Source organism: Columba livia, chromosome 2 (genome assembly GCF_036013475.1).
Source record: "Columba livia isolate bColLiv1 breed racing homer chromosome 2, bColLiv1.pat.W.v2, whole genome shotgun sequence".
NCBI lineage: Eukaryota > Metazoa > Chordata > Aves > Columbiformes > Columbidae > Columba > Columba livia.
In genome coordinates this window covers 16,227,026-16,348,921 of record NC_088603.1, presented here as the reverse complement: position 1 = coordinate 16,348,921, position 121,896 = coordinate 16,227,026, and the positions used below count along the sequence as shown (strand labels likewise).

General features: G+C 40.2%; 2 protein-coding genes across 52 annotated transcripts in view; both read right to left on the bottom strand.

Moving 5' to 3' along the window:
* Positions 1-246: 246 nt before the first annotated feature.
* Positions 247-80,158, bottom strand: ARHGAP12 (Rho GTPase activating protein 12). Of its 50 annotated transcripts, XM_065050545.1 has the most exons (20): positions 79,574-79,621; positions 78,444-78,531; positions 72,152-72,905; positions 43,862-44,140; positions 37,824-37,964; positions 36,141-36,221; positions 27,945-28,070; positions 24,349-24,423; positions 21,556-21,617; positions 19,903-19,984; positions 17,977-18,099; positions 12,962-13,066; positions 12,525-12,611; positions 10,296-10,413; positions 9,160-9,279; positions 6,226-6,324; positions 4,530-4,607; positions 3,541-3,675; positions 3,178-3,280; positions 247-2,740 (listed from the first exon to the last, which is right to left on the bottom strand). In XM_065050545.1, exons 3-20 carry the CDS (start codon positions 72,818-72,820, stop codon positions 2,566-2,568), a joined length of 2,658 nt encoding a protein of 885 aa, XP_064906617.1. In that variant the 5' UTR covers positions 72,821-72,905; positions 78,444-78,531; positions 79,574-79,621; the 3' UTR covers positions 247-2,565. The 50 variants fall into 50 exon arrangements, with proteins under 50 accessions (XP_064906617.1, XP_064906606.1, XP_064906607.1 ...); XM_065050534.1 differs by lacking the exon at positions 78,444-78,531 and having other exon boundaries at positions 79,574-80,158; XM_065050535.1 differs by lacking the exon at positions 78,444-78,531 and having other exon boundaries at positions 43,877-44,140; positions 79,574-79,732.
* A 29,971-nt stretch (positions 80,159-110,129) lies between these two features.
* KIF5B (kinesin family member 5B) overlaps positions 110,130-121,896 on the bottom strand; it is a 34,985-nt gene continuing 23,218 nt past the window's right edge. The window contains exons 15-26 of one of the 2 annotated variants that reach the window (XM_065050530.1): positions 121,721-121,864; positions 120,871-121,059; positions 119,887-120,004; positions 119,478-119,539; positions 119,193-119,302; positions 118,902-119,003; positions 118,136-118,196; positions 117,948-118,019; positions 117,661-117,765; positions 116,930-117,146; positions 115,017-115,149; positions 110,130-112,661 (exon numbers count right to left, since the gene is read on the bottom strand). In XM_065050530.1, coding sequence (XP_064906602.1) covers positions 112,655-112,661; positions 115,017-115,149; positions 116,930-117,146; positions 117,661-117,765; positions 117,948-118,019; positions 118,136-118,196; positions 118,902-119,003; positions 119,193-119,302; positions 119,478-119,539; positions 119,887-120,004; positions 120,871-121,059; positions 121,721-121,864 — 1,320 coding nt within the window. In that variant the 3' untranslated portion in view covers positions 110,130-112,654. The remainder of the gene's footprint in view (positions 112,662-115,016; positions 115,150-116,929; positions 117,147-117,660; positions 117,766-117,947; positions 118,020-118,135; positions 118,197-118,901; positions 119,004-119,192; positions 119,303-119,477; positions 119,540-119,886; positions 120,005-120,870; positions 121,060-121,720; positions 121,865-121,896) is intronic. The other variant, XM_065050531.1, reaches the window with a different exon arrangement.

Genomic DNA, 121,896 nt, shown 5'->3' with positions numbered 1-121,896 from the left:
TTTTTTTACAAGCAAGCTAACTGCAGGAACAAGACGAGGTATTTCAAGCAGTGAAGAAACCCAGTGTGCTCACATACAGTTTCAACTTGGTCATGCCAAGCATACTGTCAGCTTAGACATCCTCCTGCTCCTGGGTGTTTAAAGTAATTAGCAGCTCTTTCAATTAAAAAGAACACTCTCCCCTCCCCAGACTAAAAATGAGAACATTAAAATTACAACAACTTCACCGCACCAAACTATACTATATATATTGTAATAACAAAATGCTTTATTTGGGGGGAATACAAGGAAAAGTGTGACATCTTCATTATCAAGTTGTTTTAAAAAGGCATTCTTTCTTTGAAAAACGTAACACTCGTACAGAAAAGGTGACCTGTGGATAAGCCCTCTCATTTAGCAGTGAGAATTCTGTTTCATTTTACAGTTGAAGTTGGCATTTGAATAATCTACAGCAACACATTTCAACTTTGTTGGCGTTTTCTAGCAGGCCGGGGCCCACGCGCCTCCCGGCACCGCTCGGTTTGACGGCGTCATGCCGAGACGGAGCTATCGCAATTCACACCCAGGTCGCTTCGCAACAAACCACAAGACTTCACCATTACCACAAGACGACAGTGAGAAAGCCACAAGGTAACTCATCTTCTCTTTTATCTCTGAAGACTTCTCTTGCAATCATGAAGTTCTCACACCGTTCATCTGATTACACCTCCGTACTTCACCACACATCCCCTCTGCTTTGAGCCAGAACCGCATTGTGAAAGGTGTATAACAAAGGCAAAATATAATAATTTCCCCAATGTATCTGCTTTCTGTACAGTAGGCTCCAAGTGTTTGGGATAGCTTTTAAAGGTGACAAATTTATATCCATAAATTACTTCTGCCTTGTCTGAAGCTTATGTTAGAATTTAAGTTGTTAAAGAAAGGGACGGGGAAGCTCCTCAAATTGTCAGGTTATAAAGGAAGCATTCGCCTTTAATCCAGCACGACAACTCTTCGCCACAAGTAGTATCCATGCTAAGCAGTAAGATACAGTCAGTCCTACTGTTTAAAGGGGGTTCATGTTGTCTGAAGCGGGAACGGCAAACTCCAGAAAAAAACTAACGGTTTTCTTTATTGGGGTTAGACATAACAAATATGTCAGATACAGCAGTTAGTCTAGAAAAATACATTTAAAAAAATCTTCAGCAGACCATGTTCCCTGTAACAAAATCTTTCAAAACCAATTTTACAAATTATTCTACATTAATGTAAAAAGAAATTCTTAAGTTTAGCATCATGGATTCCATCAAACACCTACCTATTAAAACATGAGTTTCACTATTTGTAGATGTTAGAACTCATAGTACATTTTTTTCTAACGTATCCTGTACATATTAAATAACCTAAAAGGCTCCTCTTGTAGTGCATTAACGATTTAGCAAGCACACTTGGTATTTCTCCAGTACCATTTGCATTACAGTTATTTGCCCGCAAATGTCATTAACCTCTAAAAGTGCACACAGTTAGATCCCCCCTCCCTCCCCAGAACCTGTTCCCTGCTCAAACCCAGACGTCCACTGGAAACGTTACGCTACTGTAGCTAATCTACCCATGATTAGAAATGTGTGACTAAAATGGTCTTAAACTATACAGGAATGGAATTATATACAAGAATCAAAAGGACAGCCTGTATTTACATCCAACTTCCACTACCACAGCATTATACCAAGAACTCAACACAGTGCTACAAGTTGGTATTTACTTCAGATTTTAGCTTTAAATCAGTATAACACAAAACTTAGCTCAGGAAATACCCTGAAAAAAAATGAACATGTTTATTAAATATACCTTCTATTATGCCACGAGACAAATATCCTTTGCTGGATATTGTTACAAGATGAGTGTTTGAAATAGTGTGCTGTTCTATAATGCAACTAAAAAGTTCCATAAAGCTTGCTGGGGGGTAAAAGGGAAGACAGACAAGAAAAAAAAGGGGGGGGGGAAAGGGGGAAAAAAGGAAAAAGGTCAGCAGATAGCAAGTGAGGAATTGAGGAATTAGATTTGAGTAACTAAACCAAATTGTTAGCACAAGTTTAAGACAGTCACTGCATGCAGAAACCCCTTCAAAAAGTGTCATATAGATCTGAGTAGGTTGTAACACACAAGCTTAAGATGTAACTTCACTGAATTTTTCAGCCCAAGTTGGTGGGACTTTTCCCTATCAAGTTGGAAACATTTTAGATTAAATTCCAGATTACCCAGTTTGAGATTAATAGCTTTACTCTCCAAGAAATCCAGTGTATGAACCTATATTACATTTTTTCCAATGCTACTTAAAAAAAGGCAAACTATAAACTTTTCAATTCACTTTTTACATTGAACTTCTCAAAGAAATCCAGAGTGTTGTCTTTAATTTGCATTAAAGTGGTCAAACATTTCTCCTGTTTCTCCCCTCCCCAAAAGTGCAAAAAACAAGTTGCTTCTTGGTCCACAAACATAATACACATCATGTACAGTGAGAGATTTTCCTTCTGATGGAGTCCTGCTGCCAACCCATCACTTCCAGTTTCTGCTCCAAGAAAAACGTCAGCGTCCAAAGATGGAATTCAATTCCAGTAGAATTAATTCTACAATCTGATTCTGGTACACCGTGTGGACTGCTATGTTACCAGTCTCTTTCTCTGGTTTTAATAAGGTTGGACCAAAAACTATTGCTACACTTTGATAGGTCATTCGGTTCTTTTCTCCATTTTCTACAACTCTGAAAGAGAAAAAAAAAAAAAATACACAAGAAGAGACTTATCAGCATTACAGTAATGGAATGACAGGAAAAAATACAGTCCAAAGCAAATGACTATTCACAATATCTAATGAGTAGTCTTGTTATTAGGACACACAGCTGTTGTGAATCCTTTCTCTACAGAGAAGTTCTTTCCTCAAAATGCTATTCCTGATCCTCTCACAATCCCTTGAACACAAGGACTTGGCAGTAAAAATGTTACCACTATGACACATACTGTGTAAAGTCCATTTGGTGCTCTGCAAGTTTGTATAAATACAGATCGATACATTGTTTTCAGCAAGTCAATATATGCGAGAAAACCACCATGGGAACAGTCACCTCGTACTTTTTATTTGATTGTTCCATTTTAAGGGAGGACCATCAATACAAAGCCTTTCCTTCCATCTGCTACTTACCTCTTCAGGTGTCTGAAGAGAACCTGCATAGTGTCCTGATTTGGTTTTGGCAACTGTTTGATTAAATCTTTAACAGCGTGGACACGGTGCCTTGGTTCTTGTTCTGCAAAAGGATGAGGTGTAGAAATAAAAATTCAGCTTAAAACTTAACAGACTGGGAATAAAAGCAATCATTTTGCAGTGCTAATATTAGATAAAATACTGCCACCTCCTGACCAGCCCGTGCATTACTGACAGGCGATTTTAGGTAAGCCTTACGGACATTCATAACCAAAACATTATTTTTACTATCCACAAGAATTAAATGAATTGTACATACTGAGGAGGACTTATACAAGCAACACCACTGTTTTCCGGACTTACTTATTGCATTTACAAAGTCATTGAAGTGATTATAAGTGAACAGCGGCTCTGGCAATTCTCTGAAAAACATCTTCAGTGCTCCTGTGATGACATGTATATCTTCCCATTTACTGTCATTCAAGTCTAGTTTCTCATCTGAGAGAGAAAAATGAATAATTAATGTTAACAATTTAACTATAAAAGCTTTTCTTTTTAATAAATTTAACCACTCTTCTGCACTTATTGCTTTTAAAGCAGTGAAGGCTCCTGCTCCACACTTCAGACCATTCTGTGCAGGGACACGGAGCTGCAGCCACGTAAATGGGGATACAAGAAAATCAACCAGAACAGAGATGGCCAAACTCTGCCCACCGCACTGCATGCAGCTCCCCTATGCCAAGGGCATTTTCCAAAGGGAACGGGAGCTGCTGAAATAACACAAAATTCACTGTCAGACCCTGTCAATCAGGAAATGAGAGGTCAGATTGTAGATGTGTTTCTGTCCTCAGTTGCGAGCTGCCTATTGATTCCCACTGAACGAAACACTAAGATACAACCACATAAAGGGTTTTATACACAGACTGTGGCAATGAGGAGCTAAGCATCCCCATACTAAAAGGGCAGCAACAAATATTGCTTCAAAGTATTAACTTAGGAGTTTAATTCTAGTGGAAGCTTAACATGCCTGCTGGTTTTCCACAAGGTATGAAGCTATTTTGTTTGACATAATGTCCCCCCACCCCAAGTTCTATTACCACCTTTCTTTAGAATTATGTTCTAGCAATACCTCAATACTCCACGTAAGACCAAGCCTCCAGGATGCTAGAGGTTTCAAATGATGTATATTACACACGAAATTCTGTAATTTTGCAAGTAATTTTCCTCTGAAGTTAACAACCATTTATAATGAAAGACTGCAGCTATACATTTCGAAATTTTTTTCTGAGCTTTCTACGAACTTCAACAATCTGAAAATACACACAATTGTAACATGGCCAAAGGAAACTCACCATGATTGACTGCAAATCTTAGCTTCTGTATCACTGCAAGATTGCCACTAACTCGGTATAAGCCGTCAACATCTAATCCTAAAACAAAGGGATAAATCCATTTTAATGCCTTACATATGTATGAATTGGGAAATCATTAGGCTGCTTCTTTATAGGTCTACTTAGCAAAATCAGAACAAAAGAAACCCACCTTGTAACAAAGAACCCTTGGTTCAACAGCAACAACAACAAAGTTAAACTAACTTTTTTGATAGGCAGGGCATATCAGAGGAGGTTTAGTCTGCTGGCACCGGTTTGGTAGTGTCAGGCTCAATCTCTAAAACTTCTTACACAGTAGAACAGCAGCAATGAGGCAACAGCTCCAAGTTTCCCCAATGAGATGGGTGTCTCATTTAAGATACTCTTGGTGGGCGGCCAGGGGGTATATGGGAGTCCAACATGCAAGAACCAAGTGTTTTGTGGATGTTCAATTTTTTAATGTATGGTTAAGAAAAAAATCAAAACACATCATGCACATAAAGCATCTCAAAGTTGTCAAGTGACCAGGTTTACATAGAGAAGGAACAATGTGCATCCACACTCACTACCCAGCAGCCTACAAAACTAAAAGAGTGGCCCTTGCCGTGGCAGTGTTGCACGCTCCACCAGAAAAGAAAAAAACTGCGTCTCCGCGGTTGCTACTGCAGTTACTCAGAAGCGATTAGGAGGGAAAGAATTTAATTGAAACGCCACTTGAATGCATCATGTGAGTCAGTGCCACTGAGGGGGTGAGCGCTGCCGGAATACCTGCAGTCCCTGGAGCTCCTCAGGGACTTGTCCGATGCAACAAGCACAGTTACCAGCACCATCTGACATTCCCCTTTGCCCCATAATCCACTAGTCATTCCTTTACAGAAAGAACTGATTTCAAGTGTACTGGCAGTTGGAAGCAGAGCTGAAGAAGTGGGGGGAAAAAAGCTGTTCATTTCTGTCAGCTTTCCCTCAGGTGTTTAAAAAAGGAAAACTTCACACCACTATCTTCACTGCAGTCCTGTCTTTAAAAAAAAAACAACCACCAAATAACCTCTTTCTCACAAGCTGCAGATCACAAATGGAACAAAGCCTGCTGCTACAAGCACAGCGGCAGTTTGTTGAACGGGAGTCAGGCAACAGAAACAGTTCTCTCTCCCCTCCCAGGCCATAAGATGGTAGCACTGAGAAAGGGCTACAGGCTGCAATGAAATCCTAAATGAAGTTCCACTGGAAGATGTAAATTAACACATACTGTTGCCCTGTAACAGCCTGATTCTCAAGATTAACAGATTGGTGTATATTTCAATGATGATTATGGAAATTCCATAATCCCCTCTCAGTCATCTTTTCCAAGAGAGAGTGTAATGGCAACAGCAAGAAAACCAGCACAGACTACAGCCAATGCAGGAGTCAAACCCAACATATTTTCAACAAAAAACACTGTCCTGCCTTCTCCTTGGCTTGAAAGATACTGAAGCAGATCCATTTTTCAGATATAACTTCTTTCCCTCTCCCCATTTTGGATCCCACCTACGTCCCCACTCCTGAATACACAGTGCTGTTTACATTTACAGGTTTCAGATCATTTTCCCCAAAGAAACCTGCAGCATTTTAAGGATTAAAACGTTTAAAATTGGATAGCATGGTAAGAAAGAGATTTGGAAACAAAAAAACGTCACCGTACCATGTTCCTCAACATGCTCAATGCACAGCTTCACGAACTTTGGCACCGTGCTGTTTTCTCTTTGACACAAGCTGGTGAGATTGGAACCAAACACTTGATCTGGAACCAAGTAAAGAGACTGATTTACAGTGGAACAGGACTCAAGTGACAGAACTAGTTCAGGTTAAAACAAACCTCTACAAAGGACAAAGACTACTGGATACAATTGTCCCACTATTAGAGTGAAAGCAGGCAAGGGTTGAAAAGACCTCTCGGCAGCTCCCAGCAAGAAAAAGCTCCTGGTAAGAAAGAGTGTCAGCAGCTCCCACAACCTGAGTCACTGAATAGGGAACTTTTGCTACTGAAATTACATTACTCCATCAGGAGATACTTGCAAGAGTCATATAGTCATCACTGTAATGAGAAATTTAATGGATCCAAGTGTCCTGTCACCCTCTATTCCTGTTCTGAGTTCAAAATACATTTGCTGTCATCTTTGTTAAAACTCTGAACAGAGATAATAAACTTCAACCGAAGTAAAAGCTTTTGGCATTGCTTGGGGAAAAACCCTGTAAAATTTCATCTTGCATTGCACCTCCTGTCTAACCCAGCATTACATATTAATTTACTTTAATGCACAGTCTTTAACTTCCAACACTTTAAAGTTCTGACGTGGATTCACAAATGACAGAGCTCTGAGTGGATGCAATGATGACTATTGCATAGGCAACCTGGCTAGAAGGCTGGAATCTAAATACAGCTATTTATGGGCAAAAGTAATTTTGAGTCTTGTTTTCCAAGGGGAGTGTTTGCTATCATAAACTGGAGCAAAAATTAAAATTCGCTTGGGCAAAGAACAACAGATTCTTGCAATGCCACACTGTATTTCAGCAACACGTTAACTCCTCTTGTTCAGATTATGTTATCCCCAGAATCTTTCTCAGACCCATTTCTACGTTTTTTATTAAAGATACCCAAATAATATATGGCCTCCCCCATTCAGATGCACGAGACTGAAACAGGGTCTTGAGACAGAGAGGCAAAGCTCACACTCTTAAGGAAGTAAGTCTGGGTGGTCTGTTTGGTTGGTTCTGTTTTGCTCTGTTAAATAAGGTATGTAAGTGGCTGTCTTCACAGTATCTGGTAGATTTTTACTTCAGAGCTTCTGCAAGAGGAAAACCGCACTTGCATCATGCACAGTATCTAACTCATTTTTCACCTTTAGTAGTGTAAGTAGATTCATTAACAACACTTGCATCTGACTACTGCTTTGGGAAATCTAAACAGCACAGCAAACCAATTATACAGTACAAAAACTGGCGTATAACGGTAATATTAGCTGTATGTGCATTAATAATGCCAGTGACCCAGTCCTGCTGCTGCCACTCACACAACCAGCCGTAGAAGCAGAATCGGTAGCAAGGGATCGCGAAAGCGGGCGCAGCAGAAAGCCAGGCTGGCATGCAGCTGTGGCAGGTGAAGCAAGGCATGTTAGGGAGCACAAGAAAACACAGGCACAGAACAAACTGAATCGCTACAATTGCCTCTGATTTTAACAACTTCCACATACACAGGAATCATAATTTTTTCCCCTCTCATCTTAAAGTAACTTTTGTAATTTTGTTTTTCCATGTAACAAAACTTCAGCAGTTACTTCTCTGCTTAGCACATGCTGCTTGAAGTGGGTTTTTTTCTTAGAACTTTTCATTATTTTTTCTGCTCATACTGGGTTTGCCAAGTTTTCCATTTACTAAGCTTCTTCTGTAGCAGCCACGAAAGTACAATGTGCTTTTCAATAAAGGCCTCTGTATTTTTCATTCGTAAACTAAAACTGTACAGAGCAGACCCAACTTTTAAAATTACATCATGCTTTTAAATAAAAACAAACTCTTATTTCCTTAACATCTTTATTAAAAATTCAATCATCAGCACGCACGTGTACAAATTAAACTTGGCTTAGCATTCACTGTTGCTAACGTTACGTCACTGAGCCACGACATGAATACTAAGCTGTAAAGCAGAGCAAGAAGTCAAAGCCAGGGAAATAATGCCTCCTTATCCCAAACAAAAAATTCCATAATTTACAGTTAAATTATATTTGCAGATACACAAATATATCAAACACCACATGCAACAGAAGCACACTTGCTAAAGCATGTAGTTAGGCAAATCACAGTAGGATTTGGTCTGGTATTTGCCTACTCAAATGCTATTTTGACCCTGGTAGAGCACCACCTACAAGTCCTGCTAAAGCATACAAATAAATAAATAAAGTCTTACAGTGAGTACCAAGTCAATAATTTACACAAACACTAACTTTAACCTGTGCAAATACTGTTCTCTCAAAGTGTGACAAATGGAAATCAATTCCTCTGTTTGTTTCAAGAATATCACTAAGACACATTGCTTGTGAAACAATTTCAAAATGTATACATTCAAAAAAGGTTAGGCAAAACAGATGTTTAAATTCAGATTCCTTTAGCCTCATGCTGGTTTGCCTAAATCTTTCATTTCTTATGAGATGGCACATGATTGTCTGGTTCCACTAAGACTAAAGCACCCTCGTGAAAGAGATGAGCACTCGCATTCAGCTCGGTACCCAGAGGACTTTTCTTTCCCTTGTTTGCCCAAACCACGATCACCCATCTGACATCCCCAGCTCAGAAGGGCAGAGCACATGGACTACGAGCCACTTCAAATCCAAACAGGCTCCCAGACCCTCAGTTTCCACTGCAGTTTTGGCAGTACCGAGCTGAAGGAGAGGACACCCCCGCGCAGGTCAGTGCCTGCTGCCAGCGCTCAGAATGACAATCCACCACCACATTCAAGACTTCTGTTAAACCAGCTATATACGTGTGTTTTACTCTAAAACTAAACCTTTTTAACCCCATCTTACACATGAACTACTAAATTCAGCTTTTCAAATTATCTCCTTTGTTACAAAGGTTCATTTACCCTTAATGTAGCCTTTTTCACGGACAGCTTGTAACGTAGGGCGCCGTGTAAGAAACTTCTTGAGCTTTGTTTTGGTCTTTTTCTGTTCTGTGGAATCTATATTGCTAGGTGCTTTCACTGCTGCAAAGAGAGATGCATTTAATATGAATATCCACAGGATGAACACTACATAGATCTGCCAAGGAACCAACATTAAAAGAAAATAATTAAACTAAAAAAGCCCCACCACATAAAAAACCTATTCAAATTTGCAATGCATCCACATTTTTTCCCTTAAATTTTTGGAGCTCCTTGTAAATAGCATCTATTTTTCAAACCACCAAGAGACAATCCTGCCACAAAAAAAAACCCACCCTGTAAAACCAACTGTTGCCTGTGAAACTAAATAAATAGCAGCTTACATATGGGCTTGATGCGGAATTTTAAAAATAAAGCTATGTTCCAAAACTGGTCCTGTCCTTCATCAAGTCAACTATTTTGAAAGAAATAAATACTTTCTTGCAAATTACACAACAGGCCCAGAAGACAGAAAATAGTCTGCCTGATTCATGTATTTCTGTGCAGAGAAAGAAATTTCTGGAGCTAAAAGAAACTTAGCTCCGAAATTGTGAATGTTTAATTAAAAATGTTCAGTTCCTCCAGATGAGCCAATATAACACCATCAGCAACTTAGTGAAATTGCAGTTTAAGTTAATGGTGCGAATATTTACGGATGCTGAACCACAGACAAAAATCAAGTAAAACATAGTAAACATGTAAAAGGACAAAATAATTCTTATTCAAAATAATTTATAAAAGTCAGAGAACACAAATGTCTAATTTCTTCTACGCATTTGACAACACCCTTAAAATAATTCATTTCACCACTGCCCATTTTCTCCTATTTTTCATGTGCCATTCAGCAGAAGCTAAAGACATCTGGTACTTTTTTTAAAGATGATTTATAAAACACGGTAGAAAATGTACTAAGTGGCCCCAAGACGCAGAATGAACTACATCAAAACCTGTTTCCAAACTTGAGTAGTTTCATTTCTAGCTGTCCTTTTAAATTCTTCTCTATCCACACATAATACTGAAGAGGCAGAAAATAAAAACTGGCATTGCTAAAAGCAATAAATGGAAAATGTTCAACTCACAACGAAGCTTCTTAGAGTCTTTATTCTCTTTCTCTTTGTCTTTTTCCTTGTCTTGTTTTTCCACCCCAGGGGAATCCGGTACCTCATCTTCCAACGCTTCATCAGACTCTACTACCGGCTAGATTTAAGAAGATATACACTGATCAGTTTGCCAATTCATAGAATATAGCATTAACACACACAACACCCACATTTCCTTTACACAGTTCTACAATATACATTTTTTTCCCTACAATGATATTCAGTTGCTTCTTTCCTGAACTCTACATGCTTAAAAATATCTTCAGAGATGACACCATTCTCACTGGCACAGCGAATAACGTTGAGAAACACTACTTCATCGTAAGATCCAATTAGAAAGTTTTGCTGGACACTCGAAGTACAACCAGCCCTTCATCATAACACTTCATTACATCAAACAATAAATAATGAATTTGTGGTTGTCATGGTTTTGTTAAAAACAAGTATCTCTTTCAGTGAATTTGCCTGTCAGCTAAAGCCTTCATATTAACTGCGTTTTTCTGAAGAACCAGACACATGTTTTGGTAAACCTAGCAATGGAATGCAAACTTGTTGATAAGCAAGTATGGACATCTCGCGAGAGGGGCGACGAGAAGAAAGAGACCAAGAAACTGACCAACTGTGTATAACACTCCATTCACGTGAATACTTCATATAAAAGTAGGAGATCACGAGGATCTCGTCCCTTCCCCTTTTCCCTTCTGCTTATGGCCGACATTAGGAGAGGACCTTGCTAGTCGTCCCTGCGAACTGAGGCCTAGTGAGAGACTGAATCCAGCTCCGATTGGCTGCAGAGTCCAGTCCAGGACTTTGTTTTGCCGGCTCTGCAGTTGCTGAGACTTTCAAGATTGGTTTTGTATATTTTGTATTATTTTCTCTATTCTTATTAGTAGCATTAGTAAAACATTGCTAATTTTTCCAACTCTCTTCTCTCTGTCCTTCTTTCCCTCCTGATGGCCTGTCCTTAGTGGGAAGGGGGGAAGAGGGAGGGGCAAAAGGGGGAAAGGGGGGGGAGAGGAGGTTAACAATACATCTGCCAGGGTTTTATTGTCACCCCACAATCTAAACTCTCAACAGTGGTGTTTTGTTTTGTTTGTTTGTTTGTTTTTTCTTTCCAAATCCAGTAGACAAACATCAGCTATTTCATGGTCTGCTGCAGAAGCACCTGATTGATAGTCTAAAAAATATTGCTAAAGCATTTATCGCATTTCAGATATCTGTAATTGAAATTTTCTTAACAGAAAACAGAACCACTAGTTGTAAAACTGCACCGTTGTTAAAAGCATACACCGAATTCACTCTGAAAAACTAAATATACCAGCGCCTAAAATTTCTAACCTGTGTTATTGCTCTCTCAGCTTATTCTCATTAAACACAGTGACAGGCAAATGTAGATCACACTGTAGTGCAGAAGCAGATGCCAGAGCCTGTTTTAAAATTGCCCACCTGTGCTACACACGTGACTGCAGACACACCAGAAAACAAGAAAAGAAACTGCCCCTGGTCTCAGAACAACATAGGCCCTTCCAAAACTGTGCAGGTCTTACTTCACTACTACTAGAGTGAACCTGACTTCTAAGCAGTTACAAAAATCTGGCTGTACAGTGTCTTTTGTTACAAGGAAGGACACTTTAAAACCAAGGCAAAGTTGTGTGCTCCAGAGCACAAAATGGAAGCACAACTGGAAGCACAACTTCATCAACTAAGGTGCACTTTCACTTGAAGGGAAGATGTGAGCTTGGAACACACTTGTTCTGTTGCTTTCCAAAAGCTTCAGGTCACTTTTTCATATATCAAAGATCAATATATTCAACTGTCTAATTAACATCCCCACTAAGGATCCCTCTGCCACTGAGATCATTTAGACAGTGCTCTCTTCATGAGGCCTCAAAAGTGTTTCAGGATTGAAAAATTTGAAAACCATTAACTGCTTTGAAAAAAAAAATCATCTGGAATCTAGTTTGTACTATGGAACAAGACTAATCTAATAACTCCTTGTCCTTCATCCAGTGGACCATCCTTGTTCCTTTGCACTATTAATTACATTTCGCTTGTCACCACCAGGAACTGCCACATCCTCAGCCTCCTGCCCACGCTCAAGAGAATCAGGAAATAAAGATGTATGTGAAGCACTAGGAGTCATTATATCAATTATTTTACTAAATAATATTACCTTGAAAATAGAGCCTTCACAATTCAAACACATACCTGATTGTTAAGAACTGTATACCATTCATTTATAAAGGTGTCGTTATCAGACTGAATTAAGAGCTCAGTTCCTTGGCGGGTTTTTAGCTTTACGGAAATAAAAACAGGTATCATCAGAATTGATAAACACAGTAGAATTCAAAAGTGAAATTACCTAAATCAAAATAAACTTCTCTTTGGCATAACTTTTACATAATACATATCCCCTCAAGAACACTTACCAGTGAAAACAGTAAATACCAGTCTGCTTAAAATTTAAAAGCATAACCCATACAGATATATTAAAAGTTGACATTTCTTGCCGATACTAAGATACATTTACATTTGAGAGAGAAGAAATGTAGAAAGCTCAATGTTTTTGGTTGTAAGTTTAGAGAAAATTTCTTAGCTCATTAATTAAAGTACATATAATTCTGCATTAAAACAAAATAACTCACCTCAATAACATTCTTCTTGCTGGATTTGTCCTTTGAGGCCCATTCAATCGATGCCCCTTTGAGATCCACTGTAAATTCCGGCTTAGACTGATTGACACCAAACTTCTGGAAAAAAAAGAACAATGATGACAAACTTTAAAACAAACAAAAACTCCTAACAGGTACACAGCCTTGAAGTCCTCTAAGTATAACATAATATAGTCCTCTAAGTTATTTCCCATCTATACAACTTAACCTAAACGTGATACTTTGACACAGATCAACAGGCATGATACCAGGAAAACAAAAATCAAACAAAAACCATACACAAAACGTGTTTCAAGCAGGCCTATTAAAAGCTGCTCAGCTTAAGGCCCTTAAAATTCCAACATTTAAAATGCCAACCAGATTCCAGCAGACCTTTTCTTCCTATCACAAATGGTAGAAGTCTGTACAGCATTTAATTGTAGCTCAATTTTAGTCAAGATAGTCCCAAGATTCAAAGAAAACTGGCTAACAAGTAACTGAAAAAACCCCTCATTCTGTTGCTTAATCCATGGTTGTATAAAAAAACAAAAATCAAACCAGAAATAGTGGCTTTGCTAGACAGGAACCACATCCCTCCTGCACTGAAAGAACACTGGAAGATTTTACCTTTTCCTAATGCCTCTATTTTTTGTGTGTGTGTGTGTGTGTGTGTGTGTGTGTGTATATACAGATATATTTTCAACAGTGCTTTTCATGTTTCTTTATATATTTCTGTAGTACTTTTGTTACAATAGTGAAGCATATCCTACCAAGTACACACAACTCCATTTCACTGTCTAGCTACTAAACAAACAGCAAATAACCAAAGTGATAAAAAACATTTAACCCACAAGTAACCCTTCAAACAGTTTGGAGGAAAACATCAGCGAGATACTTCTACTCACTACTTTTATATTTATACTAGGTAACCCACATTTTTAAAATAACGTACTTTTACTACGTTTGAATCTATACCAGATAACTTTGAAATATCATCCCTCAGTGACCCCTGCACACAAAAAGCTCTAATTGTGAGTAAAACATGAAAAGCTGGAAGTCTCTTGGTTGTAACACAGCAATTTAATGCTGTACTTGTAGGGAAGCTTGTAGCTTCTGATCCATCAGAAAGGTTCTTTTCTATTTCTTTAAAAACTCTTTGATTCAAATGCTGTTCGTGTGACAGCTCTGGGGGACGTAAGCCCTGGGACAAGCTCCTTGCTGCGAACACGAGGTTTCCAGCCCGTGCAACAACAGCCGTATCCAAGGTGAGAAAAAAATCGTTCAGAAAACAGAATTAATCTGCTGCTTCTGATTAAATTCCCAGCATGGATGTTAATTAATGCTAATTGTGTTTTAGAAAGGCTGTTTACCACTAGAAAATCTCCCCACTTTGAGTCCTAAGGGCAATTAAGCATTGAATGGAAAGTAGTATCTTGTTTATTTTACCCATGAAATACCAGAATTAGGGAATATTTCTAATTGCTAAATGCCAGCTAGTGCTTGACAAAAAAAAAAAGGGGGGGGGGGGGGGGGGGGGGCAAGCAACCTTCACCTTCCGCTAACTTAATTCTCAGATAACACATCCAAGAACATTTCCTATTAATTATAGGATAGCTTTTGAGAGAGGCCCAGCTCAGCCACAGGGCCTACACAGCAGCAATGATCTCTGGCCCACTCTGGCTCCTGCACTAGCGGGTGACCGTGCAGCAACTGCCCATGTACAAAACATTCACATAATTGCTTCACATACAACCAAAGTGCCCAGCCATACACTTCTGACAGCCCAGAACAACCCTGCTGTGTGTTTAGGGGTGGGGAAAGAAAAATCAAGTTATAGAGTTTGGCACTGGAGGGAGCAGGAGACTAGTGCCTAAGTCCTCTGCAGGATCATGGGGGACTCCTTAAAAACACCAACCAGAGGACGTGGAGAAGCACAGGAGGTGACTTGCTACAGGTGACACCAACAAATAACAAAAAGATGTAACAGTCATTGCTGTTTTGACCAAAAGGAGAGTCCTCCAACACATCAGCTTGCTGAACTGCCCACCTGGCAGATGGCAGGACTGCCTCAAACACCTTCGCACTCTACCCATCTTTTTGGCCTGAATTCCTTCAGAGAAGCACAGAACAAACCAAAAACTGGAAACTACATTTCTCAGGGTGGGGAGGAAAAAGTCTGTGCTGCTCCTTCCTACAAGCAGTGCCCAAACCACTCCATGCGATCCAAGGATGGGGAAACCCATGCAAACAACCCAGCCACTCTACAAAGCTTCTCTGATACACCAGTGTTATAGACTCATCACAAACTTGATTTCTTCATGCAAGGAAATTTTGAGTTTAGCGTGCAGGCTCTCTATGAGCTTTCCTGACATGGTTCTTTTCTCCTTCTGAGTGTATGAAAACAAGATGCCAGCAGCCACTTCCCTCCCTGCGAGGTTCCAGCAGCAAGTCCTGCCCAGGGCTGCTCAGGTGCTGTGCACACGTATGATAGCTAAAGGAGCCAAACCCCCCGAAGCAAGCTCGTTTTGTTGGGAGCAGTGAAAAGAAAGCCCCTCCCTTTAGCGGCTGCTGCCCCCTAGACAGAAAGTCTGCTTTCTCACTAGAGTGTGCTACCAAGTCAGCACTAGCTGGGATAAATTTGGCCCTTACTGCGCAGACACCTTATTCTTACTGCATTTCTCTTTTGAGCTGCCTGGGAGGTTTGAAGAGGGCAGCAGTGTGAGAAAAGGGAGTTCAGGGAGGTCTGTCCACGGTGCTGCCAGCTGTCCCGGGTAGGAAGCTGTCCTAGAGTCACTTCAGATAGTTTTTTCTAGAAAGAAAGCAATAGCTGTGGGATGTGCTTGTGCTAGTTATATGGCAGGGATAAGTTTTACTCTTTGGAAAGAATGGGGTGGGTTGTTGTTGTTGTTTTTTTGCTCTAGACATAGTAGATGCTGTGTAGTTCAAGGACTGCCTTGAAGATGTGTGCTTGCATCCATCAATGAAAAGCCTTTTCTAATCTTTTCAGGAGTTTTCTCCAAGTCCTGGAAGCCTCCACAGGACAAGCCATGCAGTCTGTATTGTGATATATTCCAGCATTCTCTGGAAACAAAACTGGATCTTATTTTGGGATGACTTTGGACATACAAATGACATCTGCAGTCTCATAATACTAATTAAAGTTTGGTAGAACATTTGAATTCCAAATCCTTCTGGCTCACGGACAGACTGCAGAAACAGATGTGAGGAGACAGATGCTCCTTTGTGGCTGGCAAGAAAGCTTCAGAACTTGCAGCTTCAACAAAAAAGAGAAATATATTCTTTATTATCATAGCAAAATGATGGAAGTTTTTCTGAAACCAGACTCTGATAGGAGTATTTGCATTCCAAATAGTTTTCATAACAATAAACTACAGCTCTTGTATAATCAGCTGTGCAACACTGATGAACTGCAGTTATGTACATATAACATTCTCGCCTATAGCGGTGTGATACAGTAAATGATAATTTGCCCAGATGAACCTTGAAAAGCATTTATTTCCTTGATGTCTGGGAAGTTTACCCACTTTTGTTTAACTGCCACCGTACCTGACACTGAGGACATGCACCTATTACAGAGGCTGACAGATGAATCCTGCTAAGCAGTTACTGTTTGCTGTGTTTTATGAAGCCCCATTGCTAAAACTTGGCAATAACTATTACAACTCATTCACACCAAAAATTGAGAGACACCTTCTTCCAACAGTTGAAAACTTAAATTTCTGCGAAAACACATAATAAAAAAACGCAGAAATTTCCTTACAGAAAGTAGCATTTTAAAGTATACCAATGTACAAATGATCTGTTCCGGCCTTCCACATACATAGCAGTGAATTTGACACACAAAGAAGAGGCAGTTCCATCATTTTTAGCACGAGGTTAACTGAATAAGCCTACAGTTACTCCCTCATTACAGAAAAACAAAACCAAACAAACAAAACCCAACAAAACAAAACATAAAAACCACCAAAAAAACCCCAAGCAACCACCACAAAACAACACTAAGGTAGTAGTCATCAAAATAGTCCTTCTAGAAGTCTCGGGAATCTTAACTAAACTCCAAAGATATATCTCTCACTTCACTCTCTAGGAAATACAAGCCAAGATACCAAAATAGTTTTATATATCACCAACACTTTAAAATCCTCAAGAAGCCAAACTACTGAAATGTTGCTTTCTGCGTCTTCAGCATATTATTTTTTTCCAAGAAAATTTTAGTTTGATTCTGATAAGTGTTGACAAACTGATATCGAAACCCAAATACAACCAGTCAAGTGTTTTGTTTCTTCTAACACTGGCATCATGGTCTGAACTCCTCTTCATCCACCTTGAGCAACAAGCTATCATATTAGCTACCAACATTTTATCAGTTTCTGATAAACCACACTTCTATGCCTCGCATCTACACTTCAAAACATGACTGACTACAGATGTTTAAATTATACAGAGAAAGTCTTACAAATTTCTATCAGCTTTCTATACATGACATATAGCCAGAACATTCTTGAGCTCTTTTCCTTTCAGCTTTTTAAGCACAACACTTACATTTTTGAGTATTCCAATTATAGCTACAATTAACCAACAATGATGTACATTATTGTATCAAAAGGCATCATAGGCATCTTACAAACATCCTAAATTAGTTGTGTTAGAAATAATTAGACATAAGATATCTGTTAAAAACTGACCATACCATGCTGTTTATTAGTCAAGAGACCAGTGGTTCAAAATAGTAGGCAAATTTGGGATTATAACTCTGCCACTGATGGAACAGGTATCTTTCTATTTTTGTTCCATCAGAAGAATTACGGGATTACTGCACCACACTTGTGTTAATTTGCACCTCGGATGACTTTCAGAAAACAGCAAACAGGACACAAAAGATGTTATATGAAGTGACAAAACTTAAACCTTGGAAAAATTCAAATTTACTTTCAAGATTAGTGGCAAATAGCCTTACAGTGACAAGAGGCATGCAACAAGAAACATACAGTGACAGCTGAAACTTGGTCAGAGTTTACATAGGTGACAGCAGGTCGGCGACTGAGAGCATTTTTCCAAGAAGAAAGCAGCGAGAGCAAGAGCTCAGGAATTGAGCCCCCTTGGCAAAATGACTTGATGAGAAAAAGGAAGAAAAGTGATGAAGTCACAAAACAACGCACAAAAAAAGATGTGGTTATATCAATCACTAGATGAATGCTACACAAATATTCTTCTCGTAAACTGAAGAAGGAACATAATTCTTATCATATGTCAAACTGTTAGACTTGACTTCACCTTATTAAAACACTGACACAGATCAAAGTTTGAGGGGTGAGGTGGAATTTTTAACACCCCCCAAAAAAATCAGAGAGAAAAAAAAAAAGTGTGTGCTAAATATTTATTACATATTTAAAATCCACCTGCAAGTATGCAGGTATACAACACAAAGTCCTTGAAAGAGACTCTCCCTTAAAATTTCCAGCTTCACTTTATTATGTTCATACTGTTGATTGTTTTGCTGATCCTACTCCAATACTTGACAGTGCACAAACTGAAATATTGTGGCACTTTTGCTCCACTTAAATTATGAAAATAATTTATGCTTTTTTTCCCCAAAAATTCTCTTATTGGCAATATTTTTCTCACTAATGAATAACTGTAATTTTATTTACTGATTGTACCAATGTTTACAGGTGGGAGTGTCAGTAACTTTCAGACATATATATGTTTCTGTGTCGTCTTCTGTGCTTTGTACCTGAGACGCATCATGTTCTCTTGCCCTCCCCACACCAGGTGTGGGTGGACCTCCTCAGGTCACCCAGTCCACTTCCTACCTGACAATGTAATTTACCTTATTTTATGCCTTTATTCTTTTTCCTTCCCTTCTCTTTTCTTTTTGCCTGACCATGTTTACTCTTTCCATTCTTTTCTACCCCAAATGTTGTTATTTATCCATCGTCGCTCATTTTTTTCCAACCTTTCTACAGCAACAGAAGGGCAAAAAAATGATGTTTATAGCTCTGAAATGAACTCAATGCTTTAGAAAAGAATTGTCAATATGAATTCACTACCCAAAAAGAAGCACAGCAGGAGAAAGTGAGCCAAGGAGAAAGATCAGCAAAGCACAGCAAGACAGCTTATAGATGCAATTTTGATGAAATTCACATGACAATACACTGGAATAACAAATACTGAATCTGACCTCTCTTTAGTTATTATAGGAGATCCACACAGTTTAATGTCAGACCTCCAGAAGTAGGTAAGTAAGTCGTAGATTAGAAAAATCTCTACACTTATTAATGTAGAAATGTAGCAGGATAAATATAGCAAATTTAATTACAGTACTATAAAACTAGAGATGACACAAAAATTGAATTATCATCATCTTCAGTGTGATGTTTCTATGTAGGTCTTCATCAGGCATCAAAACGGACACAAATACTTGTCATGCACGATGCAGATATAAAACAAAATATGGAATCCAGCAAGCCAAAGACTGAATGATATGACAACCATAATACATTATTCAAATAGTCCAACGTCATAAGCCAAGTGTCAGACTATCACATTCAAAATTATCTGGAGTTTGTGAAAAAATCTCAAAGAACAGTAAAACAAACTGTTTAGACAAACACAATAGTAAGGAACACAAAAATATTTGGCCTTAGAGCAAAAACATCAAGCTCACAGGGCATGTGAATACCTCTTTATCAGTTTCTTACTCATCAAATATAAAAATGTTTCTGAAATATAAGAAAGTACAACTTGTTTTATTCTCATTCTACATCATAACTGTTACACTAAACTATTTTCCTGCTAGCCTACACACACTTATTTTTTCTTAATTGTGCAGGCCTACAAATAAGAGGGCTTTAATTTATTGTGCTTTATGCGATTAACACTTAAATGAGGGTGGGGGTTGTTCCTGAGCTTACCCAGCCAGTTCCACTTCCTTGGGTTTTAGTGAACAGCAGTGATGAACCTTGTAACACTGCCCACGATGACATCCAATTCTTTCTGTAAATATTTGTAAACATACATAAGATAAACTGACTTTGAAAGTAGATATTTAAACTGTCAATCATTGCTGTCCAGCTGACCTGCATGTTAATATACTTAACCATACATATGGTCATTAGTGCCATCAGTAAGTCTTAATTGCCATCATATTTGTAGAAGAGAACATATGTTAACAGTCCCAGACTGACCATCAAAGTCTAAATCAAACAAAGCTAATTAGTAGTGGGAGCAGTTTACCAAGAGAAACACCATACGATTATAATTCCAAAGGAGCTAATATGGAACACTCAGCCTACTGTGTACTTAGTAGATAATGCCAAAGTACTGCATAATTCTGAAACTGATTGATCACATATAACTGGGGTGCCAAGTGTGCCGTGTTTATGTAATAAGCTCATTTACACTGACAATATTTGCTACGCATCTAAAAAATGCAGAAAAAGAACAAACTAGTTGTTCCAGCTATTTGCTTTTATCTCTGAGTACCTGTCCTCCTGAGGTTAAAAAAGTAAAAGTCTTAACAAGCCCTGACAATCTATTCCCATTGCCCACACATGAACTATTATTCAGCAGCTCTCAAAGTGATGGGATGGCCATGATCCATCTTTCTGTGCAGCAGCCCAAATCAACGATTCCACTAGACATAAGTGGTGGCAGTGTACTGTACCAGCCGCAACTTCCATGAGGCACTGTCCACCCTGTCCCACCAAGCTCTGAGGAACCTGGGCCAGGGTGGCACTGGAAGATCAGCTGGGTGCTGAGCTACTTAAGCACCAGGAAAATCACGTTCCATGTATCTTAAGTCTAGGAAACATTGAACTAGATACACCACAGTTCTAGACCTAAAGATTAAATTAAAATAAAAACAAGTAAAAAAAGTAAACCTAAATTAAATCTGAGAATGGGCCACACTTATGCAGTATTTAACATTGCATTTAACACTCTTTGCAAAACACCAGAAATGTTCGTTAGATGGCATTATTTGATTATACTTTATGCTTTATAATGTAAATGTCTGCCTGTAAGGCAGAGAAAGGAAGTTAGAAATTAGGTCATTCATCACCTACAGGGAGAGCAAAGCTGGGTGACACATTCTGCTTCAAACCCTTCCCAAGTACAGGGAAGGAAGAACTGGGGAGCACAAGACATGAACACTCCTTAGAAATTAAAGGAGCTGAAGTCAAAGTCTGAAAGCCCCTCTTACACCAATTCTGTCCCAGGAACAAGACAGGTATAACCTATATAGATTTTCTCTTAAATAGATAAATAAATGGAAAGAAAAAAAAAAAGCTGTGTCTCATCAGTGCACCTTCACAAAATCACTGCCCCATGTGGAACCCTGGCATCCATGAACCTCTGGCTCTCCCAAGTCCATCGTCTCTAGCTCACTGGGAGAAACACACACTTTGGGATAAGGAAATGCTGTGTCCTACAGGAAAACCTCTATGGCAAATTTAGACAAAAAGTAATGAATTGTAAACCCCAGTATGCTGTCCTAATGTATAATAAAAGTCAGATACCTTACACAAACCCTTATGCACAGGTACTTCTAGAAGTCCAAGACTTACCGAACTTTCTTCCCATTTTCTGTAATTTTTGTCACATTCAGTAACCCATACTTCTCTTGACCCTGTAAGACAGAGTAAGCCACAAGTAACATAAAAGAATATCTGCTTCTATTCCCATGGAATTCAATCCCCCCAATAATCAATTTCTGGCAATGGGCCATCTTAGCCAATGTTATAACTTCAAGAAACTTGTTTTATGTATATTTAAATATGCAGAGATCAGCAAAACCAGAATTCCTTTGGGAGAGTACTCATTACCATTCAGAGGGTAAAAAAGATTTCCTCCTTTTTTGGATAAGCCAAACAAAATTATTTGTGGTACTAGACATTGGAAATTTTAAACGTAATTTATAATGGCTGGTATAATTGCACATGTGTGTTTGTGTCCTTTATTTAAAAAGGAGATGACTGACAAACATACAGCCTAAATTCTCTGACAAAATTATTCCAAGTTTTAACATAATTATATATTTTAAATAAAACATGGTTGAAATGCATAAAAAATATATTCATTTCAAACACAGATGAGTGAAACATTTCTTTGATGTCCTATTTTTTCATATCTCCAAGCAAAATATTAGAATTTTAAACTACTTAATTATGGCTTGTTGATGAAAATCATTTCTATTGGTATGCCCCGTGCAAATTTGGAGATCAGTCAGTGAATGTCAGAAAAAGAACATCACTGAACAAGAAGGGTATTTGCAAGTTGCAAATATATGGAGTGGATATTTGTAGTTTCTATGCAAAAATAATAAAATATGAAGCAATCTTTGAAAAAATATTGTAGGATAAAAAAGAAAACCATCAATTTACACCATTTGTGACACTCAAGGTAACAAATTCTGTCATTTTCTCCTGTAGCCCAGCCTTGCCCTACCAGTGAATACTGCTAAATGAATGTTAAATTCTTTTTTTTGATCAATTCCTTTTCAGTAACAGCTTGTAACAGCTCCTAATTTAAGAACTAAGCTATTAGTTGAAACAATCAACTAGGGAAAGGATCCAAATTAGACTTATCATAACAAAAATGTCCTCAATTCCAGATTCAATGAAAACAGAAGATATATTCTCTTCAGCTTTCTCCTCTAAATTTCAAATTTAAGTGGACCATAACTGCAGAACACAATATCAAAGCGTTGGGTTTTTTTATGGAATACTGTAACAACACTCTTAAAGACATAGATGTGTTTTTCATGAACCTTAAAAAATTTAGCTACATGTTTAAAGCACAGCAAATCAAATACAAAAAAAAAAAAAAAAAAAGACATGTTTTCAAGGACAATAGCTTTTAGCTGGTGTTTCAGATGTTATTTCTGTCCAATGGTAACTGCTACTCTTAACTCAATCTAAAAATCTCCACTAGGCTGGAATTTTTGCCTAATTCTGTGATGTGTACGTTATTTTCCCAAACTGATATTTTCAATAGAAGAGGCAATTCTGTCCTCCACAAAAACAAGCCTGTTGTGTAGATCCCTGTGTGTGTGATCCATGCCGACCACCACTAAGAGTCCAACGCATCGCACCTTCCAACAGGCCCTTGGCCTTGGTCAGCAGAGCGGCCTGTCAGGCCTGTCACCCTCTGTCACTGTGGCTGAGCAACCCAGCCCCACTTTCTCAAATAAATTAGGGCTTTAACGAATTATTCACGGTGGAACCGCTGCGAATGCTCCAGAGAAGAATTATTCAGAAAAAGTATCATAATGCCCTACTCAGCAGCAACACTAGGGGGTACTAACGGGAAAATGACTGTAATCAGGGAAAAGGAAGTAGAAAGCAAGTTAAGGATCAAAACACAGTAAAATTCATCAGCTTTCTTTGTAATACTGATATCCCAGGGGATAGCTAAAGAAAATACAGATTTTTTTTTTCTATTATCTGAAGCAGCAGTGCATTCTTCTACAATTTTAATAATTCAAGGTCTGAGCCATATTTAAATAAATTGGAATACATGCAGCAGTACTTGCTCCTGTGCAAGGCTATCAACTATGCTTGCTTAATAAACAATGTTTATTTTACTGTGGAAAACTGTTTGGAGAGTTCTAAGAATGGATCAGCATGAATAAGCCAGAGAACCATTCTTCTGTGTGCAGAGTAAGAATAGAACAGGAGAAGTTGCACCTTTCATACCCTGAGCTACCTATTAAAGGGCTGCTAAAATTGATCAAGGCACATATTTCAATGCTACTGTAGCACAGCTGCAAAATTAGAACACTTCATTTCTTGAATTACTTCCCACTGTTTAAAATAAAAACTGAAGAAAAAAAATCTGTTAAACATCCATAAGGAGTTTAACAAGCTTAAGTTTTCCTCCCAGCAGTTATTCTACTAAATCAAAAAGACGTAGTCCATTTAGGCCAGGTCCTCTAGCTCTTTTCAAGGAGACTGAAACACAAGTGAAAAATGAAGATATCAGATACTACAAACTATTACTGACAGATTCTGTGAAGAGGTGGCGTTTGTTTCTGCCTTTACCTTCCAGGTTGCTATGTGAGAAGCCTTGACTGTTGGAGGAAGTGAACTGAGTTCTACATAATTTGAAATAGTTTTATTCTACAGTGAATTTTTAACTAAATCTCCTATCGCCAAGCTATATTTAAACCAAAGACATCTACATTTTTTTTTTTAAAGCACAGTTGGAGGCAATGCATTCCTTTTAAAATGTAAAGCCTTCAAATACTTTTATCCCATTATTTTTCTCAATAACAAGCAGGCTTAGCCTCAATTCTCTAATCATGAATAGCCCAGTTTCTACAACACCTACTTATCTATTTAAACAGTTTGCATACTGACTGTGGCTTGATGCTTTGGTGAAGAAGGAGAGGACTCATTTTCAGGAAAACTGGCCTTAGAAGCAGTTGATGATTCCTGTAAAATACAATCAGGCAACGTAAGTTATTATCTTGCTTACAATTCCTTTAATTTTTTTCAACTCCAGAGATACTTCTGCTCTTTATACAGATTCACACAAAGAACGTACTCTTTTTGAACATTCATTATATTCTCAGATAGTTGTATTATAAACCTGCTTACTAAACAGTGTTGTTACCAGATTTACAGACAACACTCAAACTGAGTTAATTAGCACATGTTCTTTTGAAAAAATGTTAATACATACTGTATTAGCAAAGCTTTTGTGTTAAGAGGCAGATTCTTTTAATGACATTGCTATCAAATTATGAAGCACATCTATAATACTAAGTTATTACAGGACACCATATAATAAATACCACGATTTTAAAGAACAGATTATATCTCTGTGTAGTTAGTAAATAGAAGATTAGTACAATAAATTGTTATACATGTAGAAAAGCAGATACCAGCTCGATTAATTTAGATAAGTCATGAACATTAATGTCTTTATAATCAAGCACTGAAAACTTCCAGAAATTCAGGCTTTTATTTTAAACTAGACATCAACTATAGATTAATAGAAAGCATTACATCTCTGAAAACTAGAAAAATTGCCCATCTGGAACAAAAAAGGCATGTGCATTTCCTCTGAGGTAATGATTGCTCTGCACAAATACACCACTTGAAAATCTGGTAAAGAACTTCAAACAGAAGAAATACATCACTTGTTCTCCATTGCTGTGTACTGCGTTTCTCCTCCTCCTTTGTATTAATTCCCTTGATAGCTCTCCCAAATTCAGTTGGCTTTTCTAACATTACCTAACACTCTGCACACCCGTGTGCTAAAATTCACTTGTAAATTTACCTACAGAAATGGCCCACTAGTTACTTAGCGGTATAATAACAGAAGATTAGCAACCCTAAGAACAGCCTACATGTTCCATATTTTCAGATGTCTGTAGAGGTGGGGGAGGATATGTTCAAATTAATGAAATCAAAGTTGTTCCTCTCAGGAACGTATTTTTTCCTCTCCTTACAAATTTTTTTTAGCTGATTGGCTGTATACAGGTATGTGCCACAGCCAAGAAACACTCAACAAGTACATTAGATATAATCAAATTCTCGTCAGCCATAGCAACCCCACTTCCACTCTGACACATTTCAAGCACTCTTTTGACTGGTCTATTTTCATAGAATTGAGTTGCGTTGTTTTTTCCAGGAAAAACAAATAAGGAAAATAAAAAGAAAATAGCTTCCCTAAGAATCAGTTAAAAAGCAAACTTGGGACTGATGTGCTATCCAGCCAAATGCCAGTTGTTTTTCTTTCTATTTCATTCTGAATTTGAGACAGCTTTCATACACTACACAACTTTGGAAAAAGAAACCCAGTATTTGTGGTCAGGAACTATTCCCTTTCCACATACTAATTTAAAACAGAGTATATAACAGTGTGCCTGCCAGTGGTAATAAAACAGGTGTATCAATGCACTAAAAAACTTTGTCCTTCCACAAAACACTAGTTTATTGCTCCACAACACATTTTTTAATTTCCTCAAAGCATTAATATTGTCCTTTATATGAACTATATAGTGTCTTTGCCATTAAAAAATGCATGCTGCCTGCATAGTTTGAAGCTGTGAAAGGAACTTTAAGCTACTGGCTTAGCCTTTCAAATGTGGCTCATATATACAGTTTCTTTTGGTTATTACACTAGGCATTTGTACACTTTCATGTTTGCTTCACTAGGTTTACAGTCTTGAAGACAATAGATCTTGAAGAAAACAACTCCACTTATTCAATGTTTTTCAAGAGCTTCTTCATTCAGTGCAACACTACGTAAAGGTTGTTCCAAAACAGAAGTAATTCTTACCCCTAAACACAGAAAGAAAAGTCTTCCTTTAAAAGCGAGGCTAAAACTCCAAGCTGTCTCCCAACAGAATCGTTCACACCTGCGAAGCACCAACTGCACATGAGCCTGGAAGTGTCTCCTCAGCTCTGGTTTCTCAGGGCTCTGTCCAAGTGTCCCTCGTACAGTGACGCGAGACACACAGGGTACAGAGGGACGGCTGGAGGAGCAGTGGCAGGAGCCCGGGATCGCGCGAGCTGATCTAACGCGCACACGTGCACCATCTCCAGCCAGGCACGGTCCATCGCCTCCTCAGCACCACGGATGATGTATTCTAAACTGACAGCTCAAAAGCTTAAGATCAAATCCAATAAATCCTGTTCTGAGGAACTAAGTCAACTCATGACAGCCCACTCTCCTGTACGCGATTTCAACAAGGAAAGCCATTAAAATGTACCAAATACAACAGGTCGAGCAAATAACATTCTGGGTAGCAGATCCATTTTCATCACAACTACTGTGTTTTGTCCACATAAGTTTGTATTTGGCATCTGAGATTACACAGGCCCACAAATAGGCTTTGCTCTGTACTTCAAAATATACATTCATTTCTCCCTGTACTTTTAGAAAAAGGGAGTTTACAATGCCATTTCCTGGTATCTCATTCTGAGTAGTCTGCGCTAAGATTTCAGCATTACGAAGTATTTCCGTTTCCATTAATCTTGGGATGGGCAGCTGCAAAGTTACAAAAACCAGCAAGTCACCAGTCTCCCACACCCATTCCAGTTCCTCCCCACTCAGCTCACCCACGGGCAGAACAACGTGAAGCATCTGGGACAAAAAAGTCAAACCAGAGAGGGACAGGCAGAGGGGCAGCAAGGGAGAGAGAGGCTCTGTCTCCTTGCTGGCCTAGACAGCTTCTTTGTACAGCCCAAAACAGACTATCAAGAACAAGCCCTAAGAATGGGCAGAAAACAGCTGTTGTTGTTACTGACCGGTAGCCCTTTTCTGACCCAACACCCAGCTCAGCTCTGGCCAGAGTCAAAGCCAAGCGTTTCAGCACTGCCAGCTCTGTCCTCTGCCCTTCCACAACAATATTACAGCCCTGCTCTAACCACACACAGCTTTTCCTCTTTCCTTGAAATATTACAGTGGAGATTAACGGAATAGTCATTAAAAGGGTAAATATTACTATTTACATCTTTAAGGCATAGTTTTTGTTTTAGCAAGTGCAATTTTTATTTCAGTGCTATGAATATTTCACTTATTCATCTTTCAAGTGTGTTCTTCTTTGGTGTTGCCTACAATAAAAACATTCAGGTGTGAAATACCACTATACCTTACATGAGAATCTCACCCACATCCATAATTCTTGAATTCAAAGCCTAATGATACTCCATAGCCTGAACTGTATTGGAAGATTCCCAATTATAATTAAAATGATTGTACATGCCAAAACCTGAACTAACATTAGTTAAAATACTTCAGGGACAACAAGAAAAGAGCTACTACTCACAAAGTAACAGTAATAAGGTTACCAAAAAGTCCTTGGTTTCACTGAATGTTATACACAGTGACACAACAGAAAAATGAGATTTCAGAAATTCATGCATACTCATTTCTGTTAGATTAAATACTTCACACATCAGAAACAGTTGGTATTCCAGCATGCTGTTTAACCTGCTCCTACCTTATCGTTGGTGTCCAACACAATCGTGCTGTGCCTCCATTTTGTTAAAACTATTGGTTCTTGTATCCTCCTGTCCAGACTCCTACTCTTTATTATATCTCTCTGCTGCTGTGGTGAAGCATTATACTAAAGAAGAGAAAAATCAAACTATAAGTAGAATCTAATTCATGTAAACAAGACCTGGACATAGCATTCATACATCTTAACAGTGCAAGCTTTCAGATTGCTGAAGTCCCCCACACCTATAGCCTTGGTTTTATTTTACATTTAACCTTCAGCACAGTCCTTGCTGCCATAGTCCTCTCCAAGGCACTAAGTAGGACTGGCCTGTTGGCATAATACTCTCCATTGGCAGAGAGATGTTTGATTTCTTGTGCAACAGCTCACTGCCAGTTTTGCGATCAACCACAATATTGAAAACCACCATGGAATTACAATAAATACAATATTTAAACATCCACTCTTCCTATTGCTCTGACAGAACTGTAACACCTGTTCAGCTCTTGTGTAAGGAAAGAAAAGCCTGATTATCCTGCAGTGAGGGATTTAGATCGAGAGTTGTGATTGCCTGGATATGATCCCCTTTGACCCAAGGGTCTGGGATGCCTTGGAGAGGAAACACAAGGCTGAGGACTTGCTCTTTCAGAATAGGCACATAAAATTACTTACAAAAGGATTTGTTCATGTGAAAAGTCCATAAGCACAGAAAATAAATATTTAACAGTAAATAATTTTAAGACTTGTCAGAGGAGAGAATGGTTTTATCATAAAATAGGTTTTCTACTAATTCAGTAGCATACGAAAATATACAGGTTGAGAAAATGTGAAGGTCATGAGAAGGACACAGCATTTCATTATATCTCAGCATTGCAGCACACTTATCATCAGTAGCATTGCCATTTTTAATCATCACAATCAACACTGAGGTAGCATTATAAAGAATTATTAAAAAACCTTCAAACAAAGTTTAATACTGAAAATACAAACAAGAAAAGACAACATTAATGTATGTTGGGTCTTTTTAAAGTAACTAAAAATCTCATTCATTCTATTCAGCATCAGAAGACTAAAATCTGTACATAAAAAGAACCATAAGGCAGCACTTGAGGAGTCATGTAAAGGATTAGAGTCTACTGGGTAAGAAGTAACAAAATCAAGTGCCCCTTTTATCTGAAAAGGCTGAAGCAATAATCTTTGCACGTACACTGAATTCTGCAGTTTTGCTACCAATTCCTACTGCAAGCTCAGAGCCCCAGGTCTTGAAGGACAGGAAAATCTATACCTATACACACCAATGAAGCATCGCAAGGGTTAGCCTAAATAACATAAATGCCAAATTTAAGATAAATTCCACAACACATTTATATTTATTGTCCAAATAAAGAGCTAGCATTACTACTGCCACTGCAGACACTATGCTTGTGTTAGCTGTGTATTTTACTATGAGCAGAGTCAATGCTCCAATAAGTCAATAGATGCTTAAAATGTAAATAACTTTAGTGTTTCCTTAAATTATTTCAATACACACAATAGTAAGAAAATATTCCCAGTTGAATGGAGTTTCGAGAATAAAGTTTGGTTGTTCATGTGCAGACAGAAATGTATTGGTTGTCCTCGCAGAATTCACTTCTGAGTTTGCACTGTATCAGGTTCATTTACACTCACTTGACAACGACTTCCTTACAATGTTGAGGGGTTAAAGCAACGCTCAGTTTGTGCCCTTGTTAAATCAAAAGCTGAACCATCATTCGTGCTGCAAGGCATCTAATACTAGTTCACTTGCTTGTTACGGAAATACCCACTCTGCAGATGCTCCTACAACTCATACTGTGGGAACAAGGTAAGCAACGTGCAGCAAAATTGCCCATCGTATTACAACTAAAAACCTAAAAATGACGTCTAGGAGGAGTTTTGACAACTGCTGAAAAGTCTCTTAAGGCATGACCCAGCTTTTTGCAGCGGAAGAGAAGAACATATTGAATTCAAGCATAGTTCTTGCTATGAAACAGAATCATTTATTTCAGAAAAAGATTTACACTTCAGTGACACTGGTGAATATTATTTATTAAAATGCTCCATGCACTTTCCATTTGAGTAACTCAAGAAATACAAGTTTAAACAGTCAAAGTAATTTATCTTGAATTTAAGTCCATGTTAAAGGATTAAGATATGGGCACAAGCCTGGTTACAGGTGATCTATATTTAAAAGGTGGCTTTGATACCATCACAAGCCATCAGGAGTTAACTTGTCTAACAGACAACCCTGTCTTGAAGAAGAAAGGACTTATAAAGTAATAAAAAACTCTACTTTAAAGAACAAGTTTAATGAGAAAGCAAAGCAACAGCATATGGAGTTTATTAACAAAGCACTGCTAACAACTCAGGAACACTGAGCTACACACGTCTTAGCAGGTTACATAATTTGCATTGGTGATACAAACTGTGTTAGTAAGCTGACAATTCTTTAAAGGGAACATTTGACATTTTTGCCCCATTTTCTCACAATAGAGGTGTCAAGTAAACATTTTGTGCTCAGGTGTTTGTGGTTTTTGTTTGTTTTATTCCTTACAAGTAGTGGAACACACTACAAAGGGAGGGGGGAAGAAAGTGTCTGTGTACTTCCGGGCTCAGTAAAAGCCTTCACCTTGAAAATAAAGGGGCTGATCTGTGATCTCCAAAGAGAATCACACTGAGACGCAGACACTGTTTCAGAGTCTGCATTATCCAACTGAACTAGGTCAGGCAGAGCCCACTGGACAGAGAGCAGTAGGCCAGGCCGGGCCTCGCCACCCCTGCTGCTCCTGGGCCTGCCCCCACCCCAGCTCCTCAGCTCAGAAAGCCTTGCAGAACAGTTTCAGGTCAGGTTCACTTATTGACACTCTGTAGGACTCCGACCTGCCGAGCTGCTGCCTCTCCTACAGGCGTTTACAATGATATTTCCCACTGTTCTATCAGCAACAATGAGCAACTAGGTTGGGCTCTCCTTCCATCATGCAAAATTTTATTTTTATGCAACTCTAAACAAGCTTTCCCTGCCTAAGCCTTGGTGTAACCTCAAAAACAGAGATCAGGCAAGGGCCATATACTGCACTAAAACTTATTCAAGGCTATGCATTGCCAGATAGGACAATCTCTGCTATACCATATGCCTTAACAGCATCTTCTTAAGGGTGCAATGTTATTTTCTTAATTCTAAAGCTTTTGATAACGTACCACACAACTCCAAATATACACAGTACTGCTCCTTGAAAAATCCTCCACAAACTCATATCTGTGTTATGGCATTAACTACCCAGCACATCACCTCAGTTTGTTCCCCAGTTCATTGGGAACATCTCCTACCAGGAAGAGAAGACATGAGCAAGTTGGTCACACTCTGACTGCAGGCACAAGGTAACACAGACTTCTGGTTAGAACTGTTCTTGGCATAGGGTAAATTTACCAGGGGTGTAAATTTAGGTCACACGGGGTTATTTTCATTGCTGAATCTGTTCAATGCCTTCACCAGCTACTTCAAAGCTTTCTTTACCTCGGTACAAAATTTTCTAACCCTCTCAACTGGCCGAGTGATTTATATTTAATTTTAACCTGAGATGTGGCATGGCTCAAGGCTCCATCCTAGCCTAATTGTGCCTGAAATAAATGTAACATCTCAGGAGTTATTTGTAGCAGTTGTCCCCATTCTTATAGAGATGACACAGATCTGTCAGCTTTAAGAAACAGAAGAAAGATTCGTCTTGGTTTGCGTTAACAACATCCTCAGTCAGATGAAAGGAACTGTGTGGTTGAAGAGAGAAAACAGTGGGAAGCAACAGACAATGTAAGTTAGTAAAGACCCAAAGCGAAGCATTTTACTCTACCTTCTTGTAATCAGAGATCAAAACAGCAGCACTTAAAAATATTCTGATATCCTATCCTCTAGCACCTTATATATCCTACCATCTTAATTCCACTTGTCCCAGTAGACTGCTTGAAATTGAAGATTTTTTTTTTAATTTAAATATTGCCTTAGAACAAACCCACTCTTGAGTGCCACTACTGTCACTGGCTTTGAATAAACTTTCATGGTGTTCCAATGGACATAAAACTTATAGCTTCTACTTTTCTTTTAGAATAAGTCGATCACATATTTTTCTTAAACCTACATAAAGAAAAAAAAAAATAATCATTTTTGTCCTTGTAAGGACTTCATTCCCTCTATTTATCTAGGGAAAGAAGATTCCTCATTCTCTGCCACAGGACATCAAGCAGCTCTATCTCACTTTTCCCCCATCTTATCTGGGAGAAGGGCGGGAACTACCAAACATCAGGATAAATAAGGAAGACCAGACCAGGCGTCTTGAGTACGAACATCCACATTAAAGAGAAAAAAAAAATAACCTGACTGCCTTCCCATACTCATCTCTGGTTTGTCATATCACTTGCACTTTTGTCCTTAAAAACTGTCTAGATCCCCACATCAGCTGAGACAGCCTCAGCTTTCGCCAAGCAATCCCCAATTTTATGACAAGAATGTGAAGATAACTCGCTGTTGCTAATGATACTGTTTAGTGCGTTGACATAGAAATGCCAGCACACACAGTGTGTTACCTCAAATCAAGGCACACAGCTCAGAACAAGACAAATTTACCATAAGACAACCAGGCCCTATTAACACGTTTATATCTCCAGGATATCTGCCTGATGCTACCTGCATCACGTTTCACTGTGTTTTTTCAGATAGCATGTGCTGTTTGACAGCATTCGGGTCTCCAGCAGGAAAATCATCCACCTGAGTTTCAGAGTTGAGGCCCAAGCTCACACAGCACACGAGTGAATTAAGATACCGCTGGGCTCCTAACACTGCCCAAACTGCTGCTGCTCCACCTGCCGACTCCTCTGTGGACACAGCGAGGGGAGGTAACGGTGCAGGAGCTTCCGGAACAGACTGTAATGGCAATATCACAGTCTGCAAATAATAACACCAAACTGTGACTTCACTCCAGACGCTTAGAGTTTATGGATTTTCTTTCAAAGTCTATTCTTGGATCAGAGAGCTTGGTCCAAGGATGGCCATGTATCATGTTGTTATGCCACATAACAGCCTAGGAATGCATTTTGAAAATACAAGAAACCATTAATCTCTAATTTTCATTAGATTGTCCTCTCTACCTCTCCTTCGAGCTACTTATTCAACAGCTATTACATGGTTAGCCACACTTTTTTGTTTTTGTCATTTTGACAGATTACCTTTTTTCAACTTCAGAATTAGAGAGTTCTCATTTCTGAGATCAGTTTAACTGTTTTCCTCCCCCCTTAATACAGATTTCTCATTTGCTTAAAGTATAAAACTCGTATTAGAAAACTATTTCTGGAACAGGGCTGCAGCCTTTCTCAAGACAATTTAGATATTACTCATTCATTACACAGGAAATAAACTTATTTTATCATAGTGATCTACACAGGAATTAACTTTCATCTGCAGTTTTGTTTTTGTTTGTTTTTTAATAATTGGCAAGAGCAAACAAATGGATGCAGCAGAATGCACAGACATAGGAGAAAACTCAGTCTTTCACAAGATGTGGTACAAATTATGGTTAAAGACTATCCATTGTAAAGAATAATTCGGTATGTTCTTCTCTTTCACTGCAAAAAGCTGGGTCACACTCATCAGGAGCCTTAAACACACTTCTCAGCAGTTGTCAAAGCTACTCTGAGACGTCATTTTTAGCCAGAGGCATTCAGCTATTCCTAGATGTTATTTAAAAATACATAACTGGAGGGCTTTCTATGAGACTGTCTGAAGTAATTTGTTTTGTAACTGCCTCCCCTCCCCAACATATACCCTCACAATTTAACACACATACAAGAATCCTAGAAGCGTTATTTCTAAGCATGTTAGTTAGTTATAACAGTGAAGATTTTTATATTATAGTATTTGCTCAGCTAATGTGCTATTTCCAGAAACCTTGGGACAACTTTTAGTTCTAATGAAGTCCAGATTATTAAGAACCATCTAACAAAAGGATGCTCTTCTTTCTGTGGTTTAACAGCACTACATGGCCATGCTATTCTATCACTTTACTTCACAACAAATTTTGGAAGGTAATATTTGAGCTAAATACACTGGGAAAAAAATGACCAAGAGTGTTTTTCTTGGTAACAATTTTCATTTGAGCAAGAGTTAAAATGCTTAAGTCTTTCTATGGTTTTCTCTCACCACTCATGAGAGCTTTCAACATAGACTATTATTCTTCAAAGCAATTCTGTGGTCTACATTGTCTTTCCTATTCATTTGTCCCTAAGCACTTTTGGAACCAGCTTCAGTAAGATTCAAGATAATAATCTTCAATCACACTTCAACTATTCCCAAGTGTAACATCTCTGCTGTATGTTCTTCAGATGTAGTCACATAAACTAGCTAAATCTTGTGCTGAAATATTTAATCTATTCCACAGTATTCAAAGTTAAAAGCTAAGGATTTCTGGAAATACACAGACTCTTGAATCATGAATCCAAGAGTCAATTGCTTTTATACTTCTGTTAACAGTGCATTTGCTGCCACCCGAGATGTACTGGTTTCAAGAAGGAATGAAAGTGTACATTCTGCCCAAATGGCTCAACAGAAGTAATTTTCAAGGAAAAATTTGTAACAGTAGTATGTGATGATTTTCATATAAACAGGAACTAAAGCATATCAGATCACAAACTCCACAACAGGGCCTGTTGCATTCCATAGGTGGCTACTAATACAACAGAGCTCAGGTGCTAGTATAGAACCACTAGAACATCATGCACTAACACACAAATTCTAGACCCCATCCACCCCTTTATACTAATACACCTCAGGTAACAGTTCTGGATTATCTTTGAGCCATTGTAGTTGTGGTAAAGCCAACTTAATTTGCTATTTATTTCAAATCCAAACCAATTCTATTTTAGTAGAAAGCAACTTCTTCACTGTCAGAACTTTCTGCGTTGCAGAAGTCACAGAATGAAGTACTCAAGACATTATTCCCCCAAATTAACTTCAATTATACATACTGAACGAAAAATTGCTTCTTGTAAAACCCGGTATAGATGTTTTTCAGACTAATTAACTTAGTAGATAATCAACAGCTAATTAGCTCTTAAAACCAATTGTCAGAGATTATCTTGTCACGTTTACATATGTTACAAAACGTAAGTCATCTAACCCATCAGACCAACAAGGAGAATTCACAGAGCTAACTCAGCTCTTCGGTGACTCAGGTACAAACTCCTTCACCAACATAACGAACGTGTTTGCTATATAACTTCACTTAAATTTCAGTGCAAGTATTTTTTCACAAATATTATGAAAGCACCATGTATTAAGATTGCTCCTTTCTAAGTGGAAGTGACTCAGGACACCAGTTTTTGGGCTGATGAAACAATAATTGAGAAACATACTCTTTCTTATACTTGCACACACACTACTGTGTGAAACTCTGTTGTTGTTGGGGGTTTTTTTTTTGTTTGTTTGTTGTTTTTTTGGTTGGTTGTTTTGGGCTTTTTGGTTTTGTTTTTTACAGTCACCTTACTATCTAGGATTGAACAAACATCTTAATAGCAGGAAAGTCACGTACAACTGCATCATTATGACAAATGTCCTATGGTTTTTCAAAGTGAAAATGAAAATTAAAAGTATTAGGAACATCCTCAGACAACCAAGTGACCTGAGCTCTGTCACCTTCCTACAAATTCCTGTTTCAATTAAAAAAATAATAAATACCAGAAAACACTTCCAGTGAAACTTTGTCATTGTCTAAGATACCACAAAACTCTGCTGAAACTTTTGTGTCTTGACACCTGTCTGTATAAGCATTTTGGAGGGCACTAAAAATAGACAAGAGTTTCTCTGGAACATTTTGTAATTAAAAGAATTATTTTTTCCTGCAGAGGTTTTCACAGCAAAACCACAAACATTATTCTGCAGCCTTGCATGGAAAGCTCAGTTCAGCAAAGCTACACCATCTTCTCTGGCATCTGAATAGTTATGTACACCCATTTTTCACATCCTTAAGTATATTTTTTTCTCTCCACAATCAGAAATTCCACAAAAAATCCAAGAAATGACCAAGTGTAATATGCAAGCCCTCTGGCTATGAATAACTCCCATTAAAGGCCCCATAGAACATTAATTGAAGAGGAGGGGAAAGCCTCAAATGGTAGAAGATTCTTTTTTAGGTCACTCACCCTCGGTAACTCCCATTCCGATCGGGAACCATCGGCACTGTAGTAATACGGTCTGCCTTGTTCATCTGCATGTTTTATCCACTGCAGAAAGAAATGCAATGATAGCAAATGTAATCAGAGTGACAGCCGTAACACAGTAAACCTCTTATACTTGGGATTTAAAGTTAATTTTTAATGAAGTGCCATCCATTCCAGCAGTGTCTAGTACACAACCCCTGTTAGCTACCTAAGGTTGGTTAGCAACGAGAGCGACAGAGTTTCCAGCTTCCTGAATTGGGTTCGCCATTATTATTTCATTCTGTAAATCCTCAGAAAATAGTCCAGCAATATCACACAAGAGCGATAAGCAGGTATTTTCGAAGATGGCATATCTCACTCTTGCCAACACTAGAGAGTCAGTTCAGGGAGGCACAACCTCCACATCACATCTGTGTAAGGATTTTATATGTAAAATTATAGAATTACAAGAAGCTCAGCCAGCAACTGCTGATCATGTAAGAGATAATTACACTTGTTGAACAACTCTCTTTTTAAAACATCAACAGGAACATGAGATGCCGTTTCTATATAAAACATGAAGAAGACGGTATAATTTCCGCAACCTCTACAAGCGACTCCCACAATCAGAGAAGTAAAACTATGGCAACTGTGACTAGTTATGCATAAAGGAAGGAATTGTAATGAGCAGAATTCTACAAGATCACACAAAAATATGCACAGAAACATGTACAGCAAGGCACTTGGGTCATGCAGGTTTCACAAGATTGCCTCCCAATAAACCACTTTTGACAGGAAATGCTGTTTTCTACTGATTCCAATGTACAATTTTTTTAAAAAACGGTTTGCATATTTGCCAAACAAGGTATGTGCTCTACAGATGTTTAGCAGAAATAGATTAAGTGTGATGAAATTCCAAAACTGACATAAAACTCAATTATTTAAAACCTTCCTTCAAAAAACCTTGCATATATCAACTGGAGAAAAGGTGGGACTATAATACAATAAACTACTGTTTGTTTTAACTTCAAGAAGTATTCATTGAAGCAAACAAAAATCCTAAACTTTAGGAAACTATGAGAAAAACCAACTGCTTTACAAATATAAACAAATATTGTCATTTATCCTACATGGGATATATTTGTATATGCCCAGAATCACAGTAAGTTGTCAGTGGCAATTAGATAATCAGAATAGAACATAAATCTGCTGATACAGCTGTAGTTCAATTAAGAAGTTTGTCTACATCTGAAAGCAGTATAGAAAATCTCTGATAAAGGATGAAACTGATAAAACAGCACTATTTTCGGCTTGAAATCATCCCAACTGCAAGGTCCCCACAGACAAGAATGGGTCTTAAAAGACAGTAAGAAAAACATCACATTGGTATGAAATTCATTCCTGAAGTGTAACCAAGAAGATGGGAGAGAGCACAAATTAAAAAAAAATATACATTATATGTTCATCTAATATAATCTGATATCCAAATGGAAATAAGAAAACTTTTTCCAAATAGTGAAGAACATACACAAGAAAAAAAAAATCTGTTCAGTTTCACGCATATTTAAAAACCAAAAGGAGATACCACTGATGGATGCTTTTCACTCCTAGAAATGAAATCTGCATTTCTACGAGTGAATTAACGGAAAAGATTTAGAACACGCGATGAGAAGAAGGAAAAAGTACCTTTTCATTAGTATAGTCATTGGTATATAAGGTCTGACCATGTTCATCCAACTCTTCTGACCAACCCTTTGGAGGAGAACCATACTGACTATCTGACTGGCTGTAACAAGAACTGTGGTCGTTTTCTTCTGATGAAAGATGCTATAAGTAGTCAGAAACACACAAGGCAGTTTTGAGAATGAAAGCGCTTTAAAATCTGAAAGATCAAAGATTATTTGACTAGAAAGAGAATAGTAATAAATTCAGGGAGTTCACATTTTTATGTCAGAGAACAAGAGATGCATTTTTACAGTACAGAAATACTTGATAAATGCTAGGCAATTCCACCTACTTTCAGAACAGCTGCTTTATACTGACAGAATTTTTTTAAGTTCTACTACACCAGATTTCAGCTACTCAAGTTTAAACTCAGATTTTTTTTTTGCCAATCTAAATTTTATTCCCACAGATTCACATTACTTAACTCTCTCATTAACTTCAGTAATCTGCATTGCCTCAAAAAAACTGGGAGACCCGCTACCTTCATTTTCTGGCAACATCCCAATTTTCATAGCTAAATCCTTTTCAGGCACTATTTGGGAAAGAGAAGAAAAGACAATCATCATTAAGGACAACTTGAGTCTCCAGTTACACCTTGGCAGGTCCCAGCACTTTACAGTACTTGTGCAATGCAACCTAAAATATTAGCAATTTCCACTCTCCACCTTCCAACTCTGATGCATGTGAGAATGAGCAATGCAAAAAGCCAGGCTTTCTACCAGGCACAGCTGGCTGAGGTGTAAGATCGTTTTCTGAAGGCAGAAGTGAATTATAACATAAGAAACTAGTTTGATTTGTAGAATAGAAAAAGATTTTGCATACACAATAAACTATTTCTGTTCCCTTGCACACCTTGTTCACCTCCTTGCTAAAACACTGTAGCGTTATTCAAAGCATCCATTCCATGCACCAAAAAAAAATATCTAAAAAAAGAAGTCACCTCTCTGCGTTCATCTCCCACAACAAGATCTCTATGCCACAGTCTCCTGAGGAATCCAATGCAAATTTCCTTTCACACTATCTTGGATCCTCAGCAAGTAAGAGGGAACACATCCTGCTACTCAGAAATTATGACAGTTAAATATTGACTAAGGTTCAGTAACACAAGGGTTTTGAGGAAACCAGTGAAGCAGGAGAAAGGCAGAATTTCTATTTTCAAGTAGGAAAAAACTCCTTTCCTGAAAAGCTTAAGTATTACCTAAAAACATCCAGGTATCAGAAACTAAGCAGTTTTTAAAAGTCAGTGCTTTTAGAGACTAGATGTTCAGTGACATTTCCAAATTATTACTACACAGGGTTTTGGCATTGCCTTTCTGAGTACGCTGACATGAGCCAGCTTACCAAGCACAGCAAAACCCATGGGAAACTTCGTGTCATTAATAAAGTAACATGAAAAAATTAACAAACAAAAAATCTAAGCGTCCTCTACAGCCCAGAGAATGCGAGTGACTAAATGCCACTTCTTTTGTATGTGTAGTAACATGAAATTCTGAAGTGGCAACTTCTAATCATTTGGGAAAAAGAAGGGGTCTTCAGTCCCATTCTTACACTTGAAGAATGAAGACTGAAGAGCTGATAAGAGTGCTATTGGCCTCATTTCAACTACTGTTTTATAAGATAAATATGTGTAAACAATATAGCTAAGTTTTCATTATGTTTTAATGATTAAATATTAAGTGCATTGACATTTGTTTAAAGTAGTAAGACCTTGGACATTTTTATTATTACTGTTAACAGGAATTATGACCGAATAACACAATGTATTTGCCTCTTACAAGCAATTCCTGAACATGAGGAAGCACCATACACATGTAAAATTAAACAGAAGATTTAAAAAATAAAATTATCTTAGAAAGACCACTGTTGTTCAGTAAGAACACAGTAAGACACCCATACAATGGAAGTTTTGATGCTTTCAAGGCTTAACTAATGTTACGTACAATATAATGGGGGAATTTAGGCTTTGCAGACCTGAACTTAAACCAAATTCCTGAGCTGGTCCAAGCTTTCCCAAGCCAAGGCCCTCCCTGTCCCTCTGCCAGCAGGAACAACTGCTGAAGCTGCATCAGCTGGGGTTAGAGAACATGGGCCAAACCACAGTCAGCACCTTTCCATTTAACTTTCAACACTTTTTCAGTATTAACTGTGGATGTGCTTTTTACAAATCCTCCATGCTTCCTCTCGGAGTCACATCCTCAATTATACTATGTCACATTTAAATAAAGTCATCTTAAGCAGAAAGCTAACCAACCTTGTACCTTTTAAGAACTTTGCTGTGACACTAAAGGGATTTACAGAACTGGTCCCCCACATCATCACTTCTACCACCTTCCTTGGCTTCTTTCCATTTACATGGAAAATTCTTGAGGGCAGACACCAGTTCATCACCATGCAGTTAAGAAAGTTACTACTACTTCTAAAACTCGAAATAACAAGAAAGAATACTGACTAATTAAAGAAACCAGCATCCCTTTATCACTTTTTTGTTCATTTTGAAACAAAAATACAGGGAATGAAATTGCATCTTGGCCATACATTTTAAATGTAGTTTTCAGTTTAAATGAAATCCTGTTGCTTTTCTACAGCTTGCTGGCTAATTTGTTAGTCTCTACTTCCCATTAAGGTCTCCTATCTAGGTATTAGAGGTTTGCCTTTCTCTGATATGATGATACCTCATTCCTCTAACAGTCCGCCCTGATTAAATCACTTTAACGACAAATTTCTCCCAGTTACTGTTAAGCACTCCTTCCTGAAATACATTAACAAGTCACTACCTCCAATGAATTTATCCGTAATCCAAAATCTTACACACTTTCCCTAGATGTCCTGTTGATAGGACTTCCCTGCTTCCCCCCACCCCATCCAAATAACTACCCAACCTACAAGTGTTCTCTCTGTGCCATAGCTGTTACCAACTTGTTTTGACAAATTGGGTACAATTTTGCCCTTTCTTAATTATCCAATAAAATTCAATTTCCTAATCACAAAGTTCTAAGACAAACTATAAGCTATTTCAAATCCTAATATATTAAACATGTATTAGAATATATGATCATTCACAGTTCTCATTTTTACGTCACCTTGACGTTTTGCTACCTAATAAGACACAAGCTCCTCTGAGGACAAAGCTCTAGAGCCACAACTAGTATTTAATCTTCCTGTACATGTTCTTCTATTACTAAATCTGAAAGGAATGAGCATGACTCAGACTACTGTGTAAAGGCCAACTTCGTTATAATAAATTAAATCTGGTTTTACTAATTATTAAGACATATTTGCTCATAATCAAACAAAATTGGGGGTTTCCTATATTTTATGGTAGCTTAGAGTAAAGGTTGAAATCCAAGCCTACGTAATTTGGTTTAAACACTCATAAACAAAAAGGTGAACATGAGCAGTGGAGTGTGAAGTATAGTCTCAAATGCAGAACAGAAAAGGGAAAAAAAGCTTCAAAATCAACACAACTGCTGGAAAGTGGATTGACGGGACCTTGCAACATGCATCTCTCCAGCCTCAACACTGACCAGCCAGTCAGAGAAGACACAAGTTACTAAAGGAACCTGTGCTACTGGAGATATAAACTTGTGGCTAGTTAAATTAATTAAAACATGCATGATTCACTGGTCTTACAAAGACTGAAAACAGATATGACTGTCTGAAGACCAATCTGTGATACCTCAAGCATCACAAATAAACAGAAGAACTGAACTGAAATAAGTTATAGGTAATGGAAAATAAATAAATAAATAAATAAATAAATAAAATCAAGCTTTCTGAACATGCAACCATGTGGTGAAGTCATGGTACCGAGGTATCAGTAAGAGTCAGAGGGATCACTTGCATATGGGGAGGGAGAAAGAATTATTGGAAGTCCTTCCACGAAAAGAAGAACGATGGCAGCAGAAAACCAGTTACACTTACTACCTACAAGGAGAATTACTACTCAAAAAAGCAATCATCTTAACCTGATGAAAAACAGAGTCTTCTCCAACAAAAGAAGAGCCAGTGAGAAATTAATAGGCCATAACTAGAGATATCAAAGTGGCAGCCACAAACTTTTCACCAGTTTACCTGTTGCTGCCACTGGCCTGTGGCAAGAAATTCTGGCTGTTGAAATGCTTGCGGCTGCCACAGCTGCTGTGAAGGCCACTGCCAAAGGCAATGAATGAAAGGTCCCTTTTTCCTTTCTCTCCTGTTTCTGGCACTAACTGTCCCAGAGGTAAGCTTCCACGACAGAGCTTCCAGCAATCAAAATTGTGAGCGGCCCACAATTAAATGTTAAAACGAAGCATTGTAATAGGAAATCCACCTAAACCATACGTATTTGAAAAGGACATATAAAAGTGAAATACGTAGAAGATTTCTTTATTAATGTTTGCTTTTTCTTTCTATCAGGAAACTGATTAGCCTAAGTACTGTTTGAAAACAAGAGCACTATTTTAAGCATATTTAAATAGTAATATCCATCTCCCAACTATTCCTTTGCTTTATCTGAACCACTGCAGTTCAAATAAACACACACCACTGTCTGGCTCTCCCTAGCGACTGCTTGCACAGAATCTATCTGCACCTCACATGTTAGCAGAAATGATCTTTTAACATAAATAACTTCATGGTAAGCTTCAACTCTCTTAAGCAAGGTGTGCAGCAAAGCTTTGCCAAAAGGTTTTGCAAAAGCAAAAGGTCTGCATAATGAAAAAACAACAACAACAACAACAAAAATCATTGATATATCTAAAGAACATGCTTATGGCCTGAACGTACCCTAGTCAAAAACTCCTACGGCCAATTGCCAGAAGCTGGGGTGGTTTTCCACCCCCCATCAACATTTGCTGCCCTTGGACCTAGACAGCTGGCTTAGGCAGCACTCCTAGCATGATAATTTTAATGTTCTCATCTTCTGTTCTCTAGGATATCATTCACAGAATGAACGAAAGGATTTTCTCAAAGTTAACACAATTTGATTACAAAATAGTGCTCTTCTAACTGCCCTTTCTCCTACTTTGTGCTCCAGCTATCCAAGGCAGAAATCACTGACAAGCATGTACATTCAAATCTCCTATGCAAATAGTTAAAATGCTGCAACAAGTTATCCAGGTAAACTTGTTTTTTCTATTCACTATGATTATTCCACCTTTTTAAGAATTTATGAATTAAATAACATTTTAGTTTGAACAGTCACATACAACCCTTTAAAAAAACGAGCATTTTTAAATCGCCATACAATATAGAGAATTGTTAATTGTATGTATAAATCTAATTACAAAAATAAAAACCAATAAGTTTTAATTTGATAGAAGCTTTAATTATGTCAGTATTTTTGACACAGGTGGAAAGCGCTGCGGAACTCCATTAAGTCTGGTTTTTACTCCAGAACACTGGATTTCTCTACGTGCATCTTAAACTCTAGAACCATCTTGATTCCTCTCTACGAAAATATTTTCCTCTATAAAAACCCACATATCTAGATTTACTGCCACAGCATTAACCAAACAGTAGCAAACACCTGTATATTGCCTGCTTTTGCTTTACTGTGTATTTAACGGATATTCATAAAAATACACAATTCCCCTTGCCTTTTTTCAATGCATCCCCGTAAATCCTGCTTTTAGAAGCACTGTCACACGCGCACTCCTCTCCGCCTCCTCCCCAGAAGATGTGCCCAATACACCGGGAAGGAGAACGCACTGCATGTCAGAGAAGTTACTGTGCCTGCCTTATTCTGTCGTCATTTGTAGTCGTATTAGTTTCAAAATATCTCAGTTTACCTTTAAAAGAAAAGCTACAATGCCTGCTAAGGGATTGAAAGGCCTGCACACAGTCTATGTACACATTCTTCTACACACAAGCAATTGAAGAGCTGAACTGTTTACTACTTCATACCAAGACACATGACAAAAAAAGACAAATGAAGACACTGCTTGACACTTGGAAACTCAGAGATACCGAATTCTGCAGCAAAACAGCATCATACACATGACAATCTCATTGCTTCTGACCTCAGAAGGAACTACCTCATGATCTGCATGGCTCTGGGTATCCCCTTTATTAACGCTGGCATCTCGGGCCCACCGTGGAGGTTTCCAGGTTCGCTCCTGTGATCCTCTGTTGTAGTAATAACAGCGTCCTGTCGTATCTTTATGGGTTTCCCATTCCCCATTTATTTGGACTGGAGCACTTGTAGGTAGTGGTGGAAGTGCAGACTGAGATATTTTCAGTTCTTGTAAATTAGCATAAACAGGTGAATCAGGCCTCCCTTGGCTTGGTGGAGTAGTTGGCTATTGAGAGAAGAAATGTATTGTTAAAGAGCAGATGCATTTTAAAATGCTCCCTTACAAATCAGAATATATTACAGTAGTAAAACAAACCAACAAACTCCCTTTTTTGTTGTTAAGTAGAAAAGCACAAAGGACAGCCGCAAGACAATGGGGCGTGAAAATATTAGTTTGTTAATTAGAACATAAATATCATAAGCTGTATTTATTTAATACTGAAAAAAAATGTCAGCATTTCTCTAGATGTCAGCCAATAACTATGTGGACAGTGGATTTGAAATACACTGGAATCATCATCAAAATATTTTTATGTTTGCCTTCTTGATAAACTTCAGCTTTACAGTTCAACTATTGCTCAGGAACTCTAAGTAATGGGATCTTGTTCAAGACAAAACCCGGCATTTCGGAGATGCCGCTTGCTAGGCAAGGATGGTTCCCCAACCTATTCCCCTCACCACGAATACAGTGATAGTGATCGTGAAGTGGCACTTTTACCTTCTCAGCAAGATCTAAACAGACGGTTCAGGTGGAAAGACGAGAGCAACATTATGACTAAGATACTCTGGAAAACACCTGGATGGTTTACCTGTATGCCATTCCATAGAGATGCTTAGCTAAAAATATTTTAGGCAATATCACTGAGTGTTCTGATTACCACTCTCTTCTTACAGAAATTAAGTGGATATTCTTATCCACCTAATTTAATTCAGAGACATGCACAAAAGTAGAACAATGAATACAAAAAACCCCCAAAACACTAATGACAATTTCTCATTAATATATTGTTTGCTAACACGAAGGCCAGCAGAAAGCACAGTTAAAAGTCCATGGCACTCACTGAAACCATGAGTACTTTCACAGAACCCACTAAAGTGCTTAGGAGACAAATATACTCCTAGGTGTTCAATTTTTAAATTAGAACACAAGTATATAAAATACACCACGCAGAATATAAAAGCACATGTTTTCATGAGAGCTATGATTATGAGATTGTGAAAGCAGCTTGTTATTAAACCAAATTGAATAGTTTCCTGGTAATGCACTGCCATCACTGTACTTTAGGGCACATTTAGGCACTCTAAAGGAAGAAACTATATAATTTATACCATCCCTTCCCTCCTGCTTGGTTTTAATTCAGCAGCTTTGCTGGAGGCAAGTCCTTCTGTCTCTTGTAGCATCATTCACAGGAAAAAAATAATATATTGCATTACATAAAAGATCTTTTATAATGTACTTTCAAACATTAAAGTCATAAGCTGCTAATCTAGCCCACATCTAATAATAAATTACCAGGGTTTGCTCAGGCAAGACAACATATCGTACCACACAATCAGATGTAAACTGATTGCACCACAGTGAGACCCAAATATGGGCAATATCCACAACCAAAAGGGGAAACAGCTAGAGAGGAACTTCACAAGATTAAAACAGGCACAGACTTGTTTTGTATGCCTTTAAAAGAGAAAACACAGCCTACCAGATATAGCAAGTACGGCATGTTTAAGGTAAACCACAAGGGGGGGGGGATGGAGGAATTGCAGGACTGGCAAAATCACAGAGGCAAAAACCAATTAGTATCCTCTTCTAATTCAAAAGAAAAAAAAAAATCTGTTACAAAACGTGATGAACAGTAAAAGACTATTTTTCTAGTATCCAAGTCTTCCCTCCTGCCTTCTTTATTTTTTTTTTGAGGGGGTACAACACCTGCCTTTGGTAAACTTGGTCTTGAGAACACTAACTGCCTAAAGAATGCTGCTATGAACAAACCATCGCCCCAGTGTCTTCAAGGGATGAACAATCCCCCAGGATGCTGGAAGCGCAAACCTGATCAGCTTCAGGTGCTGCTCAAAGCCTCTCTGCGGTCTCCTCATTCAAGAGCTCAGTTTCTGCATTCATTTCCCACCTGGCCCACAGAACGTTTCCCACGTAAATCATCCTGCCATCAAACCACCAGGCTTGTCTTGTCATTTGAAACAACAGCATACACCTGCACCAGGGGAACACACAAACCTTCAGGTTCTTCCTCTCTTTCAAGGATGTGGCAAGAGCAGCACCATGAGGGCTCTGGCTGCTGAGGCCGGTGGCGCACAACACGCACGTCCTCCTAAAGCTGCTCTTCCATACAAGACAGGAGGCTTTGCTGGCTGGCCTGCATTTGCCACTTGCTTTAAGGCAGTGAAATGTCATTATTAAAATAACAGTTCTATGTATATTTTCCAAATATAAAGTCTATCACACAGTGTGCTTGGTAAAGGTTTTTAAAACATTTTCTCAAGCAACACCAAAGAATATGGCTCAGAGGTTTCACACCAATATTTTCAAAGGTTCCAGTACTACAACCAGGACAACTCCAGATGAAACTGCAGGACACAAGTTGTGCTAAGCCAATGCTGGAAGCTCAGAGCAAACATACTGCCACATAACTTGGGCAGCATACTAGTTGAGTTTAAAACAGTAACATGAAATGAAAGTGCAATGGGGAGTTTATCTTCTGAATGCTTAGTACTTCCAAACTCAAAATACTGATTTCTGGTTTTCAAGAGGAAGCCAGAACTTGTGACCTGAACAACAAACGAGACAGTGAACCGTCCCTGCCAACCAAGCTCTCAGCTACTCTCACACCCTGTTGCTCTCACTTCTCAAAGCTTTTTCTCAGGGAGAATTGCAAGATTTTTGAAAGGTTCTTTAAGTTACTGCTTTCAGTGAACCATAAAAAAATGCAAATCCATCAATCTAACCACAACACACAGCTTAGCTCATACACACGTCTTTGAGGGATACAACTTTCTTATCAAGAACTATTTTAAATAACTACGTAGCATATAATATTACTTCCTCATACCTCAAGCCACGCAATGAGGTATGTTGCGTCTACAGTAATGCTCAGTTCAACAGCACTGAACCTTATCAAGGTGAATTTTGTGAAGAATTTCTCATTTATGAGAAAAGCAGCTTTTAGAAAGCCCAAAATTACCTGAAATTGAGTGTACTTTCTACATTAGTGTTGTCAGGTCAACCCTGCCCCTGCAACGGGGAAGGGGAGTCCTGCAGACAGGCAGGCCCCAGACCCCGCACCATTGCTTTTAACGTGACTGTTTGAGTTCAAGACTGTGTTCTGCAAAAAACTTCAACAGTTTCAAGCCAAAAAGCAGATTAAATTAACTATATTCCTTTCATTTACCAAATCCATTACTCATCACCAATGTACAAATTGGAATAGATAAAGCATTATCTAGATCACAATAGTTTCTGAGCACTTCCATGGCTGTTTTTCCAAAACCAGACATAGACAGTTAAGGAAAACTTAAATGTATGCTAAACACTAAACATCTCTGTACACACATGAGGACTTCCAGCCAGCATTTCACTCCCTGAGTTTCATTTTTGCACTAACAAGCTTCAAATACTCATAAATACAAAATTTAATCTACCAAAAGAGACTCCTTGTCCTCGCACTATCAGAATCACAGGAACATGGCCTTCAACATGCCCATGCACGCACACACAAAACGCCTTCAACTCAAAACATTTCAACATTCATCTGCTATTTGATACGTATTTCAGACCTGTTCACGTTGCTTTCTCCAGCTAAGAAGAGTGAAGGACTCTTGAGAGAAAAAGAAAAATCAAAAATCAGAAATACTTAGGATCCTACAACTTGAATGCAAGTTGTACAGCTCATTAAGCACTATGACAGCCTTATGAGTATAATGACCTCTCCCTGAGCTCAGTAACGCTCTGCATTATAATACTTTACAAATATGACATAATTCAGTTTCACATAAAAGTCTGCTAGCAGTAAATCCTTGCAAATTGATAAGGAAGAGAGTTTCATGCAGACAGGACAAAGTTTCCAGGATGAACACAAAACATTGTTCAGACTAAACACACAGCTTTTTCAGAACACAGTTTTTACACTGACACAGTAGGGAGCAGGTACGTGCCTTTAAATAAAACAATCTGTTAATCATTCATGAATGAACAGTCAAAGGCAACAACCAGGCCTCTGAACACTTCAATTCCGTGCAATGAAAAGCAAACTTACTGTACTTCACAAGGTACTTTTCATTATCAAAATGCATATCAGCTTCTTAGAGGATACCTTAAATTTTAATGTTATAATATACATTATACATATTTGTTTAAGCACTCAAAACTAAAGCAAGATTTAAAAAAAAAGCTTCAGTGCACTCCAATAGTGTAAGACTGCAGTTCCGGGAGAAAAAAAAGACTACGGATCTCTTCCTTATCCACCAGCTAAAAAGGCTTATGATTTATTTTCATGCAATGAGAACACACTGCACCGAGGATGCCAGCAATTAAATGACAGAAAACAAGATTTCCTTTAAACTGGCAATCACCTTTTTCCTTTGTAGCACTTAAATCCAAGACAAAAACTTCTAGAAGAAAACAACTGCTTAAAGAACAACTGCAACACCAGCCTGCAAAACATGACCTTCCACACATGACTTTCCCTCCTTTACAAATTAATCACTTTAGTTGTTGTGCCTCTGTTCGCAGCTTTTCTTAGTGTTACAAACTTGAAATTAAGAGCTTCCATTTCAGTAGCATCATTCAGATTGCTGAAACCAGCTGCTAAAAATTAAGGAAAAAAAAAAAAAAGGCAAATTTCATCTTAATACTCTTTATGAAGTTACAAGCAACAGATCGTCTATACTCATGTGAAAGAACAGTATTGCACTGAAGGAAAATGAGGGAACAGCCGCTCTTTGCAGCAGCAAGCTGAAGAAAGGAGAACAGGCACCTCCCAGAGCATCCCCAGACAGGGAGCGAAGCAGCATCCCAGTTCCCTCAACAACCCAGCTGCTCGCCAAGGAATCGCCACTGTCGTTTTAAGAAGGCCTGGGACTTCAATACCAGCTTTATTCAACAGGAATAATATAAAAGAAATCTCAAACACTCTACAGTTTCATTTTCACAAAGTGACAGCTTCAACTGGAATAATTAGCTCATCTCCTCCTTCCTCTTTCTGCTCTTGGCTCATGTTTTTGCAAACATGTTCTGGATCCTATTTCCTTTCTAACATATTCAAGCACATCTAAAACTTACTGTAATACCGCAAAATCCATGAAGGAGATTTTTCAGCAAGTTCTCTGTTACCTCAGAGGTGAAAATAACAAACCAAATTTAAAAGCCAGGTTGAAAAGACAACCCAAATAGTTACTTGTACACTAATCTTCTCCAGCCTAATACTTAACTGGATAATTCAATCTGTAAGTCTAAGGAACACATAAAAAGAAGACAGTAAACATTATAAGCGTGTTAATAGTTGGCTATGAATTTCAGACAAGCTATAGTAAATATTATTCAAATGCACAGAAGTTCTCACATTTATTTGATTTGCCATTATAAAGTGATAACAAAATCACATTGCAAGGCAATGCAGAATCAAAAATCATCCCATATTGATGATTCAAATTTATTTGCCTAGCAAAGGCCATTCAACAGTTACAGGTTTAAAATGACCCATTTAAAAATTAAGCAGATACACTCAAAGTAGCTTTTTTTTAAAATGGCTGATAACTCCATCAGATTGAAAAGAGCAAAATTGAGCATCTGATTTACTTTCATTAATTCTATCTTTGGGTTAATTTTGCATCTTTCTTGCACTGAATTACAGGCTGAGCGATTATTTTCTTCAAATTCTGCACATATTTGCATACAGTTCATTTTACCTACTCTGAATTACAGGCTGAGCTATTGCTTCTATTTCTGGCGATATTTACATACAATTCATCTTAATATAAATACAACTATTAATATTTTGGTTTATGAAACTAAACTGTGAAACAAAGAGTCTTAGTACATAGAACATTGTGTTCTGCCAGAAAGCGCTCGTGTTATTTGAGCCATTTAAGTTGCCTTCTGCTTTAACTCACCCATAACACACAAAATAAACCCCCACACACATTCCCAAAGTTGCCGACAATATAAATCTTTATCTGGCAATATTGTAATGCCTTATCAATTTAAAGAAAAAAAACAAAAAAGTAGGTGTGTACTTAAATTATTTTCATACTCATTAAGACAATGATTCATTACATTGCGCTGCAGAAACCTTTCACCCGGAAAGGCAAGAGGCGGCTGCTTCTGTAAGGCGATGCCGCAGCGCGGAGGGACACGGTGACCGCTGCTGGGGGAGCCGCTGGCCACGGCCCCCGGTGCCAGGGACAACACTCCCACATCTGCATCATAACTGACCCACCAAGGAAAACTGACGGAAAACCCTTTTTTGCTGTACGCTTGACACATCTCCCATTCACGTTTCCATAGTGCTCACGACCATCTCAGTGAGCAAAATGGTTACATATGAGCTTAGGAAGTTTATAGCAATAAAAGAAAGTATATAATTGATGGAAGGATTTGCAACAGTGATGTCAAATATTTTAAAAAACGGAAATAAGAACTTACAATGGGATCTTTTGTAAAACACGCACAAAGATGACAGTGTTTACCCTAGTTGTACTTTGCCACTTGCACAATCTAGCTTCTCCCTTCCATAAAAAAGCTTTTGTCCAACGATATAGACAAAGCTGCTTTTCCTATAGCAGGAAATTTAAATACCATATGAAACACTTTACTTCAAACATGCTTACACAGCAAACTTATGCCAAGAAGGAAAGAGTGAAAAAGTCATGTTGAAAAGTCAGCCAGTAAATTACCTGCACTCCTTTTTTACCCTGTCCACTTCACCATATAAAACACCTTCAATAGACATAATGGAGTATCTGTAACCTATTTCAGGAATTTAGTGAGCATCTTGAACAATCTGGACATGTCACACAGGAGAAAATAATCCATTTATTTTTTCTGCCTTCATGGACGTGGTTTCAAATTGGTTCTGTAATAAGGATGTTTCAACAATACTAGCAGAAACACCAAATGTATTTTGCATTTTAGTTCAACTGCTGTCAATTCTTGACCTCCGGAGAACCCACAGTACACGTTTGAATGGAGATTTGCCATGAGTAAAGCTGTTGGGAATCATTTGCAATGTCTCTCAAGGATTCTTTTCTATAAAAACTAAAAGAGTACACAAAGAAAACACCAGAAAAACCTAACTTGCTTTCTCCAGTGGAAAAATGTCCTGTAATAAGCCCACAGCTACTGCTTTTCAGAAGGGCAGCATCAGAAGAACCCAACAAGTTCTTCAGTTGTTTCAGAAGGGTTACAGCAGAATCATCTCTTGAAGTTTCAGGGGTACTGGAGAGACCTCACTTGACAAACCGCTTACGGTTTTAACTGATTTAATTTAGAGCCGTACACCTCATTTGCCTCAGAGACGTCAAAGTAGTTTTTAAGACATTATTAATATCTGCATAGAATACTTCTATGTTGTCATCACTACAGTACCATAGGACACCTAAAGGTTAGCTCCTATGAAATATGATCGAGGGGTTGGAATGGTGTTATTTGACCTCATTAGAGCTTAAAGGTCAATAAATGTCTCCATTAGTTTAAGTCACTTTAAACCGAATAGCAATTTTTTTCTACAGTTTACATTTTCCAAAGTACAGATCCCATAGCATTCAGGTGTACTTTTGAGGGTCCAGTGCTTACACAAACCAGCGTAAAGCTGAGCACTCATGGAAAGTGCAGATGGGAAAGTAAACATCACTTCTGATATCATTCCCAAGTTACTCAAAAGTTACTGAAGTTGTATTACTGGGCAAGCTCAAAAGCCTAAAAGATAGCTTGAGTACTATTTGATCAAACAGAATAAAATCCAACTACTGCCATGCAAGTTACCAAAAACCCATGACTCAGTAGAACAAAAACGTTAGTATTTTATATTTTAAGGAGAAGAAAAAAGTCAGAGCCATTGAGAATTTAAAAACTATATGCGTGTATATTAATATCTCACTTCCCAAATATTAAGTTTGTTGGTATTTTTTTTTAACTAGAGAATAAACCAATTTGCAAAAGACAGCTCTAAACCAGAGCGGTCATCAAATCTGTGTTCTGTCAGAGAGGGTATTTCTTTCCAAACACTTGACAAGAAAATGCAGAACTCCCACACAATTTACAGCAGTTGTCCTTTTACTCTGCTGTAAAAGCAATTTCACTTGTGTGAAACTTGGCTTCACTAAGTGTTGCTTGTGGCAGCAAATTCTGCAAACATTTGTTATGCCAGTATTTCTCTGTTAGATGTTAGAACCATTTCAAAATATCTTCTTGAGCTGATGATCTGCAACATTTAAGAGTTTTTAAGAACATATGCAGCTGCAGAACATCACCAGTATCCAAACAGTATGAGGAACACTAATGTATCATACACTTACTGGTACATATTGGAAATACGCTATGGAAATAAATGAAAGTGGCCAAGCCCAGTGACTAACACAGCTAACTAGCCTAGGAAGCGACCATGGTATAGTACAGAAATCAACATAGTAGAATGATTTCTGTTGGCTTGCCTTGCTAATGTGTTAGCGAGGATACCTTATGTCAGGACGCTCAGAGCTTTGCCCACGTTCATTACTTGCAACCACTGCTCCCAAGGTCCTGCGGCTACTCATGTGCCCCAGGTCCCCAGCGGGCAGTTTCCTTCACCACAGTGTCCCACTTGGGAACAAACAGGCAATCCCTTCAGACAACAGCTAGGGCAGCTATTCACATTAACTTCCATAAACATTATATTGAAAACCTGAGAAACAAGTTTCAGTACCGCCCAGTTTATAAACTGAGAGCAACATCTGAAAAGTCTGTTCCAGGGATCCTGACCGGCGACACAATTTCAAAACATACGATTCAAAGAACCGCATTTCACATACTGTCATGCTAGCTTTACACCTCCATAAACCAAAAATCAAATTATATAGCCAAGTCTACAGAAATTATGACAAAACCTGTTGATCAAGTAATTTATTCATACTTCAACATAAAACAGACCTAGGCTAGGGTAATATGGACCTCAGGATATAATTGTTCTTAAGTCTGTATATGCAAAGCCCTGATCATTTCCATATTTCTGATTTCAGGCAATTTTTTCAATAGCTGTCCCTTTTAACACACCAGAATATCTACTATATTAAAAAATAAAAATTATCTCTTTCCTTTTGGAAAAACTGATCATCTTAGCAGAAAGGGAAGCCAAGAGAAAAGGAATTTGCCATTTTAAGTGAGTAAGTTACCATAATTCCCCATGCACACAAGCTAAGCATTTCCTTTGTGCAGGAAGGCAGAAGCCACACTGACACTTCTGCTTATACCAGTAGTTCAGCAAATGCTTTTGCAAATTCAGTTCACATCACCAAATTAATAAAGCACATGGTTCAAAGGGTTCAGCCAACAACTCAACGTTTAGAAAATAAGAAAAACCACAAATTTATTTCAGAAAATAAAAGACTACTGATATAGTTTTAAGATATAGCTAAACTGGTCTGCTGGCCACCTGTTACCAAAAGGAGCGGTCCCATCTCCCATCCCCTCCATCCCCAGGATGCTGATGCGACCCTGCAGCAAGCTGAAACAAGAAACTAGAACTGCAGTAAATCAGCCCTATCAAGACTTTAAAAACAAACAAAAAGGTTTAGACCCTTCAGGTGTTTGCAGGCCACTGCAAGGTCAGTCAGAGGTGCCTTTGTGGTGTCTGACTTAGGAGACAGCAGAGCCAGACCTTCTCTTTGACAACCTGTTCACTCTTAGGGAGGTTCAGCTGCTTTATTAAACCCCAAAGGTGGCTGGGAGAAGGAACTGTGTTCAAATATCTAAAATGGAATCAATTATAGAGACAATAATAAGTAAAGAGTTGTCTGTTTCTGTCAGGGAGAGGAGGAAAAAAAAAACACAGGCCTGTCTAAATTTTTTTTTTAAAGTTACTTATGTATGGAGAGAAACAAGATACTAGGAATGAAACCTCACAACAGTCTAATCAGGAAAACAGGGAACTTCCCTTGAAGGTTTAATGCAGGTTAGTCAACAACTTTCAATAGCATTTTCGGTATTCTGGCTTCTGTCCCTGTGCAGTGAGAAAGAACCACATTGGGGTTCTTCTCTATATTTATTATTGTCACAAGGCTTTATACAGCTTCACACAAAGTAACCCTCATCCTGAAAGGCAGCATGTTCACATCTGAAGTTAGAAACAAATGGAGCAATCTATTAAAAATGTATAGCAAAAAGCTGTTTTATTGTACAAGGATGCACAACTGAAATGTTGGGCTCAAGTCCTTGTTTTTCACAAGAAAAATCAACAATCTATGAGAACGAGCAACATAACACCATGGTGACTGGAGCATTAAAGAGCATACCTGAAGTAGAACAGGCCTCATGCCATCAAAGGAAGAAAGAAGTACCCCAAGTAGATCAAACAGAGAATAACAAAGATTTTTAAGCTGAATAAATACAGCTCATCCCACCATCTCAGAGTACATAACACTCACAGTATAAATGACAAGAGTGAAGAGAGAAACACAGTTTTGCTCACTATCTTAAGTCATGCACTTGGAGTGAAAAAACTCATCTCTGAAGAAAGTGTTTTTGTTAGCATTTTGAGCAAAACTACTTTAACAGAAAATATAATATACACAATACTCTACATATGCAATATATAATGAAACATTTTCCTCACAGCCACCCAGGCCCTTCCAGCCACAGGAAAAAGGGTATCATACTGATGTCTGATGCACCTACGAGATAAAACTTGATGATAAGTCCTACTCATGACAATTATCTTGGTCAACAGATAAACCAAGGGAACTGCAAAATAAGCACCTCTAGGAACTTGCTGTTGCATAGATTTAGGGTGCGAGCTGCCCGCTTACCAGTGCGGCCTTCACCACCCTGGCCATGCTGAAGGTTTTCCACCAGGCTGCTCGGACAGCACAAGTAATGCCTGTCACTCCGCATCTAATATTTCACCTTACAGAATTGGAAAGAAAAAGGATATCACTGACACTGTGTCATCAAATGAGATGGAATGGGAAGTGTAGTGAGTCAAAGGACTAGTCCAGCTATGCTGGACTGCTGTGTCTGCCAATTTTTATTGTATTTTTCTGTAAGAAAAATAGGAATGAGTACATTGTTCAGAGTGCTTATAGTCACTTCTGGAAAAATTTTAAAAAGCCCCCCCCACAACTAACATTAATTTTTAGTAGAAAAACCTGGGTCAAGCATGGTGGGAATATCTTAATCAATTTAAGCAAGAAAAGATGCTATATTTTCCTCTCCTCTGCAAACCTCCAGGGTTTACTAATAATTAATAAATTACAATCCAGAAGAGTTCTAAAACATTCAGAGGCATACCAGTAAAGAAAGAGGAGATATACACCTTTATCTATAATTTTCCCAAAAAAGGCTGAGGACCATTTTCTTCAACCTGTAGCAAAACTGACATAGATACAGCAAAAAGTTTCCACCAGATCTAATTATGGTTCTGATTTCAGACATCCCCACAGATCCAAGAGATGAGTTTTGGAGAAATCAAGCTTCTCAGGTATCAGGAAAGTAAGGACATGCTCCAGTTCACTCAGTCACATCAACCCCATAGTGGCTCCTGTCCTGTTCAGGAGGTGGTTAACCCAAAAAAATAAGCAGGATGGCAGCAAAACAAACCAGACAGGAAAACATGCACAACGTTATACTTTGCAGGATTAACACACAGATTTTTCAGAGCCGCTAAGTTCAACAATGGATAAACCCACTTTTCTGTTTGGAGATGATCACAAAGGCAGTGAAATCACCTCTATACTAAACAGCTTTCCAGCACAGAATTTAAGTCACCCGAAGCAATATCCTGAAAATGTGGCAGACAACTGGAAATGCTTGTGCTTCAGTTCTCCTTCCTTGACTATGCATTACCACTTCACAGCCCTCAGAAATGAAACTGGTAAGTTAATTCCCAGGTACAATTTGCAAAATAAAAATCCCCAAATGTTATGAGTTAGACAGCAAACCCCACATGTCTAATGAAGAGCAGTTTACTGAGACCTGTGGCCATTTGCCCTGGTTCACTTCCACACTGCAGCACTGACAGGAAACTTCAAGTCCCTTGTCTTTCCTGAGAAGCTGCAAATAAGCGAATGATGAAACAAGGTGCATTTTGTAATACAGAACAGAGGTCTTGCAAACTAAGTGAACTGGGCTTTTGCTTCGCTTTTTTAAGCTTCTGAGTAACTACAGTGCAATCTAGACTTCAATATTTATCTGTTCAGAAGCAGTTAACTGTATTTTTTGCAGTTTAATTATAATTTCAATGTGGCCATTTGAATAAAAAAAAAACATGGATTGTATGCTACGGTAATTGAGAAAGAACCACAAAATAACATCAGTGCATACAGCCTATAGTATGTCTATCCTATCTTAAATAAGAGTTGGTGAAGGCACTAAGGCAGTGTCAGATGGTCTAGAAACATACTTTAAAAACAATAAAGCATGTGTGAATATTCAAAGAATAATTAAAAAAGTGTTGCTCAACAACTGACTAAGCCTATCCCCAGAAGCACAGCCATCCGTCCTCAAAAGCCAAAACTAAGTCTGAGTATCTCCCCTCCTCCACCATCTTCTCTAAACATAACAGTTACAGCCTTCACACAGAAAATTACTGTATGATGTTTGCTGGTATGTATTACAAAAGAGGTGTCGAAACAGGTTCCAATGGTTACTTACACCCTACATCAACTACTGAACAACTCATGTTAAAAGGAAAAAAAATATATCAGACCTTAATATTCAACTAAAAATTATGACAAAGGGAAAAAACACAAACCACTGCAAGTCTCTGCACTGCCGGGGGTACATGACTGCTGTGGAACAGGCAGCCACACAGAGTAGTGGTCAAGCACCGTGAGAATCAAGAGGTTACAGGCCCACTCCATACAAAAACTACCCGATTTTAAATAAGAACTTAAGTGCTTTGAGAATTAGCATCTCATCAAGTTTCCTGTAATCAAATTAAAATACATATTTTATTTTCTGACTCCTCAGATCTACTTGATAGGCGTCAGCTTGACTTTAGTACCTCCAACTGTAACTGGTACAAAAACTGAAATGTGGGAGGGTTCACTTCATGCTCACGCTGGCACAGCACACCAGCCAGGCTCCCCACAACAGACCACATTATACATAGATAGATAGATGGATAGATGGATAGATGGATAGATAGATAGATAGATAGATAGATAGATAGATAGATAGATAGATAGAATTTTTTTTTAAAGCATCCATTTTAGGAGGGCATATTGAGGTGTGAGCATTTGTAGATTGAACTGATAATTAACATGATCAACAGAAATATTTCCGCTGTTTTCCTAACTTTTGCTACAAATTTCAGTATAAATCAGATTACGAAGTCATTACAACAATCCCTGACTGTGATATCTTTGCGTTCACTGATAACTCAAAAAGAAAAAAAAAATATCCCGCTACCTAATATCTGACATCCTAAGTCAAAATTTCTCACTTAAAGGCTTGGAACTATCTGTTCAACATAAAACACTGTGTGTGCTGTAGAAGCCAACTGTGTAAGTAACAGGACACAAAAGTAAAATTTAAAAAAGAACTAATAACATAATCTTATTCTGGCATTCTGTGCTGACTTCATTCCTCCAGACATGTATCAACAACTAATCGTAGTTAAATGTTTAACAGAAATCCCCCTGCTTGTTTGCAGGTCCTCCTCAAACAAAGTTTTCATAGGACGAAAGACCTCTTCTGAAGAGCCAACACAAAGAGGTGCAGCCTGCCAGAAATAAGGGGGTGCGGAAATCAAGTATTTTGATATTTCACATAAAGGCTCTGTCTCCAAAGGCCTGCTGTCACACTTGGATCAATCCAAACAGGGTCTGCTCAAGATGCACTGTTCATAAGGATGGCATCTGGTCTTCCCATGCATGGCACCGCACTCAAACTAGAGCCGTTCTGCCTGTGAGCAGCGCTGCTGGATTAAGACTGTAAAAACCCCTCTCCAAGTCTGGCTCCAGGACTGAGATAAGACTCTCAGATGTAAGACAGAAGTGAGTGAACACAGCTGGAAGTGAACCAGACCCTGCAATAAAAACAGAAAGCCGTGTTCTCTGGCATGTCCCTGGCAGCCTGGCCGGAATCAAGGTGGGCAGCAGGGAAACACTGTGACCCTTCCCACTTCTCCTATAAGACAAATTCACAAATTACTAGAAGTACTAAGATAAACTGAGATAACTGAATTCGCTTTCTACCATGCAACACATTTTTCACTGCTGACAACTAAAAATTAAAATCGTCCCAATCCCTGGATATCAGAGTTGTAGTCTGATTTTGCAGTAAAATGAAGACAATATTAAACTGCCATAAACAAAAATAGTGCCTGTAAAGCAAAAGGCAGAGAGGAAAAAGAAAAAGTCAGATTCAGATATCTGGCACTAGCCCTCACTGAAAACTACTGCTGAGGGTCTGAGCGAAACAGGCCAAACGAAGCCCTGTGTATTGCATACCCCAGATAACGAAACATGTCCTAAATCACTGGGGGTGAGAGGTAATTTTAAACCAAAGCAAAACAAACAAAACACAGGACTTCACAAAAGTTGAGGGGTTTTTTGACTGAAGTAAGACTTTCAAAGTCATCTCACAAACATAATACCTTGACAAAATTAAGACAGTATGCTAAAATGGACTGATTATAGATGCTTTTGCTGCCATGAATCTATTTTACATAATACATTAGAAAATAAAATTATGCCAAAAGCTTTCACATAAGAAAACTTTCATTGGGAAAAGACACAAGTAAGTTACCAGCACTTAGCACACAGGAATGCATTTACAGTACTCTCGTTATACAATGTGAGGGAGTTTAGAAAACGCTGTCAAACTTCATTAAGAGGAATGTTATGCTACTTAAAATTACTAAAACATTCCAGGCTTTTTTGACTGTGCTATGCAATAAAGCAAACCTATTAGCAGCACGTTATAGCTGAGATAGCAAGAATTTGCTAATAGTTTCGTGCTGATTAAGCAAGAAGCAGCGAGCGGTGCTCGCCATGGCAAACATGCCCCCCCCACGCCGCTGAATTACAACTCCGTGCTCAGCACTCAGCGGATCAGCTGCAGCCACCAGCCTTTAGAGAACATTCGCATTGAAACCTCAAGTATAATAAAGTATCGCAGCACTATCTGACAAGCTATTGGAAATAAAATGGTTTTAAGGACATGTATGTATTTAAAAAAAAAAGTCCCTAAAGTATATAGAAAAGCTCAGCATGTAAAGCTGATGGAAAGCAGCTGTTCAGCTGCAGCAAACAGAGGCTGAATGGAAGCTGAACTTTCTAGGATTCTCCCAGAAAAATATATGAGGGTAAATGGTGTGTTATTTTCCTACTATGGTCGTCAGCAAATGATAGACCTTTAGGTGTCTCTTGTATTTGTTTGATGATTCAGCTAAAGCAAAGTATCACAAACAAGTGACATTTAAAGCATTACTCCTTCTGGGAAAACAATTATTTGCCATGAACAAAAGAGACAGAAAAACAAGTCTTGAATGCATTTTAAATTACTGTATACAAGTTTTCACAAGAATTCTTTGCTGTTGATTTCTATGCTGTTTTCTAGAGACATTTCCATTGACCTTCTTGATCTCATCAATATTTATAAATATCTCAAGGGTGGATGTCAAGAGGATGGGATCAGACTCCTTGCAGGTGCCCAACAATAGGATGAGGGGAAACGGGGAAAGACTGAAACACAGGAGGTTCCATCTGAATATGAGAAAAAACTTCTTCACTTTGAGGGTGCCAGAGCACTGGAACAGGCTGCCCAGAGAGGCTGTGGAGTCTCCTTCTCTGGAGACATTCAAAACCCACCTGGACACATTCCTGTGTGATCTGCTCTGGTGAACCTGCTTTAGCAGGTGGGTTGGACTGGATGATCTCCAGAGGTCCCTTCCAACCCCAACCATTCTGCGATTCTCTAAAAAGCTGAATTACGGGCAACTGCAGGCACTGCAGGAGCTCCAGGTCTCATGTCCCAGGAGGCCGGTGAGGTCCCAGCGCTGCGGGCTGGTCACCAGCTGCCCAGAGCTCCCTGCATCCCCACCAGCCATCAGTCCAGCTTGTTCTGCTCCCTGACTCCAGACTCTGCTGACCAGCCACATCTAGTACAACTGCTGTATTAAAAACATAAAGCTTATCATGAAACTTTAAATACCTGAAGAGGCTTTAGGCTAACATTACGCCAAATGCTTTTGAGATGTTAAATTGCTAAACTAATACATGTCCATACTTTACTTTAGCATATAGAATCATCTATATTGAGCAGAAACTGAAGTTTTATGGCACTTTTTGCCAAGACAGTACAGAGCTTGTGGCCATGCTGGCATACCATAACAAAATGGGTCTAGTAGAAGTAGGAAGTTACAAATATCATTTTTCAAAAGAAAAACGTCGCTCATCGTAAAGCATGCCTTTATTGAGACTCTTAGCATAACACATTAACATTAAAAGATACCCCAATTTGAAAAGAATTTGGAACAAGAAGCTGTTCGATATGTTTTTGACAGCTTGTTTCCATAGGAGTCTTTCTCCACATCAACCTTCCCGCGAGCATCACTGAAGCTTACAGATGACCAAAAAACTATTTATACACTTCATCATTTTTCACATATGTAAACATAATTTCAACTAACAAGTAATCTTCTAAATAGTTAAATTACAATTAGATGTCAAGGTCCCACTTATTCATTTAGCTCATTATTAAAATAGATTATCTAAAATGTCATTATTTTAACATCAAAACTCATTTTCACCTGGCAGGTTTCAACTAACAGTGAACAGATCAGACTTTCGTGTCTTTTAAAAAACACAAGGTCCCTGTGTTGGATTATCCTTCACTAAATCTGCATTCAGATCCAGTATTCTCTCACATGTTTACTATGTAACACTGAATAAAATTAGTGCATTACATGATAGACAGCAAGGTTTTGTACAAGGTGCAAGACAGCGAACAACAACTTAGAGCAGAGATTGCAACTTAATTTTCAAAGGAATCTGGTATTTTAGGATACTGCATGTCTTTGATGTCCTTACTGTCTCCCAGTACCTTGGAAGGGGACATGCACTAGCCTGCCTGAAAAAAAGGACATAAAAAATGTTTGCATTAAAATGAATACACTTCTTGTTTTTCCAATGTTTAAATGTGTTTTGTGCTTAAAACCCCTCTGACCAAGAAAAATACTTCTGATCTTGGCACTTAGGGAAATGAAGTTCACAGCTCCACTGGAAAAGCATTTTAAAATTCAATTTCCATTACCGGCTGGGCTCTTAACAGGACCAGAAGCTGGCTGTTCATGTACTGTCATCTCCACCATACACACCTACTCAGCTGTTCCGTTTGCATGTTAAAGTTTCCAAATAAACCATAAAAATCCCACATATATTAGCATCCATCATTTATATTTGGGGGGGAGGGAGGAGCGAGATCTGAAGAATTAAGAGAAAATGTCACAAGTCTCTCTAAATTCAGAAAATGATGCCTCTACAATATATGCGCTCCAGCACACAATCAAAACTTTCAGCTTTTGTTAGGGCTGCTGGAACTCACGTTCAAGCCCATGTATTTTAGTGACTCTATCCCCACGATTAGCACAATTAGCAATTTAGTGACAAAGAACATCTACTATCACATCACACATTATATTTTCTTCTGGTAATGAAGGATAAGGAAGCATAAAGTCTCATGCCAGACAAGACACACATGCAACAGCTTAAGTCAAGACTTCAGTTTAAATGTTGTCCTTAAAAGACATAACAGGATGAACAAAATAAGTGCTAGTAGTTGGCACATTTACAGAAGACTTATTTCAAAATTTGAGTAGGAATGTTTCCTTTAGTAGCTGTTTAAGACCACATGAAAAAGCCTATAAGTAATTATGCCATGGTGATTCTACACTATTTTTTAATTCTCAACATTCATGCTAATCTTAACATCAAGATTCCATTTTGCGAAAGAGTACCGAATAGTAGGATGAATACTTTTAGAAATGCATGCAACCCATCATGCATGACACATCAAGAAGTTACAGATTTTTTTAAGATCATTTTTGAGGATTTTTGTTAAATGCTAAAGGCAAGTACACAATTGTGATGTTAAAAACTATCTCAAAATCCCAGAAATACTCAGCAACAGGCTATACTGTTCTGCTTACAGCACAACTAAGCTAAACAATAAAATTCTCATAGGAATCTCAAGCAGGTTGCACCCTTTTTTTCCCCTACAACAACTGAAAATATACATATTTGTGCTCTGACTGTACTTCTCAGCCTGTTTCTCCCTACTTGAAGACGGTTTGTTGGCATCCAGTTTCATGGCAGAAAGCATTAAACACTCAGCCATGTGTTTCTGAACTCTTTCTTCCCCTTTATTTTCCTTGCACTAGCAAGAATTTCTTTCACTTTTAAGAACAGCTATTTCTGCAATTCAGTATGCAGAGTAAATAAGGATACTTTTGTCACTTAATTTTGTGGTTCAATATTAAAACACATGTTAAAATAAGCCGCAACTACCACTTCAATAAAATTAGACATTGAACCATTGCGATTTTTTTCCCCTATTATGGTTAATAAGATAGAAAATATTCAATATTCGTACAATTTTATTTACAACAATTCCAAGGCTGCACTAAAGCCCAGACCCATCCATGCCAAGAACACAGAAGCCTGGTTCTCAGCAATCAAATCACAGTTTAACATAATACATGGTGAAGCGAAGCAGCAGTTTCTGGACAGACGGTAAGGAAGCACTGAGAGAAGGTGAAGGGAGAGAAGGGTAAGAATATGGAATTCTTGAGACCACCTATGGGACACAGTATTTAAACACAACTCCTAAAGCTACAGTCAAAAAACTTTCCTCAAAAATCAGCTGCAGAGAAATAAATTGTCAGTGTCATCTCTCTTACCCCACAATGTTCTCTCTACGTGTTTTAATAAACAACATGCCAAAGACATGCAGCAGATGGAAAGCCCTGCCTCACAGCCCTTAGAAACACCGCATGAACAGTATGACAGGGAAATTTGGACAAAATCTGCGAAGGCTCCAATGCTTTACAAAGAGTTTAGAGCTGTCTCTTAGCAAAGAATTTTGGATTTGGAGTTTTCAGGTTTTTCATAAGAGAAATTTTTATATTTTTTTTTTAATTAGAAAAAATGGAGCACAAGCACATATCCAAGTTTTGCTCAACTGATGGTGGCAATAGCAACTTTTAAACCAGGAAAAAGTAAAAGGGGATGTAATACAGTTTCTACATATACAGTTCACTGAAAAGTAAATAAACTTAAAGGAAAATTTACACCTTGGTGTATCACAAACCACAACCTGCTATAGGAGTAAGTTCTCAAACTTGGGATGAGAAGGAGCTGAGCCAGGTCTCTTTCTGGGAAGAAGCGCATGGAAGAATACCAAGAAAAATAAAATTTACATTTTACTTCTCTCACCCTAAACATCTCATTCTCAGGCAGTCACGTGAAGAACAGAGCCCTCTGAGCTGGCAAAGGCAAGAAGAAGGAAAGCAAACAAAGCTGAAGGCTGCGGGCGACAACTGACCACAACCTGCCAAGGGCACCAGGGCGAGCGGCCGAGCCCAGGGAGTGAATGAGCAACAAAGGGTGGATCGAGCAAAGGGTGTGAGAGCTGGGTCACCAGTACGGCCACAGCTCCTCTGCTCCAGAGATGGGGCTCCAGCTCCCTGCCGGCACCCGAAAAGCACGTCTGGGGGAAGCGGTGAACTAACTCCTCAGGCACGGCTTGGGGGTGCGAGCACCCGGGAGTAACACGGGTTATGGTATGAAAAGTACAGAGCCCTGGGGAGCAGGGAGATGCCATTAAAAGGTAGAGTGCAGCATCTGCGAGGAGGATAAAGGCAAAGTCACAGCCAGGACAAATGGAATTCTTTGGAGGATTTGGGGGGGGAAGAACAATACTGATGGGTATAACTCATGAAGTTTTTATGAAGGAGTTTAAAGTTAACATTTGCACTATATGATGTGTAAATCAAGGCCAAAGTGCTATGAAGAAACAGAATAGTGCCCCCTGATTTTTTTATCTTTACATAAATATATAGAATTATGTATATGCATATATACATATAGTGCCCTGCATCTAAAGCACAATGCAGGTATGCACAACAGCCACCTATTAGTGCTTTGAACTGGATGCAGATAACCAGAACTGATACGGACAGTGCCAAGTATGTTCATAGAACACTGGCAGGGAGGGGGAGGGGGGAAATAAATAAATCACCTTTTTCAATTTCAACAGGAAAAGCAGCCAAAGCAAAGTCACTGAAGAACTTCATATTTAGTGTTGCAACACTTTACCGCAGGACAAAGCTTCTACCAAATACTTAAAGAACAAACAACGCTTATGTACAATATGGTATAAAGTTTATGTTACAGCATGAATCATTTCTAAACAATATCCTTGCAATCCATCAAGCTGCCTAGAAAGTAAATGTGTGTACAACACTATTAGATATGTGGAACGACCAGCTGAGAGTTCAGAAGTTCAACAGTATTTTTGTTTTTATTTGACATAATATTCTAGTAGAATATTTATTTACATTAGCACACTTGCTGCAGAACTCCCATCACATCAATGACATGGAAAAGGCAAGTGTGTCCTCCAATCCATCAGGTTTGTGGACTTGACTCTAGACTATTTACAACTATTTAAGCTGCAACAAAGGAGTATGTAGGGGCTATTGACATACTGATCGCGGTACCGCTCCATCTCAGTGCTGTATTGGCAATAAATATTTGTAGAGCCAGGTGGTGACTAGAGCAGCAAAGTGATTCAGCTAAACAATAATCCATAAAAGCAAGAGAAAGGCAGCAGCTACATATGCTGCACATCACCAGAAAACATACCTGGAGCTCTGGTCTTCAGCACTGCTTTTAAACAGAACACAGGGAAGCTACTTAATTTAACCGGATGATCTGAGGATCATCCAGAAGCCCAAGGCAAACCATTTAAAAAGGGAACAATTAAAACTATGTTAATTAAATTCAAAACGTAATATGTAATTTCAGATTTAAGTCAGGAACCAGTAAGTTCTAATAATGAATTTGATTACAAACAGAAGTTGAAGCCATATAATGTAACATCAAAACCCAACGCAAGCAGTAGGCTCAATCCATTCAGACAGCTCATCTTTTAGCCTTCATTTACAAAACTTTTATCAGACAGAGCATTAGAATTAATTGAAACATGGACTCCAAACACCTGTACCAGTCTTCACAGCATCATTGCACACAATGTCAAAACATTGCACACCCTGTCAAAAAAGTTGACAAAAAAAAAGAAGACGGAACAAGCAGATACAAGTTGAAAGAGAAAAAAAAAAAGAATATTAAGGTTACTTTACTTCTCAACAATCTCTCAGCCATTTCAGCATCAATAATTAAAATATCCAATTAAAAATCAGGAGTCTTGTGTATGCAGTACTAAATGTGCACCCACTAGCACGCAATGTTTTTTGCAAAGCCTTCACACAGGGACTATTTCTCATCTCTGCTCATACTTTTCACCTCTTCTACGCTATTTTCAGCACCAGTATCTCATTTTCAAGAAGGGAGAGGCCAACAACCACGCACTGTTTAAAAATATAGAAATACCACGGAATTAGACTTCTGCATTTTTGTTTTGCTCCGTTTCATACTACAGACGTTGTGTATGCTTGTTCGATGGCTTGCCTGCATGAACCTAGCACTTTCATAAAACAATCTACCAAAAAGTTACTTTATTTCCCAAGAACTAGCTCAGAAGCTATATTAAGAGAGCCTAAATTCAAAACTGATAAAGGTAATCCCACACTATGTTGCCCAATTACTCACCATCACAGAGGTCATTTAAAACTCTTCAGCTCTTACTATCCTGAAAGCCTGTTTTTTCCCAAAAGTACTGCCCTTCAGCATTAGAACGAGCTCCACATGATGGTAAAACCCGTTTCTCTCTACTGTTTTTAAATCAAACATACGTGGCAAGGCACGTCAGAGAAATATCAGCTGTTTGGGTACTAGATACGCATAGATTTTACTTTCTTTTTTTAAGCACAAATGTCTACTATTCCAGAGAGAGCTGCCTAAAAAAAAGAGAAAAGAAGTGTTCTGCATTTTATTCTACCGAGTCATACATTCCCTACCATTTTGTCACACTGCTGCAAAACAAACGATACTTTCTTTAGAATTCCACAAAATAACAGCACATTTATTCCATAGGTAAGCATTGCAATATTAAACAAGCCCCTAGATAGCAACTAGGTAAAGACATACCAAATGCAACTGTTCATATTCAGAGTTATGTGCAAGAACAAGATATGATCAAATATTCTCAAATTTGTTTATTACAAAGCAATTTGAGTTTGTTCTATGTCTAGAGGTTCCCAACTTAAAACTGACAGAAGCATTGTCAAGGAAGAACAAGCGAGTCCCCAGCATGTCTGGCTGTGTCCAGTTTAGGCAGTGGTCACACAAACACCCTTTCCCTCCCCTGCTTTGCTGTTCAAGCGTTTACCCCGCCACCCGTACAGATCCAGCATCACCCTGCCAAGGGTGGTGGTTTGCACTGCTGCAAAAGAAAAGGCAGGTGGGACAGCAGGCACCAAAACTCATATTGCGCACTAGAAATGAGACTTTTCTAGATGAAAAAAGATAAATCAATTCCATATTACGACTGTTATCCCCTAAGCGGTGCAGCTTGAGCTTCATTTGAGCTACAGGATGAAAGGCACAGGTTTATTAATTCAAGTTGATGCCTTAGAAGTTCCGCTGTATCATTTTCCACATTAAATTAAGGTAAATAGAAGTCAGAAGACTGTGTTGGTACTTCCAGAATTTTTACAGTGGTCTAGATGCTTCTTTCAAAATGACGACACAACACCACGTGTCCCAGGCAGATCCATAGCTCCCTCAGCTGAGCTTTGACACCAGTATTAGAACAAGCCAGTCAACTACAACCAACTTGGCTCTCAGGTTACTATTTTTCAACAATTGTCCCAGAGATAATACTTGTGTTTGGGATCTTTTGGTTTGTTGTTTTTGGTTGCTCTCTATTTTTTTTTAATTAAAAAAAGCTCAATCTGACTTGCAGCAGACAAGTTCAGAGGCACATACGTGCAGCAGTGTCAGTGGGACACAGCGCCTTCTCATTCTAGGGCACCTAAATCCAGAATTACTGAGACCAAGAGGGACAACTATCTGCTAGCTGACTTACATATTAAAAATACTGAGACAGAGCTGATCACAAACAGCACCACTGTGAAACAAAACTATCCAGACCTGTTGTCACCGTGTAGGGAATAAAAGCCACAGAAAGTATTCCTTAAAGGTTCTGGGCAGAACATTCAGAGTTACTGATGCAACTTAAAAAACATTTCAAGCTGTTTACAAAGCTCTAGCAGCAGTTGCTGTAATTACCAATTTTTTTTTTTTTAAATTGTTTCAATGTTTTACAAAATTGCTTAAATTATAAAGCTTTTAGTTCCTCGTCATTGAAAGTTATTCTTCACCTCATTACAATGGGCATATTTCAGCATTTAATGTCATTAGAATAACAAATGTTGATTTTAAGGAGTTAAAATATTAAAAAGATGGTACTTAAAACATAATGCAAAATATTACATCATATTATACATACCAATATGAATCTGCAAACATGCTCAATTTCATTAAGAAAAGACACTGTATACAGTATGCTTCCTTCATGCCGTCAACTTATTTACTCCTTGGGCAAATAAATTAAATCAAAAATAGGGAATTTCTTACAATAGAAACAAAAACCAGTAACAGCCGTTTATCTCGAAGATTTCATGTTTGATCAACACGGCAGTCTAACACTAATCATTTGCCTACCAGTCTTTCAACTAAGGGATAAAGAATACCATGGTTTCTAGAAGACCTGCTCTCACATCTTCTACAGAAACACAGAAAACTTTGTTTTCTCAATTAAAAAAGATACAGCAATCCCAAAGAAATTGTAGAGGTAAGACAGACAGAAAGATCTCTTTACAAGATCTTTACTGCTCAGAATTAACCAAAGTAAAACAGCCACCCTAGTGATAATCCCCTTTAGTGCTTCACAGTTTATGCAATAGTCAATTACTAAAGAGGATGAAAGACAAAACAATCTTTGCAAATAGGTCACTGTCTATATTTATAACGATTAAAACCAGCCTGCTACCAAAACTAACTTTTAATAAGCATAAAAATTAACATTAAGACAGAGCATTTATTTTACTCTGAAGCATATTCTATGTCTCCTATGACAGGAGGTAACACTCACCAGAAACAAAGTTATTTCACATAGGTTATGTATTTGCATTGCTGAAAGCAGACTTTAATTTTTGGCTGTAATGATTCTATTCCGAAGTATCATCCTCACAAAGATAACACCTAAGTATTCTTGACACGATCTCGGAACACAAGTTCCAACCCTTTCCCTGTCTGCACGCCTTCTCTCTCAAAACTGGTTAACAGATTTTATCTGCAAAAACTGCCCGAAGCTCCTTTTCAAGACCAATGTTAATGTCTTCCACTTTTGCTTTGACTTTCCTGTTCAGGCATGCCTAAACATGTCATTTTGTTCTTTAGAACAATTACTCGGGGCTCTACTGCATACTGTTGGGATCTCCCATCTGCCTCTTACAAGTATTGTCTATGTTCTGCTACCGAATTCTCTTTCAAAGTTTTCCTTTCCCCTTATCCCCAGCCTCTTCAAGGAGCATTTTCTGCCCTTCCTGTGGGATCAGGACATGACATCTGACACATCTTTCCTAAAACTTAATTGAATTTCACTGATTCTTACAGCTTCAAGTGCCACCACCACGTCAGTGATTCTGACACCCAGCTGTGCACTCCTGAACCATTTCATTCCATTCCAATCTCAACCTGCAGTCACCATCTCCACCAGAGATTTAAATCTGGTTAAATTGGAGCTTGTTTCCTCTCAAGCCCAACTTCCTCTAATTACCTCCAGCCTTCCTACAGTTCGAGTTCATAAACTAACATCTGATTCTCACAATGCCTTATGCACCAGAGTTGCACCCAACAGTTGGAATTTCTTTGCGTAAAATGTCAAGGCTACTCATTAGCCAGTCCTGATCTTTCTCTTGACCAGACCATTTGCTTACATCTTTATTAGCAAATTCTTCTGCTCACACTGTCACCTCTCTATCCTTCATTTCATATAATATTTCAGCTGCTAAAAAATCCTTCCTTCATGCACTACTTTGAAGACTCTGGATCTTCCAGTATTTCCACAGCCATCAAGCCTATGAGCTTCGAGAATGTACAGCTGCAAAACCTGCACTTCATTGCTGGAAAGGAGATGGAGGATAATCTTCAGAGAATAACACAACCACCCCTTAGAAGAATCCCATAGTAAAAGCATTCCCCTGCGTCTCATACATTTGTATTCAGGATACTAAAACACACACTGAAGGTTGGGCAAGGGCTGAATGCTATCACCTCAGTCCCCAAAAAATCACCAGTACAAAAGTATGATTATTAAGGTCATTCTTCCTTCTAATCTTAAAAATTCAGGAAAAAACACCTGTAGCTTAGAGTCTATTATAATGCAGACAGCATCAAGCTGAACTGCAGAGCAGGCAGGGGAGGGAGAACCACAGCCAGTCTTGTGAAGTGAAATCCTGTTTGTGCGTGAAAGCCGGGAACTTGATGTTCTCACTGCAGACTAAGAGCAATAAAAACAGCTTTCTGAGCCATTAATTTCTGCACAGCTGATTTCTGCTAAACAATGCTCATTATTGAAAGAATTCTAAAAAAAATGCGGGGCTGTTCCAGCGAGAAGGCTGGCACTCTGAATCTCTACACTGAGCTAACGGTGACATCAGTGCTACTACTGCGTTAATCCCTACGGCGACTAAATGTCAAATATTTTCATTGTCTTTAAGGAGCTTGTGATTGCGCACGACGAGATTAAGTTACTTCACAGTTTTAAAACAGACAACTGCAAAGCACGGTGAGCACCCGCACTCCTGGCACCAAAGACCACGACAATGACAAGTTCTTCGGCGACATCAGTCAGAAACAGCCACGCTCTTTCCACAGCCGAAATGGTGCATTTTTAAGGTTTGTCATTTTTAAGCAATGTGAATACTTCAATCTTCAGACCTTTCATAACCCAGCGAAGTCTAAAAAGAAGTGCATATCCGCCCCACTCAAATCCAGACTTAGAAATAGGCTGTAGCATTAAGTGTATTGGGGGGTAGAGGGGAAGAAGCAGCAGACCATATATTTCTTATTGTTTGACAAAGGACACTCATGTAACATTAATTTCATCGAGAGACAGAGATGCATCTAACAACAAGCAACATAGAAGAAGGAACTATCTTAATACACAATATAAACTTCAGTGTGGTAAACTATTTGAGGTAGGATATACTTTCTAAACATCCCTTACTATTTTCAATTTGTTTGGCAATTGACTACTACAGCAGTAGATGGGCAACTACACATGCTTCTAAAATAAATATGTAATATTTACTTTATCCTTCCAAGTTCTAAGTGTCTCATATCAACTACAGTGAGCGAGGGCACTGCTGTAAAGAAAATACAAGAAAACTGACCAATTTTCACATTGCATTGGTGAGAAATTGCTAAAAAAAAAAAGTGATCCTATTTGTTCCCGATTATTCGCAGAGAGAAAAAAAACCCACCACCTTAAAATTATCATAAAAGATACAAATATTAGAGACATGAGCCCCCATAAGTAGAGAAACTCTAAGTCTCAATAATGAGGCCAAGAGTAGAGCAGGATATTGAAAAACTACTGATTCTAAGTATTTATATACATATAGATATAAACTCATACAGATTGAGACTACATAAACCACCCAATCTTGTATCTTTAAGATCTTCCCACACTCATTAACTAAGTAGTTTTGTCTTGATTGTGTCTTATTAGCAAAGTACGGACTCACAGCCCTCCATGATAAGACTTTTATTTCTAACGTGAGCATCAACTTTTATTTGAATACCGCACTTGAGCGAGTTCCCTTGGTACTTTGAATACATGCTGACAAGTGGGATTTACTATTTGTACCCAAACAACAGTTTCATGTTACAGAGTAAGATTAAAGTTCAAAAACAGGGAGCTTTTAACCTTAAAAATTTAATATAGTTTCATATCTTCCTACAGAAAGACGGGGGTGAGGTGGAGGAATTATCTATATACACACAAAAATATGTGTATGTACACATACATCATTGGTTCAAGAGCAAACCTGGAATTACAATGGACTAATTAACTTGGCTACCAGAAGTGACCTGATTATCTAAATCAGAGTGCTAAGCTTTTGCTGGGGGTGGGAGAGGCCTGTTAAAAAAAATTAAAAAGTGGGAGAAACTACTTTACTAAGGAAAAAAGGCCGTCAATGCTCAGTCTTAGCCTGAAGTGGGAGTATATCATTCCTGGGATTCTTCCATACTAATTAAACTCCCATGTTTTGAGTTTTAATCCAGAATAAAGTTGTGAGAAGCAGAATTGACAAGGGCGACTCACAATGGTCTACAAATAAAATAATCAAACGAGAAATTAAACACCATACAAATTCTAAGTATACCATTTTTTAAACTATTAAACCCACCAGTACATCAATTTACAGCTCATTAGCTATCTAGACACACACTTAGGAAAAGCTGACAGTAACTAGCACCATTATTTCAACAAGTCAAGAAGTGAGGAGTTAGTGCAGTAGGCTCCCGTCCTCTAGAAGAAAGTACAAACCAAATTCAGTGGCATCTCAAAACAATCTTAAGAAAGAACAAAAGCATTTCTGTCACATTCAATCACAGGGTAACGTGAGTAGAATTAATCCCCAAAGCAAAGTATTTCTGCAAGGCATAGACAATACATTTTTACTTCAACAATCTGATTTTGTTAGGAATAAAACTGAAAAGAGTACCAAGAAATCCTGTAAAAAAAAAAAAAAAAAAAAAAAAACAAAAATAAAAAAACCCCACGCACTACAACACAGACAACACACAAATCTCCAGGGACCAGTATTCAGCTTACCTGCACTTGTTCTGTGGAGCTACTACTGAGTTCATCTCCAGACTCAGAATCTTGGTGAATTTTTTCTGAGCCCTCTCCTGCTGAATCACAAGATTGTTCATGCAAAAAGCTGGTCTTCTCTATTTCCAAGAACTCTGGACATGGGAAATGACCCATGGAGACGGTTCTATACTGATTCGAAACTTTAGGAGATTGCAATTCATTGTTAAATTTTCCATTGTTTTGGGTAAGGTCCAGACTCAAACCAAGAGTTTGACCAGGGCTATTGTTTGGTCCCAGATTTTGATTGGCATCTCGAACTAAGCAAGACACTTGAACAGGAGAAGATTTTCCAAAACTAGAAAGTTCTGGTGACTTATTCACATTTTCAGTTGATCTCTGTAGTCCATGCACCAACTTCACAGTGTTATTTTGCAGCATGCTCGCTTGCTTAACAGGTGGCATCAGCGCTTTTCGTGGTATTTCCTTCACGTACTGTGCTGGCACATAAAAGGGTTTGGAATTTTCATCTCTTTTGACTTGCCACCAATCATCGTTAGTCTTTTTCACCAAGATGTATTTCTCCCCTTGCTTAATTACTATTTTCTTGTCCTTGGCCTCATACTCATAGTCGTACTCCACTTCAATGTACAGCTGTCCTGGAAGGATCTTCCCACCTTTATCAGCCATTTCTGTTTGAAAAGATTTCACCTTTTCAGGCAAAAGGTAAGCCGCATTCTGCTCCAGAAGTGTTATTTTCCTGTAATAATCAGAGCTGCAAGAAAAAGTAATACAGTAATTGCCTAAGAGCACTTCAGAGGAAAACAACTTCAACAATAACCTGCCTGTTCAATTTATGTCGACCTCAGACTAATAAATTGATGGAAAAATGCAAGATGTTCAGATACCTTTCTCAGTGATAAAACAAAGTCAGTAGAGCAACCTACTCACAAATTTAACTCTCCTACTCACACAAGCCTCCTACTAGCAAGCTGCTCATGATGCCTGTTGCTTCTGTTACTAAACAGTGTAGATCACCAGGGGCTTGTTGGGGGGACTAGTCAGAGGCAATCTCTTGCTTATACACAGGCTTAATTGCTTTATGGAATTGTGTAACTACACCGGTTTTAACCAAAATATTCAAAAAGTGAATATTATTCTTTGCTTATTTTGATTCATCTTTCAGTTCAATAGTTCCCTCAGAGTGCCCAGAATTCCTTACAAAAACCCCTTAAATCTTTTTCCAGCGCTCCCTCCTGCCATGAGGTCCAGCACAGGCCGGCAATCGCGGTCCCACAGACCTGCCAGCCTCACCTCATGGAGCAGAGGATGAGGAGGGAGCTACACAGCCCGCACAGGCTGCAGATCGTGCTGCCGCTGCAGACAGCTGTGGGCTATTGAACACATGGTATAATCACTCTTTTATTTATTGCTTTAAATTGTCAGCAGAACTGCAACGCAGAATTTAATCTGTAACTGTGGTAGTATTAAATAAAAGTATTTAACATTTCCAAGATACTTTGGTTTCAGTGGTTTAAATTCCATGTATTTACTTTGCTCTTAAAAGAGCATTTAGTGGTATTTACTTTAAAGAAAACCTGATCTAACCAAAATTTTAAGGGCTAAAACAGAAAACACAAAAACAATGAAACAAGATTACAAATCAAATAAAAAAATTAATAACAAATGAAAGAGTAATACATGAAAATTTTGATAAGGACTTTTAGCATCCTGTTACCCAGACAACCACCACTGTATCTACACCCATGAAAACAAGGTGTCTCTGTTTAATGATGTAGCTTCAATGTCACAATTCACGAGTGGATAAGCATCAGTCTTGCCAACTTACACTGAACACAACATAGTAGACTGACATGAAAGATTTGATTTCTTCATCTTGAAAAATCAGAGCATGTAAGTAAAGGGGAAGATCTTTAGCATTCAACTAGAACACAAGAGAATTCAAGTAAAATGCCACCACATTTAATCTTATAAAGATTAACAATTTTTTTTTTTAAATGCATGTTTCATGTACAAGAAAAATTATGTAGAAACTTGCAGCTCTGCAAGTTAAGACTTTGTGATGAGATTTGTAGTGTTTTCTCTGCCAGACAGTGGAACTAATGCAATTCCATGCAGGCACACACACGCAGAGGGAGCTCCGCTACCCAGCACAGGAGTAAGGACAGAAACAACAGCTAAAAAAAGGACCTTCTGGGGAGAGCTGAAGCAGAAACCCCTAACACCTCTTCAGATTTTCTTTCACCATTTCTATTTGGTTTGAGCCTCGGGGTGGTGGGCGAAGTATTTCCCACATAACTCAGTAGAAAAAGAAGAAAAAAGCGAAAGCATGATGCCAAGACAGAAGCGCCCATCTTTATACTGTGCCTCTGTGTCTTCCTCCCACTGTCCATCTTCTTATACTTCCTACAGGTAACCTGAAAGCTACCATCATTTACAGAACGCCAATGGAATACAAGGTCAGATATAGAATGTCATTGGAATGACGGTAACACGTTCAACAACTGACAGCCGGAACATAAAGCAGTAGAAAACAATGTTAGGATTCTGGCGTTTACTCCCTCTACCATAAAACGGCACACTGAAATTCACAGCATTACAGTCTATTTACAGCTTCTGTACAAAACAACTTGCTTACCTGCTGTTCTACATAAATAGGTGTTTTTAAACGCAGCTCTGCAGTTGTTTAGCAACTGTAGCATCAGGTGAACATGAACACACTGCAGCCATTCCCACTCTAGTTTTGGAAGCTCTGGCATACAAACATTATTTTTGCTTTGTTGCTAAACCTGACTCCTCCCAACACTTCTTCAAAGCTGCTACCAAGCCCTTTCACAGCTTCAAGGTCATATACCAGAAAAATTCAAGTGTTTCCCAGTCACAGTTTACCCCTAAGGTCTGCCACTTTGGAAGGTGAAATGTTAGAAGATCCATTCACACTCTTTTTCCTTCTCCCATACAGAAACCAAAGAGAGAACACAAGTCTGTGGTTTCCCACATGGCTACCGAGCGTTTCAAAGCTTCGATGTTTAATTTCTCTTTTGCCAATTCCATATAACTATTTATTGAGAATGCATGCTTACCATTTGTTCAAGACAGGTTCAGGAAGTTGCATTTTATGCCTAAATAAGTAAGACAATTTTGAGAAATACAAGATAAATAAAATAGAGTGGCTACAAAAATAGCTCTATCCATTTTTGCAGTCAGTTTTGCAGCCTAACCCCTTTCCAAAAAAAAAAAAAAAAAGCGGCACAATTTTTTGTTCTTTCATCCAAGCTGCAAAATTACCAAGTCAATAGCAAACATTTGGTAATTTGAACACACGATCAAAAAGAGACAGGCTGTGTTCTGTGCTTGGCCAGAACACTACAACAGTATTATAAACAGATCACATCATCAGGATGAAGCAAGGCTCCAGTTCTTTACCTCAACAGAAAGAAGCAAGAGATACCTAGAAACACAGAATGTCCTGAGTTGGAAGGGACTCACAAGGATCATCGAGTCCAACTTCTGTCCCTGCATATGACAACCCCACAGTTCACACCATGTGTCTGAGGACATTGTCCAGTCTCTGCTTGAACACTGTCAGGCTTGGGGCCGTGACACCTCCCTGGGGAGCCTGTTCCAGTGTCCAGCACCCTTTGGGTGAAGAACCCTTTCCTAATGTCCAACCTAAACCTCCCCTGGCACATCTTCCTGCCATTCCCTCAGGTTCTGTAACTGTTCACTAAAAAGAAGAGTTCAATGCCTCCTCCTCCTCCTCCCCTTGTGAGGAAGCTATAGCCAGATGAGTTGTCTGCTCAGTCTCCTTTTCTCCAGGCTGAACAAACCAAGCGACTTTAGCTGCTCCTCATACGCCTTCCTCTCCAAACCCTTCACCAACTTCGTAGCCTCTTCTGGACACTCTAGTAGCTTTATATCCTTTTAATCCTGTGTTGCCCAGACCTGCACACAGTGCTCCAGGTGAGGCCGCACCACTGCACAGCGGGACAATCGCCCCCCTGACCGGCTGGCCATGCTGTGCTGGATGCACCCAGGACACAGTTGCCCTCTTGGCTGCCAGGGGCACTGTTGATTCATGTTCAACTTGCCATTGACCAGAACCCCAGATCCCTCTCTACAGAGCTGCTCTCCAGCATCTCATCCCCCAGTCTGTACGTACAGCCAGGGTTGCTGTGTCCCAGGTGCAAAATCCAGGACTTGCCCCTGTTGAACTTCATGTGGTTGGTGATTGCCCAGTTCTCCCATCTGTCCAGATCCCTCTACAAGGGCCTCTCTGCCCTCGAGATATATAGCACACCTATTACTATAGGTGGGAAACCTTTCTCAGTAAGTTTAACAAATATCAACATCAACCCTGCAGGTCTGCAAACAACTACCATGGCCTTGATTTCACAGATCCAAATGCATTAAGTTTGATCTTGTTTGAATTTTGTTAAAGCAGCTGTTTGTGCCAGAGAAAGCTGACTGCCTGCACCCTATGCACAGCCCGGGAGACTGTGAAGTCCTTTCAAGGGTCCATGTATCTCCCTCATAGATCTTGGGTTAAAGAGGCATGGAAATCTTGGCCAAACCTCTACTCTAAGGGGCTTAGAACAATTAAGATGTGAATGCACAATGTTGACATTTGGAGTACTGACTTCATTGTCAGTCAACAATTCACAGTGAAGTGATGCAATACAGCAGGTCAGACCTTGTAATCTCACTATATATTTTTTTTCTGTACCATTACCTCTAATGCTGGATGGCACCCACTTCAGTGAAGTTGAAGAAATGTAATTAGAGGATAAAAAGCATGAAAAATTTTTTACTTCCAGAAAAGACGTCTGTGAGCTTTAACACTTATTTAATAAAGTTTTGATACCTGATTAAGAGATTAGTAACAATGACTTGCCTCACTGACAAAGACCTAAAGAAACTTATTCATGAACACCAAAAAACAGACTCAGGCCACACTTTTCTTCCAGTCAAATAAAACCCAAATGCTACAGGGTAACCAATTCATGGTGGGCCACATCCCCACGTGGTGATACATTTCCACCCTTTCACAGCACTTTCGTACTGCCCTAAGGAGAGAGGACATTCGTGATCACACACACAGCTCTGGGTGCGAGACCTCGGGCAGCCCAGCAACCTGCGGTGAGGGGACCTTCCACTCTATCACTCTGTACCCATCCGTGGATCTTCCCACGCTCAAATTTCTGATGGGAACCGTTCCATCTCCTACAACCCTCCGTGTTTGTGGAGGTCGGCTGCTTCCTTCCCTGCTGCAGCTTCTGTCCACTGGGGGACACAAACAGAGCACAAGGGGTTTGCATCACACAAACATTTGCCTCTCGCCAGATTTCATGTACATCCACACAAACTGAGACCTTTTCTAACCAGAGCCAAGTAACTGCAGTGACAGCTTCAGCCCCCCTTAGGCAGGCTGGGTTTGGAGAGCTTTAGGTTTGCTCAGTTGGCCTTTCCTAGGGGAACTTAAACCCTACAGCAACACAGTCACCTCCTGACAGCACTCAACCTTATCTGCACAGCGATGCTCACTAGACTGATCTTGAAGCACACACAAGTGGTCTTGAAAGAAACATGGTCCTAACACACACAGATAGGTATCTACATACAATGTGCACATAATACAATCATATATCGTCTTAGATATAATTACCGCTAACTTCACCATTATCCTAGAACTAAAGAGCAAAAAAAAAAAATTCAGGAGGTACACAATAGGTGTTTCATACTCTCCTTTTGAAATTACCAGCCACAGAGTACTTTCTTCTAATCTTCAAGAACCAGGTAATTCAGTGGGACTTGAGATATACCAAAAAGACTTTTTGCTATTTCTTTTTTCTTCCTCCTGGAAGAAACCTTACCATGGCTATAGAATCATTACTTACTTCATAATACAAACAGATGATAAGTTACTAAAAATGCCACTGAGGATATTAACCAATCGCCTTAAAATTCTTCGTGTGACCTTGTTAACAGTGTCCTACAAAGCAGCAGCAGTTGACTTGTGTAATCTTTTTCCATTTTCAGCATCAAACTTCACCCACTACTGAAATGAACCCTTTCACTGTGCTGATACAGAAATAAACTCAATTACTGAAGCTAAATTAGGATAAATTCCTATCAGTTCAGGCCAGATGAGATACCCTGGCTACAGCTCGCTCGATTCTATGATTCTGCTCCTCCTTGAGCAGTTTTCACAGGGGTTCAAGCCGTACTGCACAGCCACTGCTTGGGAGAGTGGTCCCACAATAACCATGCCAGAACTCAACCCCATTCATACCTTTCTCCCCAAGGGGCAGCGCTGTTTATCCATCACAACTACCTCCTCAGCTGAGACTTTCACACAGACAACCAGCCCTCACCAGTGCCTGTAAAAAACAGCATCTGCAAAGTGTGCATCTAGAACATGCAAAAGATGTATAAAAATAGATGCAAAGACACAAATGCAAACAACAAATATAGACAAAACAAAGACAACTTATAAACTTTATGAAGACGAAATTAATCCTTTACAGTTTCCTCTCAGATTACTAACACAGGTCAGAAATGGAGCACTCCTCCCAAGTGAACTAGCTTCCCAGAGTGCACACTTCCTTAAAAATTAAAGGCATAATAAGTAACCATTTAATAATTGCCCGTGACTCATAGTACTGAATAAGCGATGCATTTTAAACAACTGTCAGGACAACTTTCCAAGCCGCGTTGCAGTACCCCGCACCTGGACGAGCTTCCAGCGCATCGCCAGCCCACTCGCTCCTCGTTCGGGCTTTTGTTAAGTTGTTGACTCCAACGACGGGCTATAAATAGTGCAGCACACCCGCACCGCCGAGCCCCGGCCGAGCCACCCCAAGTTGCGGCGCTCGAGTTAATACAAGGGCGCCAAACACCCCCCGGTCGGGGGCGGCCCGGGCAAGGCCGCCGCTGCCCTCCGCCTCCCTTTGTCTCCCGCCGGCCCCGGCAGGTGAGCGGCGGCTGCACCAGGCAGGTCGGGCGGCTCTGTCCGGCCTCCGCCCCACCCCCGGCACCACGGGCCCACCGGCAGCGCCAGGTGCGGACCTGCCTCCCGGCGCCGCCGCCAACTCGGCGCTCCCGGCGGCGCTCGGGGAACGAAGACGCCGCCGCCGCCAACGGGGGCACCGCGGGGTGGCGCCGCCCAGACCCCCCGCCGGCCGCCTGGCACGGGAGGCGTTTCCCGGCGGCGCCCCGGGAGAGAGAGAGAGGGCGGCGCCGGGGGGCCGGGGCCGTCGCCGTGAGCCGGCCCGGGTGCGGCCGTGCCCTCCGCCCGCCACAGAGGACCCTGCCCTGCCCGATCGTCCCGGGGGCGGCGGCGGCGGCGCCGCGCTCCACCCCGCCCTCCTGTTCCTCCTCGTCTCCCTCTCCCCCGCCAGGCCGAGCGGCGCAGCCCCTCACCTGCCTGCGCGGCGCGGCCGAGCGCTGCTCCCGCTCCGCCGGCGGTCGCTCCCGCTCACTGCTCCCCCTCCCGCCAGCCGAGTGTCAGCTCCGGGGCACGGCGGCGTCACCGCTCCCGTCACGTGTCGGGGGCGGGGCGCAGGGGCGGGGCCAGAGGGGTGGGGGGTGTGGCGGACCCGGTTCCCGCCGCTCCGGTCCGGCCGGGTCCGGTTCTGTCCCGCCAGTCCGGGCAGCCGCAGCTCTTCACTCGGGGGGCGCTGCGGTGGCCGTGCGGTGCGGGCCGGGTTTCGGTGGGCGACGCGCCCGGGCCCGAGGCCGAGCCTGGCGGGGCGGGCAGAGCCCTGCCCGCCCGGGGACCCCGCGGTGGGCGGTGCCGCTGCGGGCTGGGTCCGCACGGGCGGGTTTGCCCCGCGGCCGCGGAGCCGCCTCCCAGCGGGCCCGGGAAGGCTCGAGGGGTCGCGGGCCGGCTCCCGGACGGGGCTGTTGCTCGTAACTGGAAATCGGTGAGCGTCCCGGTTAGTCCGTCCGTCCCGCCGTCCACCCTCACTAGTCTGAAGCCACCCGGTGCGACTGCCAGAGCGATAACATCGTGTTCTAATTCATATGGTAATGTGAAATATCTAGGCCTTTCTGTCCGTAACAGAAAGAACAGATGGAAAACAAAAACTACACCCCTTCCTTGCTGCAACCAGGGGTCTGCGTGTTCAATAGCTGATAACTGAAGAAACCACAATTTCTAATTTGTCTGATCAAAAAGAAAGAAGAAATAGTCCCATTCAGTGCTTGGTATGTCTTACTGTATTAGTAACAGTTGTCAAGCGTCCAGTTTGGGCACATTTATGTGGTCTTTGCGGCAATTTCAAATTGTAAGTAATCCTATCTTTCTCTTTAAATAAAAATAGTATCTAGTCCCCCTGGTTGCAAGGATAACCTTGAAAGCGTGAACTGACTGTAATTGATACAGTGGTATCCGAATAAATCTGCAAACATCCTGAAACAATGGCACAGAGATCTGTGAACTGTCTGCGATCTGTTAATCTAATCAAGACTAATGTTTGCCCTAACTTTTTCTTTGATTATTTTAACACACGGAAGAAGGAAGGGAACAGTAAAATCCTCAAAAGGTGGAAAGAACATGTTTGCTGAAGGGAAAGGCAATGGGAAGAGACCTGAGCAGTACAAGCAACTGAAAGAGAGAAACAGAAACTCTATTTGAGGAAAAGATAAAAATGGCATCAATAGTTGTAACTAAACATGCTGACACATTTTCGTATTGAATATTTGTTTCATGTTTCTATCAGGTGGTATGTGGCAAGTGGTAAACAGTGCAAATGCCTTAAAGCTTTGCTTCTGTTTATCTTAGCCTGAATACTTGTGAAAATGTCCCCTTGACACCAAAGATCATTTGACTTCGCGCTGTCTGTCTACAGAACATCATTATTAAAATTCTATTGGTGTTGTAAGGCTGACACCACTGCCATACCTACTCCTTCAACAGCAATTCCCAGTCTGGAAAAAGCCGACTAGAGACTAGTATTTCCATTGTAAGGGAAAAAACATGTGCCCTTGTGGCCAGGAAGGCCAATGGCATCCTGGGGTGTATTACAAGGGGGGTGGTTAGTAGATCGAGGGAGGTTCTCCTTCCCCTCTACTCTGCCCTGCTGAGACCACATCTGGAATATTGTGTCCAGTTCTGGGCCCCTCAGTTCAAGAAGGACAGGGAACTGCTGGAGAGAGTCCAGTGCAGGGCAACGAAGATGATTAAGGGAGTGGAGCATCTCCCTTATGAAGAAAGGCTGAGGGAGCTGGGTCTCTTTAGTTTGAAGAAGAGGAGACTAAGGGGGGACCTTATTAATGCTTATAAATATATAAAGGGTGAGTGCCATGAGGATGGAGCCAGGCTCTTCTCGGTGGCAAACAATGATAGGACAAGGGGTAATGGGATCAAGCTGGAACACAAGAGGTTCCACTTAAATTTGAGAAGAAACTTCTTCTCAGTGAGGGTGCCAGAGCACTGGAACAGGCTGCCCAGGGGGGTTGTGGAGTCTCCTTCTCTGGAGACATTCAAAACCCACCTGGACATGTTCCTGTGCAACCTCACTTAGGCGTTCCTGCTCCAGCAGGGGGATTGGACTAGATGATCTTTTGAGGTCCCTTCCAATCCCAAACATACTGTGATACTGTAATATGTCCTTATTTGTCGTTAAAAGGCAAAATAAACATGTAAAAGGAAAGTAGCTTTGTATTCCTACATTTTTTTTTGTATTCCTGAGTGAGCTGACTGCATTTTACGTACTGACAAGCCTGAGGTGTACATAAAAGCATCTAAAAATCAGTCATAGTAACCACATTGTAATTATCCTTCCTTGCTGCCAAGGCTTCACTCGCGTGCTGCAGGATACAGCATTAGTGATTCAGTCTGAGGCACTCTTCCCTCTGAGTCAGTGTTGAACCAATGGTCCCACATAATACCAGCATGCATAATAGAACTGCAGGTGCCAGAAGATATGTAATTTTGAGTCCCTGCCCAAGTACTGTCACGAAAGATTCCACATTACAAATAAACCGTCCAGCCCAAGTTCCAATTTTAGCATCTCTTGCGTGTTCGGCCTGTGAAGGATTTCTCTGCCATTTCGCTGGTGTGCAAAGAACTGGAGTTCACGACCTTCCTCACTGTGAGTTGTTTTTCTGAAGATGAAAGATCGCTGTCACACTGATACCTCCAATGGGACTATATGGATATATTCGGTGGAAAGGTACACGTAGTGACCTCATGAATCTCACATTTAAGGAATTGGCAACTACAGTTGCTTTATGGAGTATATGTGAGCTATAGTAGAAACTACAGGACGCTTAATTCATTTACCTATTGCATTCTGAATGTTTTATATCATAACTCAAACACAGAGACATCGATCTCTGTATTTGTAAACTGATTCCTTATGAAAAGTCGGTGTTTGAACTGTGTCCGTCTGTCCTGTTAACGCTATGTCCTTCAAAACCTTTGTCCACATTTAACCATGTTTGCCAAAAGGGAGTGGTCTCAAAGGTAATCAAGCTCCCAGAAGTTGTGGAGAAGCAGGCAGCTGTATAAGGGGCAGGAGAAGCTGAGTAAGAAAATGACGTTACAAATGCCACAATTGTGGGTAAGTTGACTCAGTACTTACAATCTGTCATAAAACACAAATCCACAGAGAAAAAGTTTAGTTGTTGTGGAAATCCAGTCTTGGAAAAATCCATTTTTGGTGTCTGATTAGACAAAGAAAGAATGCTTTCTCTCCTTAGATTCAAAGTTTTGAAATACCAGGATCTGATCCTATTAAATTTGGAGGGCAAAATCCCATTTTACTTATTTGCTATATTTTTTTTTCTCCAGAGTCCTCTATTTCAAATCTCTGCAAGTTCAGCTGTCCATTATTTTATGCCTCAGTTGCAGTAATTCTAGATGCATGTCATGTTTTAATTAATTTGAAATGCATATCTGAGATTGGACATTGCTGCCCTGTTACTCAAATGCCAGGACTGATGTTAGGTAACCAGCAGAAATGTGCTGCTTAAAACATGATCGGTATTAAATCTGCGTTGTTCATTCATTGTTTGCCACCCCCCTTTGCCAAACAGACTAATCACATTATGAACTGTGTTGATTCTTTCTTTCGGAAATGACTGAGAAAGCAAACACAAAAAGCTTTCTCACATCTACCAGGCAGATACTGCAAATATCCATCTTGCTCATCTTGCTGTCTCCTTGCTTTTCACTCCTTTTTTTCACAGACATTTTGTCTGTGGTTGGTATTATAACCTCAGTAGTGATATGCACTAGAGAAACCGTTCTGAAATTAGACAAAGAAATGCACTTCATTAAGCAAACAGTTCTGATATAAACAGAAAATATTTTTATTTTACTTCAAATGCCACTTGCAAGTGTATTTTATAAAATGGTTCAACTTGCCTGATATGAAGCATATTACCTTGGGCACCTCCTATCTACTCTGCTCCTACTCTCATTTTTTTGGCAGCTTCTAGCCTCTCACCTCTATCTAAAAATACTTTTACCTCCTACAGATATACAATCAATTCCTCCTTTCTGTTTTTTCTCACTTCTACAAAAGCACTTCTGAAAGTGCAGATCTTGTGGGCTTTTTGCATGGATTTGTCAATTTACTCCCCATCTCCTGTCTCAGCTAACAGATGAGCCATTTTATTTCTATAACTGCGCATTATGAGGAAAATCAATTGAAAAGGGAACAAAGAAAGTAAAGAGTATAGAAAAAGGAACCCAGATTTCCCAGAAGTTCAGCGAAGAACTTCTTTCACCATGACACTACAAAGGAATGTTCTCTGCCTTAAGGAGGAACTTTTATCCACAGTTCAGAGAAGAGAATTTGTTTTACTGTGCAAAATCGGGGAGGAATTTGTAAGATTTTTCCATCTTGCAGGCAGATTATTTTTGTAAATTGTATTAGCCAGAAGGGACTGTGGTCAAATTGTACTTTTTTGTTTTGTTCTGTTAATTGGCCACATGGTCATTGTGGTGCTCGGTATTTGTATCTCTGCAATCATCCAATGGAAGCTGCCACAAAAATTCAAATGTGCCTATTGTTTGTATTAGCAGCCTCAGTTTGCAAGTAAAGAACGGTTTTTTACAGCTATCTGATTGTCAGCATTACCAAAGAACAAAGTAACACTTTGTTTTGGTGAAACAGATCCTTTAATTCTGCTCTTGCCAAGACCAGGCTCACTAGTTACCTGCAAAGTTAAACTGTTTGTTGCTTTTCCCGTGAGCGTGGTATTCCGGATGGTCTCACTTCTGTGTTGAGCACAAAGAGATGCCTCTGAGTCACAGCACGAATTAACAGCAGAGAAAGGTACCGCATCATTTTCCGACAGAACCGCTAAAGCAGACAGTGGATGAAGGACCTTTCTTTGTGCTACCTTGACTTAAAACCTTTGACTAAATCTTAGTCAGCTCTGCACAACTAGTTGTACCCTTATCTAGCCATGGTTTGAGCTAACAGATAAAACATTTAAAAGGCACGATTAATCCTTTAAATAAGAATATCCATTTCCTGGGATAAACTTATAATGAAATCTACTGATATTCAAAAGAACAATGTAAATGTCCATTTATGCTTTGGAGAATCAAGGAGGGTCCTACAGCAGTGTCTTTAAATTTTAAGTAGCTTATTTTTTGTCTAATGAAAAGAATTGTGTTTATGAAACACTAATATGCAGAACTGATATATAAAGATATTACATAGCTGTGCAAAAAGAATTAAATAAAACCTTGTATGTTAAGTGTTTTATTTGTGTTGAAGTTCATTTTGTTATATTGCACAAAATTCAGGCTTAAAGAGGATACATGAGGGAGTTTCTGGTTCCCCAAATCACACAGGTTGCTCCAGTACAAGGCCCGGGGGTGGCTCAGTGAGTGACGTGCTCCCCTCCGGGTGCTCTGACGCTGCAAGGTCAAACTCATCCTGCCCCGTGCAGCCACCGGGGCTTCTCAGCGTCCAGTAAAGTTCCCAGCAGATGGTCAAAGTGAAGATATATGACGTTGTCCAGTTATATTGAATCCTATTTCTGAGGAACAGCAGAAATTGATAGACCAGTTGGGATTCATCTCTGTTTAACAGGCATAGCTAAAAATCAGGGAAAAAATTCATCCTGCCCAAGTTTTTTGGGTGTCTATTAGTATCTATCTTCATCTAAGGTAGATGTCTAAGCTCCCTTGATACTCAGTGGAGTTACAAAGGATCCTGGAGTGTAACTCATCTCATCTTAAAATAGGCACCTGTGAGCAGATCAGTTGCACTCTAGAGTCTGTTGACATGGTTAAAGAGTGGAAAACATTGCTACTGGAATTGGTGAATGCCAAAAATTTTCATGTTCAGAAAAGAATTAGTCAAATTCATGATAAAAATTGGATGACTTAAAATTTCAATTTTCAGCTGCCTAAGGTGAATTAAATCCTGTATATCCTCGGAAAAATATATGTCCATGTGTTACATTTCAGTTTTTCTCTGAAATATTTTGTTCCATAAGCATGATATTTTTACTTAAAAGATTTTACTTGGTCACCATGGGGTTGGTCTTGAAGAGAACAGAGCCAGAGAGCAATCCTGATGAAAGAGGTTTCACTGTGTGGACCCCAGTCACTCAGAAAAATATATCATCTGTCAACTGTGATATTCAACTCAGTAAATGTTCTTGCAAATCACAGTCTAAGGCTGTGGCTGTGCTGGTAAACAAACGGGGCCACCCACCCTCTTGAATTGTTAGCGTGTTCCCTGGCGTGGTTTTGGCGTGTGGTTTTGGCACATGGTTTTGGCCAAACTTGACCTCTCCATGTTCAGGCAGTTGGAGAACTAGCACAGACCAGAGGCTGTTCCCATTAGGCACTCTGGGTACGTGCACTCTGGTTTTGAGGGTGGAAGTGTTCAGCTGATGGATGTTGCCGGTTCACCGGGGCCAGAGGACAGCCTGGGCCTGTGTGATGCTCTAGTACAGGCCCAGCCTTAGTGCCCAGGGCTGGCTGGGTCTGGGCAGGCTGCTGAAACACTGCATGTGCAGGGCGGCAATCCTGTTTGAGCTGTGAATAGATGTGAGTTGGAAATTAGGAAGTGCTTTCTACCCAGGATAGAAATAAGAACTGGAATAACCAGTAGTAGCAAGGGTAAAAAGTACTTTTTTTTTTTTAATCATTCAGCATGGAAGAGACTATTTGAAATATGTGAATAGTGCACTCCGTCACCTGCGAGGTCCCTAACCATTTCCATACTCTTGTAGTTAGTTGTACACAACAAAGGTAAAGAGAGATTTTGATTCCTCTCTGTAAATATCTCAGGGGAAAACACCATCAGAAGCTTTTTTCATCTAAACAGAAAAGATGGAAATTGGCTGCTTTTTTTTAAAGCTCCTTGCCATCAGGAGGGTGGAGTTTTTGAATGGCTTCAGAGAGAGCACTAGAATTAGGAAAAATCTTAACTCATTTCAAGATGCTGTTAGATACATTTAGGAGAAAAGGCTTGACTTGGTTGCTTACGTAAAAGGAAGAAGGAATGTGAAGGTCCCCATGGCTGTGCCTGTACTAGTGAGTCAACGAGGCCTGAGCATCTCCCAGTGAGGCCAGCTGGTCCAGAAGGGCCCACGGCCGCAGAGCTCTTACTTTTTGAAATCTGCTGTTCACATGTGAACTACCTATTGGGAAAGGTCTCATTGCAGGACATGTGTGGGAGACAGCAAGCTAGCCTCTGACCAAAACCGTGGGAAGGACTGTTTGAACAATTTCACAGTATAGATGATCAAGTTCCAGTGCCTGTGACTATGTTTAATTTACTAGTGCAGGTGCCACGTTTAATTCTTCTTTCTCCAGTTGCTCTGTTCATTTATAGCCCCTGCACCGACTCTTCTCTATTTAATTCTGCTTCATAAAAGAGAAAACAAACCTTTTGTAGTGATAGCTACTGCAGGAGGAGTCAGGTAGAAGGTTATGACATTTCCTTCACATGCTGTGTTTTCTTTCTTTCAGTTCTGTGTTTTGCCTCTGACAAAAAAGTTATTTCAAGGCCCTGAGTGGGCTGGTATGAAGGAAACTATGTGCTGGCTCAGAGTTCTTAGTTATTTCAGCATATCATACCCATTCCCAAGAAGTCACTGGAGTTCAGGGACCAAACCCTTTCCAACCCTGTCGCTCCTTCTTCGAATAGAGATATCTTCAGGAAAGCAGGTCCTCATTTTGTCTTATGTTTGCTTTATTGGAAGTTTCTCTGCTGGATTTCCTTGCTCTTTCTGTTAGCCCAGTTGTTTTCCATTGAAAAGGGAAAAGAAACCCTTATGAAGTATTTCATTGCCCTGAGGCTGGGGTAACAATAACGCTGCAGGTGACAGAGTCAATGCTGCCAGTATTTCTGTTGTCTCAGCTGCTTCTGGCCAGAAATGAGTCATTCAAGTTTTTCACTAGAGAGCAAACCATGGGAGAAACTCATCTAAAGGGATTGGCTGGGTCTTTATTATTTGTATGTGGTTTTTAAATAGTAAAAATTGATGTATCATTAGAAAGAAAGGAAATTTGTCATAGTTTGGCCAGACCAGCACAGGTTTACACCCCGAGCTGATGTGAAAGATCCCCTGGAGCATTTTGGGTAGATCATAGCGTGACTTCACAATGCTCTGTGATAAAGAAAGGGGGGAAAGAAAGACCGTGTTATCTGTGACACTGCATTGCACCTCTGCACCACAGCGGTTGTCTAATGCCTTTTCCCCCAGGCTCAGCCTTTCACTGTGCTGGTGCTTCCTAAAGCGATCATGGAAACTTCTTACCCGTATCGCTGTCATGAAGCCAAACCCCAAACTCTCTTATTTTCATCAAAACCATTGATCCGTGTAATTATAGACTTCATTTGAAAAGTCAGTTTTCAATTTAATAAATTCTAAACTTTTCAGTGCAACTATTGATGGCAAATATAAAGATTTTTGGAAGGGAAAGAGGCTTAAATCTCTTTTGAAGCCTGTGAAATAGAAACATGTCCAATATATGGATATTTTGGACAGTTCTAATTAGCTCAGTCCCTAATTAGGAAGTCTAGAAGCCTGGTGCATACTCGGTCATAGCTTTGGCAGTACATGATACGCGTGCTCTGTCCGCTGTTTTACATCACTGAGGCCATGATCTCTTCCTGCAGAGTGGGAAGAACCTGGTGCAGCACCTGTCTGCCCTCGTGATGAGTGATGCTGTGTGGGATGCTGGTTTCAGTCAGGATGAAACTATGTCCTGGAAGGGAGGATCCCCAGAGCTGTTGTAAACAGCTGAGCCAGGATTAAAGCTGTTAACACCAAGGCAGGTTTACACAGAAGTAGTAGCACAGCTGTAAGTATCTATTATACTTATTATACTACTGATAAAAGAATACCTAGAAGGTGCTTCCAATTACGAAATAATAGCTATACCTTAGGGATGAATAAACTCCAAAGCCAAGTGAGAGGTATTCACTGGCTGGGAGTTTTGTTACCATTATGTTTGCAATTAATGAAAAGGGAGGGAGAGTTCTCAGGCATCTTGCAGAGACAAAAAAAGCAAGGCGGGGAACAAAATCAAAAACAGGCCCCGACTTGGGTCAAAATAAATTTAAATGTGAGAGGTTTTATAGCAAAACAAAGACCTTGTCGTTTAGCTCAAATGAAGCAGAAACTGGATTTAAAGTCATGTTTACGATCTCTTCCAGATTAGCATCCTAACGATGAGACAGTCACCCTAAAGTGGGGCACATTCAGTCCCTCTGGCTGGCACAGTTCTGGGTGTGGAAAATACATGAGCAGTCATTTCAACAAAGGACGTGAACGCTTCTCAGCCTATGGCGCTCCTCGAGGGTGGAAGATATCTGAAGCTCAGTCCCTCTGCCGCTGAAGATTTAATTATTAATGCTAAGTGGAACAGCAGCAACAGGATTGCAAGCACCCCAGAATATTTAATAGCATGGCGGTTAGTGGTGAAGGACTAAAAAAGAAGTAGTGGAGGGGGCTTAAATCCCCCCATGCAGACGCTGAACCTGCGTCTTCCATGCTGAAAGTGAATGTTTAAAGAGAGGCGTCCCCTCCCCCCACTTCGTGATGGGAATACAGTGGCATTGCTTTTCCTTTGCTCTCCCTAGGCAGCATCCTTCACATTACTTCAGATCAAATCTACGAAGTTTTTGAGTGAATGAGACCACATTTGTTGTGATTTTACTCTTCATCAGGAAATACATCATCCATTCCTACTCTTGTTTAATGGAAGTTGTTTAGTGCATTAATTACCACGATTTATCACTAAAAGAAACACAGGATCTATAGGCATCTTGTCTCGTGGTCAGAAAACAAAGAGCAAGACGGTGACTTCTGAGCAGGTCTCTCCAACTGCAGTTTTCTGTGCCAGTCCATCTGGCACTGAATGATACGCTAGTGCTCACCACCCAGCATCAGCTTCATCATAACAGAATAGTAAAATAAATGCAGAGCTGGTAATCTGGACCACATACTCCATGCACACCACAAACCGCTTCTCGTTAGGTGCTGAACACACGACAATTCAAAAATAAGCACGAAACAGGTTGTTGCTGCGGAGGCTGAGAAGCTGTCATGCCAGCAGGAGTTAAAACAAGTCCACCGATAGAGTGGTGGGTAAATAACAAATGGTTACTAATTTTTAACAGATATATATAGGTCTTCAACTATTGTACTTGCTATTACATTATTGTTAAGATCTCAATCACATACCCACCCAAAACAATTATTTTCCTGAGCTCTCTAAATTTACTACTTGGAAGAGGGCAAGACAGACATAAACATGGAAGAACCGCTTTTTCTTATAAAAGTAGCTCAGTATTTTTCTGCATGCTTTATGAGAGGGCATTACCCATTCTTCATTCTTTTTATGCCTTTCTTTAGGAAACTGAAATAATTTACCTTTGATAGAGACCAGTACAAGGAAACGGGGAAAGAAGAAACATCGTGGTGAGGAGAAAGCAGATCAAAAGTTTCTAAGTGCGCTCTTTTGTAAAAAGAAAAGGGGAAAACAAAAACAAACAAACAAAAGGAACATTCAGTGATACTGAAATGTTACGAAGTAGAAACTGAGAAAGGTTTTCACACAAACTAGAACATGGAACTTGCGGCCAAAGTCTTTCACTGAGGCCAAGAGCGCAGCAAGATGAGAAGACAAGAGGTAGGCAGCCCTTAACAGCAGCGTCATGAACGCTCCGGTTCTACAGCACAGACCAGCCTGTTGTACCTGCCCCAGTGAATGGGAAACCAGGGCATGTTGTCTCATCTGCTGTTCCTCCAGAAGAGCTTGATTTTTTACACTTTCAGAGACGGGATGTTGGCACAAACAGACTTCTGAGCTGACAGCATGGATCTGTATTTATGTTGCTCTCTGAGGTGATATTAATCTTGACAAATGCAGAGTGTAAGTTTATCACATAAAATCATCACTTCTGGACATGAACATGCTTGATTCCCAAGGAAACATCCTTATAGACTCCAGGTTAGATAACCTGTGTTGTTCTCTCCTGTTCCTTTGTTTATTCTGGAGAAACACAAGAAAGTTAAACAGGTTTTTATTTACTGTGACAAAATCCCACCTCACATAAATTCAGTGGTTTGCAAAGTGAGCAGGATGATTAGCAGTGAATCACAAGATAGAGATTCCTCCAGAGTATTTTCAGGACCTATAAAATAACCATCACCAAGATAGTTCCAGGATTTTGCCCATGTCTTTTTAAAGCTGCATCCTCTACACTCACCACTTTTTGCCTGCACTATTGCAGGCAACAGTCATTTTTAGGTCACACTTTAGTCACACCACAGCATCCCATGTGTGACCAGCCACATCACCTCACAGATGCCAGGACAGCAGCTGGGTCACCTTTGGGTCCTAAGGCCCTGATGGGTGAACAAAACCACATTTCCACCACTGGAAGACTTAAAAAAGAAGCAAAGGGAATGTGCAACCCATCGCTCTTCTTTATTTAAAATCCTCCCTCAAGCAATTATAGATGAATTATGCACTCTTCCCCTCTCCTGTGTATGCACTTTCTAGCTGGCTAGATTTTAGTAATCTATTATTAATTTCCTTGCTCTCTCTTCCCTGCTTTTCCCCCTTCTCCCCGTCACCAGGACTGGGATTTGGTGGGGTTGCTGGGGAGGGTCCTGCCCCATCGCTGCGCAAACCCCCCCCCCCCGCTCCTCCCGCTCACCCATTATGGGTTATTGCCATCTGCTGGAAAACCAGGCTGGGCTGCTGGAGAAACTCATCCCAGTTCCTGGAAGTCAAGTCAGGCTCCTTATCTTGGCTGTCTGAGCCATGAGCTGGGGCTCGCTGCAACGTGAGTGGCATCTTGGGGGGTCTTGTGGGAACAAGTTCCCCCTGGGGCTCTGGGTGAACCCCAAAGCAACCACCGTGCAGCGACGACTGGGTCATTACGCAGAACTAGGCTGTCACATAGCTGGTGGGCTTTCCCTTAAATACAGATCTTTTCAGGTCATTTTGTTAGATGTACAAGAAGACCTTTTCTCCCAAGGGTTAATTAATCCCAAACACAAGGGAGAAGAGGCACATATAAAATTCCCTAAACAACCAGATACTTTAGGAACAGTGAGATCTTCAATATCTTATAAAAAAAAGGCGTGGGGGGAAGCAACAACCAAAAAAACCAAAAGAAAACCACAAACCTGCTCTGGAATAGGGATATGCTCCCATTTCAGGAACTCCCAAGCCTTTCTGCGGCCTCTGACAAACCACCTAATGGTCCTGCTGGGCCAAATCTGGGAAAAAAATCTACTGTACTTTGTAGGATCCCAGGCAGATGACTATCAATATGCACTTTCAAAAGAAGCTTTTATGCTGCCGTATCATGTGCCATTCTGTTGAAGCTCAACTGCTATCACTGTCAAGGGAAAATTAATTAATCTCTTCATGGGAGATGAAATGACAGCTCCAATTTGCCGTGTTACTTTTTATTCTTGACTGTACATTGCAGTCATTTAATATCCCCCAGACAGGTGCTTTTGTAGAAGTACACAGCTTACTTTTTATAGTTCTAAATCTTCTTTTACTTCTTTACTTACCATTTCAAATAACTTTTAATTGGCTTGTCAGATAGCAAAAGGCTAAGTGAAGTACTCAAGGCAGTAATAATCTTGACCAAGGAAAATACAATGTAGAGGGGAGGGGGAGACAATTACATTTACTAGACAAGCCTATGGTGTATCACAAAGAATGAGTTCATGTTATAGATAAAATCAAAATTAAACCGTTACACAAAACAATTCCAAAAAATACCTTAAAAGAAGATGAATCTGAGCATCCAAGTAATTGCTCTGGAATAATTTTTAATTAAAATCACGTGTTTAAATATCTTCATTTTAGTGTCCTGAATATTTGGCTTGGTGTACATGCTAGGAAGTTTAGCAAAATTACTAGACAGTGTTCACATTAGTTTTCCAGGCTGAAGAAATTTGACAGTAATTTGTCTCTAGACAAATCATAGTCTGACAAAATGATGTGCTGATGACTGTCTATTTTCTGTAAATTCTGCAATTTTCCATTCTGTGATTGCACAGCAAGAGAAAGACAAATGACCCTGTTAAAATCAATGTTCCTCAAAGTAAAAGAAGCCTTTGATTTGGCCAAGATCTTTGCTTATTGACTGGCACTTACATGTAAAGGCTGCTCAAACTTTACTATACGTTGATTTTTGAGCATCAGAAAGAGAAACAGAAAATAGACCTGCAGAGGCTGCAGGGCCTTCTCACACTGGGCTTTTGTCACATGTATTTCACCCATGGATTTATTCCTGTTAATTGACCATAAAATGCAGATTATTATTTTATTATACACCTGTGTGCTGGAGAGTATATAACAAGGGAAGAGAAGTACATTTGCTATCTATTCCACTGTGGGCAAGTGTAGATATAACACAGTAAAAAGGTGGCTTCTCTGCTGAAGAATTAATACTAGATAAAAGACAAAAGTGGTGCCGGGAGAAAGGAAGTTGCTGTGGGAAGTGAGCAACCTTGCTGCTGGACCACAGTGCATGACAAAGAAACTCCAAGCAGAGCGCTCCAGAGGAGGCTCAGCGGGAACCAGTGTCTCCGCAGGGAAGGGAAGTGGCAGACAGGGCGGGTGGTCACCTCCCGTCAGGGGTTTCTCTGCCTCTGACCCACGAGACCACACAAATTACTATTCGCTCCTCAACACACCAGTCTTAGCAGCTCGAGGCTGCTGTAGGACGTGGGTTTAAGACAGTGAAGACCTTTTGTTTACAGGTTTCCATTTCAAAACGTGGAAGGTTTTTTATAGCCGGGTAGAGATTTTTCTGTCAAGCCTAATCCAGGCCAATGCCACGCCATAATCTCCTAATTATACTATGCAGTAGGATCAGTCTCTCTAATCCCTAATTATATCTTTGCTTGGAAAATGTTTTGTCTCACTTCTGTCTCCTCTACATGGTGTCCACCTGCCCCACAGATCCTCAGAGCTGATAGTAATTAACAGGTATATCTCAGCAGTTTCTTAGAAGGAAATTGCAAATTCTCCCCCAAAAGTAATTCAGTCATGCCAAAACTGTTCATAAATTTGACCCAAATAGTTATTTCTAGTAGAATGTAAAAAAAAAAGGGGGGGGGGGAGGGGGAAGAAACCTACACCGCACACAAAAACAAAACCACCATCAAAACCAAATAAAACCATGATTATTTGTTGGTTACAATTGTCCCCAGCACAGAAGGGGTATGCTGCAATATGCTCTTGGCCCTGCTCCCTCAGAGGCACTTCCAGTTTGCAGCACTGAAAACCACTCACCAGTGGCATCAGAGACTCGCATCTACTCCAAATTAAACCTCACCCATTATGGAGCATTTAGCCAATGAGCAGCGATTACCCAGCTATTCAGGAGAGCATCCCTGAAAAAGACATGATTTATTGGTCAACCGGACACAGCGACAATGTTTTGGGTCAGCGTGACATCCTGGCAGAGCCTTGTCACTCACCCAGCACAATGGGGACACAGCTGCTTTCTGAGGGAGGACTTGTCAGCGTGGCGCTGGCTGGCATCGTCCTCTCCAGCTTGTCTTCGTGACCCCTTCTCTTTTCTCCTTACAAAGGCTTTAATTCACATTATTTCCTGGAAACCTTCTTGGAGGGAGAAAGAGAGCTGGAGGAACAACTGTATCTCCCAAGGCATTTGGCCTCCAAATATATGGCTGTCCCCAACCCCCCTGGGCCAGCCCATGCCATGGAAGTCTCTACTGACATTAAAGGTCAGATATGGCTTTAAAATTTTTCTTCTTTTCCCACCTTTTCTTCCTGCTGTGTGAGGTACTATCGGTAGGGGACAAATCTGGGTGTGTAGGAACAGGTCAATGTATGGAGCCTCTCCTTATTTTTGTTTTTATAAATGCAAGGAACAAAACTGCTTTGGGTTAGGTGGGATGGTTTATGTGGACAAAGCTTTTTTTATCCTAAAAGGAACACCTGCAAATTTTACATACTGCTCACTCTGATCTTTGTTTCTTTTACTAACATTTTGGTTCACTGAGGCTGCCCCTGTCCAAAATAATAACGGCACTTGCTGGTGTTGGTTTAGTGACCTGTGGAAAGTCTGCAGCGAAAATAATATTTGAAGTATTTGGTTCTTCTTGAGTCCTGTGTGACTTCCACAAAACCAATCAGTGGTCTGTGGATCAGGCCCTACTGCTGTAGCAGCTGGTAGAAGCTGCTTGATAATACTGCATCAGGGTTCAGAGATTTAATAACAATTGCTATGTGAAAAAGATGCATAATTAAATTACTCTCCCATTATTCAAAGTAAGAACAGTAAGTATTGTACAAGGACCATTAAGTGGTAGAAGGTGAAATAAGCTGATCCAGCAGTACCAGCAGCGCTTGGGGACAGGTTTGACAGCAGCATTTAGTTCAAAATGCTTTGGAAAAACTGTAACGGGCCAGGAGGAGTTTGGGGCACAGACGCGGGAGGCATTTGGAAAAAAAACAAGTTTGCTTTCTTGAAAATCAAAAAGAAAGAGTAGTACTAATGGGGAAACAGAGGAGTTCTTCATCTGCCTCGCTGTCCTTCCTCTGACAGGCATGCAGCACTGCACTGTTTGCACGAGCACCAAGCTCCTTCTTCTATTCAGTGCCTCAGCATATTAAAAGAGACAGGATTTTAAACTTCAGCTTCAAAGGGGACACTACTTTTTTGCCCCCATCTTGGTCAGTAGGCAGCTAGTCTGGCCTTTCCCTGCATTTGGGGTGACAATGATAATGCCCCAACAGTCACCATTACTGAGAAAACCCAAACACCAGGAAATCCCAGGCTGAGTTTCCAAGCCAAACATTTCTGGCAGTGCCAAATCATGCCAGAAACCTTTGACAGGACCAGAGGATGAATGTGGTGGCATCAGCCAGGCAGTGCTGTCCTTCTGGATGTCATTTGCAATGGCAAATATTATTGGTAGGTGACTCACGAGCTTAGTCATTGCAAAGGTGCCCCAGATCCGGGACAGGTATTTTGCACATGCAATAATGAAGGCAGGATACCCGTGGACAAATGGTGGAAACCGGTGGTTTCAGTGGACACCATCGCTGAGCCATGGGCACTGAGGCAGGCACAGGTCAGTTTTGTTCACACATCTCTGGTGGCATAGGCAAGTCTGATATCTGGGCCTCAGACTGGTAGGTGGCAGGTAAGGGCTGCTGGTGTTTGTAAACCTGTTGTGTTTGACTCCTAGAGCAAGAAAACATGATTTTGTGAAGCTCTCAGGCTTCGGGTCCCTCCAGCACGGCAGAGCACAGGACCTGCAGGGCTCAGCATGCTCCATGTTTGTAGGACAGGTGAGGAGGTCTCTTCCCAGGTGCAGTCAGGGAGAGGGACTCACCATCACCGTGTGCGATACTCACATGGCCTCGTGGTGACTGTGGTGGAGGGAAGTGCTGCTCAGGTGCTGCCACCGCTATCTCCCTGTTCTTCGATGGGTTGGTAGGTTGGACCCCTGGGTCTCCTGTTGCATGTCCATTCTCTGCTTTCCATGGAACGGGAGAAGCTTTGAGAGAGAGGGAGGGGACTCTTGGAGGTTGCATAGGAGATTTCAAGCATGGAAAGCTGAGCAGAAGGACCTTCCTTATTCACTGACTTTTTTGCAGGAATAGATCTGGCTCTCATCTGGGCTCAGGGTTACTTTATTACCCAGAGATGTGCTGCAGCACAGAACTGCCATCTCTCTGGAGATCAGGTTGCAAGAGAGTTATTGCGAGATGCAAATAGCCCCTTTGGCTGATGCTGCACAATAGGTTAATACTGCCCAGGACAATTTGTGCAAGCTGAGAGGGATTTTGGGCGCAGAAATTGCCCTAAAATTCTGGAATTCCTAATTGCCGTCAAAACCCTCTTATTGTATGACTGAAACTCGGCATGTAAGACAGCATTAATTGTGCATTTCCGTTTGGAAGATGCAGCTAATTACTGTTGTCCTGATGACTGCTTCTATACTTCCTCCTGTTCACACACACAGAGTTGGTAGGACTACATCAAAGATTTGATCTATCCAAGCCAGACATTCAAGAAGTATAAAATTATAATTCATATTAGGCAAGTAATGCCAGAAAAAAGCCGAGGGCCAGCTGGAGGTACATGCCTATGTCATGGTGTGAGAGTGAAATTCGTACACGCGTTCATCAAGTAGGAAGAACAGATTTCAACACCCTGACTTGTTAACCTTGTGACTTGCCTGGCATCACACCCAGCCTGGAAGCTTATCTGGTAAAATATGACTACAGATAATACTCCCCCAAACAACGTGCTTTCATCATTTTTAAAGAGGAACGGTGGTGGGGACTTCTTCCAGGAAGGAGCATGGCGGGTGCCCGCGCTGGCCACGGGGCAGCTGGGGGGTGGTGGGAGCCTGGGCCACGCTCCCTTCGCTGAGTCACAGCTCCCTTCGCTGAGTCACTGCTCTGCTAGCACCCAGTGCCCCAGCTCCTCCTCCTGCACACCTGCCCCCACACACCTGCCCCCAAACACACCTCCTCATGCACCTCCGGAGCCACCGAACCACCAAGAGTTAAGGTTATGGCTTTCACACAGCTGACACAGCCAGGAGCGCTCAGAAAGTGCCTGCAAAGCAAATGCAGTGTCCCTAAGTGCCTGTGTCGAGCCTGGTACATGCCTGTTTTGAGACAGGAACGGTGATGTGTGCCAGATCCCTGCTACCCAAACCTCCCATTCCATCTCAACGTGCCCAGGCTGCCCGTGGCATCCATCAACACCCTGATTCAGGTTCGTGCCATGGCTGCTGCTCACAGCCACAAAGGACGTGAGTCACCACGAGCAAGCGAGCAGGCTGGCTGCTTCCAAAGCACAGTGCCCTTCCCTGGGGTTGGGGAGTTGTTTTTTTTTAATTTAATATTCCCTTTCCTGTGGGCAAAGGCCTGCTCTCCTTTGCAAGGGGAGGTTGGGAGGGCCAGGACCCAGTTTAGGCAGAGGCAAGATTCTGTGTAAACTTGTCTAAGAGGCAGACCAAGAGCAAGGTGCTTTAGTCAGAACACAGCCCTACCACCCCATGCCCTCTGTCAGCAGCTTGGTTATTAACATTAATTATTTAATGCCTAATGAATAACAGATATTCTACCTCTACTACTAACATACTACAAGACTTCCAGAAGATCATTCTGTATCTCCATGTGTGATCTTTACACAGAAAAGGCTGACCTCTGTGAAGTGTTTCATAAACTAAGAGCAATAAAAATGGTTTTCCCCCAGGAGATGTTTTCCCCATCTTAAGCAAGACTTTCCCAATATTAGTTAGTCTACTTTTCATTTTTTAAAAATAGTTTTAAATGTTTAGCAGTAAGAAGTGCCATTATAGAAACAAACTGTACAGAGTCTCCAACATGTGACACTCTGGGGTAATCTCAGTGACAATGTTGCACACACATTAGCACACACATCAAATGAAACAATATTTTAAAGGGGAACATATTCCACGTCACTCCCCCACAAGAATATTTCAGAGAGTAGGAGAGACCTGCAGCTGTTTGGAAAGTATTAGTCTCCTTGTGGAGTGAGTTAATATTTAGTGACATATCTTTTTCCAATTAAATCAGAGTACAGGACAAGATCTTCCCTGCTCTGGGGATGCTTGTGCAGACATTGAGGTGGCAGCAAGCAGCTTCCTACCACCATCCTCTCCGGTGCAGAAGTAGCAGCAGTCACTGATGCTCCCTGACGGTGAGGTGCCCGAATTGCCAGCTGCCCCTTGGCCTGCCCGGCACTAGCAGCACGGCATTAGGATGACACACTGCATTTGCTCTGTGCTCCCTAGTGAACACTCAGTGCACTCCGTGGAGTGGGCAGCAAGTTCACAGCAGGGAGCCCACCATACAGGAATGCTGCCAGTGCAGGCTCTGCCTTGGAAGCAGCTGTATTAAATAAAATGCAAGTTTTTCTGACACTTGGCACCAGGCCCAGTCTGCGCTGAGGTAGCTTATGCAGCTAATGCTGTGCTGGGGCAGGGTGGCTTCTCCCATTCCGCCGGCCGGAGAGACACTTGCCCGCAGCCGCTCTGCTCCCTAGAGCAGGGGGATCTCCAGCTGCAGCCCCCCAGGGCACCCGTGGGGCTGCCACTGACTTTGGGCTGTTGGGGTTGCGGCTCCATGCGCAGCAGAGAACAGCCCTACCCAACCCCACGCTCTGAGAATAAACTGAATTAGGTCATTTCAACAGAGAGAATCCACATGCTGTCTCTGTATCAAAGGATAAGCAGAACAAAACTGGCTTGAGGAATAAGAAATCCAAACATACATATACATGCATGCATTCACACACATGCATGTGTACATACATACGTATTTTTATATATATATATACCTGAATAAATATTGCATACACCATGTAGTGCTGTGAGTAGCCTGAGGGTTTTGGTGTATTAGACATCAGGCAGCTTCTAGCTAGCTTTAATGAGTATTTGTTAATGCATGTGTAATAAATGAATGCTGACTGAGTCAAATACAAATGATCATATCAGTAATAGATACAGAAGGTAAACCTAACTCCTCAGCTAAACGCATAGCCCTGCCCTCCTCCTCTATCTGGCATTTTCAGGCTCTAAGCCTAGAAAACAATCCTGCTACAATCATCATACATGATTAGCTACAAACATGGACTAGAGCCACAGGGATGATTCAGGCTGCAAAAGCACCTTGTGATATTTAACTTTTCAGCTAGCATTTCTGACACCTCAGTCACACAGAGGACACAGAAGAGATAGGTACATCTTGCAAGATGAAAAGCCAGTGCAGGGAGCGCAGTGAGCCCCAGGCAGCCGCTGGAATAGCTGCCAGGGAGGGCAGAGCTCAGCCATGCTCCCCACGAGGGCTTCTACACTTCTTGCAAATTGTCTTTCTAATCTTATCTTTAAAACATAAAATAAAATAAAATAAAATAAAATAAAATAAAATAAAATAAAATAAAATAAAATAAAATAAAATAAAATAAATAAAATGGGGATGTTTTTCAGCTCTTTGAAGGTACACAGAAAGTGAGAGTAGGGAATCCTCTCTGTAGACCCATGTATGAATCATGACTTTCTGTTTTGGTTCATTTAGGTGCTGGGTTTGGTTTTCATTGCTGTGACTCTCACCCACTGGTTTAGTGGTTAAAACAGTCAACCAAGATGTGAGAAACCCCAGTCCAGCCCTTTCTTTCACCCAAGGGCAGTTGCAGCCTCTCTCTGCTCTCAGCTCTACCTGTGGAAGATTTGCCTTTTGTGTACAAAGTCCATAAATATTTATTGGGTCAAGTCAGTGTGACTCTCTGGCCTAGAGGTCACACCACTCATCAGCAGAGGTAGAAAAGCCCTTTCCCATCCTCGTTCCTATAATTATTGAATATAAAATACTGAAAAGTTCCCTGCAACACATCCCCTGCCACCAAGACTTCCTAATCTGGGTATAAGAGGCTGTCAGCACCTCCCCTCTTCCTGGCTGTGGTGGCTTGGGAGGGGACAGACATGCAGAGACTTTGATGACTGCAGGTGTGGAAAAGCAGGCGGTAACAAAACTGGATCCTTACGAGGTCAGGGCAGGCTGCTGTAAGTACAACCAAATGCTGGGTTGTGTTGTTGTCTGAGGCTCCTCTTAGATGCATGTGGTGGGCTGTAATCTGCACTGCTGTAAAGATACAATGGGAATCAAAATAAAAGGTGGTCTCATTAAACTTTTCTAAAATATCTGAGGTCTATGTAAGTCCAAAAGTTCCCAGTGGACACTGAATTTTCTGTTCATGATCCTGCCAATGACGCTGCCCCTTGCGAGTAGCAGCACCAGGCAAACTCTTCCAGTGCTGCTCTGTTAGAGGTTTTAAGCTATGCTAATACAATAAAATACTTGCTTAAGGTGAAAGGCTTTTCCTTTTTCAGGAAATATAGGGGCAGGGGAAGTAAGGAAATTGAGGAAAGAAAAGTTCTATATACCTTTAGTCCTTTCTAGACCAACACAACACCCACTTCTCTGAAGAAGCCCCCTTGACAATCCCTCAACCACATGAGCTGGTTTGTCTTTGAAATTCTCTCCAGGCACACTGGTTCTGTCTGCTCTTAGGGACATACTTTACTCTTCCATTTCTGCTCTCACCATATAAAATTGCAAACTCTTCACAGTGATGCACTTGACTGGCTGAACTGGAAGCAAAGTATCACAGAGCCCAACCTTAACCACGTGGCAGACTGGTCCTTCTCGCTAATGTTGTACCCACCACCTCACCTCCCCAAATTTCTAAGTGTTAATGCAGCAAGGAACCCGTCCCAGCAGGGAGGAGCACTTCAACCAGCAGAAACCGACAACGGCAGAAGTATTTTGCTGTGTCAAATCCCTGGCAGCGCCCTCACTACATATTTTCCTGATGGTTATCTCCTTCCCTGGGGTGCTCTGTGGGTGCAGTGCAGGGGAAACGTGTTTCACCACGTCAGCGCCAACGCGTGCCAACTCACTCTTTTATTCAGCAGCAACAAGGTCTTAGCATCTCTTCCAGCATCTCTTCCAGCAACCAGCCCTTGCTATTACCCAAAGCGAAATGGAGACACAATTCACCCTCTACCACTGTCTGGTATGAGGCGGTGTGTCTTTTCTCTCTCTTCCCCATGCCTTGTGTTCCTGCTTTCCCTGGGCTCTGGAGGAACAATCCCTGCCTTGTTCCCGCTCAGTGACCTGGTGCTGGGATTAACACGCATGAGCGGCTGTATCATCTGCACAGGGAAAAAATGCCAGGGCTGCGGTTAGGCGGAAGTGGCAGCCGCCTTTGCCCTGGCCACAGCCGTCTGCTGGGATGGATGGAGATTCAACATAACGCAGGAAAGGCATGTCAGAAAACACCCTCGACCCAGCCTGGTTTTTGAGCAGGATGAGAAGAAGCTGATCTATGTGTTTCTTGGATGGAAAGGGCATCTGCAGGGAAAGCCTTGTGCCACCTTGCTGATGGGGCTGTGGGGAAGAGGACTGCACAGAAGTGGGGCTCAAATAGATGATATTTAGAGCAGCAGAACCCCCAGATGACTTGCCCTCCAGCTGCTAGCTGGATTTCGGTAATAATAATTGAGGCCCTTTGTGGAGTGCTGCCAAGAACCTCAGCCCTGCCTGAGGCTGCACACCAGGAATGGGACTTGGAGAACACAAGTGCCAGCTGGGGGAACATGTTTAGGCCACCAAAATGTTTTGCACTGATCACCAGCTGGGGAGTTGATGGGAACAGTTTCCAGGCCCTACCTGGGGAGCAGTGGGGGACTACAGCAAAGGAACCTGTCCTTTGCCCTGGGCAATTTTCTCGGGGCTGTGCTCTCCAGCACTTCCAAAGGGCTATTTTATTCATCTGCTGAAAAGATTATGTCAAGAGTTGAATCTCTAGATTTTTTTTATACCCATATGTAGTTTCTTGCAGACCTGAAAAAAGCAGGCAGCCACAGCTGGATCTGTCTTTCTGCTCTGGCTGGAGGCTGAGGGCGGTTCTCCACTTGCCTTGCTGGAAAGCCCTGAGGGAAACAAGGGAGGCAACAGCATCCACCCACCACTTCATTTGACTGTCCCAGCATCATGATTTTCAAGTGCTAGCAGGATGCCGTTGTTAGGCAGGAGGAAGAAACGCTGCTCCAAATGCTCTCAGAGCCAAACATCAGAGCTGGAAGCAGAGCTATCCCACACTGCGGACCAGATTACCTGTAGGCTCCCTGGTTCAAAGGTGACTTGTGTGTGGACACAAGGTGTTTAGAGGTGTTTAGACAAACCTGAGAAAATGTCTGATAAAAACAAATTGATGGTGCCAGCCTCACAGGGGTCTTTAGGCATCAGAGTGCACTTACAGAAAGTAATAATTTCAGTCTGTACCATTTCACTTTAACCTTTTGGCACATTTTGGGAGCACCTCTTGCCTCTGGGAGCTGAAGCAAGCCCTACTGACATGAGCAGTGTTTAAGACCTCTGCCTGCTTGGATAGGGGAGAGAGGGCTGCTAATATGTGCTCCGTGGTGCTGCTGCTCCAGGGTCTGTGCTCTCAGCCTTGTCTGTGATGTCTGCAGCCCAGCAGAGGACAGGAGCAAGGACGGCCAGCAAAAAGGACTCTCAAGACACCACGTGCATCCATGTTATTCTCTTTCATGAGCTCCCAGAGCAGATGTAGCTGTCAAAAGATTTTGTTCCTATCCATTATTTACTGTGTCAAATTAGAAAACTCAGAATTGGTTATAGAAAAAAAAGAAGAGTTATTAGCTGCTCAGTAATTTAAATTATCTGCTCCCTCTTACTCCACTCTTTGCAGCATTATGTTGACATTTGAAAAAAAAAAAAAAAGTTCTGTTGCTATAGCTACCAAGATGAGCTTCCAGTCATGAGATTATGATCAATAAAACATGCCAGATGTGGCTCCCAGAGCTTTCATTAATAAAAAAAACAAGCGTGATGAGAATATTTAGAATAATTTTATGGGACATAAATGAGATGCTTTTAAATAACTAATAAGATGAAAAGAAAAAAGCAACTACTACCCATAAGATGTTATCCCAAGCACTAACTGAAGCATTGGTCTCACTGAGAATATATGCAGGAAATAGCTCAGCACATAGAGCTGAGCACAAGTGAAAGGGGAACTCTCTGTTGTAAGAGCCTGCAGCTGGTCCTCCTCCTCCTGCAGAACTGCTGATGTGCAGAACAAAACCCCGGGGCGAGTCTAATAATGAAGGCTGAATTCCCTGTCCTTGCAAAATCTCTCCTTCTTTGCAAGTTGTCTCAAGATCTCAGTATCTTGTTTCCTCTAGAGTGTTTACCCATGCATATTATAAATTGAAAAGAAAGATGCACTCACTGTTGGGCCTAATAAAGGGCCACCAGATACGCATCCAGCGGCAGGGGACAAAAGCAGCAGAGGAGAAGCAGAGAGAGAAGCCTCAGATCCAGGGCTGGCAGAGGGCCAGCAGCTCCCTTCCCAGCAGTACGGCAGGGTACTGAAGGGCTCCCGTCACCCATCAGGCTTCTACCGCCCTTGGAGTGTCTCTGCTGTGGATATCTGCTCTTGGCTGCTCGAGCTCCTTCATGCAAGAGTTTCCAGACACCTCTGGCTCTGGTTCTCTATAGCTCTGCCTTACCCTAGGTTGCCAAACCCTGACCAAAGAACATGACAAACTCCACCATTTGCCAGGCTGGCAGCGCGATTTCTACCAGCTTCATCAACCAAGCATATGAACCAACGATCATCTTCTTCATCTCCATGCATACTTATACTCCTGCACTCAGGTGTGGATACAGTTCTCCTTCCCTGACAGCTCCCACAGAGGTTCCAGTTAGAGCTGGAGGAAGAGTAGAAGGAATGTTTATTAAAACTGACCATGCTTTAATGCTTATTTTTATGCACCTTGGCTCTTTTTTTTTTTAATGCATATTCTCTCATTTCCCAGTTCCTGGCTCATTTTCACTAGTATGCCTCCAGGTTAATAAACTTACTCCAAGCTATGTAGATGCTTCGAGTCCAATCTGAACACTTAACATCTCTGATTAGCCCATAACTCGCAAAGGTACTGCCATATTGCCATTGAATTATCCTGCGCTAGAACTAGATGCCACCATTTGTCACCATGGGAATGAAATATTAATTTAATGCTATCTGCATTTATTAGAGAGCAAGCCCACTGTATGGGCTGCCAAGGGAAACTGACAGTCCTCTACAATAATGAGCGTGGGGGAAAAATCCATTTCTCATCAGGAATGACTCTTCCTGCATCTCGTGCTGCTCACGTATCTGTAGATCAACAAGAGACAAGTCAGCTGGAGATGAGAGGAAAGTACAAAAATGAGTCAAAGCTTCACCTATGACTGGATTGGATAATGGTATATCCACTGCGCAGGCCTGACTTTCTCCATCTTATATCACTGTTTTTGTGATATTTCCAAGTATCTTCCTGAAAAAAAATAAAATTAAATAGTGGAAAATGTCTAGGAGAAAATTCTCATACTTATTCAGAAATATGCAGCTTTTCACAATATTTTAATGTTGAGATTCAATTGCGTGCAGCTCTGTAGGATAGAAGAGCTTTATATATCACAATATACAAAGACACACAGGACATTTCTTTGTGACAAATCGCACTTGCTCTGCGTGACAGCAGTAAAGCTACTCGGGCATTTAGCATAAGTATGAATTTTTCAGGTTTTGTTTAGATGGTTTTATAAGGGTCACGCATGAGGGCAGCCCGCAGTGGTTCCTACACCTGCGGGAAGCCCACAGGGTTTCTCCCCACAGGCGGGTGCCTCAGGACGGGCTGGGAACCAAGGTGCTGAGTGGAGGAGGTCGGAGTTCTGGGGGCACGAAGTGTGAACTCTGTGTGAGCCAACAACGTGTGGAAAAGGCGAAGTGCTGAGCTGCTCAGCTCCCTCAGGACAGCGGGGCCGCCGGGCCTGCCGGGGCCCGTCTTCTGTGTACGCGGCACCCAGGAGGCCAGAGACAGTTTTTCTTTCACCTGGGGAAGCGTTCCCTCTGGGATCAGGGATGGGGAAGAGGTTTGTGGGTTGGGAAGGACCTGTGCAAAATATAAACACGTTTAAAGGAAGAAAAACACCCAGCAGGTTGCAGAGCGCTGGTAAAGCTTCAGCCCCCTGAGGAACAGACGCCTGAGGGGGTCAGAGGGACACAGAAACACAGGCGGGCGAGCAGTAACGCACAGGAGCCCTGGGCTGCTAAACACCAACCATCTGAGCAGCCATTTGCGGTGATTAACGCCTGGAAGTCCGAACAAACAGCCCTTTATGAACAACGAGCCCCGCTCGGGCCGCGCCCGGGCCCGCCGGCCCTTGGCGCCCTCTAGTGCCCTTGGCGCCCTCTAGTGCCCTTGGCGCCCTCTAGTGCCCTTGGCGCCCTCTAGTGCCCTTGGCGCCGGGTGCAGCCTCCACACGGGCTTCGGGCCGGGGTGCCCAATGGGGATTTCAGGCTAAAGGCAGAAATGAAACCTAAGACGAGGGAGAAAGCGGGGATTTCATAATCTGTCGATTTTGACAACTGGATCCCTGGACCAGCGGTTCCTGGTGTACAAGCTCCCTCTCCCCCAGAGCAGCCCTCTCCTCTCTCACACATGTGAGGTTTGGGGTTAATAAAGTGTCCACAGAAGGGGCTTGCACGGGGCAGGTTAGTCTCTGGTTGTTAATCACTAGCTCTGCATAGCTGAAATTTTAGCCCCAGCCGGGCAGTTCTGGTTTTACTGCCCCAAGTAGTGACATGACAAGCGTGGCTCACGCTTCATCACGACCTCGCAGGCTCATCAACAAACTAGTCCTTGCCTGGGCACCTGGGAAGACCCCAGCAGTAACAGAGGAACAACTCTTCATTTTTTATTGAAAGATGAATAGACCTAGCAAGTCTCACACACCAAACTTGGAACTTTCGTTACTCCACAGGCTGGACTGTATTTGTTCTGCTCCAGGACCTGTGTTCCAGCCTCTCTCCTGTTACGTGGCCCTGTGGCATGTGGCTTCACAGTGAGGGAAACAGGCGCACAGGAGCTGGAATACGGATTTCTTCCAGGACAAGCAGGCAGCTCCTCCTGTCCACCAGCACAGTGACAAATCCCTCATGCCAGGGTCCAAAGGTGGGCAGGGGGAAGCCCGCCCTCCAGTCCAAAGGGGAAAGGCAGCGGGGGCTGAGGATGGCGGCAGCAGCACCAGGACTCATGTCTGACCACTCGTGAGCAAACCGAGTTATCTCTGCAGAACCACCCACCAGGACAGGGAACCTGTCAAGGCACAGCTCCGTGAATGCATGTGACAGGAGACCCTCTGCCAAAAGAGCTTCCCTCTCCCATCATCACCCTGCTGCAGTCCCCCCTGTGAACCAGGCCCTGGAAACCACAGACCTTCGCCAGGCTGCCGCACACCCCCGGTACCAGAAACAGAAAGGCCTTACAGTTAAACTGGTTGGAAGGAGTTTTCCTGGGCAGCAGACTGAGATCTGTCATGGTTTCTGCTGAAGGGTATTTCTTGCAGTACGAGTGTTTTAAAGAATCATTTACACCCTCTCAGGAAAAGACAAGCACAAAATACTCTGCAAATACCTGCTTGTTAATAGGATGCTGAGTGATCATGTAAAACAACTGTCACGGCAGTACAACACCCCCACCCCGGGCTGATCAGAACTGGACCTTTTGATGGAGACGATAAGCAAACAGGAGAACACGATAAGCAAACAGGAGAACACGGACATTTACGCTTTGCTGAGCTAATTTGCTTTTTAACACACTTTTTAATGCTGCTGACAAAAGCCAGATCAAGCATCCACTGGAACAGCAAGCAGCTTTGCAGGTATCTTCAACATGGTGTTATCAGGTGTGAAGTGTATTTGTCTCCAACTGCAGGAGACAATGTGAGCTGACTTTCAGAACAGGACAGGGGCCCCCTGGTATTTGTTACTCACAACAGAGGCTGTGGAAATAGCTCTTTGCAACACACACCTGGGGACACCTCTGAGTCATTTCCATACTTAGTTTTGTGGATTTAGGAATGTGGAGAATGTGGGTAAGGCTGCTCTCCTTACTTGCTGGAGTTACGTATGAACAGTTTCCTTGGTATCTTAGGTGAAGACAACTCCGTCCCACAATTCTGTTGTGCCTACACTGTTGTACCTACAGAGCACCATGGACCCTGCAGGGAATATTCTCCTGAAATGTACACCTGCAAGGTATCGGGGTGTAGGTATGCCACACCATGCCATGCAACACCCCTCTTTCCCCTTTATAGTCATTAGCCTTTTATCTTCCTTTTCAAAGTTAAATAGGCTATATATGCTCTAATACAATAGTCTCATTTGCGTGTATTTTTCTTCTGCATTATATTTTTCTTCTTCAGGTAACTCTTCTTCTCCCCAATACACTGGATAGCCCAGCTGATACCCTCTGCACCTTCAGCCTTCATAATGAAACACTAAAAGGAGTTAGCAGCTCAGATTACTCTCCCTGCCCAGTCCTGCTTCACTTGTCACTCCCCGCAGCAAGGACCGGTTAAATGTAAAATGATGAACCGTAGGGAGTTCAGAAAGATTCATCAGCTCAAAACTCCACAGGCAGAAATTCTGATGGACCCAGCAGTCTTCAGTAATCATCTTCCAGACATGTTGTTATGTACTTAAGTGACTCGAGACGGTTTTGCACATAGCACATGTTAAATATGGTGATGCATTTTGACACTTTGTAAATTGGCGTTACAGCTTCTCTATCCTTTCAAGAGGGAAGCCACACCAAGGCAGCCAACAGGACAAACTTGTTCCGTCAATGAATTCCTTTAGCAGTTTGTGAGTTATCAGTGTGGGTAACTGCAGATTTTCCCTAGTCAGAGATGTATTAATATTTTTTTCTTAATTTCAGAAGTAATTTCAGGTCATGCCATTGCTCATAAGAAACTTCAGAGTGAAAGACTTACTTTCCTTTTTGAGCAACCCTTAGTTCTCTGCAATTTGTTTTGAGTTGGTCATCCCCTAGTAGAGACAATCTACTAGAGCCTTTCACCAGTGTGACAGAACCATTTTCTGTTAATAAGATGTATGATGAAATATTTTATAGTATCAGATTAGCTCATTATTGAGCAGTTTTACAGACATAGTATCTTCCTCCTGAGATCTTTTCTTTTACATGATTGTCTTAGCAGACCTAAATCAGCCTCCTCTATGCCTTTTATATATACTTATATATCAAAGCTCTATAAATTTAGCTAAATCTTTTTCTGAGAAAAATATCCAGATGATTGCAGCCTCACATAACTAGATTGCTCCATAAAAAAAGATCAGTTCAATACCACTCAGAAAAAGTAGAATCAACTGTTACAGATTACTGTGAAAGGAAAATTATGAGTCCTGAGGAACAGAAAGAGGAGAAGTCTGTAAAAGTCTAGGTGGCATAGAAATGTTGGAAAGGGACTAATCTCTCTTGAACAAGGATGAGGGGTGATCAAATCAGCAGAAGACAAGTTCAAAAAACACAGCGGTTCATGAATTCCTTTCCAAACACAATCAAGTTTACAGGGATTCCAAAGATGACTGTCCAAGCACGTCAGATAAACCCCAAGGTGACACATCTAGAGCAGACTGTTGAGAGGAATCATTGTGTTTGACTGATTTTCTGTGCAACCCATAGATCTGGAACCTCTGAAAACAGATTTAGCAAGAGGAGCTCTTGGTCAGAGTGATGAACAGAAGGGCTCCACTTCACTTCCCTCCTTCAGTGGCCAATCAGGAGCACCTGAAGTACAAGCAGCTACAGCTCAGGCTGAAGATACAGCTCCAGGTGAACAGGCAGGTGTCAGAACTGCAATCTGCAGGCTGAACCACTGCCAGCAGACACCCATTCTTCATGCATCCCAACCTGGATGAATGCTCTTATCTTTATAAAGTCTTAAAAATGGACTTTATGTTGCTCAGAAACTAAACCAAATGCACATTGTGTGCCCAAATCCTCAATCAGCTTCTATACTGTTTCATTTTAAAGAACAAACATGGAATGTAAGTGTATCCATGATTCCTCAAGTGTCAGTAGGCCTGAATTAAGGCAATCTCCTCTAGTTCTTAAATTTCCTTCTGCTCCTGGAAAGTGTAACTGTCTCTAACCTGACCTTACTCTAGGATTTATTATTTTTTTTTTTTAAATAACCAAACCAAACACCAACAAAAAACCCCACAAATCAAAAACCCCCTTGATGAATGGGACACAGCAATAACCTTACATACATCACTTCCAGTTACAGCTAAGAAATAACTACATGTAGACACAGCTGGAGGAAAGGAGGCTTGGGTTTGTTGGTGAGGGTTGGGAGGTTTGTTTTTCAAATTGTTGTTGTGTTTTGGTTGTGTTTGGTTGTTGTTGTTTTCTGTAAAGCAGCAGAGATCAGTGCTCTGCAAACAAAACAGCTGTTTGGAGCAAAAGAGGCAATCTCTCCTTTGGGACAAAGAACGCTTGCATCTGCACCCTGTGCCAAGGGAGAATTCTTTCAAGTGTGCCACTTACTGTACCAAAATAGATTGGGTGGAAGTTGATGTTTAAAAAAACCCAACCAAACACAAACAAAGCGAAACATACACAACCAAGAGAAGCCATTAAAAATGGCAATTAAGTTGGCATATTTATGAACCATATAATATGTGCCTTCGGGAGAGGTCAAAGTAATCCCAGTCTGATTTACCATGGCTGTAAGCAATTTCTGAACATTTCCACAGTAGTCAACGTTTTGGGGTTTTGTTAGTTTTGTTCTTTGCCTTGCTTTGAGGATTTTATGTTTGTGTGTGTTCTTCTGTCACAAACAGTCTTTTGAAGACTAAAGAAATATATACATATATATATATATGTATTTGTGTGGTAAAGCTTACTTGTATTAACAAACACTGGAATACAAGGCTAAGAGCAAGGGATCCTGATTAACATAGAAATAACTAGCCATTAAACTTACCAAGTGGAAAATATTCTATAGAGACAATTTAACAAACAGGTGTAGACACTGAATAAATGCACAAAGTTAAAGATTTTTCTTCTTTTTATTTAAACACAAATACATTTACAGCATGCAGGTAAGTTAAAACTATATGGCGTCTTCCCCAAACCAATTGTTTTAATGCATCTTAAGTGTACTGAAGTTAAATCATATTCCACAGGTAGACTTGTCCTCATGTCAAATTTAGAGTTACACACAGTAGTGAGTCAGCATTTAAGTTATGTAAATAATTTAGTTGTTCACCAGAAATAAATATTATTTCACCAAATTCCTATCCTAAACCATCCTTTAAAAAATATGATCTAGAGGAACATAAAAATAAGAACCATTCAAAGACTGCAAGTTGAAAGAGCGGTGTTGAACATTCCTCATATAGACTGAATATTTTCATTTACAAAACCCAGTAATTGTCCTGTCCAGCTGACCTAGGACAGCCAAACCAGAAAAAGAAGTTGTGGTTTTTTTTCTTTTTTACATTTTGAGAGGCAGTTCTCCATAAACTTCATAAAAGGTTTAAAATAAAAAGTTTAAATATAAAAAGGTGATGTACACTGAGCTACAGGCTAGTTACCATTTCATTTATATTTTTAAATAGCAATTTTCAGCACCAAAACCTATTGTAATTACCTACAGGAATGAAACCCCCATTCACAGGCATGAGGAAAAAAAATCCTGCTTCATTTAAATGTATTTTAAAGAAGGTGGGTTTGTTTGTTCTTATGATTGTGTATTAAGAAGTTAAGGTCTGAAAACCTGTAGTTAACATTGAGAAAGGTAACAGAGTGCTGTTTGAACAATGAGAAATTTCAATCTAGTTTGTGGTTCCTTTATTTTTGTCCTCAGTACGCTGCTGTCTTTAATCGTGCTCGAAAACTGCAAGTTCGGAGTGCCCGACAGCCTTAATGAGCAAAACAGTCTTATCTGCTGAAAACTCCAAAATAATGACATTTCTGACTGACGCACTCAACCTTTAAAAACCAAACTATTAAAAATCCAGACTACTGTAGATATAGAAAAAGGCGGTTCAAGGTCTAAAATCTGACTACACTCCATCATAATATAAATATTTTGTCTATTTATAAAAGTTGAAAGTGATTTGCTGCCTGAACAGTGACAGAGTCTCTACTGTTTCCACAGTAACTGATGAGTACCCAGCAAAAAATTCAGCACACAAGGTGGCACCACCTGGGTCTGGGAAGCTTATTGAATTCTTTCAGTAACATAAAGTTCCACCTTTCTCAAAGACCTAGTGACTCGTTTCTATCCAGAATTCAGCTGTTCTAAAACTTAGAGTGGCTAAACCCTATGAATAAGTTAGGCAAACTATACTATAAAATTTTAAAACCCAGATGCAGCTCAGTGGGAGTACTGGAGCTCAAACCCAAAAAAACTCCATGTTTCATTTTGTTAACCAGTTTATAGGACTTTATTGCAAAGAGAAGAAAAATATTCAACAATGACTACTTTGGACATTTCATATACCTACTTAGAAATGGATTACAAATACAATTCAGGGTAGCACTTTATTTTTTTTAAACACATCTCTGGGATTTCCAGATACATCAGTTTTAAAAAGCTGTATCCTTTATTAGTGTATCAGAATTCATTGGGCAGTTGCTGAATTTTTTTTAAATTCTAAGTTAAAATTTTAGCCAACAATTCCAGTATTGTGTATGCAGTGGAATATTAAGTTAAATTTTAGATTGCACTTATTTCACTATTATAAAATAGTGACAGTGAACCACCACAGATACAGACAAATGGATAGACAGGTTCATCAGAATGAAGCAGAATGTTTTCACTCCACCAGACTGTACTGTGTGCACAATCAGGAACAGGACAGATGGGATCATCCATTGCCAAAGTATTTTTTTTGTAAACTTAGGTTTACTCTTATTACTGTACAATATTTAATTCTAAATTACCCAATAAATGGGCATTTAATCAGATAACAGTTAAACAGCCTTGTTCATATTGAACTCTTCAGCTCTGTGGCGCAGCAATCGCAGTGCCTTACGGCAGCTGTCGTAAGCACACTTCAGTATTCTTACACTGTACAAATAAATTTAGTTCCAATGCTCCATGTAGCATTCCAAAAGAAAACTGCAATGTAGAGTGCCGTTCTAATTCAGTGGGACATGTAGTGTTGTATGAAGTGAAAAAAATGAAAGTATACTTAAACACTGTTGCACATTCCCTAAGATGGTAAGATGTACACAAAGTAAGCTAAAAAATTTCAACTAAGATTTTCTCAACGTACATTCAGCTTGGCACAGTGCAGGCTAAATTTAAGACATGAAAGACAAACTGTGTGATGAGCAGAGCTACACTTTTAAGTAACATGTCGTTTTCAAGACGCCAAAATTGCACTCTAGGTTTTTTTCTGAGAATCAGTTAGCAGAATTTGTAGAAGGGGGAAGAGCTGTACAGGCCAGGTATAATTTATACATTTTCAAAAAATAATCCTACAGTCCCCAAAGGGAGAGATTATTGTCATGGAATGACTCCCTCTAAACGATATCCAATCCTTCTCATGTTGCATCTACTTTTCAGCAACTGCAAATGAGAAAAATAACAGAGTTAAGTGCTTGTACCTCACAAGCCAAAAAAGCAGAGTTATTTACATTTACTGTAGACTACACTATTTAAATAGCCTTTAAGAGTCCAATTCTTAGACCACTCAGACAATTGCTAATAAAACATCTACTTTATACTAAGAAATGCCACAATGCAAAGCGTTTAAGCAATACTGTCTCTTACCAACAAATTTACAGTACGATAAACTGACTGAACATCCAATTCTGATTGCCATTAACAGAGTAAACATTACAAACATAAACCAATTATATGTTGCTACTTTTCCAGGTCAGCGAGAACTGTCTGGAAACCATTGACCAGCTGCTGCAGAGTTTTCACTTTACTGTTTTGTGAAGATGAAATGGGAATGAAGAGATCATTTGGCATTAATCATCCTAAAAAAGTTTAATTTTCATAGGCAAATCACAATTTAGCATCTCTGTATTTCTTTAGTATTTCCAGAATAATTTGTTAAATGGTGGTCTCTGAATGTAAAGCAGTACATCACGTTCCTACTGTACCAAAAGTTCTTCTCCAACCAGACATTCAGATGTTTAGTATCTGTATTAACCCTCCCAGAAGTATATGATGACAATACTATGGAGAAAAATGATACTGGCTACCTGACTATTCACAAGCTCAGAACAAGTTTCTATTGAATGGTAAAATAAAGTTCCAAAAAGTTTTGTTCCTTTACTTCTGTAAGGGACAGGTTCTTCCAAAAATAAGATAGGAAAGCTGGAGTAAATTATGTCCACTCTCCCACCTTTAAGTGCTAAACTCTGCATGGTTCTACAGAGAGAGGCAACATGCTGACATTAGAAGAATTATATGACAACTTGACAACTGCTTAAGGGATTCTGTAAGCATATTATGTAAGAGTTTTTTTATTTGTTTATTAAAAAGGTGTTCTAGTCAATACTTATCAATCTTCAAATCCCTCACTATTTATCTACACATAGTCCAAAAGTCAAAGTGCTAAGTCTCCCAGATAAATTCCCCAGGACCAACAGTGAAAGCTCTTCTCCAAAGCAAGAGACAAGCTCTAAATTTAGTTATTTATTGCTCATCATATCAGCTACTCTAAGTACTCTTAAAGAAGCATGAGACTAAACAGGCCCTCTTCAGTTAGAATTCCTGGCAACATCAGAACATGTGCAAACTCTGGCTAAAGTGGGCATCTAAAATCAATTGTGTCAATTGTACCATGAAGTGTCTCTATATTGGACAGCTGAGCTAGATTGCCTTTATAGTCAGAGTAGCTACCTAAACATGAATTTCATCATACTAACATAATCAAGACTCCACAAACTGCCAGTTCCTTGGTCATTCAAGTTAAATGTTTACTAGGAGACACTGCTGAGCAGAACCAGGTACCCTAACTAGTACTATGGCCTGGGTGCCTCTAAATTGGAGAGAAAACTTTGAAAAAATCAGTCACCTAATAAAAAGAAACAAATGTAAACAAGATTAACATAAGCCACTCTGAAGCCCTTGAAAAGAAAAGCACCCAGGGTTCAAGCACCACACATTTTAGGAGTATTTGCAAGCTGAAGACACAGATAACCTAAATTAAGGCAATGCCTCGAAGACATCTATACAAATGTTCCAAAGTGAAGATGACAGAGTGCAGCAAAGCATTACTGTTAGGTGACCAACAGACCATCCATAATGCAGACATTAAGAGACATGATTCTGTGAGCAATTTAGGCATATTAAGTACCAGACAATTTGTAATTAATTAAGAAATTAGAGACATTTTCATATAAGTGCACATATTAATTTCAGTTACTGTAACTGTATTTTAGCTAGGCTAACATTTTAATTTTACTGGATTAACACATTAATTTTTCTGTCAAGTACTTCCAAATTACTGATACACAAAGTAGTGTGCAAACATAGTAAGAACAGCAAGTAAACAACATATAAGAATAGTGTCATTTTTTAATTTCATCACTGAATGTTTTCTGAAGAAAACCATATTTAAGAAGATACTGGCAAACCAAAATAACTTAAACTGTCCAGTCCTTTCCCAAACAGTAGCTATTGGCTGTGACTGGTAACTGTCTCCAACTGTTTTCACATTTTATTCCACTTCAGCAGAACAACTCCAGAACTACATTTTTTACAACAAACACCAGTTTAATAACAAAAGCAGCAGCAGCATTAATCAGATGTACATGTATACTGTTCCTCTAACCATAAAATTCTGTAAAAAATAAAAAGTTAATCTGATTATTCAAGTCATTTTATGCTGCAGAGCGAACTGTAGCAAAAACTAATATTAAATAGCATAATCACATATTTTTAAAAAATCCTATATGACAAACTTACACTTTGTCTTGCCGTCCTCCACCTCCACGCAGTGCAACTGGCTGGCTGTTCTGAGTGAATGCACCTCCACCACGAATTGCACTTGGATGGGTTGGAGAAGCTGCTGGATGCTGGCCAGGACGGATAGGCTTAGCTGCATGAAAAGCAACATGACTTACAAATTTAATCTTTGATTATTCACAATTACTAATGCTTTATTTTAGAGCATCTCAAATGTAATAATCAAAATTGAATGCACTTTGAATAAGAAAACAAGTTTAGGAGATGGCTTTCTGAGAACCTAAAAGATTAGTATCAACTATAAAAAGCCCTGAAAAACAGACAAAGTTGCGCTTTTATTGTCTCTATTAAAGCTAGCAAAGCTTTTGCTAATGATTCTCTGCCCCACCTAATGCATTTCCCTGTATGAGAGGCATTTCTTGGCAATAAGAATGCAATAAGACACATCACTAGACAAAGTTACATGAGTGTTATGTTCCTGTAAGGAGTCGTTATATCCTGCTGTATTTCCCACATCTACTTGATTAATAAGCCACTAGTTCCTCTGCTCTGCAAGTGGTTCAGCATACTGATCGCTCCACAGACAACACTGTTTCATCAACTTCTTACCACCATACAAAAATACAACTTACTCTACTACTGAAGTAAAAAATAGTAGTTTTGACAGGTGCATACACAAGCTGCATACACTTTGAAAAATTATGTTTTCAATCAGTTTTGCACAAGCTCTTAACAGGACACACACAACAGTATGACTTTACAAAATTCTGTGATAGCAAACAGAAGCATTTAAAGTTTCAGTAAGTAAGAGTGTACATAAAGTACCTACAGGCAGCAACTGTATCAGAGAAACACTTCCCAGTTTCTGCCTCATAGCAATTGATCTCCAGTAAGACATGACTAGTACATCTCGACATATAAGTAACAAGAGGCTTTACACCTGTGGTAAGCTCACTAGAGAATTCTGTTTGTCTTTGAGATCACTTGAGAGAAAGATAGGACAAGAAAGCACCTGCCACCCAGCCAACACTTGAACTGACCAAGAAAACCACTAAGTTTATTCTGCAACAGCTCTTTGCAGACCTACAGAATATGAACCAAGTTTAACTGCAACGCTTATCTCAGTTGCATTTAAGGGAAATACATTGATTGCAGAAGTCCTGACACAGGACAACAAAAGGGCTGGAACACATAGTTACATCTACAACAATAACCCAATAGGCACAGTGGAGCCCTCCACAGATCACACACCCTTCTGGCCCTCATTGCTTGACAGTGTAATGGCAGCTGGAAGACCATGGGAATGTGACTGTTTTCCCACCACACAGTAAGAAACATTACTAGCTACTACAGATCTTTTTTTCCATCCTTTCCCCATAGAGAGCACTACAGAGTACTGCATGTTTTCGAACAAAGAACCGAAAACATAACTAGGGATTTAGGATGATAGCTGGGGGTAGAGGGACAGACAAAACCACAAGATCAAGAGACAGCAAGACACTTTTTTGTTATTTAAGGTGATGGCTTAATCTCTCTCCTTGCTTTGGAATATCTACTTAGTCTTAGAAACTGGAAGGGAATTGGCACAATGTTACAGACTTGCGACTCACATTCAGTGTATTGTTTTGTTCTAGGGAATGGAACACATGTTCAGGCTAGAACATGCTACCAGGAAACCAGCTACCAGAACATCCAGCTACCAGGAAAAGACCTATTTCAAATACATAAAAACATACAACCAAGCATACACCACCACCCAGCACAGTCTATTAAGCAAAACATAATCCATAGTAGAAAATACATCATGTTCATGCATGCAGTGCCAACTAAGGCTGAAAGGTGCACATGTGCACAAAGATCACAAAAATCAGGAGACCGATGAAGTTTTACAGGGCAAGGGATTCTTAACTAACCAATTTGTGCAGAATGTCCTCTTCTGGCCATATTCTTGGATCTTACAGCTTCCTTTATACGATCTACTTCTTGCTGATACCGTTTGCGATCACGAGAAGCATTCTCTTTGGCTTCCTTCAGTGCGGACTCCAAAGCTTTAACTCTTTCAGCTGTAGCTCTAAGTCGCTTCTCCAGTTTAGGAAGTTCACAGCGAAGATCTGCATTATCACGTACCAGCTACAAAATAAAAATTGATTATTTTCTTGATATCGCTCTTACAGGGAGAGCCGACCAAACAGCCTCTAGCCCCTACAAAGGTGAAGCAGTAGGACTACTATACTGTCTTTGCTAGAGCTTTTAGTAAATCTAATAGCTCATCAGTAAGATTGTCATTTGAAAATCAGTTACTGTGGCAGAACATGCTACCCAGCATCAGCACTTAAAGTCTACATTCTTCTTCAGAGACAGGCAAGCAACCCCTAGGCCGACATACTAACTCTAAACACCAACTTGGATCTTCTTCAGTTTAAATGCAGCTATTTTGTTACATACCCACATGTACTTCAAATAGCTATTAGTGTACTTACAGGAAAACCTGAGTGTGTCTCTGGATATAAAACAGACTAAAGATGTAGTAGTATTTAATTATAAAACAGTTACTTTATGACCAGTATGCATTCAATCATTTCTATAACAATGGATCTAAAGTAGTTTGTTTTTAACTAAAACTTGAAATTAAGCCTCATTGTACCTGCTTGTGAACCTTTGTAAGCTGTTCAAGATTATTCTCAAGGAAGGAAATCTTCTGTTTTTGTGCAGCACTGCCTCCTGTATCATCCGAGTCAATCTCAGCACTCTGCAGTAACAAAGGCATGGGGAGGAAGAGGCTGAGTACAAATCTGAACTTGCATATTAAAATTAAACAAATTAAACAAATTAAAAAATACACCGCATAAAGACCAATTCCTAATTTAGTTCTAAACTGAAATCTACACAGCATTCTCAGAAACACCATGTTTCACTACAGCACCACATTACCTTTTTCACCCTCGTAGCCAGATCTTGAACAAACAACTTCCGAAGATTGTGAAGAGTCTGAAGTTCTTTTGCCTACAGTTAAGGACAAGAAACAATTTAAAAATATTTAAAATAGCTCTGAAGGAAAAAAAAAAAAAAACCCACACAAGTATTAATATTTGCTTTAGAATATATTCTGACTATCTTACCACAGTCTCTTCCAAACCCTTTAAATCTTGTCTTGCTTGTTCCCGTCTGTCCTGCATAACCCTAAAAGAGAATAAAATCATGCTGAAACATCTGAGCAAAACTAGAAATTTTAATGTTTTAGGAGACTACAGTGATAAAAACCATATGGTAAAAATGAAACATGTCTTTCAGTTGAAGACCTCCATTAAGGATGTAACCATATTGAAGGAATACAAACAAGTGTATTCAGATACATAAATTCTAAGTTTCTAGAACAGGTAAAGACAGACTTAAAATCAGGTCAAGGGTGAAGACTTGGCAATCTTATCCTACAAATGATCTTTGCTCTGACCAGCTGGGATTGTAAGCATCACATGAGACAGAAAGGATTTTTCTTTGTTTTGTTCTCCCACCTCACCACTAACACCTTTGCCAACGCCCGCATCGGAACACAAGAATTAAAAAAAAAAAAAGCATAAGGGAACTGTTACAAGCCCATTCCAGTCTTAAAGCTTGCAATACTTAGATGTAAATTGAGAAGTTACTTACTCAAACCCACAGCGTATTAACAAAGAAAAAGTTGTGGCCTTCATATCTTTCTTAACTTTACTTTCAATTTAAAATATTAAGGCAGTGCAAAGGTTTTAAAGTTAAGTTCAAAAAGGCTCTGGAGCCTCTCTAGTAGATGCATCATACAGTGAGAGCCACTTCACCATATTAGGTCGCTACAATTTAAAAACCTAAGTGTTCCCACACACATTTGTTTTATGCACCGTAATCACTTACGTAAGTTCATGTAGCTTTCTACTTTTTTCCTGATCAGTCGCTTTCAACTTCTCATGCTCAACTCTAAGACGTTCCTGTTCAAGCATCATCTTCTGGTTTTGGCTGAATACAGAAAGTAAATATTATATCCATTATTTAAACTAAATCCTCCAGACATGATATTCAGTAAAGCAACACAAGTTTGAAAGAGACTGCTGAAGGAAATCCTTGCCACATACTTCCCACTATACTGCGCTTCTGTATTCACACAGTCTGGAGACATTTGGCACTACTAAAATAACCATTACTTACTCTTGAAGTTCAGTGATAAGTTTCTCTTTTGCATCAACTTCATCTCTTAGGCTACTGATTTGTTTCTGATGCGTCTCACGATGGCTCTGAATTTGCTGTTCCACAGCTTGCTGTTAGATAAAACAGTATGTATTATATGATTTTAGAACTTGCCATACTTCACCTTGTAGGTTTGTTGTTGTTGGTTTTTTGGTTGTTTGTTCATGGGTGGTGTGTGGGGGGGTGTTTGCTTTTTTGTTTGTGGTGGTTTTGTTTATTTTGTTTTAAATGATGAAATTAACTTACCTTGACTTCATTTGCAGTTTGAACCTTATTTAAGTGCTCTTTCTCCATCTCATGGACTTTTTCTAGTAGGGATAGAAGAGAGAAAACACATTTCAGCCAGGTAACTAGGCCATCACAGGGAGATGTAGTTAATGCCGCCTTCCCTCCCCAACACCTTAAAATTTGGAAGTAGTCCCCTCTCTTCACAGAGATCCATTAAATCAGTAGCATCTCTAATTTAATCCTATCCATAGCAGTTCTTTCAAACAGCAAACATGCTTTCCTATTGATTAATTCTACATATTCCGTAGCAAAACGCCATTCTACAGCTCTGGCTTTCAATCTAAATGGAACAGAACAACTCTCTGTTTATCACTATATACTTAAAACGGTGGTGGTGCTGCCTGGGGTGTAGGGAGGCAATTCCTACCCTGTGCTCGGAGTTGAACTAATTCTTCATTAAGGGAATCCACAGACTCTTCCAGTTGTCTCTTTTTCTGTTCCACATTCTGAAGATACTCAGTCAATGACTTGATCTTGGCTTCATGCTTGTAGAATGGAAAGATTCATTTACTTTGGAACTGGGTATCACAGAACTGCATTTGCATAAACAGTTCATACTTATTTTTAAACAAGTAATTTGATCTCAAAACAAAAATGATGCCAGCTAAACTCTAAGACAAATATGACTATTCAAGTAGATCTGTAGTGCATCCTGTAAGAAAATGTCATTATCCTGGATTGGAATGAAATACATTTTGGCTGGGAGAAGAGACATTTTGAATGTTAAACACTGTCAGAGGCAAGAGAGGCCCACTTTATTTAGAAGACTGCACTGAAATTTGCATCTCCTGATTTAAAAGACAGATGACCATCTGTATGTATATCAAAATATAGAAAAATAAAATTGCATGTGTAGATCACAGTTTTAAAAAGTCGTAAAAGTCATATTACTGATCTTTTCTAACAATCACATTAAAATGGCTTTTCTCACATTAGAAGTAAATTCAATCTGCTATGCAAACCTACTACAGTTTTACTGTGCTATTACTACCTCTCCCACTTCCAACTTGCTGCACTAAGTAGGCAGAGTGCTCATGAGCCTCTGCTTCTGCAACACTTGTATTTGTCAATGATTCTGTGATGGAGAATGTACGGACCCTAGTATTTAATACAAGTGCTACAAAAATGTTATCAGGCTACAGACATATTGCAGAAACCCTGACATCCTGTCACACAATTACTCAGAAACATCTAAACCAAACAGAGTATTGAGGATACAGTTGAGCTTTGTGACTGTTTGATCACAATGTACTTTGTTAGGTGACAAAAAGAAATTACAACTTCCCCACCCCCTAGCAGGTTAATAAATTCAAAAGAACATTTAGGAAGTACACGGTAAAGAAATATTTACCTGTGAGATTCGGAGCTGGCAGGCAGCCAACTCCTTTTCATTTTCTTCCATTTTCTTATTGCTTTCAGCTTGCGTGCCTTCTAACTGTTTGCAACGTTTCACCATTGTTTTTACTTCTGATTTCATTTTACTAATGTACAGTCTCGCAACTGTGAATTCTTCATCTATCATGCCGGTTCCCTCAGGCTGCTGAAAAGCATGGATTGACAAGTTTAGAAAGCTCAGATAACAAAACAGGTTTAAAGATGTGCTGGAGCAACTTAGTACCCAGCACATATCCTCTGCTTTGACTAATCATCAGAACATTTAAAGACCAAAATGAAACGTTAAGTTTTCTGATTATTTAGAAGTTTGTACAAAGGTAATGAGTCACATGAAACAGGCAATAGTTCACTACAGATTTCTAACACCACCTGCATTCTTGTCCTACATTGATCTTCTAGAGTTATATTTTATTTCAGGTCCTCAGTCCATTTTCAATACAACATGATAACATAATAACACTTATATCAAAATCCTGATTGCCACTGTAGGTCAGCATTAGATTTCCAAGACAATGCTGTTGATTATGACCATAGAGCAGTTTAACGGTATGAATGAAAACACTACTTCAGAAAAAAGAAAATAAATTAAAGTCATACCTGCTCTTTCTTTTCTTTGCATAATCAAATTTTGTTCAGGACCTGATTAAGTCACAGTATTAAGCAGTGGATAAGCTTATGCTCAAATTATTAATATATATGAGGCTTCCTATGGTGATTATTTTTATCATACTAAGAAAACTGACCCCATCTGCCACAATGTATGTGTGTACTACAAGGCAATAAAACTTGCAGTGACTAATCCTTACCTTGACATCATTATTTCCTACTGCAATTCCTATCTCTGCAAGATCTTTTAGTAAGGAGGCCATCATTTCTGTTGCTCGTTTCTTCTGGTGGTTGGTCATTTCTTTAAGTTTCTGAAGCTCGGCATCTATACTGGCTAGAGTGACCTAGAGTAAAAGAACTTACACTTTGATAAACA

Coding starts and splice junctions, on each gene's coding strand:
- ARHGAP12 (XM_065050534.1), bottom strand. CDS start 72,820: ATGGCTGATAAAGGTGGGAAGATCCTTCCAGGACAGCTGTACATTGAA. Junction 28,071..36,140: donor CGGAATGGGAGTTACCGAGG/GTGAGTGACCTA, acceptor TCTCTTCTTTAG/TATAATGCTTCACCACAGCA. Junction 21,618..24,348: donor CACCAAAGCATCAAGCCACA/GTCAGTATGCAA, acceptor TCTGTCTTACAG/GGTCAAGAGAAGTATGGGTT.